This window comes from Pavona decussata, unplaced genomic scaffold (genome assembly GCF_977016875.1).
Source record: "Pavona decussata unplaced genomic scaffold, jaPavDecu1.1 SCAFFOLD_45, whole genome shotgun sequence".
NCBI classification, from domain to species: domain Eukaryota; kingdom Metazoa; phylum Cnidaria; class Anthozoa; order Scleractinia; family Agariciidae; genus Pavona; species Pavona decussata.
In genome coordinates, this window is record NW_028145467.1 from 2,112,228 (window position 1) to 2,221,009 (window position 108,782).

A 108,782-nucleotide genomic window follows, 5' to 3' on the forward strand; every position below is an offset into this window, starting at 1 on the left:
GACCACCATACAAAAGTTGCGCAGAAATCAGCTAACTTTCGCTCCACCCTTGGTACGAGCGGATTGTGAAGGGCGGGGGAGTGAGATGGGGGGAGCTGCAACACCCCCATTCCTTCCCCTTCCCCTTCAGATTAGGGGATAAAAATACCAGATTTGTAGTTATAAAAATATCTTGGCCAGGTTCAAACAAACTTTACATGTGTCGAATATAAATATAATACGGTTCAACACATCAAAAGTTGGACGTTTGAATCGGGTCTGGCAAACATTTCTGGTGTAGCGTGCCCCCCGATACCCCTCCCCTCCTATCCGTCTTCCCTCATTTCGCGCCAACTGACAAACTGACAACCCTCTCTTTTAAACATTTTTAGTGCTCGGGCCTGGGCTCTAAGACCATTACTGTCTACTGTCTTCAGGTCTATTCAGGCTTTTTCATTTCTCAAATGCACGTACTGAGTAAGTGGTAAATCGCACTTGAAGTTGTTTGTACTTAAATGCTCAATTTTACTCCATCCTTAAATTAACGGGCATCATAACTTAGAAAAAAACTTATGTTTCTTAGCTAGTTTCAAAGAATCTTAGCAGCAAGATCCCTGCTGACTACAGGGCCCACTAAGCAAGAGTTTCCTTAGATCGGGACTCTTGGCTGGCATAACAAGGGTCCGGCCTAAATTCAGCCAAATAAACGGTCTGTTTTCCTATAACTTTACTAAATCTGACAGTCTAATTTAAATTGCCATCTTTTCGTCTACAAAGCCTCATGACGATCATCTAAATAAAGAGGTCAAAGACTACCAACATCAGTGAACAAACATCGGCCTAAAACGTGATGGTTTCTTTGGGTAAAGGTTCATTCCAGGTATACTACTAAGCATATTTCTGATCTTGAGTTGAATTTTAATAACATGTTCGGAAGCGCTTTTCACAGCTACAACAACTATCTCAATTACCGGCTACATATCAAAAGTTAGTTACTTTGAATAAATTTACCATTGTAAGCAACAGACGGAAGTTATCAGTTCAGAGTCTCAGTCAAGGATATTTCATGAACTTGCACATTTACAATCTGTATCGAACGCTCTGTTACAAGTTGCAAAGTAGGTCTTAATTATAAGACATCGGGGCGCAACTCCGCCATTAATGCAAGACACACTTCTTTTTTTGCATTCCACGGTCGCAATCAGGTCCTTTCCACATGGCTGTGTTATGTGTCGGTCCACACAACCTGAACAGCGGCGAACCCTTGTAACATGTGCTTGTTTGAGCTCCTCTTTACTGTTGTTCCGGATTGGGAGTATGAATCCATGTGGTCTGGGGCCAGTTTTAGACCAGCCGTCTCCATTGAATTGATTGTCCTTATCAACAGAGAGAGAGGCATAGATACCATTGTCGATCGCTGGAAGTGGCGATATCATGTCGATTAAAAGAAGGAACATGTAAAGCAACAAACCTTTGCTGAAGAACTGGCGAAAAAGAAAAGAAGAAAAACAATTTTTAAATGTCTGTAACTTTAAAACTGATGGTTTGCCAGCCGAGTTTTATAAAACCTTTTGGGACGAGTTAGCTTCTAGTTTGATTAGTGCCTTTAACTACGCCTATGATCAGGGGACTCTTTCAGTATCACAGAGACCAGGCATCATTAAACTTATACCAAAAAAAGGACGCTGATCTACACTTTATTAAAAACTGGCGTCCTTTAACTCTCCTGAACTGTGACCTTAGCGAATAAAGAAGGTTATTCCAAAACTTGTTAACAATGATCAGACGGGCTTTCTGGTCGGACGCACATTTTGAGGCGGAGCAAAAATCCTCCCTTCAAAACAACATCGCTGATATTATGAACTGTTTTTCGTCCTCTACTGGTATGTATCCGTAGTTTTCCAAGCTGATGACTAGAAACGGTCGCAAAAATAAACGTGGTGCTCGAGGATCACTCGAAGACGAAGGCGTCTTGAACGAGGCGAAGCGAGTCAACATGGCGGCAAACAATGAAACGAAAACACCAAACAACGCACCTCCTGAGCCTAGTCTGGCCGAGTTAAAGGACATATTGGCCGATATACAAGTTAAAGTAACTGGAATACAGCACGAGAACCTAAACCTGAAGGAAGAAATCGCCCAATTTAAGGCGGCTTTTCAATCGCAGAAACGGGATCTGGAGAAGATGAAATCTACACTTGAAGCTTCCATGAATGCAAATCTAGCGCTTAAAAAAGAACTTGATGCCGCGAAGAAAAAGCTGAAAGATGAAATCGAAGAGTCGAAACGATTAAGCGAAGAACTGGATGACCTAGAACAATATACAAGAAAAAACTCGCTTGAAATTCATGGAGTTGCTGCGAACGCTTATAGCAGCACCGAAGAGGTATTTTTAAAGCTAGGTGAAGCCTTACATGTGCCGATTAAAGCGGAGGACATCGAGATTTCGCACAAGCTAAAGGCTCGTAACTCTCCAATAATCGCTAAATTCGTCAGCCACAAGGTGAAATCTAATTTATACAAGGAGCGCGTTAAGTTAAAGAATCTGAAAGCATCTGATCTCTTTCCAACAACGAGTTACGCCTCCTCAATCGGCGGAGAGAATCGTCTTTTTCTAAATGAAAATCTCACAGCATATCGTCGAAGTATCGTGAAGAGAGCTAATGACATGAGAAAGGAGGGACTATTACTTAGTGTGTGGACTATGGACGGAAAGGTATTTGTAAAAACGTCACCCTCAGGAGCACCGGTAAGAATTTACTGTGTAGAGGACTTGGATAATCTTTAAGTTTTATGGAGGGAAGATCTTGCTATAAGGACGCAGAGGGACACTCCTAATTAGAATTGATTATCTTTTTTTTTTTTTTTCTATTTGTTTGTTTTCCTAAGGTCAGTGGTCGTAAATCGAAATTTTATTTATGTATTTATTTTTTTTTTATTCATTGCTGCAGCTTTGGTATTATATGAATCCGATTGAGCATGAAAAAATGCAAATGTTTGTCGCTCAATGTTCGTGGTCTTAGGGACCCAACAAAGAGAAGGAGCATATTCTCTTATTTAAAAGATCAGGGAGCCTCTTTCAATTTTTTACAAGAAACCTATTCAGAGGTTAACGATGAATCTGTTTGGAAAAATGAATGGGGAGGGCAAATTGTTTTTTCTCATGGGAGCCGTCATAGCAAAGGAGTGTGCATTTTGATTAACCCATCAGTGAATACAAAAATAGAGTTTTCTTTCTCTGACACCCATGGTAGAATAGCCTTAATTACAGTGAGCTTCACATGTTTTAGGCTGTCATTGTGTAACATTTATGCCCCAAACAATCCAAACGAGCAATTGCAATTTATACAAGAGCTTAATAATTGTTTGATCGACAAATCAGAACTTACAACGCTAATTATCGGGGGAGACTGGAACTGTACCTTGACAAAAAAAGACAAAAAAGGTGGAGCTACGAACTTTAGAAATGCAATTTTAATAACAATGGATATGTTTGATCTCATTGATATTCAAAGGGAACGATATCCCAACACAAACAAATTTTCTTATACATCAAAAGCTTTGAATGTAAAATCAAGGATTGATTTCTTTTTAGTATCGAAAGAGCTGAAAAAGTATGTTAAAACAGTAGATATCCAGGTTTCAATCGCTCCAGATCACAAAACAGTCTACTTGTCACTAGATCTGCCAAAAACACCTCGAGGGGGCCGGGGTTTTGGAAATTTAATAACACACTGCTGGACGACAAGGAATATGTTGAAAACATACGGAAGATATACCCGAAGTTACGAGAGAAACTTAAAAACGTGGAAGACAAACGGTTATTCTGGGAACTGTTAAAAATGGAGATCAGATCGGTCACCATTGCGTTCACAAAAGGAAAGTGTAAATTAATAAATAAGCGAGAATCTGAAGTAACGAAACTATTAGATGATTTAGACGTGAAAATTTGCCAAAGCAATGACCTACAAAACATAGATAGTGAATTAAAAATATATGAGGACTTAAAAAAGGAACTCCAAACGATATACGAAAACAAAGGTAAAGCGGCAATGTTTCGGTCCAAATGCCGGTGGTTAGAAAAAGGAGAACGTCCGACTTCTTATTTCTTCAATCTGGAGAAAACAAATTATAACAAGAAGACAATCTCCGAGCTTGAATCGGAAAACGGAGAATTTATATACAACGAGAAAGAGATTTTGTCGGCAATAGAAGATTTCTACAGAGACCTTTACACATCAAAGATATCGGGAGCGCAGTCTGAGTTCGATCACTTCACTCAAAATTTAACGACACCCCAATTACTGAATGATGAACGAGATGAACTGGAAGGAATCCTAACATTTGAAGAATGTAAAGATACATTAAAGTCCTTTAGCAACGGAAAATCGCCTGGTCGAATTTTACAGATGCTTTTTTGATATCCTAGGAAACGATCTGGTGGATTCTTTGAACACTGCTCATGAGAAAGGTCAATTATCCATTTCCCAGCGTAGAGGTGTGATTATTTTAATTCCAAAAGAGGAGGAATCCTTGGCAAATCTTAAAAGTTGGAGACCAATCACCCTCTTAAATGTGGATTATAAAGTAGCAGCAAAGGCTATAGCTAAGAGAATTGAACCTTTATTACCTAAGTTGATACACTCGGACCAAACAGGGTTTGTAAAAGGTCGATACATCGGAAGGAATATAAGACTTATTAGTGATTTAATGGAACAAACAAAAAGGGATCAAACTACAGGGATTCTCCTTTCATTAGACTTTCGCAAAGCCTTTGATACTTTAGAATGGTCACTGATACATCATGCTCTCAGGATTTATAACTTTGGGACAAACTTAAGGAGGTGGGTAGAGGTCTTCTACAAAGACATTGAAAGCGCAATCCTAAACAATGGTTTCGCTACTAACTGGATTAAACCCTCCGTGGGTGTGAGGCAAGGCTGCCCTTTATCTCCTTTTCTCTTTATTCTGACGGCAGAACTAATGTCCAACAAAATTAGACAGTCTGACAATGTGAAAGGCATCAACCTCTGTAATCACGAAGTTAAAATGAGCCGGTTTGCAGACGACACTAATCTTTTCTGTGCAGACGTGGGTTCGGTTGAGGAGGCATTGATTATTTTAGGGGAATTTGGGAAAATATCTGGCTTACGTTTAAACATTGAAAAAACAAAGGCTATGTGGTTAGGCAAGTGGGCTAATAATCGTAATAAACCATTAAGTCTTAAGTGGGTTCATTGCCCGACCAGATTCCTTGGAATATATTTATCGTATGATTCTAAAGGTAATGATGAACTAAATTTTAAAATTAAAATCCAGAAACTCCAAACGAATCTTGATATTTGGAGATCCAGAGACTTATCACTGTTTGGAAGGGTTCTAATAATTAAAGCACTAGGGATCTCGTCTCTTGTTTACTCTATATCCAATATAGACGTTCCAAACGATGTCATAGATAATGTTAAAAGACGCCTTTTCTGGTTCTTATGGAAAAATAAGCGTGACAAAATTAGAAGAGCTGGACTTTACCAGGAATATGTCAAAGGTGGACTACGTATGGTTGATGTTGAGACAATGATAAAATCGTTACGTTTAGCTTGGATTCCTAGGCTTTTAAACTGTCAAAATCAGAATTGGAAGACGTTACCAGACTATTGTTTTAGAAAGAGAGGAGGTCTGAGATTCCTTCTTAACTGCAATTACAATGTCAAGTATTTACTCGATCTACCAAGGTTCTACAGAGAAATGCTCGAGTTTTTTAGGGAGCTAAGAACTCTTTATTCTACCAGGGACTTTCATGACACAATTTTGTTCAACAACAAGGATATCCTAATTGGTGGTGAACCCTTTTTTATTAAAGAGTGGTTCTTGAAAGGAGTACGAGAAATCAAAGACCTACTGAGAAGCGATGGTAGTTTCTTATCTTTCAATGACTTTCGAAGGAAATATGGCTTAACTAACACTAACTTTCTCCAATTCTATCAGGTCGTTAACGCTATACCAAAACACCTGGTCTCAAAATCAATATCAATGCAATATTCCGCCTTGGCTCATATCAACGAGGTAACTTCTTTTCATCTTGGAAATGAGGTACGAATCAACCTTATGGAAGCGAAGGCGAAAGATTTCTATTGGCTCATAATTAATAAAACGTATAACGACAAGCATTCTGGTCCCCAACGTTGGGACACTACTCTCAATTTAGATGAAGAAAAATGGAGTGACATTTTCAGTTCCGTTCGGGATATCAGCAAGGAAAATAAAATGAAAGAATTTTACTTCAAGTTTATACACAGAATTATCGTTACGAAGAAAGAACTTCACAAATTCGGAATTAAAACAGATAATGAATGTATTTACTGCGGGGATCAAGACTCTATTGACCATACTTTCCTTGAATGCCACTTCACTCAGCGCTTCACTAGAACTTGTTTGTCTTGGTTTAATGATAACAATAACACAAACTTTACTCCAAACAAAGAAGAACTCTTATTTGGAATCTTTAATAACTCCATGCCATTATTAAAGAAATTTAATTACACACTCTTATTCATCAAGCGACATATATACACCAGGAAACTTAACGAAGAAGCATTGCTTCTCTCCGACTTTATAAAAAAATTAAATTTAAATACCGCATTGAAAAATTTCAAAGTTAATTTTTGCTGTCGAAAAACAATATGCTCCTTCTTTTACCTACATTAGCTTCAGCTAATTTCTTAAGTAATAGCTGCCGCGCTAATGCAACGGCTTATGCAGTTTTGATTTTGTGTGTACGTGTGTTTAGTATCTGCGTTTAAAATAAACTTCTGTCATATAGAATAGTATAGCCTGCGAGCAAGCCCCCCACCCCCAAGCTAGAGAGCTTGCTCGCAGGCTAAGAATTGTAATACGGTAATATATTATCACAACTTTGTAATAGTAGTAGCATTGTAGTTGTTGTATTATTATTTTTTTTTTCTTTTCTTTAACTATTTGAAAAGTGTAATAAGTATTTATGTAGTGAAATAAAGTTCTTCTTCATTAAAAAAAAAAAAAAAAAAAAAAAAAAATAATAAACTATGCAGCAGAACAGCACATCCCTGGGTTGTTACTATTAATTGATTTCGAAAAAGCTTTTGATTCACTTGAGTGGGCATTTGTCGATCGTACGCTTGAATACTTTGGATTCGGCCCCTCTTTGATATCTTGGATTCGAACGTTTTATAACAACATTGAAAGCTGCGTTTTAAACAATGGATGGTCAAGTAAATTCTTTAAGTTACAAACCTGATCCTTAACGGTAACCAAGATTCCTTATCCGCGGCCCTTGATACAATTAATAGCTTCGGTAAATCTTCTGGAATCAAACTTAATGACAAGAAAACTGAAGCTCTATGGATCGGGTCAATGAAGGGTAAGAAAGAAAAACTCTCCCCCGAAAAGAATTTTAAATGGCCCGAGATTAAAACCAAAGTCCTTGGAGTATGGATTTCTACTGACCCAGCTGTCACTTTAAATATGAATTATACAGAAAAGGTGGACAAGATAAGAAATATTCTGAGCTGTTGGGAATACCGACGTTTAACTTTAATTGGCAAAATTCAGGTTATCAAGAGTCTAGTCTTATCCCAACTCACTTATATTTTAACACCTCTTGCGACAAACCAAAGTTTTATTAATGAGATAAATGACATTTTTTGTAGATTTCTTTGGAACAACAAGGGTGATAAGATTAAACGAACCGTGTTGATAAATGATTACGAGAATGGCGGTCTAAAAATGGTTGACTTATCTTCTTTTAACAAATCGCTAAAAACTACTTGGATTGGAAAGTATCTGGATACTTCGAACCACGCAAAATGGAAAGAAATCGTCTTCCTTGAGCTCGAAAAACATGGCGGCAGCCTTATCTTTAAGGGCAATTTAAACAAGACTGATTCCCTCAAGACTCTTCCAGTAAAGAACAACTTCACGACAGAACTGTTAGAAATTTGGTCTGAGGTCAATTTTGAAGGTCTTATAAAAACAAAACAACAGTTTCTTGAACAGCCTTTATGGCATAACTCGCTAATAAGAATTGATAACAAGCCAATTTATGAGAAAGAACTCTTTTTGCGAGGAATTTTAAAAGTCAAAGATTTAATGAAAGAACCTTGCAAGTTTCTTTGTTTCAAAGATTTTATTGAATTATATAAAATACAAATAAACCCCTTGAAATTTTGTGGACTTATATCTGCCCTTAAATGTCTTTATAATAAAAATTTCCCAAATGAATCCAGTACAGATGTTTCGGTTAAACCGGATTCTTTCCTTAACTCATTTTTTGAAAGCTCCAAAGGTAATAGAATAGTTTACAAGAAACTTGTCTCTCTTAAAAGCTATGCACCAGAGAAAAGCCAATTAAAATGGAACACCATCGTTTCCCAGGAAGGTTGTAAGGCTGATTGGAAAGCAGCTTACACCTTGGCATCCAAGGGCACTAAAAGTTCGACCCTCATTAACTTTCAATACAGACTCTTGCACAGAATTCTTCCTACTAACTTTTTTCTAACAAAAATTGGTATCAAACAAGACCCACAATGCTCTTTTTGCAGTAAAGCTCCTGAAAATATTATTCATCTTTTCTGGTTTTGTCCAAAAGTTAGTTTTTTCTGGAGGGTTCTTACTGTTAAACTTCTTGAATGTGAACTTATACCTCACGACTATTTGAAGGACATCGCAATCTTTTTGGGACTAAAACCGGACACAACAAAGTTTGCTCTTCAATTGAATTTCTGTTTTCTAATTGCCAGACATTACATATGGCGCTGCAAAACCAGTAACAAGGTCCCTCAACTAAATATGTTTTTGGCGGTCCTCAAGTCCCAATTTAAAATTGAATCCTACAAACAAGCTCCTACTTCGAAGAAGTGGGATCCTTTAATATCCTTTAATGCCCCTCTTCAATAATTATTGTTAGTTTCTATGACAAGCCTTTAACAAATTAGTATGCTTTTCCCAATTGGCCTCCTTGCTTTTGAGAAGCTATTGTTTTTACAGCATTCATTAATTTTCTTCTAATTTCGTTCTTGGCACTGCCCACTACTGTGTTTTTGATTTTCCAATTTACTAAAAGAGAAGTGTTTACTGCTAAAATCTGTCATCAGCATTCTTTTACTATCACGACTATTGTTACTGTTATTAGTACAATTGTTTTTATTATACTGTATTATTATTACTATTATCATATTTATTTATTTATTTATTTTTTTTTTTTGTGCTTCCAGCTATAATTAGAGTATTGTAAAAGATTATGTAATGTTGTACGGTTTGTTGATTTGTCAATAAAGTTTATTTAAAAAAAAAAAAAAAAAAACTTTAAAACTGCAAACGAAATAACCAATACAGTCAACTCTCGCCTTGCTGACACCTCGCTATAACGGACACCCCAATAATACGTACGGACAACAGCTAAAAACCTGGCAAAAATAGAGTACAGACGTTTGACTGAAATAAATTCCCGCTTTTACGGACTCTCACTATTAAAGATACTAACTCCTGGTCCCAAGCGTGTCCACAATAAAGGGAGTTGACTGTAATAATAAATATTTTGAATAATGCCAGACTCCCAGGAGCAAGCTACATTTACTAATAAGTTAAAAAATAATTTGTTTTTTTGGCAGACTTTAATATGTTTTTCATATACTCAGTTCGTAATCGCTGCAAACTGATATTTTGAAGCTTTTTAATTGGTTTGTTTAACGAGCAGTAAACTTGTTTCACAACATTGCGTTAGTCAGAATTTAACCTGAAATCCTTAAAGCTACGCATTAGTGGTTACCAGAAATGAAATTCGTAAGCAGTTTAGAACGTGATGTTATAATGGCCGGAGGAGCTTAACAATCCGAAAAGTACTGATCTTAATCATGTAAAGTGCACTCAGTACGTTGTGTTCAACGCTATTCCATGAATTTTGTCTCGGCCATGTGTTTGGACGAAGACCAAGTTAGTGCCAATCCCAACCAAGTAATTTACTCCGTAAATTAAAAACAGAAATGAAGGTTTGGTATGCAAAATTGTTAACTTGAGTGAGGTTTTTCTGAATTTGCTATTTTGTATACATTATAGTATTTGAAAACTTTTCATTAAGCTATGTCTAGAGCTATCTAAAATAACAAAGTACATACCTTTAAACTGCTGCGCATTTTCGATGTATAGTATTAACTTTAACAGACTTTCAAATAAATTTTCTTTTGATTCAGTGGTGTACCTTCTCGATAGTTTGTACTGACTTAACGTTAAAACTTGAGCACCACTTTTATACATTTTAAAGCATAAATCAGTTTTAGAAATTCCAAAAATAGCTCAATGTCAAAGTTTTTATGGTATGTAAAAACTGATACATATGACTTCAGTGTATACATACGTATTATCGCTTGATGTGTATATGCTTAAATATTGTTTACCTCAGCTACGGCAAAGACATCCTGTCGTTTCTGGGTAACTGCAACCCAATGGAGTCATCATTATTCTACGTAAAACTTCAATCAAAAGCAATAAGGTGGCGTGACCTCAAGTGGAATGTACAGTCCGTCTAGGAAACTGAGTTAGAATGCTGTTTTATTGGAATGAAGCTTCATCGCAAAGCTCCCGTAACCTTTTTCCAGTCTTCCTTAAAGCGGAAAGGGAAGAGGCTTGAAAAACTGTTTTTCCTTGTTTTAGGACGTTAGCTTCTAAGAAACAAAGAAACTATGGTACTGTGGCGGTACCAAAACGGATATTTGTTTTATCATCTGTGTTGCTAAGGTAAATTGACCTCTGTGGAAAGGTCAATTTAGTGCTGTATATACATTGAAATGGGATTCCTCTGCACCTGAAAGAGGACACGGAAGTCCGCGATAGGACGTTACACCCAAAAATTTGAACTTTCAGCAAATCCAAATGAGAGGTCTGAAAATGTTAAAAGAGCCCAAAAACGTGCCCGTGTAAGCCATGCAATTCTTTTTTTCTTATTCATTAGCGCGTTAGATTTAGAACCTTTCTAATTTTAATTCAATAAACTAGTTAAATAAAAATCTACTTAAAGACTAAATTAAGCAAATTTTTTTATATGGCAAGGTAGTCTTGCGGTAAATCCGCGCGTTCTGATTGGCTCTTTCTTGGTCGGGAATCTATCATACGGACTGTTTCCATGGAAATTGTCATAAGCCGTGTATTTTTGTTTATGACAAGCTAGCGGCAAATTTGAAAATTTGCAGCTACATCTGTGAAAAGAAAACATGAAAATACTTTCATTTTTCGCAAAGAAACTACCCAAAAGATTGATTCCAACATGGATGAAGGCAAATATCATTTACAAAGCCAATTTTACTATCCTGACGATCTAGAAACCTCTGAAGCAAGCATTAGCGAAAGCCAAGGAAAACACAAAAGAAAGAAGTCTACTGATATGAACACTCTACTCCGTTTTATTGAAGCTAATCGCTTGAATAGTCAAACAATTAAAAGCCTACCTGCGTCCGAGATTGATCACCTTTTGTCAATTTCCTTTTTTTTTTTTTTTATGAACGTGCTCAGAAAAAATGGTGAATACGAGCCAGCAACATTTTCCAGTTTTCAGCGCAATATACAGCGATACTTCTCTGAGAAGAAATATCTATTCAAGATACTCAAGGATAATGAGTTTAAAAAATCGAGAAGAGTTGTAGCTGCGAAGCACAGTCACTAGTTCGCGAGCAGGACAGAAGAAACGAGCTGCAAGCCGATCGGGCGATTGACGAAAACGAAGAAGATGCTCTTTTTAAGGCAGGAGAATTCGGCGACTCCAATCTAGTTGCTCTCCAAAGAACTGTGTGGTGGTTTTTATCCCTACACTTGGATTTCCGAACCAGAGATGAGAGCGAGGAGGACAATTGACTTAATGCTGCTTCTTTAAGGACGGTGCCTACTAATAGAGAAGTATTTTTGCACGGCTTATAACTATGCGAGAAAAGCAAATCTTAGTAGTTGGTATTGAAATCCAAAATGAAAATTGGGGGGTAATCACGCATTTTTTTTTAGAGATAACTAAGCAACAATTATTCTAAAAAGCAGCAAAATACAAAAAAACGTACGACGGTTTTTTTTCCAAACTGAAAAATGCTTGGCTACCCCCAATTTTCTTTATGGATACCAAAATCACCTGCTAAGTTCTGCTTTTCCTCGCAAAGTTTTAAACCGCGCAAAAATATCTCTGTATTAGTAGGCACCAACCATAGGAAACCTGAGTATCTAAAGATACGCAGAACGTATGCACAGTAACAATAGAAAGCACCGTCCTTAAAAGTTGAATATGATTTTTTTTTACAGCAACCTTTTTCTTGGTCCGTACTTTGTGATGCGCTAGTAAATTTTCTGGGATCGACGAAACCCTTTTGTGAGTTTCAAAAACAAACCGCAGTTGTTAAGATTTTCGTCAAATTCCGCTACAAATCGTTCTTGAAGTCCTTTCTATAATGAGCATAATTACATGTAAACGTTCAGTAAACTTGTTTTCAAACTCGTGCTACCGTAGCTTGTTCTTTCTGGGTTGCTCGCGTCATCAAAAACACGTTACGACGGCAAGTGACCGGAAGTGACCGGAGTGCCATAAAATAAACTACTTACTAACCTAGCTTGTTCGAGCCGTACTGGGGAATATTGGCCCTAGGTCGTTTTTGTACGCACCTCGCTGCGCTCGGTCCGTACTGCCACGACCTCGGGCCAATATTCCCCAGTACGGCCCTCACGCTCGGTTAGTAAGAGGTTAGAGTTTTAAGAGCAGTCTTGAAAGTGTCCAATGTCTTTATGTTGCGAATTGTTGAAAGTAATGCATTCCAAAGATAAGGTGCCGCTGACTGGAATGCACGATCGCCAGGGGTTGGATGGGTCTTAGTGCTAGGTAACTCGAGTAATGGAGTGTTTTCACATGACGTGACAGCGGACATGTTGGTGTCCCAAAACAAAGAAATGGCGGTCATGTTGGTGTCCCAAACTAAACCTCTGGAAATTGAACTCTTTTTTTGTGCAAATACTTTCTTTTGTTTCAGTAAACCAATATGGCCAGTAGTCACGTGAATGAAAACGCTCTAAAAAGACTTGTTTGACCTGAGAGAGTATCTGGATTGCTTTTTCAGTGATGCTGATTAATTCAACCAAATAATTAGGAGCAAGAAAGCAGTGGTGTAACATGACAGAATCTTAGTGTTCCCGTCACCAACCGAACTGCGGCATTTTGTATCTGTTAAAGTTTCATGATATGTGAAGTTTGCTAGAAGATTCTCGTAGCTCTAGTTAAAGTTTTGCAAAGCGATTGTGTAACATATCGGCGAGAGAACCAGATCCTCAACAAAAACCATGATCAACACACGGCAAACTTAACTGGTATCTAAGCCTAAATTTGCAGCTGGTTGTGAAACGAACAGGCTGTTGGTGATTTCACGGTGACGGTTCTGACACCGGTTCTGACACCGGTTTTGATACCGCAACGGTTCCAAAATAGGACCTTTGTTCTGCAGGTGCATAATCCCGCATCCGATTGAAAAGGGATAGCTGGTACGGATAAAAAAAAAAAAAGTCGCCCAACCTTTCTTACTTGAAGTGCATCCATACCGATTTGTTTTCTGATTAATTTACGAAAATTAAGCAAGGAAACAAGATAAACAACTCCCGAGGAGACAGTGAGAAGATAGGACGGACGGGTGATAATTTCTGTTTTCCACTTGACTGATTCAGTAGAACGATATAAAGCACTGCCAACGATGCATAAACTGCCCTCGGTGGCCATATTGACCACCATACAAAAGTTGCACAGAAATCATCTAACTTTAGCTCCACCCTTGGTACGAGCGGATTGAGAAGGGTGGGGGAGTGGCGTTGAGGGAGCTGCAACACCCCCTTTCCTTCCCCTTCCCCTTCAGATAAGGGGATAAAAATACCAGATTTGTAGTTATAAAAATATTTTGGCCAGGTTCAAACAAACTTTACATGTGTCGAACATAATGCAATCAAGCAAAAGCTACGGTTCAACACATCAAAAGTTGGACGTTTGAATCGGGTCTGGCAAACATTTCTGGTGTAGCGTGCCCCCTTGATACCCCTCCCCTCCTATCCGTCTTCCCTCATTTCGGGAGACTCTTGGCTGGCATAACAAGGGTCCGGCCTAAATTCAGCCAAATAAACGGTCTGTTTTCCTATAACTTTACTGAATTTGACAGTCTAATTCAAATTGCCATCTTCTCGTTTACAAAGCCTCATTACGATCATCTAAGTAAAGAGATCAAAGACTACCAACATCAGTGAACAAACATCGGCCTAAAACGCGATGGTTTCTTTGGGTAAAGGTTCATTCCAGGTATACTACTCAGCATATTTCTGATCTTGAGTTGAATTTTAATAACATGTTCGGAAGCGCTTTTCACAGCTACAAAAACTATCTCAATTACCGGCTACATATTAAAAGTTAGTTACTTTGAAAAAAAATTAACAATCAAAATTAACAAGTAAGCAACAGAAGGAAATTATCAGTTCTGAGTCTCAGTCAAGGATATTTCATGAACTTGCACATTTACAATCTGTATCGAACGCTCTGTTACAAGTTGCAAAGTAGGTCTTAATTATAATACATCGGGGCGCAACCCCGCCATTAATGCAAGACACACTTCTTTTTTTGCATTCCACGGTCGCAATCAGGTCCTTTCCACATGGCTGTGTCATGTGTCGGTCCACACAACCTGAAGAGCGGCGAACCCTTGTAACGTGTGCTTGTTTGAGCTCCTCTTTACTGTTGTTCCGAGTTGGGAGTATGAATCCATGTGGTCTGGGGTCAGTTTTTGACCAGCCGTCTCCATTGAATTGATTGTCCTTATCAACAGAGAGAGAGGCATGAATACCATTGTCGATCGCTGGAAGTGGCGTTACCATGTCGATTAAAAGAAGGAACATGTAAAGCAACAAACCTTTGCTGAGGAACTGGCGAAAAAGAATAGAAGAAAAGCAATTTTTAAATGTCCCTTACTTTAAAACTGCAAACGAAATAACCAATACAGTCAACTCTCGCCTTGCTAACACCTCGCTATAACGGACACCCCAATAATAAGTACGGACAGCAGCTAAAAACCTGCCAAAAATAGAGTACAGACGTTTGACTGAAATAAATTCCCGCTTTTACGGTCTCTCGCTATTAAAGATACCAACTCCCGGTCTCAAGAGTGCCACAATAAAGGGAGTTGACTGTAACTAAAAATCTTTTGAAAAATGCCAGACTCCCAGGGGCAAGCTACATTTACTTAAATAAGTTAAAAAAAATAATTTGTTTTTTGGAAGACTTTAATATGTTTTTCATACACTCAGTTCGTAATCGCTGCTAACTAATATTTTGGAGCTTTAATTGATCTGTGTTACGGCCAGTAAACATATTTCACAAAATTGCGTTAGTCAGAACTTAACCTGAAATCCTTACAGCTATGCATTAGTGGTTACCAGTTATGAAATTCGTAAGCGGTTTAGAACGTGATGTTATAATGGCCGGAGGAGCTTAACAACACTAAAACTAACAACTGATCTTAATCATGTAAAGTGCACTCAGTACATTGTGCTCAACGCTATTCCATGAATTTTGTCCCGACCATGTTTTTGGAGGAAGACCAAGTTAGTGCCAATCCCAACCAAGTAATTTACTCCGTAAATTAAAAACAGAAATGAAGGTTTGGTATGCAAAATTGTTTACTTGAGTGAGGTATTTCTGAATTTGATTGTTTGTATACATTATAGTATCTGAAAACCTTTCATTAAGCTATGTCTAGAGCTTTGTAAAATAACTGAAGTACATACCTTCAAACTGCTGCGCATTTTCGGTGTACAATATTAACTTTAACAGACTTTCAAATTAATTTTCTCTCTTGATTCAGTGGTGTACCTTCTTGATAGTTTGTACTGACTTAACGTTTAAACTTGAGCACCACTTTTATACATTTTAAAGCATAAATCAGTTTTGGAAATTCCAAAAATAGCTCAATGTCAAAGTTTTTATGGTATGTAAAAACTGATACATATGACTTCAGTGTATACATACGTATTATCGCCTGATGTGTATATGCTTATTATTTACCTCAGCTACGGCAAAGACATCCTGTCGTTTCTGGGTAACTGCAACCCAATGGAGTCATCATTGTTCTACGTAAAACCTCGATCAAAAGCAGTAAGGTGACGTGACCTCAAGTGGAATGTACAGTCCGTCTAGGAAACTGAGTTAGAATGCTGTTCTATTGGAATGAGGCTTCATCGCAAAGCTCCCGTAACTTTTTCCAGTCTTCCTCAAAGCGGAAAGGGAAGAGGCTTGAAAAACTGTTTTTCCTTGTTTTTGGAGGTTAGCTTCTAAGAAACAAGGAAACTATGGTACTGTGTCGGTAAAAAAACAAATATTTGTTTTATCATCTGTGTTGCTAAGGTAAATTGACCTCTGTAGAAAGGTCAATTTAGTGCTGTATATACATTGGAAAAGGGATTCCCTCTGCAACTGAAAGAGGAAACGGAAGTCCGCGATAGGACGTAACACCCAAAAATTTGAACTTCCAGCAAATCCAAATGAGAGGTCTGGAAATGTTAAAACAGCCCAAAAACGTGCCCGTGTTAGATTCAACAACAAGTTACTCTAGGCTATCGTCAGTTTTTCAATATTTATTTTTCAAATACCAGAAGCTGATGAAGTTCAAGCTGGTGGTATATAATTTCTTAAGTAGATAAACGAAATGCCAAACATCTAAGCAATTAAGCCATGCAATTCTTGTTTTATTATTCATTATCGCGTTAGATTTAGAACCTTTCTAATTTTAATTTAAACAGTCCCGGAAGGAATTTCAGGATGAAGTTTATTGCATACTGATAAACGGAAATTGAATTGTGTTCACGAGCTCGAGTAATGAGCAAAATAGGCTTGATTTCAACCTCTTTCTCAGGGCTCTCGTTTGATATACTCCAATTCAAGTGCACATAGAATGAGGTATCAACAAATGCTTCTTTGACCGTTTGAAATTCAGTACATTCTACTTAATATAAATTCTTTTTTATAAGAACCTTTTTAATAAGAACGTTGAGGCTGATATTAACTAAAATGTAAGGCCATACTAAAAACATTACCCAGGTTGAAAGTCAGTTAAGAACATTTTTATTTTAAATAATACATGGAAAGCTTCATTCTTTGTGTCCAAGTTGACACCATACTATGGCAAATATTGCTCTTTGTTAGGTGTCATGGTCACGACCACCTGCATAGATTTATTGAAATACTATTACAGGTAACTAAAGGGCATCTTGAGAACTTTCAAAATTAGGCGCCAAATCTCACATTTCTCTTGCTTTTGTTCCCATTTAAAAATCTCTGTCCGGTTTTTGCGAACAAAATAATAGAGCGTGCCGGTACACCGATTGGGTAGAAGTTGTCGTGTGAAGTCATATGACCAGCCGAAACCAGCCTCCTTTTTCGAGGGAGGCTGGCTTGATTTCCGTCGCTCACTCGCAGCTGAGCCCTTCCCGAACAGCGCCTGGCAATCAAACTATCCTGAGCCAAGGCACACCCTAGGGTCAAGTGAAAGTTAGCAAATCGAGCGTTGAGGGGGCTGCAACTCCCCACTGATACCGAGATAAGGAGATAAAAGTTTCAGATTTGTATTTTAGTTTAATTATTTGTATAATGATTGCATGGAGCCGAGTAGAAAAATTGCCCTCGTCGTTGCTCGAAAAGGTCTCTTTGGGGAAACTTTAAAATATGCTTTGAAAATAGAAGTAAAAATAAATCCTTAATTCTACGAGGGGTCGTTGCGATTAGGTGCTTCAGTAGTGTGTGAGCGGATGACGTCACAAAATTATTGGCGGCCATGTTGGAGAACTGACATAATAAAAATGGCGACTGAAACAACATAGGTTGAGCCTCTGATGCTCTCAAATTATAGCACAAATCTTGAAGGCAAGGTAAAATATAGGTATCTTGATAAAATTTCTGAGATTGGCATAGATCCGCTTCTCATCACAGCGAAAAAGTTGAGCGAGGAATGCCTTCCACCAGTTGAATCCATGGATTCAGTTGTTCAACCAACAAGTCCTATCGGAGCTTTTAGTTTTTGACACAAATAATCTTTTGCTGTTTCTCGGCAAGACATGTATTTTCACTTTAAGGGATTTCCTTTGTAGTTGTAGCACTTAAAACGTCAAACTCGAACTAAGAACCTTAACGCGTTGTTGTTGCGTAGAAATTGAAGAAACCAATTAAAGTAGAAATGGCATGCTTAGCCAATCAGAAGTGAGAATTTTCAGCGTTCGTCCAATCACGAGTGTGTAATTTTGTTCTCGGTGAAAGGAAATTGTAGACAACATGTGCTTTATCTCGACCAATCAGCATTCAGTAATTTTCTCCTTTACGATAAAATAATTAGGCCAGGTTCCGAACTTAAAGCAAATTTTCGGACATGAGAAGTTTCCACGTATGAACAGGGCCTTACTTTTTCAAATATTTCTGGTGTTACACTTCCTATGATACATCATCCCTACCCCCCTCCCCTCCCATCTTCCCTCATAAAATTACACGCCAGCTGAAAACCCTTCTTTCAAAAATTAGCTTGGCGCCTGGGCAGTAAGAACTAAAACCATAATCTTCTATTATTTTCTGGTCTTTTGAGGTATTTTCAGATCTCGAATGTACCTATTTAAAGTGAGAAATCGGTTTCTTTTCGCAACCGCCTAAATAGCGTAAATAATTGCGATGGTCTCTCTTCTTTTTAATCGCACTTTACATTATTCTGTGATATCTAAGAGATGAAATTAACCCCTGCCTTAAATTAGGAGGCGTCATAACTGGAAAAAAGTAAATGATCAGAAGCTAATTTCAAAGACTCTTAGCAACGAGAGCCTTTTTAACTAGACGGCGCAGAAAGCAAGAGTTTCCATAGAGACTCTTGGCTATAAAGGGTGCTGCTGGATGGCATACCAAGGTTGGCCACTCGGTTTGGTTTTGTTTCTACTATGAAACTTAATTTGACAGTCTATTTCAAATTGCCAGATTTTTTCGTTTCTGAAGCCTCATTACGATCATCTCAGTATAGAGATACAAGGCAACTGACATGGACAAAAATTGGCCTAAAACGTAATGTTTTTCTTTGGGTGAAGGCTCATTCCAGGTATACAACTAAGCATAGTCGGCTAATTTGAGTTGAATTTTAATAACATGTAATTAAATGCTTTTACAGCTACAACAACCATCACAATTACTATGGCAAAAGCTGTATGTACTTTAAATAAATCAACCATTGCAAGCAACAGACGGAACGGTTATCAGTTCAGAGTCTCAGTCAAGGATATTTCATGAACTTGCACATTTACAACCTGTATCGAACACTTTGTTAAAGGCTGCAAAGTAGGTCTTGATTATAAGACATCGGGGCCCAACCCTGCCATTGATGCAAGTCATACTTCTTTTTTTGCATTCCACTGTCGTAATCGATCCAGGAAAATTGAAACCCTTAAAGAAGAAGACTCAGCGTTTGACAAACTGTTCTTGTTCGATAGTATGATTTACCTGATCATGAACCGCAGGTCATATTGACTTTCGAGTTCTCCCGAAGTCATTATCATAGAACTTTCGTTAAGGCAACTCGCATATCTTCTTTTTAATATCAGTGCCTTGATGAATTTAAGCCCATCCTGAAGAAAATGTCGTTTGGTTAATATGCTAAAAGAGGTCGGGGCACCCATTTTTCCGGATTTGAACGCACACTTTTGTCGGTAGGTATCTAATTTAGTTCGCCTGTCAGTTTATTTCCAACTCAAACAAAATTTTCTAGCTAAGCTAAACATTAGAACGAAATCCTACTTTCACTTTCACACGCTCAAATGGCCGCTAAGCTAATCAAATCCATAGAATTGCATTATACAACGATCCAGTTTTGAATAGTATTTATATTTACTTTATTGATTTTTCATTTAACAATGACCGCCGACCGGTTAGCTCAGTTGATTGAGCATCGGACTACCGTGCGGGAGGTCGTGGGTTCAAACCCGGCCGGACCAACACTCAGGGTCTTTAAATAACTGAGGAGAAAGTGCTGCCTTTGTAATGACATCTGCAAATGGTTAGACTTTCTAGTCTTCTCGGATAAGGACGATAAACCGTAGGCTCCGTCTCACAACACTTCAATGTTCATAACCCTGTGGGACGTTAAAGACCCCAGACACTAATCGCAAAGAGTAGGGCACGGAGTTCCCGGTGTGCTGGTCTGGTCTTTGTGCTGTTTCATGATTTCATGGGTTGGGTGGATAGGATGAGGTCGCTAATGGACATATGCTGATGTAAACCGCATTTGAATATATATGAATAGAAAATGCGGTATATAAATGCATTACCATTACCATTACCATTATTTTATAATTATTGTATGATTGTCTTTTTGCATTAAGACGTATAACATTGTTATTCATTAATTTAATTTATATCATTTTGTTTCCTTTCTCTCCAACAAGGAGTTTTGCCTCGTTGGGAGTTCAGGTCCATCCTCTTAGCCCCCTATACAGGTCACTTATTTCGTTTAATTAATATGTTCTTCCTTTATTGGAGTATATTTATCACATTTCTGGAAGTGAGTCTGGTGAAAGGTTCTAAATAAAATAAATAAGAAACCTTTTCTGTTTTATTGCATTTTTTGAAGAGGTAAAGTTTGGCCTGGACTTTAATTTTAAACTTTACTTCCCACTATTCTGTTTAACTTGTTTTTCCGGAAAGCCTAATTTGTCCATCTATCTTCTATTGGAGAGATTGTCTATGACTGGAAAACCAAGTCCAATAAAACCACGGGATTTCATAACTGGATCCAGTTCCTTTCAGAGACGGAAGCAGGAAGGCTAACTCACTACCCTCCCCCTAAAAGGAAAACTGTCAATGGCGAGGTATTTTTTTTATATAAATGCAGCCTCATAGTTTCTATACACACCAGTCCTGCATCTTGACTGTGATCCTATTTGTAAAAGGCTTCTCTTAATGTTACCCATTTCAGCGTTCTTCGAAATTTGAGTATTTCAATGTTTATAATGTGTCTTCTAAATCCAGAGATGATGGCAGAAAATACAGGCCCATAGGGAAGGGGGGTGCGACGAGTGCGCCCACACTCCCCCACAGGCTGCAGAGGTCCACTTTTTCGTTGACCAACGATTTAAAAAAAGTGAATTGATAAAAAATATGGATTGTGTAGTTCCATTCTGATTCACTGTTAGTGTAGTGAAAATGAAATAAATCAGCGAAAAAAATATATACCGTCGATTGCACCTACGCGTGAACGCACTGGCGCACAAAACATGACGTCAAACATCCACTATCTAACAGACGTTGATCTGGAAGAAGCAGCTGATCTGTTTGCTAAGAAGTACCCAAGGACCGGAGGCTTGAGCTTGGCACACTACTGAAAGATCATGATGATCAGCACTGCTGATCATCATGGTTTGCTGCCGCAAACCCAGTGAATAATGCGGATTTTCAACTTTATTTCTATTTTTGTTCTTTTTAAATAGTGACATTATTCTCTAAAACTGTGAAATACAAAATCCATTTTGAAGTTCAAAAGTTTGAGTAATACCCACGTTTTCAAGTTCGCCTTGGCTGCCTATTTTCCTATCATACTCTACTCAAAACGCACGAAATGCAGTGGCAGACAACCTAATTCTCAAAATTTCCCAGGGGAGCATCCCCAGGAAACCCCCCTAGAGGTTCGTTTCCCCGGCTCTTGTTTGGTCCGTCTCCTCGTAGGATCGCACCCTCAAGCAAAAACAAAACTGCCTACGGGCCTGAAAATAATGTATTTCGACTACCAAACATAGGTTAACTCGCTGACACAAAGTCAACTTACTTACGATGAAGTAGTTCTTAGCCGTTTCTGGTCGTTTTTCCTCATATATGCATATATTTAGCTATATTTCATGGACAAAGCACGTAATGGTAAGATTCAGAAAATTGCTCCAGCATTCGGTAAACGTTGGTAGCCAAGCGTTTCTACGAATCCAAGGCGCGGGCGCAAAGAGCTTGTGTTGTCACCGCCAGGACTTTGTCCTCAAAATATATCTTAGGGAGCAACGACCAGAAATAACAATGTTCTACTTTATCGGGAGTGATATGGTTTTAACTTTGTTAGAAATTAAACTTTATTTAGCGGAAATGTATTTTGCCGATCGCCCTTACACTGTAAATAAAAACCGGACCTTAACATGGGCAACGAAAGGGTCAGCTTAAAGGGTCTATTGAGTAGACATCCCAGTGATTCATATATAATGGCTTCTTTCCTCTTAGCTGGCATTGGCGTGGGCCAAATTGCGATGGAGAGGCCAAGAAAACCTCCAGGTAGTTTGTTCTTCATCGGTACCAGTCCAGCTTTCGAAATGGCCTTGTACACTTCGTGTTTCTTCCAGTCCGACCAGTCATCTCAATGCACATGCCGAATCAATGGGAAACCACTGACCATAACCGCTGTCAACTTCAACAGGAAAGGATACGTTCTTACGGCATTTCCAAGACTTTGAAACTTTGCTTTGAACATTGTTGAACTCAACACCTGACATTTTGTAGCTAGGCTAGGATTTTAAAGTAATATGGTTAAGGCTATGAAACTTATTGGTTACCCTTAAGCTTCAATCTGTTTCCAGTAGCCCCATGCAGTTGCGCTGTCACTCTACGCTTGTGTGTTTCAAGTGGAGTTACAAACATGCTTACAGTACAGTATAAAGCAAGACTACGAGTTGTGTAGTTTTGAGAGCGAGTGTAAAGGAGATCCCAAGGAGTCTATCAGAGGTCATAATTAATAATAATAATTTACCTTTTTATGGCGCAAACCTCTATATGAATATATTCAGTTGCGCTTCACAATATTGTTAAAGGAAATTTATTCCTACAGAGAATAAATGAATTTATGCGTCTCGCTACGTGAGTTAATGTTTGACTAGTGGGGGTCAGTTTACATACGGGACTCTTATTTCTGAGTATTCAATCAATGCAGGCCAGAGCTCAGGCCTCTTTTTCTTCAGTTTCAGTAGGAAAACGTTTTCTCCACCCTTGGCCCTCCCTCGATAGTTAATTAAATGAAGTAAATAGGAGGGGGGGGGGGGGGGGTATCAACTGGTTCAGACGGCGGGTTTGCCCTCACCTTTGCTGGAAATGAATTACCATTTTAGATTGTGTGATTCAGTTGAATTGTTAGAAAATACACGGCCACGTGTGCCAATATATGGCAGAACTCATGATCTCAGTGTCATTACTTACTCCCAGCAAACAGAGCTCAGCCTTGGCTATGCCCCCCCCCCCCCCTTTTTTTTTTAAATTTAGTTTAAGATAACGAGCGAGAAGCATAAAATAGAATTATGTTAAGAGCAACTGAAAACACGAGAAACTAGTAAAAACTACAAGCCCGTACAATCAAAGGCAGTGATCACCAAGTCAATAAACTAGTTAAATAAAAATCTACTTAAAGACTAAATTAAGGAAATTTATTATATGGCCAGGAAGTCTTGCGGTAAATCCGCGCGTTCTGATTGGCTCTTTCTTGGTCGGGATTTTACCATACGGACTGTTTCCTTGGAAATTGTCATAAGCCTTGTATTTTTGTTTATGACAAGCGGCAAATTTGAAAATTTGCAGCTAAATCTGTGAAAAGAAAACCTGAAAATACTTTAATTTTTCGCAAAGAAACGACATGGATGAAGGCAAATATAATTTACAAAGCAAATTTTACTATCCCGAAGATCTAGAAACCTCCGAAGCAAGCATCAGCGAAAGCCAAGAAGCCATTGACGATTTTATAAACAAACAGAAAAAGTGAAAACACAAAAGAAAGAAGTCTACTGATATGAACACTCTACTCCGTTTTATTGAAGCTAATGACTTAAATAGTCAAACAATTAAAAGCCTACCTGCGTCCGAGCTTGATCACCTGTTGTCAATTTCTTTTTTTTTTTTTTTTTTTTATGAACGTGCTCAGAAAAAAATGGTGAATACGAGCCAGCAACATTTTCCAGTTTTCAGGCAATATACAGCGATACTTCTCTGAGAAGAAATATCGATTTAACATACTCAAGGATAATGAGTTTAAAAAATCGAGAAGAGTCCTAGCTGCGAAGCACAGTCACTAGTTCGCAAGCAGGACAGGAGAAACGAGCTGCAAGCCGATCGGGCGATTGACGAAAACGAAGAAGATGCTATTTTTGAGGCAGGAGAATTCGGCGACTACAATCCAGTTCCTCTCCAAAGAACTGTGTGGTGGTTTTTATCCCTACACTTGGATTTCCGAGCCAGGGATGAGAGCGAGGAGGACAATTGACTTAATGCTGCTTCTTTAAGGACGGGGCCTACTAATAGAGAAGTATTTTTGCACGGCTTATAACTATGCGGGAAAAGCAAATCTTAGTAGTGGGTATTGAAATCCAAAAAGAAAATTGGAGGGTAATCATGCATTTTTTAGAGATAACTAAGCAACAATTATTCTAAAAAGCAGCAAAATACTAACAAATGTACGACGCTTTTTTCCAAACTGAAAAATGCATGGCTACCCCCAATTTTTTTTATGGATACCAAAATCACTTGCTAAGTTCCGCTTTTCCCCGAACAGTTTTAAACCACGCAAAAATATCCCTGTATTAGCAGGCACCACCCATAGGAAACCTGAGTATCTAAAGATGCGCAGAACAATAGATATATCCCTGTATTAGTAGGCACCACCTATAGGAAACCTGAGTATCTAAAGATGCGCAGTAACAATAGAAGGCACTGTCCTTAAAAGTTGAATATGATTTTTACAGCAACATTTTCTTGATCCGTACTTTGTGATGCGCTGGTGATTTCTGGGATCGACGAAACCCTTTTGTGAGTTTTAAAAACAAACCGCAGCTGTTAAGATTTTCGTCAAATTCCGCTGTAAATCGTTCTTGAAGTCTTTTCTATAATGAGCATGATTACATGTAAACGTTCAGCAACTTTGTTTTCAAACTCATGCTACCGTAGCTTGTTCTTTCTGGGTTGCTCGCGTCATCAAAAACACGTTACGACGGCAAGTGACCGGAAGTGACCGGAGTGCCATAAAATAAACTACTTACTAACCTAGCTTGTTAGAGCCGTACTGGGGAATATTGGCCCTAGGTCGTTTTTGTACGCACCTCGCTGCGCTCGGTCCGTACTGCCACGACCTCGAGCCAATATTCCCTAGTACGGCCCTCACGCTCGGTTAGTAAGAGGTTAGAGTTTTAAGAGCAGTCTTGAAAGTGTCCAATGTCTTTATGTTGCGAATTGTTGAAAGTAATGCATTCCAAAGATAAGGTGCCGCTGACTGGAATGCACGATCACCAAGGGTTGGATGGGTCTTAGTGCTAGGTAACTCAAGTAATGGAGTGTTTTCACATGGCGTGACAGCGGCCATGTTGGTGTCCCAAAACAAAGAAATGGCGGTCATGTTGGTGTCCCAAACTAAAGATCTGGGAATTGAACTCTATAATTAGGTAGATACTATCTTTTGTTTCAGTAAACCGATATGGCCGGTAGTCACGTGAATGAAAACGCTCTATAAAGACTCGTTTTACCTAAGGGACCGATCGTTTATTACGTATTAAGGGCGGGGGGGGGGGGGTGGTTTTCTAAAAAATCGAGTGTATGAAAATTTTACCCCCCTCCCCCCGAGAAATCTTTCAAACGAAAGTTTTACTCCCCACTGCAATGACAGTTTGAAAATTTTACCCCCCCCCCCCCCCCACCCCATTAGGCCTACACCCCATGGTTGGCCTGGTGGTTGAATTGTTGAGAAGTTCCTGGGCACAACGCTTGGTTACATCCGGAAATCGCTAGCTCTCTGAATCTGAACTGGCAAGAGAAACAATCAGAAGTTAGGCGAAATTCAAGTAAGGGAACGTACCTTAGATCATCTCTTCAATGTCTTGACAATAACGATGTTTTGTTATTGCTAGAGTCTATTCTTCAGCCGTCAAAAGAAGGTACACAGAAGGTCAACGCAGCTTGGGGTTCGAGAGCAGTACAGGAGCATTTGATGTGTGGATGTGGATATATTGATTTTGAAGAAGCCTACCATCTCTATTCGTCTTTTAGTCAATTTTTTTGCCCAGATAAACAAGCCTTCAGTGATAAACTGCTTGATGAAATACACGGTTTGCCTGTCTATGTCATTACTCAACCTATTACGTGCAAGATGTTTGTCGCTCTGAAGAATAGTAGCGATATGGAGAAGTATCTAGTCGATTTTACTAACTCTATGATTGATGAGAAGAATGATTGCTAAACATTTATTTGGTACCTTTTGTATGTCTTAAAATTTTACCCCCCTCTCTTTTCGTACAAGGTAAAAAATTACCCCCCCCAAAAAGAGCTCATTTAAAAAAATTACCCCCCCCCCCCCCCTCAAAGATGTCTGCAATGTTGCCTAGCAACAGTGAAAAACAAAGTACGAATGACATCAGACAAAAGAAAGGTTGCTAGGCGGCAACAGGTTGGCAGACAGGCTGGCGTCAACAGTTTGCTGGAACAAAACTTGCATACATTGGGAAAGTTTGCCTGCCCGATCAAATTTCAACTGCATTGTTCATCATTATTCACTGGATACAGAACTATCTCTGCAGAATCTTTTCCCTTTCTTCCAGAAATCTTTTTAGTGAAAGATTGCATTGAATAAATTACGCGTTTTTGTGGTCGCTGTAAAATAACTTTCCGTGGGAATTAAATTTATCGAACTCGACAGCGCTGCACGCCCGTTGTACATTTCGTCGCGTCAGAAATAGATTTCAACTGCAAACTAGCTTGTCCAGAACTACGAAAAGACCATGCTCATCAAAATAGTTGCTATGTTCAGAATCCTTTTAATCTTCACATTTGATGACGAGTAAAGAGGGCTTTCTACCCAGCTCCAGCTTCGCGAGGTTTAGAGAGTCACGTATTTCTAGTAATAATAGCCGTTTATTCACAAATCCAAGTGAAAAGGACTACAGGCCCCACTAAGCAAGAGTTTCCTTAGATCGAGACTCTTGGCTGGCATAACAAGGGTCCCTAAACTCAGCCAAATAAACGGTCTGTTTTCCTATAACTTTACTCAATTTGACAGTTTAATTCAAATTGCCATCTTTTCGTCTAGAAGCCTCATGACGATCACCTAAATAAAGAGATCAAAGACTACCAACATCAGTGAACAAAAATTGGCCTAAAACGTGATGGTTTCTTTGGGTAAAGGTTCAATCCAGGTATACTACTAAGCATATTTCTGACCTTGAGTTGAATTTTAATAACATGTTCGGAAACGCTTTTCACAGCTACAACAACTATCTCATTTACTGGCTACATATCAAAAGTTAGTTACTTTGAATAAATTAACAAGCAAATTAACAAGCGAGCAACAAAAGGAAATTATCAGTTCTGAGTCTCAGTCAAAGATATTTCATGAACTTGCACATTTACAATCTGTATCGAACGCTTTGTTACAAGCTGCAAAGTAGGTCTTGATTATTATACATCGAGGCGCAACCCCGCCATTAATGCAAGACACACTTCTTTTTTTGCATTCGACAGTCGCAATAAGGTCCTTTCCACATGGCTGTGTCATGTGTCGTTTCACACAACCTGAAGAGCGGCGAACCCTTGTAACGTGTTCTTGTTTGATCTCCTCTTTACTGTTGTTCCGAGTTGGGATTTTGAATCCATGTGGTCTGGGGTCAGTTTTTGACCAGCCGTCTCCATTGAATCGATTGTCCTTATCAACAGAGAGAGAGGCATGAATACCATTGTTGATCGCTGGAAGTGGCGATACCATGTCGATTAAAAGAAGGAACATGTAAAGCGACGAACCTTTGCTGAAGAACTGGCGAAAAAGAATAGAAGAAAAACATTTTTAAATATCCGTAACTTTAAAACTGCAAACAAAAAACCGTGAGTACAGTTAACTCTCGCCTTGCGGACACCTCGCTATAACGGACACCCCAATAATACGGACAACAGCTAAAAACCTGACAAAAATAGAGTACAGACGTTTGACTGAAATAAACTCCCGCTATTACGGACTCTCGCTATTAAAGACACTAACTCCTGGTCCCAAGAGTGTCCACAATAAAGGGAGTTGACTGTAATTATAAATATTTTGAATAATGCTAGACCCCCTGAGGCAAGCTACATGTACTAATAAGTTAAAAAAAATAATTTGTTTTTTTGGCAAACTTTAATATGTTTTTTATACACTCAGTTCGTAATTGCTGCAAACTAATATTTTGAAGCTTTTTCTATTGGTTTGTTTAACGGGCAGTAAACTTATTTCACAACATTGCGTTAGTCAGAATTTAACCTGAAATCCTTAAAGCTATGCATTAGTGGTTACCAGAAATGAAATTCGTAAGTGGTTTAGAACGTGATGTTATAATGGCCGGAGGAGCTAAAAAACATGAAAAGTAACAACTGATCTTAATCGTGAAAGTGCACTCAGTACGTTGTGTTCAATGCTATTCCATGAATTTTGTCTCGGCCATGTGTTTGGACGAAGACCAAGTTAGTGCCAATCCCAACCAAGTAATTTACTCCGTAAATTAAAATTAGAAATGAAGGTTTGGTATGCAAAATTGTTTACTTGAGTGAGGTATTTCTGAATTTGCTGTTTTGTATACATTATAGTATTTGAAAACGTTTCATTAAGTTATGTCTAGAGCTATGTAAAATTAGAAAATTCATACCTTCAAACTGCTGCGCATTTTCGATGAACAGTATTAACTTTAACAGAATAATTTTTTTCTTGATTCAGTGGTGTACCTTCTTGAAAGTTTGTACTGACTTGAGTTTAAAACTTGAGCACCACTTTTATACATTTCAAAGGACAAATCAGTTTTAGAAATTCCAAAAATAGCTGAACGTCAAAGTTTTATGGTATGTAAAAACTACGCCTGATATACACATGCTGAAATATTGTTTACCTCAGCTTCGGCAAGGACATCGTGTCGTTTCTGGGAAACTGCAACCAAATGGATCTGCCATTGTTTAACCTTGACCAAAAGCAATAAGGAGACTCAGAGTGGGAAATTGAGTTAAAATGCTGTTCTATTGGAATGAGGTTTTATCGCGAAACTTCCGTAATTTTTTCTTGTCTTCCTCACAGCGGAACTTTAGGAAAGGGGCTTGAAAAACTGTTTTTCCTTGTTTTAGGATGTTAGCTTCTAAGAAACAAAGAAACTATGGTACTGTGTCGATAGGGACAACAAAATATTTGTTTTATCAACTGTGTTGCTAATGTAAATTGATCTCTGCAAAGAGGTCAATTTAGTGCTGTATTTACTTTGGAAAAGGGATTCCCTTTTTTCCAAAAAAGAAACGGAAGTGCTCGATAGGACGTTACACCCTAAAATTTGAACTTCCAGCAAATCAAATTGGTAGTTCTGAGAATGTTAAAAGAGACCAGAAACGTGCCCGCGTTAGATTCAAACAACATGTTAATTACTCCAGGCTATCGTCAGTTTTTCAATTTATTTTTGAAATACTAGGAACACGGTTAGAAGCTGATGAAGTTCAAGCTGGTGGTATATAATTTCGTAAGTAGATAAACAAAATGCTAAACATCTAAGCAATAAAGCCATGCAATTCTTGTTTTATTATTCATTATCGTGTTAGATTTAGAACCTTTCTAATTTTACTTTAAACAGTCCCGGAAGGAATTTCAGGATGAAGTTTGTTGCATGCTGATAACCGGAAATGAATTGGATTAACGAGTAATGAGTAAAATAGGCTTGACTTCAACCTCTTTTCCACGGTCCTCTCTCTTCTCTCATTTGATATACTCCAATTCAAGTGTACATAGAATTAATTATCAACCTCTTCTTCTTTGACCGTTTGAAATTCAAAAGATTCAACTTAATTTTATACGAACCTTTCTAATAAGAACTTTGAGGCTGACGTTAACTAAAACTTAGGAACGTGCTATGAACATAACCCAGGCTGAGAGTCGGTTAAGAACATTTTTACTTTGACCAAAGGTTTTTAAAATGAACATCGTAAATACGGATAAAATAATACATGGAAAACTTCAGTCTATACAGACCAACTTGATACGACATTACGGCAAATATTGCTCTTTGGTACGTGTCTTGGTCACTTCCTCATAGATTTATTGAAATACTCTAACAGGTAGCTTAAGGACATCACCTGAACTTGTTCAGGCGCAAATTTCGAAAATAAAAAAAAATAGGAACGCTCAGCTTCGGGCCCAAAATTAGACACCAAATCACTCGCATTTCTCTTGCTTTCGTTTCCATTTAAAATTCTCTGTTCGGCTCTTGCGAACAAAAATAAGATGCCGTGTGAAGTCACGTGAACAGCCGAAACCGGCCTTCTTTCTCGAGGGAGGTTGGCTTGATTTCCGTCACACACTCGGAGCTGAGCCCTTCCCGAACAGCGCCTGGCAATCGAACTATCCTGAGCCAAGGCACACCCTAGGGTCAAGTGAAAGTTAGCAAATTGAGGGTTGAGGGGGCTGCAATGCCCCACAGATACCGAGATAACGAGATAAAAGTTTCGGATCTGTCTTTTAGTTTAATTATTTGTATACTTATTGCATGAAGCCGAGTAGAAAAATTGCCCTCGTCGCTGTGCGAAAAGGGCTGTTTAAGGAAACTTTAAAATATGTGTGAAAATCAGGAGGGAGGGGGCGTCTCTAGGGTAAACATTGGTCGAGTGATCACTGCCAGTGTGACGTCACGTCAAACATCAATGATTTTCAAAATGTTCGTTATTCTGCAAAAGAGTGATGAGTCGGTCACAGACGAACACTGGAAAACAATAGAGACGCCCCCTCCCTCCTGGTGAAAATTAATCGTTAATTCTACTTTGAAAATGGAAGTGAAAATAAATCCTTAATTCCAAGAGGGCTCATTGCTATCAGGTGCTTATAGGCACTTCGCAAAACAGCTCATAGCAAAACAAATATTTGCTTTATCAACTGTGTTGATAAGGTAAATTGACCTCTGTAAATAGGTCAATTTAGTGCTATATATACTTTGGAAAGGGGATTCCCTCTTCACGCCTGAAAGAGGGAAAGGAAGTCCTCGATAGGACGTTACACCCAAAAATTTGAACTTCCAGCAAAAACAATTGGGAGGACTAAAAATATTAAAAGAGCCCAAAAACGTGCGGGTGTTAGATTCAAACAACAAAGTAATTACTCCAGACTATCGTCAGTTTTTCAATTTATTTTTGAAATAAGAAGCTGATGAGGCTGGTGGTATATAATTTCGCAAGTGGATATGAACAAAATGCTAAACATCTAAGTAATTAGGCCATGCAATTCTTGGTTTATTTTTCATTATCGCGTTAAATTTCTAACTTTTCTAATTTTAATTTAAACAGTTCCGGAAGGAATTTCAGGATGAAGTTTGTTGCATGCTGATAACCGGAAATGAATTGGGTCAACGAGTAATAATGAGCAAAATGAGCTTGATTTCAACCTCTTTCCCAAGGTCCTCTCTCTTCTCTCATTTGATATTATATACTCCAATTCAAGTGTACATAGAATTAATTTTCAACCTCTGCTTCTTTGACCGTTTGAAATTCAGTAGATTCTACTAAATTTTTTAAGAACCTTTCTAATAAGAACTTTGAAGCTGACATTAACTAAAACTTAAGAACGTACTATGGACATAACACAGGCTGAGAGTCAGTTTAGAAAATTTTTATTTTAACCAGCGTAAATACGTAAATACGGATAAAATAATACATGAAAAACTTCAGTCTATACAGACCAACTTGATACCACATTACGGCAAATGTTGCTCTTTGGTATGTGCGTGGCGCTTGCGGCGACTGACAAGAAAGTTCAATGATCCAAAATTCAAGATTTCAAGTCGTGTCGCGGCGAAGCATTTAGGGACTACTTTACGGGTCGTTAAACTCAAACGCCAAGAACCACGGAGAACAAAGTTAACGGTTAACGGTGATTTATTCCAACGAAAAATGACCAATAGTACAGAACGACCGAAATGCCATATCGAACAACTAAAACGACCAGCTAACGACCAAACGACCCTAACCTATCGGTCCCACTTGTGCCAAGGATTCAAGTAAACGCAAACCAAACTTCAATAGGCTATCGTAGCTGATTCTCTGCCAAACGAGACGCTACAGCCGCTTATATATGTCTTTTTAGGTAACTCAGGTGACCCAATGGAGTCAACATTGTCCTGTGTTTAACCTTGACAAAAAGCAATAAGGTGATCTAGAGTGGAATGTACATCCCGTTTGATGAAACTGAGTTAAAATGCTGTTCTATTGGAATGAGGTTTCATCGCGAAACTTCCGTAATTTTTTCCAGTCTTCCTCAAAGTGGAAAGGAAAGAGGCTTGAAAAACTGTTTTGTGCTAAGAAGCAAAGAAACTATGGTACTATGTTGGTAGGGACAATAAAAATATTTGTTTTATCAACTGCGTTGCTGAGGTAAATTGATTGTGAAGAGGTCAGTTTAGGGCTGTATATACGTTGGGAAGGGGATTCCCTCTGCACACTTGAAAAAAAGGAAACGGAAGTTCTCGATCTGACTTTACACTAAAAATGTGAACTTCCGGCAAATCAAATTGGGAGATCTAAAAATGTTAAGAGCCTAAAAACGTGCGCGCGTTAGACTCAAACAACAAGTTACTTCGTTCTATCGTCAGTTTTTTAATTTAGTTTTGAAATACTAGAAGCTGATGAAGTTCAAGCTGGGGGTATAAAATTTCGTAAGTAGATAAACAAAATGCCAAACATCTAAGCAATTAAGCCATGCAATTCTTGGTTTACTATTCATTATTGCTTTAGATTTCCAACCTTTCTAATTTTGATTTAAACAGTCCCTGAAGGAATTTCAAGCTTAAGTTTGCGTTGTTAACGAGTAATGCGCAAAATAGGCTTGATATCAACCTCGTTCCCAGGGACGTCTCTCTTCCTCCTCGAGAAATGACCCTGGATGCGTCTGGTCACGTGGCACAAAATCTGGTTGCTTGACGAAATTTATCGTTAGGGAGGGGTAGTAAAGTGTAGAGCTGTCGCTTCCTCAAACAGGCCCAAGAAGCCTCCAGCGAAGTTTGTGACAACAAGCGGTTTTTATAACTAAGCATTTCCCCACCACACACGCACTTGCTACTGGAACACTGAAATTCACGTTTCTTCCACACACTCTCCAGGTAGAGTGTTGTTAATCTACAAAAATTATTTTAAAAACTGTCGTTTCGGGACGCCATGGGGAAGGCGACAAACGATGGCAGACTGCTTAATCCAAACATGACAAGGCGATCAGAGCAGAAGTATCGCTGGCTTTACGTCTTTTAACGGTGTTCAAAAAGGAGTGAAATGGGGAAGAAGATCAATTTTATTATTCCTTAATGAAACACCAATAATTTTGGACAAAACTGAATGTAAGCAGGCGCCGCATTCTATTTAACTGAAATTATTCAGAAATACCAACGAAATGAAGCAACCCAGCGCATTCCGTGAGAGAACTGCCTTGCGGTTCCCAGCCAACAGCTACCACATGTGTGCTGTGGAGCTGTCGCTTAAAGGGGTGTTTTTCACCCGTCTCGGCAGTAAAGTGTACCTGATACACGGCCTTCTTGTCGTTCGCTGCCCGACAGGCTATGCCATGATGATGAGGCTCAGCAAGGCCGAAACAGCTGGCAATAGGGCAATGGCTACCACTGCCCGGGTAATATGGCAGGCGCATGCGTAAGGTACTGGCCAGTCCTTGGGCTGGTGTCCAGGTGTGCCACTTGAATTAATCAGATTGAACTGAAGCAAGCCGCATGTGAATATAATTCAAAGGCAATTTTTATGTTATTCCATTCCTTTTAACGTCTAAGATTGGAAGTAGGATTTAAACGAAAAACATTGTGCTCAGAGGGCTAATTGCGAAAAACAATGTCTTTTCGCACAAGAAAACGGTGACCAAACAAATATTCATTATTGTGCTAAACAAGAATTAAATGAACACCGTATTGTTGACAAAAAGAATGTATTTGTGTGAGTGTGAGTGATGAACTTATAATGCTGTTACTCAATGAATTATGTATGAACTAAGTCTCGATTTATCGGGCATAATATGTACTTGTTACCGCAGTTTCAGTGGAATAAGTGATATCAGGATATTTCTGGTAGAATTTCTGAAAACAGGTCTACTGTTGATAAATTGCGGATATACTCCATATCAACTTCTGCTTCTTTGACCGTTTGAAATTCACTAGATTCTACTAAATATACACTCTTTCTTTTTATAAGAACCTTTCCAATAAGAACGTTGAGGCTGAGATTAACTAAAATTTAAGAACGTACTAAGAACATTCCCCAGGCTGAGAGTCAGTTAAGAACATTGCATGCTGATAACCGGAAATTTAATTGGGTTAACGAGTAATGAGCAAAATAGGCTTGATTTCAACCTCTTTCCCAGGGTCCTCTCTCTTCTCTCATTTGATATAATTCAATTCAAGTGTACATAGAATTAATAATCAACCTCTTCTTCTTTGACCGTTTGAAATTCAAAAGATTCAACTTAATTTTATAAGAACCTTTCTAATAAGAACCTTTGAGGCTGAGATTGACTAAAATTTAAGAACGTACCTAAGAACATTAGCCAGGCTGAGAGTCAGTTAAGGACATTTTTATTTTGACCAAATGCTTTTGAAATGAACAGTATAAATACGGATAAAATAATACATGGAAAACTTTAGTGTACACAGACCAACTTGACAACACATTTCGGCAAATATTGCTCTTTGATATAGGTGTCTTAGTTACCTTGGTCACGTCCGAAATACTATAACAGGTAACTTAAAGACATCACATGAACTTGTTCAGGCCCAAATTGTCAACTGAAAACAAGAACGTTCAGCCTCAGCCCCAAAATTAGACTCCAAATCTCTTGCATTTCTCAGTTGCTTTCGCTACCGTTTAAAATTTTGTTTTCCACCTAAAAATCTCTTCTCGGCTGTAGCCAACAAAATAATAGAGCGTATCTGTAAACCGATTAAGTAGGAGTTGTCGTTTGAAGTCACATGACCAGCCGAAAACAGGCTCCTTTCTCGAGGGCTTGGCTTGATTTTCGTCACTCACTCGGAGCTGAGCCCTTCCCAAACAAAGCCTCGTAATCGAGCTAAGGGTTAAGGATTAATCAGATCACACGTATTTTCAAAATTTTTCTCAAAGTGCTCTCGTCACTGCGAGAGTCGAAAAGTTTAGAAAAATGCAAGTGAAAATTAATACTTAATTATACGACAACTCATTGCGATTATGTGCTTATAACCAGATAGAGAGCAAAACATTGTTAAAACAATCGACACTGTTCGTAAAACAAATTATATCCAAAGGGCGCTGTTATATTCGGTGATCGTTCTTTGGAATAAGAGTGAGGTGAAAGCACTTGGTCGCCATGAATGATTTCAGTTTCTCAACCAAACAAATCCGATCCAAGTTTATAGCTTTCGGCACAAATAATCTTTTGCTGTTTCTTGTAAGACATGAAATTCCCTTTTTATAATTTCCTTTATAATTGTAGCACTTGATTTCCAATTATTTCTGCACAAACAATATTTTGCTGTTTCTTGTAAGACATAAGATTCAGTTTTAAGAATTTCCTTTATAATTTTTGCGCCTGATTTCCAAGTATTTTGGCACAAATAATCTTTTGCTGTTTCTTGCAAGACAGGAAAAATCTCCTTTAGGAATTTCCTTTATAGTTTGTAGCACTTGATTTCCAAGTATTTTTGGCACAAAGAATCTTGTTTAAAAGGTCAAACTCCAACTGAGAAGCTAAAAGAACTCGCCATGATTAGTTGTCGCAGCAAAAATTGAAGAAACCAACTAAAGTAGAAATGGCATGCTTAGCCAATCAGGAGCGAAAATTTTCGGCGCCGCTCGACCTACCAATCAGTAGTGAGTAATTTTGCCCTCAGTGAACTCGGTGAAAGGAAAATTAAATTACCTCGGCCAATCAGCATTCAGTAATTTTGTCCTCTATTTTATAATAATAGTTACGCCAGCTCTCCTCTAAATCTCAGTTTGACCCAAGACAAAAACACACTCAACCCTGGGTGTGGCTCGCTTCAATCCAAGCGTTCGGTTTATTCTGGAAAAAGCTAGAAATTACAGCATGTAAACATACATAAGCTACAAAATCGACCTAGAAACATACAGCTCAAAATCCTAAAACTTAAAAAACCTAATTGAACTGGGGTTGTGGAACAACAGCTGGGTGAAAAACCTCCCCGTACGTCCACTTGCTCCTAGAAGGAAAACCCCAGGCCAGCTGTACCCCATATTCAACGGTCCCCCGGGCAAGACCAAGAAAAGGAAAAAAAATTAAAGGCCTAAATTCTGAGTTACTGATAAATGAGAAGACAAAGAGTCTTTAACGTAGCCATCCTTGGCCGATTCACTAGACCAACGGCCATGTCTTTTAAAAAAGGCGATCTGGAATTCCTGCATTGGCGGCAGCAGTCGCGCCGCCACTCCTAAGACTGTGAGTACCAATAGTGGTAATATCAGATACAATGTCCTTAAAAGCTTCTAACACTAGTTCTCTTAAACGAGAGTAACTTAAACCTTTACATCTAGCTTTATATCCATACTTAGTTTTTGCGGATAACTGACAAAACAGAGGGCTAAGTGGGGCAAGATTAGCTCTTTCTAAATAAGACGGGTCAAGGCAACAGGGCAAGAAGCTTTACCAGATGCCGCTATAACGACCCAAGCCCCATCCCTATACTGATCAGTTTTGCTAGATTCTATAAATAGCTTTAAATAGCTACACTCAATCACGACGTCTGAACGATTTAACTTAGCCAGTTCATCAAAGCGAAGAAAAGCAGCAAAAGCTAAAATACAAATAACAACAGAACGAATATTATACAAAGAGGCCATCGGATCGGCCTTAGAAGCAACTAAATGTCCAAGCTGAGAAATAGTAATTGACTCCTTCTTGGAAGTGCGATGGGCCAGCATACGCTGCGCACCAGCAAGAACATTTTTAAATAGCGGATGATCTGAAGGAGACGGCTCACCACCCAGTTGGTGCATCCAAGCAATACTGTGGACGGCAGACTCCAGAGGGGACGCTGTCTTTGCTTCAATCATCAAGAATCGCAAGTAAAGAGCAAACTGAAAAGATGAAGCAAGAAAGGCTATCAAGGAATGACTCCGGGCCCAGGATTTCCATCGGTTGTAAGAGGCGGTATACTTGGCTGACGTGCTAGGGGCTCTGCTAGCCAAATCTACTCCAGGTAAAGATTCCGCAAGCAAAGAAAAGGCAACATCGTTCTGAGGAACAGCTTCCCGAAAATTCGTCCACATAGAAGAGTTGAAAACATCTGCAAAATAAGACAATAAAAAGAACACAACACACAAATGCCACCCCCAAAAATAATAAAATAGCCCGAACGCTGAATAAGCGAGACCAAGATGAAATAACTAACCTCACACCCGACTATAAATACCCTAACTAATTACGTAATCCACATACCAGCGCACATACCTAATCAGACAAAATATACCGACGAGAGCATATTTTCCTGCTAATTCCACAGTCAAACGCAGGAGAATACTACTCTCCTCTAAATCTCAGTTTGACCCAAGACAAAAACACACTCAAACCTGGGTGTGGCTCGCTTCAAGCCAAGCGCTGCCAAATCCGAGAAGACGAGAACGGGGCTGAAAAGAAGAAAATAACACACCACCCCTATAAACTAAAACAAAAGAACCCACCCAGTGACTACACGAAAGCCACCCACTGACATAAGAAATAAAACTGATAATAAAGCTGACAAAATAGCGTGAGCCACCCACTGGCTACACGCGAGCCACCCACTGGCAAATAAAACTAAAGAAATCTGCGTAAGCCACCCACTGGCCACGCGCAAGCCACCCACTGGCATATGAAATAGAACTAAAGAAATCTGCGTTAGCCACCCACTGGCAACGCGCAAACCACCCACTGGCTATAAATAAAAAACAAACCAAAACAAAAAAGAAAAAGCAAAAAACAAGCCACCCACTGGCAAACTGAAGGCCACCCACTGACCTCAGACCAACAAAAAATAACATAAAAAACTTACCAAACTGACGCAGATGAACAACGAGAACACCAAACTTGAACACTAGTACAGCAACCGGCATTAGAAAAACGCGCAGATCTGAAATTAATACGAAGAGCCAAAATCCTGAAATTAAGATCCTCTCTCCCAAATACACCAGAACTGTGACGAACGATGCAGAAAGTAGACTTCAAAGGAGGGAGGTCTACCCAATCCACGACAAAATGAGCCAGATGAAAACCGACTCAGATGTAATAAGAGGCCAGAAAGGGGCGGAACGCCAGAGCGAGACAATCAACGAACCTTGAGCGCAGCAAGACCTCATGTGCTTTAACACCCTCGGAACAAGGTGAGGTGGCGGACAAAGCCAGTTGTTATCGAAGCTCCACGACCTGGTAAAGGTGTCCATGGCTTCACAGCGAGGATTCCAAAACCTGGAATCAAATCTAGGCAACAAATGGATTTGTTCATCAGCAAAACGCTGAACCGAGAATGAGGCCCCCATTTCAAGTCTAATAAACGAAAAATGTGAGGACTAACGAACCAATCGTCGAAGTCAACAATACGACTTAAATAATCCGCCTGCTCGAAACTTGATCTGGGCACCCATTCCGGCTCGATAGAGATACCATGAAGAACGCAAATCTTAAAAATAAGCTTAGCCTCTTCTTGCAAACAAGGCTTCCTACTACCAACGTCAATAATATGGGCAACATTGTGGTTGTCCGTGTACCACTTGACACATAACCCTGCGAGCTTAGGCGCAAACGATTGCAATACTTTTCTAACCGCCAAAATCTCCTGCATCGTAGAACTCCCCATCGCTGAATCGGCAGACCAAACGCCTTGAGTCGCCACCTGGGGCCCAAGCTCAACAATATAACCGCCATATCCGGAATCACTCGTATCCGAATATGCCACTCTAACTGCACTGGATTTGAACCAAATACGACAACCATTAAGACGACCTAAATTGGACTGCCAAAAAACTAATTCTTCCACGACCGAGCTTTCAAGTGAAAAAGTGGAAAACCACGACCTTTGAGCCGAAATCTGAGCGTTCGTTGAACGGGTCATCAAACGCACAATGTTCCCTATGGCCAAAAACATAGAGTTCAGCTGACCAGTAATTTCAGCCAGATCCTTAGCGTTTGCAAGAGGAAGCCCGAGAACGCGCAAAATGCATTCTTGGAGCTTCGTAATCTTCGAAACAGGAACGGAAATAATGTTAAGGCTGAAATCAAGATGAAAGCCAAGCCAGGTACCGACCTGCGACGGCTCCCACACGGATTTTTGAAGGTTCACAAAGAAACCGGCGAGGTCCAAAACAGAGCGACATAAGCGACTGAGCCCCTGGCAGGCATTTAAATCGGGGCTCTCACCAATACCGTCATCAAGGAAGGTTACGACACGACGGCCTAGCCCACGCCAATAATTAACAAGAGAACGCACTAACTTAGTGAAAATGTACGGCGCCGAAGACAAGCCAAAAGGCAAAACATTGAAAACAAAATACTAAATCTCCGAACCATAACACCAAGAAAAACCCAAATACTGGCGATGATCAGGAAAAATTTCGACATGATGATATCCAGATTTAAGATCAAAGGTAAAGAAAAAATAACCCGACTGAAACAAATCAAACACAGTGCGAATATCTTCGTAGCAAACAGACTGCTTCCAAACAAAACGGTTTAAAAACGAAAGATCCAAAATAAGTCGGCATTTCCCTCTGGATTGCTGAACCACGTGCAAGGGGTTGATAAAGTTTGGCTGATAATCAACTTCGGAAACACAGCCACGCTCAATTAACTCTGAAATGGCATCGTCAACAAAATCTTTAAACTTGAAAGCCGACGATCTGTTAGGAATAACAAAATTCTCAGGCAAATCAATGAAAGGGATTTTGTAACCTTCAATAATGGTGTTAATGATAAAGTCAGAAGCACGAATAGAATTCATCCAAAATTCAACGTGTTCCTTGAGGGAACCAACCTTAAACAAAGTAGGCTCTGCAGATTTTTCAAAATCAAAAGCATCACTTGTTTGACTTATCTGATCTTGATGAAGTAACGAGATTGGGACAGTTGTTTCTCCAATGTCCTTCTGAACCACAAGCGAAGCAGGTTCCTTTCCTGAACTAAGTTCTGGGTAGAAAGGCGGCTTGGCGAAACTTCTTCCAGCTCTTTCTTAGCCTTATCCAACTTCTTCTTCTCAAGAGCGGAGATAGCTGAATCAAATTTGGCTTCTACAGATTCGTTGAAATTGAATTGCTTCTCTTCGCCAACTTTCTTCCACTTGACAGAGTGATCTTCTTTAAACTTTTTAACAACAGATCGCACGCAGTCTTCTTGATCTTCGGAAATGGACCTCTTGATGTCTTGTAACTTCGCATCAACGCGTTTCAAAATGGTTTCTTGAGACTTCGCCAGAAGTTCGACAAACTCCTCCTTGTTCATGATGATAACTAACAACCCGAACGCTGAATAAGCGAGACCGATATGAAATAACTAACCTCACACCCGACTATAAATACCCTAACTAATTACGTAACCCACATACCAGCGCACATACCTAATCAAACAAAAGATACCGATGAGAGCATATTTTCCTGCTAATTCCACAGTCAAACGCAGGAAAATACTAGTTCGGAACCTAAATGAGCAAAAAAGCTAGGTTCAGCGTATGAGAAGTTTCCACGAATGAAACGGGGCCGTTTTCTTAAAAAAATATATATATTTATTGGGTTCCACGCCCAGTGATACACCCTCCCTCCCTCCCTCCCTCCCTCCCCCCCCCCTACCTAATCCTTACCCCTACCCCCTACTGATAAAATTTCACGCCAGCTGGAAACCTCTTCAAAAACTGGCTTGGCGCCTGATCTTATGAACTAAAACCATAACTGTTTATTGTTGTCAGGTCTTTTGAGGTCCTTTCAGGTCTCAAATGAGCGTATAGGAAGTGACAAATCGCTTTCTCTTTGCAACCGCTTAAGTTGCGTAAATAATTGCGAAGATCTCTCATCTATTTAATTGACTTTACGTTGTTCATATCTAAGAGCTGACATTTACCCAGCCTTAAATTAAGGGCGTCATAACTAGAGAAAAAAGTGTTTGATTCTTAGCTAGTTTTAAAGAATTTTAGCAGCAAGATCCTTGCTAACTACATGGCTCATTTAGGCAAGAGTTTCCATAGAGACCCTTGGCTATAAAGGACTAAAGAAACAATTGTACTGCTGGATGGCATAACAAGAGTTGGTACAGGGTCTACACGGTTAACTTAATTTGACAGTCTAATTCAAATTGCTAGATTTTTTTGACTACCGACATAAACAAAAATCGGCCTAAAACGTAATGATTTTCTTTGGGTAAAGGTTCATTCCAGCAATACTACAAAGCACAGTTCAAATTTGAGATGAATTTTAATAAAAGGTAAATAAATGCTTTTTACAGCTGAAACAACTATCACAATTACTATCAAAAGCTATATGTACTTTAAATATATTTGCCAGTGCCAAGGATATTTCATGAACTTGCACATTTACAATCTGTATCGAACACTCTGTAACAAGCTGCAAAGTAAGTCTTAATTATAAGACATCGGGGCGCAACCCCGCCATTGATGCAAGCCATACTTCGTTTTTTGCATTTCACTGTCGCAATCAGGTAATTTCCACATGGCTGTGTTATGTGTCGGTCCACACAACCTGAAGAGCGGCGAACCCTTGAAACGTGTCCTTGTTTGATCTCCTCTCTACTGTTGTTCCGAATTGGGAGTATGAATCCATCAAGTGGGGAGTCAGTTTTTAACCGGCCGTCTGCATTGAATTGATTGTCCTTGTCAACAGAGAGAGAGGCATGAATACCATTGTAGATCGCTGGAAGTGGGGATATCATGTCGATTAAAAGAAGGAATATATACAGCGAAAAATCGTTTATGAAAACCTAAATAATCAAAGGCTCCTGTGAGCCAACTCGTGAATGCAGATGACACATAGCAATTGAAATTTAGACGGCTACGGAAACTTCCTTGAAAGCTAAAAGAAACTATATCTTTGCCCGATTATGTAACGAAAAATAACCATTCTTGTACTCTTGTATCCTGATGCGCCGATTAAAAAAAAATCACGTGTTTTTTTTATTCAAAGTTCATAGAAGCACGCCATGTGCAGCTACGTCATGCAAATTCGTGTCCCCGATAGTCCGGGGCTACTGGATTTTGCGATCGGGCTAGTGGATTCTAGCCATCACTTGCCCGATGGGCAAGTGAAGTTTTTTTGGGAATTAAAATTACAAAATTACTGTAGGGCAAGCCGATCTCACAAAGGGAAATCTGTTCAACAAAGTATCGCATTACATTTCATGCCCGACATAAATGCGCGAAATTTTTCCTTTGGAGTTCAGTCCACGTAATCCTCAAGTAAAAATAATGAACTATGACAAGCTCTTGCTAAATAAGAATTATTTATCGACCGCGGCCTTTTGCTTCCCCATAAATTACCAGTTGTAAATTTCGAAAATGAAATATTTTTCCCTTTGAAACCTCCATGAAAGCTGACAAGATCTTAAAGTGTTCATTTCACCAGAAATTTGCATAATTTTGTTTACGACGTCAATGATGCGTGACATGGCACGTTCCGCTTTCGCGTGAAAACTGACAAATTAAATTATTTTTTAATTAAATTATTTCTATATGAAATTATTTTTAATTCTTAAAAGAAACCGCACTCCGTAGAAAAAACGAAAAAAACCTATAACTTTGCTCAGATTCAACGAAAAATCTCCATTCTTACACTAAAATGATTGTCAAATTATTCTCTACAGAATGAATGAGAGAATTCTGACGCGTCGTGAAAAAAATTTCCACGTTTTTTTTTTTTCACTAATTGAGTTTACGACCCCGGACTTTCTGAAAAACTGAAAAAACTTGTAACTTTGCTCAGATTGAACGAAAAATCTCCATTCTTGCACTAAATGATCGTCAAATTATTCTCTACATATTGAATAAGAATTTCCTGATGCGCCGTGAACAACAAATGTTCGCGTGTTTTTTTTCCACTAATTGAATTTAAAACTCATTCACTGCGCACGCCCGAAAGTTAACGACAAAACCGACCGACCGACCGACCGACCGACCAACTAACCAACCAAGTACACAGTCAACTATCGCTATAACTCGTTCATTGCGCTACGCGCATTCACGAGTTAAAAAGAAAGGAAGAAAACAAATTTTTAAAGGTTACCAGCAATCAACTTCGTGGTGGTTTAGAACGTGCACTCTGCACGTTCTGTTCAATGCTATTCCATGTATAAGTTAGTACCAATCCCAACCAAGTAATTTACTCCGTAAATTCAAAGAGACATGAAGGTTTTGCTCGGTGATAATAGTATCAGTATATGAATGATGGAAGTTAATGTAAAATTGTCTTACTCGTATCAGGTGTTTCTACATTTGCTCTTTTAATGGCATTATAGTATCTGTAAACCTTTCAGTAAGCTAAAAAAACAAGGTACTCACCTTGAAACTTCTGTGCATTTTTTATACACAGTATAAACTTTAACAGACTTTCAAATAAAATTTCTCTTGATTCAGTGGTGTACCTAATCTTATATAGTTTGTACTGACTTAAAGGGGAAGTATCATGAGGTTTTTGATATTTTTTGTTAAAAATGATGAAATAAGACCTTCAATCAGCTGCCAAATAATTCTAGAATGACGAGAGGAACGAAGTCAACTCAATTCTTCAAAGAAACAACTTGTGATCTGTTCTAGCGCATTTTGTAAACAAAAATGCGAGAACTTGAAAAACATTAGCCTAATATTTTTCAAGTTTCAATCCAAACCGGCCAACCCTGTCTCTGGCCAGAGGCACTAATCAGACAGTTTTATTGCACTGGGGTGATAATTTTTAACAAACTTGACAATATTTCGTTGTTTCTGCTGACAGTCAAACATTTTTGGGTTTTGAAATGACAGCAAATTTCCGTGATACTTCCCCTTTAAGGTTAAAACTTGAGCACCACTTTTATACATTTCACATGCAGGATAAATCAGTTTTAGTAATTCCAAAAATAGCTCAAACGGTTAAGTTTTTATGATATGAGAAAAGTGACAGCAAATGACTTCATTGTATCCATATGTATTATCGACTGATAGGTAAATGTATTTTTTACCTCAGCAACGGCAAAAGAATCCTGTCGTTCCTGGGTAACTGCAACCCAGTAGAGTCAACATTGCCCTGCAATTCACCTTGACCAAAAGCAACATGGTGACCTAGAGTGAAATGTACATTTCGCTTTAGGAAACTGAGTTAAAATGCTACATTCTACTGGAACGAGGTTTCATCGCCAAACTTCCGTCTTACTCAAAGCGGAAAGGAAAGAGGCTTGATGAACTGTTTTTCGTTGTTTTAAAAGGTTAGTTCTGTGAAACTAAGAAACCATGGTTGTGTCGGTAGGGACAACCAGTAAAAAATATATATTTGTTTTATCACGTTGCTAAGGTAAATGGACCTCTGTAAAGAGGTCAGTTTAGTGATGTATATACGTTGGAACGGAGATTCCCTCTGGACACCTGAAAAAGGAAACGGAAGTCTTCGATCGGACTTTACTCACAAAATTTGATCTTGCGGCAAATCAAATTGGGAGGTCTGAAAATGTTAAAAGATCCCGAAAACGTTCGCGCGCTAGATTGAAACAACAAGCTACTCTAGGTTATCGTCAGTTTTTCAATTCATTTTTTAAATAACAAGCTGATGAAGTTCAAGCTGGTGGTATATAACTTCTTAAGTAGATAAACAAAATGCCAAACATCTAAGCAATTAAGCCATGCAATTCTTGGTTTATTAATCATTATTGCTTTAAATTTCTAACCTTTATAAGTCAGTCAATTAAAACAGTCCTGAAAGGCATTTCAGGACGAAGTTTATTCCATGCTGATAACCGGAAATTGAATTGTGCTAACGGGTATTGAGCAAATTAGGCTTGATTTCAACCTCTTTCCCATGGTCTTCTCTCTTCTCTCATTTGATATACTTCAATTCAAGTGTACATAGAATTAATTATATATATCAACCACTGCTTTTTTGACCGAATGACATTCACTAGACTCTACTTAATATATTTTTGATAAGAATCTTTTTAATAAGAACGTTGAGGCTGAGATTAACTAAAATGTAACGACATACTAAAAAAATTACCCAGGCTGAGATTCAGTTAAGACCATGTTTAGTTTGACCATTTTTTTTTAGGAACAGTTTAAATACGGAAGAATAAAACATGTAAAACTTCAGTCTTTGTGTCCAACGTGACACCACATTATGGCAAATATTGCTCTTTGATAGGTGTACTGGTCACATAGATCTATTCAAATACTATAACAGGTAACTTAAGGGCATCTTAAGAACTTTTTCAGGCTGAAATTGCCAAACAAAAAAAACCTTCAGCCCAAGGCTCAAAATTATACTCCAAATGCATTTCTCTTGCTTTCTCATGCTTTCGTTTCCCTTTCAAATCTCTGTCCGAACGAAATAATAGAGCGTGCCGGTACACCGATTGGGTAAAAGTTTCTCGTGTGAAGTCCCATGACCAGCCGGAACCCGCCTCCTTTCCTGAGGGAGATTGGCTTGATTTTCGTCACTCAATCGGAGCTGTAATTCCCGAACAGCGCCTGGCAATCGAGCTATCCTGAGCTAAGGCACACCCTAGGGTCAAGTGGAAGTTATCAAATCGAGGGTTGAGGGGGCTCCAACTCCACACAGATAACGAGATAATGCGCCGATCAACTCGAAACCTCAACATCTCCCCCCCCCCCCCCCCGGGCAAACCCCAAGCATTTGAACTTTTTAAGATTGGATCGTTCAAATTCCCGACCCCTCGGGCCAAAATGGTGTTCAAATGCCCTACCTTATCGTCGGATTTGTCTGTCAAATGCCCCTGCTAAAGAACAATCGTTGTCGGCTCCTGTTATTTATTAAGTCGGACATTGTCAATCAACAAGTGTAAGCTGTTCTAACTCCGAAACACGGCAAAGGTTGTTAAAAATTAGTTAGCCGGCTACGTAGAATGACAAGTGGCAGGATATTCTTCAAAGCACTCCATGTGAATGTATTTTACTGTGGCAAAATTTAAGCCTTAAGGGGTCGATCAACAGTCCCCCCCCCCCCCCCCCCTCAAATTGGATCGGGTACGTGTTTGCTGACGTAAAAAGTGCTTGCAAGGCTTATAATTAGAGCTTCCTTTATAAGAAAAACATTCGTATTACTCGTATGTATTCGTATGTATCCGTATAGACTGCAAGCAGTCCCTCTCTGGTTAGTCGAGATGGTGTACTCATAGCGCAGCGAGACTGGAGCGAGGAGAAATACACAAGAAGAGACTGGGGGAGAGAAGGAAAAGAAAGGGACTGCGCTCTTAACTGTAACAAACGCGTTCGAATTTCCCGTCGCTCCAGCAACGGAAAATTCCGATTGGTCCATAAACAATAGCTGCTTTCAGACAAGTTTGATGTGTAATTAACTTCTTCACACGTTTGATGTCAACACTTCAGATCACTAGGAAAATGGCTTCGGTGAGAGAGAGAGTACTAGCAGCAATGTGTTCGTAAATTTAAGCGATCAACTCGGCGGCTTAGTCCTAAAAGAGGAACAGAAGAAGCTAGCAGTAGAAGCGCTTTCGTGGAAAATATGTAATGGTCGTTCTTCCCACTGGTTTCGGGAAATCCATTATTTATCAAAGCTTCGACTTTGCCAACACGGCCTCGATTGTGGTTGTTGTTCCGTTTCGCAGTATTTTCCAAGACCAGTTGCAGTCAAAAGACTTTGGGTTAAAAGCAGTTGCCTTCAAGATAGAAGATCCCACAATTATTAAAAGACATTTGTGCCAACAAGTACAATGTAATTTTCGCATCTGCGCGGAACAAGCTTTGTCGGCAGAATTCACCGCAGGATGCTTTAAAATGATATAACAACAGCTTTCCAGTTAATTTGAGCCACGCTCTTAATTACACTTTGGACGTTTGTGTCGTCGATTTCTTTTACTCTGGGCCCTGAAGAAAAATTCGAATTTTGGCCTTTTCAAAGAAGCTCGGCGATTATTCCCCTTCGCTCCTAATGTTCTGGCCCAGTGTTCTGGTCATTGAATAACAATGCGGAGTTGTTATCTATTAGCTGTCATTTTTAATTGGATTTTTAATGGGTTTAACGAATTGTGGGCGGAGTTACCCTGAACGCGTCCGTTACAGCTAAGAGCGCAGTCCCTTTCTTTTCCTTTCCCCTTTTTTCGGCCTCTCCCCAAGCCCCCTTCCGCTCGTTCGCTCTAGCTTTTTTTCGCGCTCGGCTATTTCGCGCAACCTCTCGACTATCCAGAAAGGGACTGCTTGCAGTCTAGTATCCGTATGTTTAATGCGCCGATCAAATCGAAACTTCAACATCCCCCCCCCCCCCGGGCAAACCCCGGGCATTTGACTATTTTCTGTGCCCGGGGGTGGGGAATTTGACCGGTAAGCCCTTCCCGGGGATGGGGAATTTGACCTTGCCTGGGTGGGGTGGGGAAAATTGAACCTGAAGTGTCAGGTTTCAAATCGCTCCTTTTGGGCGCCGAAGCCGCTAACAGCTATAAACTGGGATGTAGCTTTTGTGAGAGATTGGCTTACAAAAAAGGTCTTCAAAAGTGAGAGTGCTTAAATATTAATTATTTTTATAGATTGTATATAAACGATGTAGGTCAAGCTGCGGCTTTGTCCTGCAGTGAATAGTGAAAGAAATAAACACTGTCGAATGAAAAACCGTTTTGGCTTAAATTACAGAATATCTTGCCACTTGGGCAACATTCTACGTAGCCGGCTAACTAATTAAGATGTATTTCTATTTCTTTAACGATGTAGATTTTTTATGCAATGAGTTAGGCTGCGCCTTTGTCCCGCATTTATGTCTGCAGAGGTTTTTAGAATAGCCATAAAACAGCAGTGAGCAGTGAAAGAAAAAAAAACACTGTCGAATGAAAAACCGCCGCTTTGGCTTAAACTGCAGAATACCAAGTCGCTCGAACAGTCTACGTAGCCGGCTAACTCATTTTAAATATGTTATCACGTATTTCTCGTTAAACAACCTTTGCCGTGTTTCGGAGTTAGAACAGTTTACACTTGCCGATTGACATTGTCCGACTTAATAAATTCAATTTCCAATCATTTTTTAATAGTTTCAACGTTAAAGTTGTGGTTTTTGTAGGAACTCATGACAGCAGCCGACAAGGATTGTTCTTTAGGAGGGGCATTTGACAGACAAATCCGACGATAAGGTAGGGCATTTGAACACCATTTTTGCCCGAGGGGGCGAGAATTTGAACGATCCAATCTTCAAAAGTTCAAATGCCCGGGGTTTGCCCGGGGGGGGGGGGGGGATGTTGAAGTTTCGAGTTGATCGGCGCCATTAGCCGTATGTATCCGTATGTTACTCGTATGTTAGTCGTATGTATTCGTATGTATCCGTATGTTCCGTATGTTACCCGTATGTTACCCGTATGTACTCGTGTGGTGTTTTAGTCATGATCCTCACAGGTTTCTGCAGACAGCAGGGGTTTGTTGTTGGTCTCTATCACTGAAAATGCAAGATCTTCGGTGATTCGTCTGGTTGGGTTAGTTGTGGTTTTCAACTGTCAAAGATGCGGCTCCGATTCGATTGGGTTCATCAACGATCCATCAAACAAACGAAGTTTGACCTTGGAGCTTTGTAATGGCGAATTTCCGGTCTGTGTGATTCTGGATAAGTCGTCGTAACTCATCACGTTGCGTGTCGCTCCTGTATCCAGTTGACACTCTAGTTGCATTCCTAAACGGTCGGAATCGTTTAGAAAGTTCAGTCTTGGGGAGAGCTGTTTTCTTTGTGCTTTCACGTCTTCAAAGCGAAAGATCGGTTCTTCGTCCAATTCTTCGACAGATTCTTCGTCAGATTCTTCCACCGCGCGAACATCACGTGTGCTTTCCTTTGAAGATAAACAAACGGAGGCGAAGTGATTTTCCTTTCCACACGAATTGCATGTTTGGCCGAAAGCCGAGCAGTCTTTGAGCTTGTGATCTAGTAGCCTTCCGCATTGGTAGCACTTTCGTTTCGAGCTGTTGTGGCTTTTTTGCAGCCGGTTGGTGGTCCTTAGTAGCGCGCAGCTTTGTTTTGCCGCCGTTGCATAGAAACAAAGGCACCTCCATGGACTTCAGTTGAATGTTCGCGATTTCACTCGAACGGCAAATGTTCACGGCTTTGTTTAGCGTAACATCCTCTTTCTTGAGTGGACGTAGTTTCGTTGATTGATCGCTAACTCCTAGCATGATTTTGTCGCTTATAATTTCTTCCGTAAAGGTCCCGAATTGACATGGCGACGCTAGTTTGCTGATGCGGTTTACGAACTTATCCACGGTTTCTTCGGCGTTTTGTGTACACATGTTAAATACGTAGCGTTTATAGACTACATCGCGTTTAGGTTTGAAATGTGTTTCGAGTGCCTCGACGCATGTCTTGACATCCTTTCGCTCCTCGTCCGTTTGATAGTTTCAGATTCATAAAAATCTGCATGCATTCTCTCCTCATCACATACCGTAGCGTTGCTAACCTGATTTTAGGGTCTCGTTGGTCTAAACCTGTAGCAATCTCGTAGTCCTCCCACTGTTGTCTAAAGAACTCCCAATATCGCGACTTTGTCTCCTTGGCATATCATCGGCGACAGTACGGAAAAATTCGACGGTAAAACTCAACGATGTTGAGGGGTGTGGTACTTCTAACGTGTCAGGCATGTTGGTGTTGAGACCGTCGATCTGTTACTGCCTTGTTTTGAGTTAGTTCTTTACTTCTGACACCATGTTTCGATAGAAGAAGAAAGCTAAACACACTCTGTGTTTTCCAGAAGCCATTTGTAATCAACCGCTAGGAATCCAGTTACATGCGGTTTACTAACTGACATACCGGAAGTATACCGCAACAACAGAGCCATGTTGTTAACCGACGTTTTCATTTCATACAAAGCTAATTTTAACTAATAGCAAAGAAAAGTCTACAGTTAAAACTGAAGGACAAAACTTTTTCAAAAAAAAAAACCTTTATTGTCTTGTAATGGAACTAAAATCAAAGTTCAAGTTAACTCAGGATTAGCTTTATCGGGCTTTGAACAACTGGGCCCAGAGGTATATCGTAACGCGACAAAGTGATGTGATGTCTGTTCTAGCTTATCAATGACCTCTACACCTCTCTTCGTTATTATACACCTGTCAAACAAAGCACGATTCCTTCGTCAAGAACGCTCCAATTTCCACCGCTTTAACTGTCGAGTGCTTCTTAGAAGTTATTCTTTCGATTTACCAGCTCAAAATGGTCAATTTTCTTTTTAAAAACGGCACAGTTGAGTCTAAAACATGTAAACAATTTGGTATGCTACCAAATGCAAACTCACACAACTGTTCAGGACAAGAAAACAAGCAAAAATATAAACATAAACTCGCTATTCAGTTACGGCGACATGTCGTTCGAATCTCGATCTCAAAACTGCGGGTGAGAGACCGTCTTGGTCAGTTTCTTCTTCCGCTTCATCCTCGTCGTCGCTTGAAGCACGCGGTTCACCTTCGTACGGTTGGACCTGTACGAAAACCTCCATTTCTTCCGACATTTCGTCCGATTCATTCACTCCAGTTCCATCACTGTTCTCGTTAGAAGTATCCGAGGACAGATACGTATCGCTGTCTGACATTTTTTAAGCCTGAGGAGTTTCTGTCAAGGTTTAAACCACTGCTATCTTCTCAACAATCACAAGGAACAAGTGAGAAATATGATAGTAAACAAATCGCTACCACAGTTTCATACGTCATCACGGGCTTAACTCGTTCCCAGTCTCCGGAACCATTTGAAAGTGAAATTGACAGCACTTCCGAGGGGGAAAAACCCGGTTTTCAGTTTTTTTTTTTGGCATTTTTTTTTTCTCTCTATTCCGTTTGCATACATCATAATCTAAAGAAAAAGGCCAAAAAAATTTTCGTTTCATATGCACTTTAACACAAAAGTATAAGAATAACAGCTTCCTCAATCGTTACCTTTTGAGATAAATTACAAACCACATCCTTGTTGTGAATCAGAGAGGTAAACGTAAACCCTGAATAAACCTATAGGTGTATGATTTTTCGCCTATTTGTGATTTCGTAGGAAACACCTTTTTTTACACAAGCTTGTAATTATTTAATACATCAACGAAACACTGAGTCAACGTAAAAGCAGTTTACCTCAAGCCGCACCAATTGATCTTCTGCTTGAAAAGCTTCTCTCACTATACGACTAGTGAATACTCTTCGAACCCAGCGCCACGCACAAATTGCAATGTTACCATCTGATTTAACTCTTTGCTATTAACCCTAATTAAACGAAGAGTTCAAATAATGGAAATTGCTTCGCTTGCAAAAAGCTACGAAACGCAGTCTTAACTCAGAAGTATATAAAAAATGGGCGCTTTTTCAATTTTAATTGAAAAAGCGAGTTGAGATAAATTACAAACCATAAACTTGCCGTGAATCACACGAGTAAACGTAAACTCTAAATAATCCCCGATCTGCAGTACACTTTTCGCCTATTCGTCATTTCGTACAGAATACCGCTATTACAAGCTATCTCCAACAAACAGAGTCAACGTAAAAGCATGCAGTTACCTTAAGCAGTAATCGATGTCCTTCTCCAAAATTATCTCTAAGTACGACTAATGAACACGTTTCGAACACAACGCCACTCGCAAACTAAACGCTTAACTTCCTATTCGCCGTCTTTATCAACGTAGATTGCATCATCACAACGTAATCTTTTACCCAGATTGTTTTCGTAGCATGGCAATGACATCATTCATTTTTATGCGGGCATGCCGTGTCTAAAAATAGTTTCCCTTTCTCCTTTTACGCGGAATGCCCTGGGGACTGATAATTTTGCCCACCTCAGCCGCTACTGCTTCGGTCCAACAGCTTAAAGGCCGATGCTCACGGTCAAGCGCATGGGCGAGCAGACCGGCTCAAAAATAAATTGTACGGGTCGACGCTAAATTCAATGCGAGCTTGTGGTGGAACAATCTGTTGAAATTGCGCCCGAATTTGGATCATTTGCTCCTCGTTCTTCACTTTTTATAATCTTTGTTTCCTGTTGTAAATATAAATTCAATTTTTGTAAGGTTAAAAGTGTTTTCGCATCAAAAAACGATATTTTTGTCGATGGATCGTCAAAGGAGACGTCGCGGCCGACCTGCGACGGGACGTTCTGTGGACTCTCTGGAAGCACAGAAGTTAAAGAGGACAGAGTGGAGTGGATGTAGAAATCCTGTGTGGTTAACAAGATACGTCCACCAAACGTGGAAAATTGGTAAAGGGGTAAGTCTGTTTAAAATGGACAACGATTTCGCGGCACATCTGCTTCCGCTGGAAATGGCAAAGGTCGCCAACTGGCTTTGGATGAACTCGAGAGGATTTTCTCAGTACTCTAGATTTCAATCGTACTGTTTGTTCATATGGAAGTCAACTGTCAAAAACAGAATTCGACGGACAACCAGCATCAAACATCAGTGTTTTGCTTTGGATGGAAAAAATGTACAACATTGAGATGCGAAGCGAATAAATATGTGATCAAATGTGCGAGCTAGTTGTAGTCGTCTATTAGCAGGCTCGAATAGCGGGCAGTAGAAAACAAACCCAAAAGATTTGCGGCAAACTACAAAATCTATTGTAAGGTATTCAATTATCTATAAAATTATGGTCATTGCGAATGGCAAACGCAGTTTTGATTTGCCACCATGGCAGAGTTTTCTCAAATACATTCCAGTATCTCGGAAGGACGTTCAGTGTTTACTAAACGGTCGCATCGCTTCTTGAAGCTTGCGGATTTCTCGTTCTTCGCCCTCTCTCTGGTCTAATAAAATCAGGCTATGAACGAACACGCTATAGTAAGTTTAACACTGAATGCTGATGAAATACTGGATTTAGGTACGTAAGTTTGAGGGAGCTTCTCGGCTTTTCGAACCGCGCGTAATAAACAAAGGTCGATGCTGCGAGATATCGACGTAGTACTAAATTAAAACCGGATGCATTCGCATAAGTTCATAAGTTCTGGCATTTCTTGAATGTCATGGGACATGCACGAAGCGGCGCTGCAAAAATCCCCATGTGTTTTATATGAACAGCCTTTTTGTTTCTTTTTGAAACGTGACCGAAACACTGGCCGGTCAGTTTTATTTTTATGCCAGCAAGTTGTAAGACTTGCCCGCCGTATCCCGCCGGTGTTGTGTACTCGCTTCTAATTGGTCCAAAAACAATTGGTTTGACAGCGCTTACGTTATCGCTCGCACATGCGCCGAACCGTGAAACTCTCCCTTTAAATGCTTGATGAGGTCGGCTACAGTCCCCATTTTTTTCCCGTAATCATAACAGATTAAAAAATCGACGTACAACAAACACTGCCGGTATCCAACAAAAGTGTGAAGGAGGTGATTACTCTGGTACGTGCAAAACTGCGAGAACATTTTCACAGGAGGTGACCGGAAAAAAAAGTAGCTTGTAAAATGATTGGCCTATTTTGCAGAGAGGGGTTTGGGGGCGGTACTTGTTTGTGTAGCGAGATTTTTCTCAAGTGCTGTTTTCAGCAAAAAAGCAAAAGCTTTTTTTTGTTTTGTTGTTGTTCATAAATACAGTTCATTTCAAGAACGCGGACGCTACAAAATAACATTATATAAACAATAGCCTCCATTTGGCGCGAAAATATTTGTCCGCGGACATTATCTGTTCCGAGAAGCGAACAGTTTTCCGAGAGCGAAGCTCGGGGAAAACTGTGAGCTTCGAAGAGCAGATAATGTCCAAGGACAAATATCTGAGCATATTTTTAAAGCCAAATGGGGGCTATTGTGGTTATTATCCTTCTAATATTTTTCTCAAATGTAGCAACGAGCTTGAGTATTTGAACATTTCGCTTAAGGAAAGTTTACCGTCAAAAACGTTTAGAACGTATGTTGTTTTCTGAAACTGCTTTATCGACCAGCAGGTTTATCTCTCCTTCTGTCACAAAAGCAAACCATTCCCCAATCTTGACATTAATTTTAATTGTAAACAAGACGCGCCTTGAAGTTTTTGAAATTGGGGAAAATCACTTGGGGAATATCATCGGATATTCCCCAGTTTTAGCTGGGGTATATTCGGTCACGTGAGGCGTTTAGACCAATCGCGCGCGAGCGAAAATATTTGATGGATTATAATTACAATTATACTAACGATTGGTATAACTTACCTATCTAATACCACACGTAGTTATTACAAAACATTACACAGCCTAAATCTACTAACAGAATCAATACAATTCTTGGTGTCCTACAATATTTATTAGTATTAAAATAAAAATCTACGCTTACATGGACGCTACTAAATAACATAACGTTTGTAATACTAACGGTTTACAGTAACTTACCTATCTAATACTACACGTAGCGATTACAATACATTACACAGCCTCAACCTACTAACAAAATCAATACAATTCTTAGTGCCCTACAATATTAATTAATATTAAAATAGCTGAGGTAATTACGCTATACCACTGGGGGTAATTAAATATACAAGGCATTGTAGACTAGTTTATTGCCTTTTTGGTTTTAACGAATCTATCAAGGAAGCTTTTAGAGACGCCGGTAAATTGGTTGTCTTTACATCTTTTTCTTAACGAGTTTAGAGAAGATAGTAGGCCGAGTAAAGTAAGAAAGCTAGTTTTAACATCGAAGCGGTCTTTCAGTTCATGTAAGGAAAGAAAGGCATTTCCATCTTTTAGTAAATCTGCGACCTTTCAAATACCTTTAGAGTACCATAGTTGGTAGAAAACAGGTTTATTGTCTATTCGTATAAGAGAATTATGCAATATAGGTAAAGAAAGGAAGTGATCTAGAGAATTCGCATTTCGTTCGTAACTTGTTTCTGACCACTAAAATGATAAATGTAGAATTTCTGTGGTAAACGTATCTGTTGTTGTTACGTGTTTGTGTATATCCTGCTTATTCAGGTTGCCTCTGAAAATGGCCGGACCTCCATATTGATGTACTTGCCATTCGAATAAATAATTCCATTTTCCGTAGTTTTCTTGGTCAAGATATTTTTTAACCCAAGTGGACTTCAGTGCTTTATTAAAGGATATTATTATTAAGTCAATCATAATTAGACCACCTTCAGAGAAATCGCTAATCATTATGTTTCGTTTGATCTTATCCCCCTTATCGCTCCATAAAAACTTTGAAAAACCGAGAATTAAGATCCTCCAACACTTTTTGATTTGTTGGTAACGGCGAAAGAATATAAACTAATTCCAAAAATTTCAAAACAGTTACTGATTTTAGCTAATTTGTCTGCGTAGATTGCCTCCAGTGTTTCTTTGGGGTTTGTGCGAAGCCAAACCCCTAATGCTTTTCCCTTATGCTTTAATCCTTTTTAGATTCTTTCAGGACATAAGATTACATCGCTTTCCTTGTATGCTCCAATCCAAAGAGGTTCTATTTTCTTATTGTTAATTTCCAGGACTTGCACAGCTGATAAGAGAGATTCTTTTGACCCGTCAAGAATAAGTGAGGTATCATCGGCAATATTGGCTAATTTTAACTTCGTTTTGGGATATCATTATTCTCTTTTTACTTTTGGTTTTCCGGATTTTTTTCGGCAAGAACTTCCATTCAAAGAACGAAAAGGTAAGGCGAAAGGGGGCAGCCTTGTCTAACTCCTCTTCCCAGGTTAAAAAAAAAAAAAACTACAGTTGATCAACCATTATTCGAGACACAGCTTTCGATATTGTTATAGCACATTTTTGATCCATTTAACAGTTGATGAGCCAAAGCCAAACATTTCAAGTGTTTTTTTTTTTTGTTGTTTGAATAGATGAACATTCCAGGGTATCGAAAGCTTTCTCAAAGTCTAAGAAGAGTAATAGTCCTGGAAGGTTTTCCTCTGCAGTGTCGTAAACAATTCCATCAATTAGTCTAATGTTATCTCCAATAAATAGGCCTTTCATAAATCCAGTTTGGTCACTATTTACCAACTTTGGTAGGGGTTTTTTTTTAACACGGCTAGCAAGAGCAGTTTGCCACAATCTTATAATCACAGTTAAGGAGCGTAATCGGGCGCCAGTTTTTAATAAGGGAATGGTCTGCATCCTTCTCAGGAAAATGTTTAATGATTCCCGGCCTCTTCTTTGCGTGATTGAGAACTGTCCTTGTTTGTGCGAATAATTTATTGACTCTAGCAAGTGGTCTGAAATATCATGTCAGAAAACTTTATAAAATTCCTCTGGTATGCCATCCGAGCCTGGTGACTTATTGGATTCCATAGTTTTTAATACCTTTAAAAGTTCCCCTTCGGCTAGTAAATCTTCACATTTTTCTTTTCCATCCTCGCTTAAAGTGTTAACGTTTGAGTCTTCAACAAAACTGCAAAATAAATTGTCCAAATCATGTTCCAATACAGGATTTAAAGAAAACTTCGTAAAAATTTTGGCATTGATTTAAAATCTCCTTATCGGTTGTAACAAACTCGTCGGCTGTTATTTTTAACTGGCTGATAACTCCATTTCTATAATGTCTTTTCTCAAGGTTTAGGAAGTACTTAGTGTTTTTTTTTTCACCCTCATTGTACCACCTGCATTTAGCTCTTAAGATGGCTCCTTTTGTTTTATGTTCAATTATTTTTTCGAGTTCAGCTTTCGTTTCTTCCAGTTCTCTGGATGCTTCTTTCGTTTCTTGATTTACATTCTTATTAGAATCAAGAATCTCTTGTAGTACAGTTATCGTTTTCTCTAACTCTTCCTCTTTCTTTGTGTTTTTTTTTTCTTTAGCATGGTGAATGGACTGTTCACGTATTTTAAGCTTAATCATATCCCACCTCAAAGCTGGGTTGACGCTGGCGTCTTTTGAATACTCGTCATTAACACCTTCAACTGTCATCCGAATTTTGTTTACGTAGTTGTTATCCGAGAGAAAAGAGGTGTTGAGTTTCCAGTAACCTGGACCACGAGCTAGGAATGAGCAATGTTAAAATCATTGAAAGGTATTCGTTTATTGACAAATCAAAGGTATGAACACAACAAAATCCCTGACTTTCTCAAATAATTACCCAATTGTTCCTCCTTTCTTTTTTTTCTTTTTTTATTCTTTATCTTTTCTCCTGGCGATATGGAAATTAGTATATTATTAGTATGGAAATTATATATCCTAAAATGTGCATAACAATTCCTTCCTTTTTCCTTTTTTTCCCTCTGGGTCGGTTAAAACCCCATTGGAACAAAAGAATGCTAACGCTAACACCTTAAAGGTACCTCGCAGAACAACAACCATACGGAAATTATTTTTACTTTGTTTACTGTTTTCCTTCGTTAGTTGTTTCTTATTTATGTCTCTTTGTGTTTTATGTTAGTGATACCTTCGCTAACGATATGGAGTTACAAATAGCCCACTTTGAAAAAGAGTGATGGCCTGGGTCGAGAGTAGCTGCCCAAGCGATTGTGGGATTGTTTGGGGGGACGATAACAATAGCCATCGTCCCCCCAAACAATCCCACAATCACTTGGGCAGTTACTCTCGACCCAGGCCATCACTCTTTTTCAAAGTGGGCTATAGGCTCACTTAATGTACGAGGCATTGGAAGCAAACAAAAGAGAAGTCCAAATTCTCCGGTTATATTCTGATGTCGATGGCCGATTTTAACATATGCGACATAGAATCTGAAGGGAAAATTATAACTCAAGCCACCTTGTATCCTCCTAGTGAAGACGATTCAAACTTTTTTCAAAACTTTTTTAACCACTTACATGACGATGTAATAATAGGCGGAGACTTAATTTGGTTCTAGATATCGACAAGGATAAATTGAAAGGGCGGTCGCTACAGAACGCACTCAAAATCCGTAAAATTGCTTAAGGAAATTTCTGCCGATCTAGATCTTTTGGACGCCTGGAGAGTCCTAAATCCTGACACTCGCAGAGATATAAACATGAAATTCATCAGTTGTAGATTAGATTTTTTTTTCTAGTGAGCCAAAGCATGATGTGTAATGTAAAACGAACCGATATTTCTTTTGGTTTTACAACAGACCATTCTTTGATATCAATCAACCCGGCGATGCATTCCAATCAAATGTGCAAAAGCTAGGTTCGGACATGAGAAGTTTCCACGTGTGAACAGGGCCTTACTTTTTCAAATATTCCCTCCCCTCCCATCAAAAATTAGCTTGGCGCCTGGGCCTAAGAACTAAAACTATAACTGTCTATTGTTTTCTGGTCTTTTGAGGTCTTTTCAGATTGAATGTGCGTATAGGAAGTGAAAAAATCGCTTTCTTTTCGCAACCGCTTAAATTTCGTAAATAATTGCGAGGGTCTCTCTTCTTTAAAATTCTATTTTACGTTGTTCCGTGATATCTAAGAGCTGAAATTTACCCCAGCCTTAAATTAGGGAGTGTCATAAGTAAAAAAAAAAAAGGTGAATAATTCGAAGCTAGTTTCAAAGAATCTTAGCAACAAGATCCTTGTTAACTAGATGGCGCAGAAAGCAAGAGTTTCCATACAGACTCTTGGCAATAAAGGAAGAAACAATTGCGTGCTGGATGGCATAACAAGGTCGGCCACGCCGTTTGGTTTTGTTTGACAGTCTCATTCAAATTGCCAGATTTTTTTCATTTGCGAAGCCTCATCACGATCATCTGATCAATATAGAGATCAAAGACAACTGACATGAACAAAAATTTGTCCTAAAACGTGACGTTTTTCTTTGGGCAAAGGTTCATTACAGGTATACAACTAAGCATAGTTCAAATTAATTTGAGTTGAATTTCAATAACATGTTACTAAATGCTTTTACAGCTCCAACAACTAACACAATCACTGGTTGTATGTACTTTAAATATATTAACCATTGCAAGCAACAGCCGGACGTTATCAGTTTTCAGGAGTAAGTAAGCAAGCAAGCAAGTAAGGTCCTTTCCACATGGCTGTGTCATCTGTCGTTTCACACAACCTGAAGAGCGGCGAACCCTTGTAACGCGTGCTTGTTTGAGCTCCTCTTTCCTTTTGTTTCGAGTTGGGATTTTGAATCCATGAGGTCGGGGGACAGTTTTTAACCAGCCGTCTGCATTGAATTGGTTGTCCTTGTCAACAGAGAGAGAGGTATGAATACCACTGGCGATCGCTGGAAGTGGCGTTACCATGTCGATTAAAAGAAGGAATATGTAAAGCAAAAAACCTTTCAAGGGGGATCTATCTTCTTCAGAATAAATTAGAAAAGTCCATGTCTTTGACCAAAGTAAGTTTGTTAATCACCCTGGAGAAACTTTCAAGGATATTTCATGAACTTGTACATTTACAATCTGTATCAAACACTCTGTTACAAGCTGCAAAGTAGGTCTTGATTATAAGACATCGGGGGGCAACCCCGCCATTGATGCAAGTCATACTTCTTTTTTTGCATTTCACTGTAACAATCAGGTCCTTTCCACATGGCTGTATCACGCGTCGGATCACACAACTTGCAGAGCGGCGAACTCTTGTAACATGTGCTTGTTTGAGCTCCTCTTTCCTTTTTTTCCGAGTTGGGATTTTGAATCCATGAGGTCGGGGATCAGTTTTTAACCGGCCGTCTGCATTGAATTGATTGTCCTTATCAACGGAGAGAGAGGCATGAATACCACTAGCGATCGCTGGAAGTGGCGTTACCATGTCGATTAAAAGAAGGAAAATGTAAAGCAAAAGACCTTTGCTGAAGAACTGGCAAAAAACGAAAAGAAGAAGAACAATTTTTAAATGACCGTTACTTTAAAACTGCAAATGAAATAGCCAATAATTATCAATCGTTTAAAAAACACCAAATTCAGTCAAAGTGAAGCTACATTTTCTAATAAGTAAGAAACGTACTTTGGTTCTTTTGCCGACTGTAATACGTTTTTCAGACTCAGTACGTAATCGTTGCAAACTGATATTTTGGTCTGTTTTACCGGCAGTAACGTAATGTCACAAAATTGCGTTAGTCAGAGGTTAACCTGAAATCCTTACCGTCTATGCGAGCGGTTACCATCAATGACATTTAGAACGTGGTTGGGAACGTGATGCTATGGCGGTAGGAGCTTAAAAACACAGACAGTAACTTCTTACAGCTGAATTCATTGTTGTGTATAGACCCAGATTTTTTTTTACATGATTCGACAGCATGATTCGACGGTCATGATTCGACCGAGAGGTTACCAAACTCATCGATGAACTCGCAAAATCATGAAGATTCTGCATGAAGACTTGAGGTGGCGGGTGATTTATCACCAATTTTTGTACGGAAGCTCGATAAAGGAAACAGTCAATGTTTTTTTTACGAGTACATGTACCGCATTTGTTTCAAAAATCCGTAGATTGTATCGGCAACGTGGCGAGGTGAACCGAAAGAGAAAAAAAGGACGGCAAAGAATCTTGTCTTGTAAGCTCGTGTTTGTTTTGTTTATGTTTGGTTTCTTAAACAATATCTTGAACAATATTACTAGCATAAACTTTTCTTTGACTGGTATTGGAACAGATAAAAAGAACAAGGTTTTAGAGGCGATAATAAGGAGCAAGCCGGAACTCTATATAGATGAATACCAAGACTGGTTTCACGCCGTTGCAGGGACCCAGGGATACTCTAGACCCAAAAACAATTGGACTATAATAAAGGGTAGACGGCACTAAAGTTACAGAAGAAAAAAGTAAAAGGCCAAAAATGGCCGGAGAAAGGCGAAATTTTCCCCTTTTTGAAGACCGGAAGTAAAAATCGTCTTTGGTAGAGCACGTGATCGATGACGTAGAATGAAACCGCTCTTGTTTACAACACTGAAGACAATATGGATTCTGGGGATTAGCGCAGTTCTTTTGCTTGTTTTTCTTCTGAACAAAATAGTACAATCGAAATTTCCGACGGAGCAACGTTAGCAGAGCTATGAGGGCGCTCTTTCGCATATGTTTAGCCGTGCAACAGCGAAGTGAACTCGGTTACGGACTCTACAAAATGAGTGCGAAGAGGTGTTTTAGAGCGGATTGGTAAGCGACCAGTTATGCATTCTATCGCAAATTCGGTGTATTTCACATCCGCAATGTGATTTCATTGGCGATTGAATAAGTTTTGAGTAGCATTAAAGTTTCCTTTTTATGGTACGGCGTTGTTATTTGAAATCTAGTTTAGTTTAGTCATTTAGTTATATTTTTTGGCCTGTTTAATAGCAGTTAATAGAGACAGCGTACAAAGCTCAGCGAAAGCTTGGAGATGTGGGCAGCTTTCATTATAACGATTCACACTTTACAGGAGCGGTACCTGTACAAACAGCAATACTACGACGAAGACTAAGCACATAAATAAATTCTGGAGTCATCCTGATTGTGTTGTACTGGGCCTCTTGGGATATTAAACGGGTTTTTAAAACCTTTCATGCCATATTGCGTTCTATAGTACTGCATTCGAGCTCACTTTACAGGGATTTTTTCCGCTAAGTAATGTGACTGGCAATTTTTCTTTGTTTTCCATTTTAAAGCAAAATAAGGCCTGTCACCTTTGATATTATGCTGATTTAGAAAACGGTGTTCACCGTTGTTGGTCATTTTGCCCTGCTGCGCCGCGTATACAGCGAATATGACAGTCGCGTACCTGAACTGAACAAGGTTAATGAAATAACTGCGATACTACGTGTGTTCGAAAGGTAAGCTTAAGTATCATTATCGGCTAATGCTAGTTTTCTTCAGGCTGCACTGCAATAACAATTTTTTATTATTTTTCAAACATACAGTGAACCCTAGTTCTGGTGGAGTAGCTTGTTTTGTGATCTGTCTGGTGCGAGCGGCTTCATTGGACGTCCTGTCCTTTATCGGGCCTATGCTCATATTTTCTGACAGTCCTTCTTTAAAACAAGGTTGAAATGGCGTTTTGTGAGCTTTTCATCTTTCCATAGACACAGCTATGATAATTTGTGGTTGAGGACAGTCTTCAGAAAAGTGAGCAGAGGTCGTGGGGTTAGCAAACAAATCGAATCGCGTGTGTCCGAACCATCCGCACAAAACCCGAAAGAAATGCCAATTATGAAGACCTTCACCGTTGTTACTAGAATTAAGCATCAAACAACTATAAATCGATACGGTGTTATGGAATTTTCCTTAAAACGCGAACTATACATTTTATTTTGGAATCTTAAAATCAAGCCATTTACCGAATCTTGCTAAAGAAATCCAGGGGAATCTAACCGGAAAAGGTTTGGCGAGTTCTTCTTTCTGCGTCATTTCCGGTTTTCGGCCCAAGCGCTGCTTCGAATCCCATGGCGAGAAACTTTTCGTTTTTCTAGGCAAAATAGCGGAGATCAAACTCCAATTTTGGTAGATATCTTTTATTTGGATCATAAGCTTTCTGAATTTGGAATGTTGTTTTGGGGTCTAGAGTATCCCTTTAACATTGCAACAATGTGTCGATCGATTCTGCGCCTTGGTTTTACGTACAAAAGGCGAGTCTAACTCATTATTCTTCCTTTGTTTAAAGTCGATGAACAATAACATTTGTCGTGGTATATCAGCCATAAAACGACAGTATGTTGCCCTCACGAATCCATCGCAATTATTTTCACTTTTGAGCAGACGCGCAGCTTTTGTTTACAAAAAAACGACACTTTCAGAGTGTTGATCTGTTCAGCGTTCATCTTCTGCCGAGTGTTGACATTGTAAATCGTTATATCGAGGTAGATTTTACGTTTGGGCTTCCGGATTATGTTCGTTATATATCGAAGAATTCGTTATATCGAGGTTCGTTATATGGAGGTTCTATTCAATACATTTTACTGTAACTTTGGCCGGGACATAGAGTATCGTTCGTTATATCGAGGACTTCGTTAATTAGAGGTTCGTTAAATCGAGGTTCCACTGTAGAACCAATCCCAACCAAGTAATTTACTTCGTAAATTCAAACAGAAATAAAGGTTACGTTTGCTATGTGAGTGATAATGTATGTATACATGATCGTCAGGTTGATGGAAATGAATGGAAAATTGTCTTACAGTATCCGAAAACCTTTCATTTACCTATGTACAATAACAAGGTACTTGCCTTGAACCAACTTCTGCGCATTTTCGATACACTTGAACCAGTGGTGTACCTTCTTAATAGTTTGTACTGACTTAAGGTTAAAACTTGAGCACCGCTTTTATACATTTCAAAGGATAAATCAGTTTTGGAAATTGAAAGTGTGTGGATTCTCGCTGTATTATCGCCTGACATCGCCTGATATATAATTTGTCTACCTCAGCAAGCGCATAGACATCCTGTAAACCAATCGAGTCAGCATTATTCTGCGTTTAACCTTGACCAAAAGCGATAAGGTGACCTAGAGCGAAATTTACATTGATTTGTTCTGTTGGAATGAGGTTTCATTGCGAAACTTCTGCTTAACTAGGGAATACCGCGCCACTCCAAAAGTACCCTTACCAAAATGTTAATATGGGCCATTTGTGGACCAAAACTGGAAATTATCTGGAGCGAAATATGGGATTGCTATGGGATATATATGAGTTTTGTATGGCCATGTTAAACCCATATTTTAGAATTTTCTGAGGTTGTCATACTTAAGAAGTATGGGTTTAATATGTATTTGGACAATTTCCAGATATTTGTCATATATGGAAAAAATATGGAGGAAAACTAAATTACAATCAGTCATTTGCAACGTTTCCAGATATTGCCCATATATGGAGAAAATATAGAAGAAAACTAAAAAAACAACAGGTATCAGACTGTCCCCTGATATTGCCCTTATATGGAGAAAATATGGAAGAAAACTAAAAAACACATTCATAATTGCATCACAGTGCATATACCTGCAGGTATTCATGCAACCTGGCCTTTTATATCTAACTATAAAATTATGATATCTGATTTTAATTTAAACATTACATGAAGTGATTTAATTCAGGCCACCATAAGAATCCCATATAATTACCCTTACGAAAATAGTGCCTATTTTATATGTATTTTTAAGCTATTTTTTTTATCTTTTTTTCATTTTTTCTCTATTTTCAAGTTACTCTTTTACCTGTTTTCAACCTATTATTTTGAAACAAACAATAGTCAAAAAATAGTCCAACCAGCAAGTCATCATTACCTAAAAGATAGCCTTAAAATAGCTATAACATAGAGAAAAAATGTGTACGCGATTAGAAATGTTAAAAATAAAATAGGTTTAAAATAGACATAAATCAGGGATAAAATAGGAAAACAAATTTGAAAAATAGGACATAAATACCTTTAAAATAGGTGTAAAATAGGGCATTTTATGTCTGCCACGCAAGTTAAAATAGGGTTAAAACAGCACTGCCATTTTATAGAATGATGCAGGAATGAAATAGATATAAAATAGGTTGAGTAGGTGACAGATCAAACAGCATGTCTTTATCCTCAGCCTAGAATTACCAAAGGTGGTGTGCTTTAGTTGTAGTATTTGTCGATATTAGAAATCATTTAATGATCGATAAGTTATATTCTTTCACCTACCTATATCTAGCTGAGTAATAACATGCATTGCACACTATATAAATTTATGATTGACACCATATACGACAGCCAGAGCTACAAACGTTACAAGTAACAGCAAGACAATTTCACAGTGATCGAATTTCTCGGGAAAGAAACATTCAGAATATGGCTTTGTCTCAAATTGTGTTACGGTTTAAGGTCTAGGGAAAGTGCTAAATTATAAGAGAAATGATTGGATTGATAAAAAAGATTGCACCTTTGCCATTTTCATCTGTGATATCAAGCAATGACCAATACTGCATTACTCAAGTTAAAAAAATATATTTGGTAATTGTTCCTGAGTTGTAGTAGCAGAACTCACAATTCATAACAATTAAAATTAAACCAGTTACTACTAAAAATCATAGTTTAGTTAAGTGATTTCGATCTCCATTCAAATTATATTTTTTATTGTACTGATTGCCCCGAAAATCGACCCATGGGACTGCACAGCATCAAGAAAGAAGCGACATGAATCGGTATACGTTCTCCTAAAGTTGAACGCAATAACAGATAAGAGTCTCACAGCCATGGATGACTTAGCTTATATTTATCAGGATTTGGCGACTTGACTCTGAAGCTGCAGTCTTAATTGAGTAATGGCCTTCACAATCTGTAGTAAAACAGAAAATTATGCACTTTTAGTGAATTCTTCTTATTGATCAGGGCTGCCAATACGACTTCAGATATATACATATTACAATGAGCTTCTCCCCCATAACAATCATGAGTAATTAAAAATATGAGGGTATACAGAATTTAACTCATGGTGCTACAAAAGTATAGTATATATATTAGTGTAAAAGTAAGCTTACATGTACTCCATGAAGTGGATCATGCAACTTGAATCAAAATCAAGAACAGGGGTTAGAGGAATATAGTTTGTAATGTGAATCTCAACTGTTATTGAAGCCAGTTATGGTTTATTCTTTTCAGTGGATCAATTATATTAAAAAAAATTAAGAGGGAATGTCTATCTCAACAGTCTAGAATTTGGAGCTATAAAAATCCAAGAAGCACATTTACTCAAGTAGACTATAATCTATTTACATAATCACACATTTTCGTGCAGTTTCTCATCAAAATTATTGATAAATCAAAGCATACCTCTTTCTTAAAGTATTAATCCACTTGATCCTGCTTGAGGCCATCATTTTTAGCTTAACAGAGGTGAAAAGCCAGGAGAAATATGCCTGTAAACTTGAATCCCGCCTAAAATCTAAAATGAAACGGTTTTTCTGCGAGCCTGCAGTGGCATAGCTGCTGACCAAAATAGCTTTGTTCATGCCCAGTCTTCCCAGTCTGACTGAAATCCAAGATGGCTGCCATTGTTGTGACTCCACCATTTCTTGTTTCTAACTCGTTGTAAAACCTAGCATTGTGCTTGAACGAATTATGATTCAAAGCATTGCTGATCTTTTTTTCCATATGTGCTTGAGGGAGTGTGGTTTTTATCCTCCTCAGCCAACACTAGATTGTATACCTGCCAAATCTCACGCCTTAGGCGTGAGTCTCACGCTTGTGGGTTGAAAACTTCGATCTCACGCCGGCTCACGCTTGCGGGCCAATTTCTCACGCTTGATTGAAAAATGTGAGTTGTTGCCGTCTTGCTTGACACAATTTCCAAAAATATGTTAACTCAGACCCATGTTAGAACGAAAACCATGTGCAAAAGGAATAAATGACAATACCGTCCTCGCGATCTCTGATTTTTGAAGGTGAAAAGCACTGGGAGCGAGCTCGCGTCTATACGCGTCCTGAGACTTCGGAAGTCCTCGGAAGACTTCGGACGTCTTCGGAAGACTTCGGAATTCTTCGGGAATCTTCGGAAATAATCGTGTCGTCTTCAAAAATCCCAGCACTCCCAGGATAAAAATCTCACGCCTATATCTTAGAAAAAGTTGGCAGGTATAAGATTGCATTAATTTGTTGTCTTAATCCCATATATGGGATTAGCATGGACACCAGGTGATCGGCATGATATATTTGTAATGTAGTGGTCATGGGTACATCTGCCATATAAATTCCACATATGACATAACTATAGTTATCATTCATATTATATCCATATAACTGTTATATATCTCAAAATGAGAGATAATGTGGTTATTGCATGGGGAATCAGTCAACCATGTTATTCCCTCATTATTGATGTCTTTAATTTTGTGTCCATATAAACACCATACTTGGAGTAAGTTGAAAGTACACGCTTGTTATAAAACCCATATTTTGATTTAACTATGATACCCAGTTACTTTCCATATATGGGCAATATATGGCTCTCATTTCCCCCATATTATTGCCATATCATTGGTTTGGTAAGGGTAATCCTGAAAAGAGTGGCTACGTGGCTACGCAGCTACGCGAACGAGCCGAAACAAGCGCTCTGCACATGAATATACCTCGTTCTTTAACCCACGTGCCGAAACAAGCGCCCTACACATGAATATACCTCGTTCTTTAAGCCACGTGCCGAAACAAGCGTGCTAGCTGCGATGGAGTTCAAGCTGGTGGTAGACACAAAGAAAATGCCAAACATCTTAATTGGTTTATTCTTTATTTTCGCGTTAGATTACTAACTTTTTCAACCTTAATTGAAACAGTCCCGGAAGAAAAATTTCAGGCTGAAGTTTATAGCATGCTGATAACCGGAAATTGACTTGTGGTGACGAATAATGAGGTTTGATTTGCGCCGCTCACTCGGTGGGGAAAACTGACTCGAACAGCGCTTTGTAATCGAGTGTCGGGAAAGAAGCACTGATGTGCGTGACGTAGAATATTAACTTGGAAATTTGATGAACAATGTCACGAAATAGTAACGCGAGCAATACTTTAAAAATTAGTGAGCAAAGCAGATTGCACAATTGTACTCCGGGAAAGTCCGAAGTTAATACACTGCATGACAATGATGTAACTGCACGCGTGGTATTAAGCTAAATAAGGAAGAGAAATGTGTGTGATTGTGAAATTGAAATTAAATTTAGTAGCATTACAATAGTGTAGGCTTGGGATTATACTGTGCTCGTGATTGTAGTAAAAATACTTGTTGCGCAAATAGAACCTAGAAAATCTTAGTACAATTGTAATGTAAGATCAGATCGATTAAGAACGAATTGTGAACGGAACTGTGCATCGCGAATATTGTAGATTGGATCAGAGATTGTCAGATTGTGAATGTTAAATAAATCTTCAGAAAAGGAAAGAATTACAGTCCTCTTCAGTTTGTGAACAGGCAAGTGCGGAGTTTATGAAACATTCCGCGACACTTGGTCAGTTCGAGCCGGATTGGAAATGACCGCGGAGGTTGGAAAAAAGAAAAAGCGACGAGGAGGCCATCGAGTGTACCCTGCTGGAATCCTCCCAGAAGTAGAAGCCAGTCTTGAATATTACACCGTGGAGAGGAAGGCAGAGCTGGCGAAATGGAAACACACGCTAAACGAGGAGTTGGAAAAGATAGCGCCCCTCGACTTAGAGATCCTGGCCTTGATGGGAGACGACGAAAAGGTGACGGAGGAGGATATGACCAGAGAGATAGACGAGAGCAGCCGTCTTGCGTCGGACATAAAGTGCAAGTTGGCTGCGATCGAAGAACTGTTAACCGCACCGCAAATACCACAAGTACAAAATGTACCGCAGCACCAGAATTCGCCGCCAATGCAGACCGGACAAGCAAGCCAGCATAAATCCGTCCGAGCGAGACTGCCGAAACTGGAGGTGCGTAAATTTGACGGAAAAGTGCACGAGTGGCAAGAGTTTTGGGACTCGTTTGAGAGCGCCATACATCGAAATGACATGCTAGAAAACGTCGACAAGTTTTCTTATCTTAGAGGTTTGCTTGTGGGACCGGCCAGATCGTCGATCGCGGGTTTCGCTTTAACGTCCGCAAACTATCAAGCAGCGGTGGAACTGTTGAACAAACGATATGGAAAGAAGGAGGCGATCCAGCGAGCGTACGTGAATGAACTTTTGAATGTTCAGCCTGTATACAACGAGAGAGACGCGCCGAGACTTCGGAGCTTGTACGATTTCCTGGAGACCAAACACAGAGCCTTGCAAGCACTTGGAGTAGACGAGACCACTTATTCAGCGATAGTTGTACCATCTGTCCTGGAAAAATTGCCGCAGACGCTGCGTTTGACCATTACGCGAGGTAAAGATCATCATCAGTGGAACTTGAGAGACTTGTTGGAAGGCCTGGAACAAGAAGTAGAATTACGAGAAGAGTACAATGACAGCGCACGTCAAAAGAACTCGGCTGGAGACTTCCGGAGAAAAAACAATGTAGCCACACTGTATGCAGGAAACACACGGAAAGCGGCGAAAGAAACGAACTGTGCCTTCTGTTTAGGAGAGCATCCACACGAAGACTGCAGGAAGGTCCAGGACATCGAGGAGCGTAAGCAATTGTTGTTTAAATACGGTAGGTGCTTTAAATGTTTAAGAAAGGGACATTTATCCAAAGACTGTACTGACCGTAGTGTAACATGTAAGCATTGTAATTGTAAACATCATTCGGCGAGTTGCATCGCCTCCCAAGGGAATTTAAGAACGACAGAAATCGGAACCCAAGGGGCCCAGGGTGGTGCAGAACTGGTGGGAAATAGTATGCACGTCGGGACTGGTGTAGCCTTACAAACGGCTCAGGCTCAACTAGCGGGGAAGGGTCGCGCTAGAATTAGAGTGCTTTTTGATTCGGCTAGTCATAAGTCCTTTGTTACTTCCCGCGCGGTAGAATTGTTCGGATTGCGATCTGTTAGAAGGGAATGGTTGACTGTTAACACCTTTGGCCAAAGGGCTACTGGATCAAACCTGCGGGATGTAGTTGAAATAGATTTGACCCCAGTGGGTGGGGGGAAGGTTATGCGCATCGAAGCTTTTGTTGTTCCCGAAATTTCGCGCGTGCAGAACGAACATCTGGAAATTGCGCGTAAGGACTACCCGCATTTGGCGCAAATATGGCTGTCCGACGTTTGCAAGGGAAGCGAACAGTTAGAGATAGATGTATTGATAGGGGCAGACTATTTGTGGAGTTTTCAGACAGGCAAGATAGTCCGGGGGGAGGTAGACGAGCCAGTCGCAGTAGAGACAGAGTTAGGATGGGTTCTCTCCGGACCCTTGACATTTAGACAGCCAGCAGATAGACCGCAGGAAGTTAACGTAAATTTTGTTGGCAGAGACAGTGTATCATTAGAGAGTTTAGAAGGGAATGTCCAAAGGTTGTGGGACTTAGAAACCCTAGGAATTAAAGAGAGTGATGGAGTGTATGAAGAGTTTGTAGACAGTATTGCCTTCAACGGTAATAGGTATTCAGTTAAGCTCCCCTGGAAGGAAGGTCAGGGTAGTTTGCCAAGCAATTACGAGTTGAGTTTGTCGCGCATGAAGAGTCAGATTAGGAAGCTTAGAAAGGAACCAGACATTTTGCAGGAGTACGACTCAGTTATAAAGGAATAGTTAGATTCGGGAGTGATAGAGAAAGTCGCACAGTTAGAAGAGACAGATAGGGGTCACTATATTCCCCATTTAGCAGTCATACGCAGAGAGGCGAGCACCACGAAACTGAGAGATGTGTATGACGCGTCCGTAAAGGCAGGAAAGGGGGGGGGGGGACATCTCTGAACGATTGCCTACACAAGGGACCCTCCCTCAACCCTTTATTGTTTGACATCCTGCTTAGATTCAGAGAGAAGAGAGTGGCGTTGATAGGGGACAAAGGCGTTTCTTAACATTGAGGTAGACAGTGCAGACAGGGATTATCTTAGATTTTTGTGGTTAGAAAACGTGCGCGATCATTGTAGTCGAATTGCAGTGTACCGCTTTTGCCGTGTTGTGTTCGGTTTAAATGCGTCTCCGTTTCTGTTAAACGCCACGCTGAGACACCACATTTCGAAGTTTAAGGACGAAAACCCAGAATTTGTGCGAAAGATGATCGAAGGTTTCTACGTTGTCGACTTGGTAACGGGCGATAGCAACACGAGCGACACGTACACATTGTACGAGAAATCCAAACAGAGGATGGCCAGTGGGGGTTTCAAATTGAGAAAGTGGATGACGAATGACAAAGTGTTGAGAGAACGCATTGCGCAGATTGAGAGTAACGCAACGGAAAGCGCGATCGTGACCAGCGAAGAAGAGAGCTACGCAAAGTTCATCTTAGGTTCGGGGCAGGCTAGCAAGAGTTGTCCAAAGGTCTTGGGGCTTCCGTGGGATTGTGAGAAAGATGTTATTCAGTTTAGTTTTGAGAAGCTTGCAAGCAAAGCCCTAGACATGCACCCGACCAAGCGAAGTTTGTTAAGTCTGCTAGCAAGCATTTTTGACCCCCTGGGAATCATTAGCCCCACCATTGTGTGCATGAAAATATTGTTTCAAGAATTGTGTTGTGAAAATTTCGACTGGGATAGTAAACTCGAGGGGAAAGTAAAGAAGAAATGGGACGAATGGATTGAAGACTTATCCAAAATAAGGGGTATTACGATCAGTAGGTGTATTTGGGACCATCCAAAACAACCCCGGCGTCAGGTTGACCATGGTACCATGGTTTTTCATTGCCAACCATGTTTGACCATGGTTGACAGTGTTGTAACCATGATCGCTGACCATGGTGTATGATCACCTCACGACCATGGTACACTGCGAACCATGGTCAAAAACTAAATTATAAGGTTTTACTGGAAAATTAATAACAAATAACAAAGCAGTGATTGTTTTGACTCTCTGACATTTAAAACACTGCATTCGATTCTTATTAATTGTTTTTCAGAAAATTTATCTCAAACGGATTTGAGACCATGGTCAACCATGGACAACCATGGTTTGCTAAAAATTGTAAAGAGTATTGTAATTTTTAGCATTGTAGGCTACATGATAATATTTTCAAAATCAATAAACTACTTCTTTCCATCGACAGTGAAAAGCAGAATGCCTGAATGAAGTTCTCTGTGTGAAATTTATTTTTTTTCCAGTGAACTTGTATCACCATGTTTTACCATGTTAGACCATGTTGGAGATCTGAGTGTTACCAAAAAATTTTCAATGACTGCATTAATTTGAGAGAAGTATTTTTTTGTCTTCCCTTAATGGTAATACATGACATACTGGAATGGGATCCAAAAAAGGTCCTTATTTTTATTTCTGTTTTCAATTTCTGGTGAAAATAAGGCACCATAATCAAATCAAACTGATTTGAGACCATGGCCAACCATGGTCAACTATGATTTGCTAAAAATTGTAAAGAGTATAATTGTAATTTTTAGCATTTATAGGTTACATGATAATATTTTCATAATCAATAAATTACTTCTTTCCATCGACAGTGAAAAGCAGAATGCCTGAATTAAGTTCTCTGTGTGAAAAACATTTTTTTCCAGTGAACTTGTATCACCATGTTTTACCATGTTGGAGATCTGAGTGTTAACCAAAAAATTTCAATGACTGCACATTTGAGAGAAGTATGGTGTCTTCCCATATGGTATGGTAATACATGACATACTGGAATGGGATCCAAAAAAGGTCCTTATTTTTATTTCTGTTTTCAATTTCTGGTGAACTTAAAGCACCATAATCAAATCAAACTGATTTGAGACCATGGTCAACCATGGACAACTATGGTTTGCTAAAAATTGTAAAGAGTTTTGTAATTTTTAGCATTTATAGGCTACATGATAATATTTTCAAAATCAATAAATTACTTCTTTCCATCGACAGTGAAAAGCAGAATGCCTGAATGAAGTTCTCTGTGTGAAATTTATTTTTTTTCCAGTGAACTTGTATCACCATGTTTTACCATGTTAGACCATGTTGGAGATCTCGTGTTACCAATAAATTTTCAATGACTGCACATTTAGGAGAAGTATGGTGTTTTCCCATATGGTATGGTAATACATGATATACTGGAATGGGATCCAAAAAAGGTCCTTATTTTTATTTCTGTTTTCAATTACTGGTGAACTTAAATTTATTAAGTCTGCTCAGTTGATGGCATTCATTAGGGTATGGAAATTTACATTGACCTGACTTTCTGTAGGCTGCCTATGAGTGTTGAAATAAGGTGTCATTTTTGACAGCTAATTGCTTTCAGTAGGTCAAAGTGTTGTGAAGTCAACAAGTAGTACTCTGTAACCTTGGATAGAAACAAAAATAAACAATGACACCTGAGGCAGGTCTTTACATTTTTATTACTTTAAAGCACCATTAAATCAAGAATATTTACAAGACAGAATTATTTGATTCATTATAAGAATCCAGATCTATTTTTTCAAAAAAAAAAAAAAAAGACAATTACTCTAAATGATATTTCATGAGAACAAGTCCATAAAGTTAAATACAGTGCCATTAAATCTGAGGGTAACATACAGTGTATACATAAGTCATAACCAAACAGTGGTAAACAAATCTTTTACAACAATAATTATTCATTTACACTTGCTACAGTGCTGTACATGCACTCTTTAAGACTTACTGTAAGCTGAAAATGTACAATAACTTAATACATAGTTATACACTTGGTTGTTGTTAAACTCAACTGGTCACTTAAGTAGTCCATGGCCATGCATATTTGGCATACGGATTACAAATTTAACACTTTCTGAAAAAGACAAGAAAAACAATTTCTCCTGGATTTCACATACTGGGATAACTACATGTACAGTACCATTCATTTCATTTACTCTCAGAATATGATGGCCAGATTGTGAAAAAATAAAGCAGTCCTTGTCAAGAACAAAAGGTTGAGCTAAGGCAAATACACATTTGGAGCTCTTACAATAAACAAAATATTTAATTGCTATTATTTCACCCTTCTTTGTTAGCACAACATAGCAAATTCTCTTTTTCATTCGTTTATAATCTTTTGAATACAGTTTTTCCAGCCCATACTGAACCCGAAGTGCTTTACTTAACTGATTTATGTCTTGTTGCCCTGTTACCTCCTTAATTAACTGCAACTCTTCCCCCGATAAATCAGGTAAATTAACAACTGCCCCAGAAATTGTACAATCTTTGGCATTTTGTGTGATTTTCCATTGCCTTGCTGGCCTAATCAATCTAGATATGTAATCCTTAACATCACTTTTTGGCATTGTTATAAAAAAGCTCTTCAACTGGAGTTGTGCATGGACATGGGACAAAATTTGACGTGTCACATCCCCAGTGCCATGAACAGCCTGTAAGAGGACTGCATTCCAATCTTCGAAACCAAAACAACTCCATGCATATATAGGACCCCAAAGTCTCACATAAAACACCAAGTGGGCACCCACATTGTGAACATTCAGCCCAGAACTTCCTTCCCCATAAAGTTGAGAAAAATCCCTATAAAAGGCATCAAGTAAAGCTTCTGCCCTTTCTAAGTCAAGCTCAGTTATACAGTCCCCAAGAAGTAAGTGAATCCCCTCAGACAAATGTGCAAAGTGTTTAAGATACTTTGCTGGGAGGTATCCAGACAAGCAAGGGAGTGCATAATATAATAACCATGCCTGTAACTCTGTTGCTTTTAAGTGAGCAAAATGCTTTTCTAAATCTCTAGGCAACCTTTCAATGTAGTCCGGAGGCTTAATGTTTGTCAGCCTCCTTGAAATACTACGTAGATGGTTGCCAATGAAAAATGGTTGTTTACTTTGAGAAGATGAGAACCACTTATTAAGTAATGTCTTGGTAACACCCATTAGGACACCATGCATATAATCAGGAACAATGCCAAGAACCATGTCAAACCATGGCATTGATGTCAATCCACTTATACCATGAAAACCCTTTATCCTTTTCCCATCTGCAGTTGCTTTTGGCCCAATATTATATTTGATATCATCAGAGTCCCTAGTGGGAAACCTGCCCTGGATTTTCCTGTAAGGGTAGCACCTAGTATGACCTTTCCCTTGTTTTACTGTTCTTCCTGGTTCTTCACAAGTGCAACACCCATTTTCCCCATTGTGCATGGTCATATGTAAAATATATGACTTGGCTTGAAGATCGACAATCCCCAAAAATATACCAAGTTTAATGGTGATTATATTATCTCCCACGCTTACAGGAATCCCCTCATGGTACAAACTATAGTGTGTGTGCGGATGACGTCACAAAATTACTGGCGGCCATGTTGGAGGACTTACGTAATCAAAATGGCGACTGAAACAACAGGGATTGAGCCTCTGATGCTCTCAAATTATAGCGAAAATCTTGAAGGCAAGGTAAAATATAGGTATCTCGATAAAATTTCTGAGATTGGTATAGATCCGCTTCTCATCCCAGCTAAAACGTTGAGCGAGAAATGCCTTCCACCAGTTGAATTCATGGATTTAAAACTTACTTTCGTATCTTGTGCTCGATACTAGATTTATTCCAACGCACAATTTAAAGCTTACAGAAGCCTTCAAGCTTACAACCAGATGGTTAGTGGCTTCATTTCCAGTGTCCTTGGATGTATGATTAACAAGAGGTTTGTGGTGTTGGCCAAATTAAGACATTCGCAGAGACTGAATGAACCACTAGTGCAACTGTGGATTATAACAAACGAATAAGGTACTGTGATGTCAGCACATTGTGCAGGGTGTATGGCTGGCCTGGGTGAGTGTTGCTCACATATAGCAAGTGTACTATTCTATCTTGAAGTTGTCACCAGACAAAACGTAAGGTTAGCGTGTACGCAGGTTAAGTGTGGCTGGATTTTGCCAAGTTATGTTGAAAAGGCTGATTACGCCAGAGTTAATGACATCAACTTTTCCTCAGCAAGAAAACTGAAGGCAGCCTGGAGAAGTCTTTAAACGATCTTAGTTTGTGCGGCAAGAATGATAACAGTGATCAATCCTCTACAGGGATAAAAGAATCACCTACAGTACAGGGGTCAGTGCAGCAACCAACTAAGGATGAACTTGAACAGTTGTACAGTTCTCTCAATGAATGCAAAGTCAAACCTGTTTGTCTAAGTTTAGTAGGAACATATGCAGATGAATTTATTTCAAAACGAGAGGGATACCATCTATCCGAGATTTATTTGATGAGAAATACATAAACCTTAATTATACTGAGCTACTAGAACAGTGCTACAAAGTTGAAATAAGCCTCACAAATGAGCGAATAGAAATGATCGAGAAAGAAAACATAAACCAAGCAAAAAGCAGTGCTTTCTATCATCACAGGGCTAGACGAATTGGTGCATCTCAATGGCATGCAGCATGTCACACTGATCCTGCACAGCCATCACAATCTCTTATCAAAACAATTTGTTACCCCGACGTGTTTAACTTCCCTTCTGCAGCTACAAGGCATGGCTGCAAACATGAAGAGTTGGCAACAGTGGCAATCGCTGAATATGAAAAGCAGATGAAGGCAAAACATAACAACTTTAAAGCAGTCAAGTGTGGTACATTCATAAACAAAGATTACCCATTTTTGCATGCCACTCCCGATTTCATTTGTTCCTATGACTGTTGTGGCCTTGGGTTGGGTGAGGTTAAGTGTTCCTACTGCATTGATGCGAAAGAGTTTGACTCTTATGTCAAACGTGGCAATGTTTACAGTGATCTTGAGAGTTTTAAAATTTTCAACATGAATCTAAGTTTGTTGAAATTAGAAGATGGTTAAAATACCTTACAGCAATATTTCTGATATCTGATAAAATAAGGGACAATGTCAATCAGGACATTATAGCATTGCATTAATGTTATGACCCTAGAATTATGAGCATTATCAATTATTTTTTTCAATAAGTGTACCAAATTGAAATGCAAAGCCATGTTTAGTTCACTTACAAAGAGTGAGTTTTAGTCAAATGGTATGATTGGAGGGCACAGATTCACTAATGCAGAACATACCCTGATGATTCTATCAATCAAAGGGGTTTCCTTCTCTTCTTTTTTCCTGCATGTGAGGTAATCTGTAGGTAATGTACTTTGCAAAATAGTGTATTTTTGTCTCAAAACTCCAATCACCCTTTCCACGTGTATTCGTACGTTTGCAATTTTTCTTGTCTTCTCCACATCGATTGGATCTAACTGACTTTTCCCTTTGGTAAAAGCAGGGATATTTAAGCTTGCCTGGTAGTACCATACGCTTTCATGGACAGTGAACCCTCTGTCTGCAAGAACTAAGTCTCCAGGCAACAAGTTTGTAAGGAAACCAGAGTTTTCAGTTACAAACTTATCTGATGCCCTACCACCCCATGCTTTACTGACAAATGAAATTGATCCTTGGGGGGTAATGCCAATGAGCACCTTAACGGTGTTGTGGTGCTTATTATTAGAAAATGTTTGTGCCCTTGCCAGCAAATTGGTAGGCCTGTCAATGAAAATCTCAAAACAGTCGATAATCACAGTTGTTCTTAGACCAAATGCATCTATGAAACATTTCGGCATGGTTTTCTGAAGGTCTTTGCGCTCAGGCCACACTATCAAAGGGGACAAGCGAATATCCATTACCTCGATCCATGAATTGAAGACTCTTGAAACAACAAATCGAGATACAGCAAACCGATAGGCGAGATCCTGGAGAGGTACGTTTAGCCGTAATTTCATAAGGACCATAATAAATTCTTGAAACTTGCTTAAGCGAGCACGGGAGAATTGCCTAGTTGCGTGAGGAGCAACAAAGGAAAATGTTTTTATCAAAATCTCGTATGAAGGCAATCCAGTGTAAAATTTGACCTTGTCATCATCATTACAAAAATACTCTTCATCATAAACTTGTCCTGGCGCCCCCTGCCGACCAGCTAGACAGGCAGATTCGTCTGTATTTGTGGCAACATGTTTTAATTTTAACTCTCTCATATCAGCTGTAACATCTTCGATGTCATCAATTAACGCTTCAACTGGCTCGCTAGCCTCCTCCAGTTTCATAACTTTCACTTTTTCCTTTTCTTCTCTTTCGGCTTTACGTTTTCTGCGCTCCTTGATTCTGGCACTACGCTCCAGATTAGCTTGTGATTTTGCTGTTTCGTCGATTGATTTTTTCTCGTGACCAAGGTGCACAGTTGGGATCCAATCGGGATTGAATCTATCCCAAAGTTGGGCTGCTCTGCCACTGATAAAATGTTTCCCACAAACTCTGTCGTTTTCTAAAATCTTTTCTGTCAAGTCATCTCTGCTGATTGCCGCTAACCAAAGAGTACGTCTTTCTGATGACAATCTTTCCGTTTGTTCTCCTTGGTTTGTTAAAACTTTCGGAACACGGCAAAACGCTACATTCGGACACTTGTCGCTTTTGTTCCCACAACCAACAATTAAACAAAACGACGGCATTATATCAACAAGACCAATTCACACTCTAGTTTGATCGTTCGAAGGCTGCTTGCACTGAAACGCGCGTGGATCAAGGCAATTTTTCTCATAGAAACCATTTAAATTCGAATAAAAAAATTCAGGCAGACAAATTGTAGCGTGCAATCAATGAACCGAGACAAATCGCGCAGAGATACGCCGTGAGACTGGTAGATTTTACAATTTTTTGTCATGACTTCTTCACTCGTAGTCATGTCGAAAAATGAAAATGATCCCAATTTATAAGAAACTGTTGCACTAAAACCAATTTTTATTAGTTTCACCGATTTTCAACACCGGGATCATGTTTTCAAATTTAAAAGTAATCGGGCCGACAAAACAAAGTGAGCGGAATAATCGGTTTTAGAAATTGAAAAAAATAGGGCTCAAAAAATCGATATAAAGGGGCTTTGTGGTTGAAATATACCTTAAATGACAAAAGGGCACTGTAAATTAGCTACCTTTCCGATTTTAATTCACAAGGAAGGAAAGGAAAATGCGAGGTATATCTTGAAAGCACTTGCGATGCCCGCATTCTGAATGGTAAACACAGGGAAAACCCATCAAAGTGGTCCTCCAACATGGCGGACGGTAAATCAAGGGTCACGTGTCCGCACACACACTATACATCTCCTCTCCAAATTTATTCATGTATTGTAAGAAGGGTGGAGACCCCTTGCCTTGCCAAATCCCAACCAACACCATATTTTCTCTTGAAAACCGCTGTCTGAGGGGGATTTCATTAATTGCTAAAAAAATTGGCCATAGTTTAACATGTGCAGATTTGTATAATGGTATACCATCAGTATTGAACATTCCACTTATACAATTTTCATTTGCAAGAAACTGACCATCATCCAACAAAAGACGGTAATACTTCCCATCTGTTATATCTGTAAGAGTTGAACTATTGGAAGTTTTTGCTGTCTTTGCTTTTTTTTTCACATCAAAAATTTTCACAAGTAATCCATCCTGCTCCAAAAGATATCTTAATTGTGATTTGATATCAGCAAGCACAAAAAACTGGCGTGGTAAACGATTAGGCTTTGTCTGAGCAGCTAAACCTCCCCTGTACCTAAGACCTGAACATTCTGGCGTTTCACAAGAAAAGCTATCCAGGTTTGGGGGGAAAACATTGTGACAAACAGAACAGTAATGGCACATTTTGCAATTAACCTTATCAATTACTTGAAATAACTCATCACACTTCATACCTCCTAATTCTGAAGAACCTGGGCAAATTACTTTAATGAGGTCTAACAAATCATTACCAGCTACCCCAGTTAAATTGTGTCTTAAAATAAATGCAATCACTGCTAAAGACTGTAACTGGAGTGCTGTAAATTTACAGTCCTGTTTATAGTTATTGCTCTCTATTTCTCCTTCCTCATTTCCATCGTCAGAAGCACTATCACTACTTTCACTTTCACTAGAGGAAGTATCAGACGAATCAGTACTCAAGTCTGTATCTGACTGAGAGTCACTCCATTCCAATTCACTTTCTTCTGAAGACTCATGATTTTGTAACTGTTCATTATGTTGCTCATTGTAACCTAGCACTACTCTAGACCCACCATTGGAAATATTCTCCAGTTCCTCCTCTGGCTCATGTTCATGTGAGTGTGAAATGGAGGCTTCTTCCTCATTGTCAGATTTCAATTCTTGATCAGTTGCCTTCATTCCAGCCAAATTGAAATCCACATTGCCTGTGGTAGGACTGAGAGGGCTCCTTTCTTCTTTGTCATCAGTGGACCTTCTGGCAAGGGATGCCTTCCAAAACAGTGTCCGTCTTGGAACTGGAATACTGGGATCATTCAGATATAGCTTCTTAACCCTCTTCAAGGGACCTACGAAAGTAACAACACATAAAATAACTTGTTCATGATTTCCGTTAAGAAACAAAGCTACGTAGATCAAGGTTCAGAAAGAACAAATAAATAAATATATGAAAATTTATATAAATAAATATATGAAAATACGCACTTATGGATAATTATGTAAATTTGAATGCATTTTAGAGTAAGTTATCTACTGCAATGCCACCTTGTTTTTGTTAACTGAAAACATGTAAGTCAACATTTTAAGAAAAACTGTTTCTGGTATTATAGTCAAGAATAAGAATGTTATTGTAACACCACTTTAGGCGATCTTTAATCAATAACCTACAGACTCTGTAAATCAAGATTATATTTCATATACACGGCCTGAGCTAAACCTTAAACGTTTGGACTTACTTCTATGATGTGCGCTGTGAAGATGTAGCAAAACTCGTTGCTTTGAGGACAAAATCCTTGAACATAATCGGCACTTGTACTTTTTGCGTTTAGAACAGGAGTCTACGACTTCACCAGTTTCAACTTCGAGGATTTCATACAAAACTTCCTTGGGTTGATACTCTGAACGCTCGGTGTCCATGACTGTCAATGTCTGCTCTCTTCAGAATAATGCACGAAACTTATATAACGTCTGATCCCACAATTCAAAACTTTCCAAGCTTCGTGTCAGCTCATTACAGCATAACTGTGTGTACATTTAAATTAAGGATGGAGACAGTATTGCATAAAAGTAATTACTTAAAGCAGCTTAAAGCAGTTACGTACATCACGTTACTAAATGTTGCGAAAGTTTCTTTCCAACCAAATTGCAAAACGAATAGCAGAAGCTACAGATTAAGCGCCTTTAAGCTCAACATTTCTATCATGTCATGCGATCAGTTACGGAACGTGATACTGTTGAGACATCGTCGATCGTCGTCGAATTCACGTCGATTTCATTCCAACTAGATACATGATGTAGTTTATACAAACCTTTATTGGCTTCCTTATATTAAGAAAAAATGATTACAGAGAAACTCGAAATATATAAAACATCAAATAAAGTGTACTTATCTTTTCAGTGTACCATATTTGTGAGTATACTTTTTCAAACTGGCTGTTCGCCTTCAGCCGCCATTTGCTATGGTCTGCTTTGTGGCCTCGCCTTTAAGTCTCGTTTTCGTTCAAATTCCGCGCGGGCTCAAGATTTTCGTAACGGATTGAGCGGGTTTTTTTTCTGTTCCTCGATCGAGATACGTAAATTTTTCTATAAAACCGGTTATTTTGAATTTTAGGAAGCATATGCATGGCGATGGTAATGTTGGAGTTGTCAATTTACATGGAAAAGGTAGGACAGTTGGAAAGTTATGTTCAAAAATTTTTCTCCTTCAAAATATGTTGCAATAGGCCATTTTACAATTGTGTGCTTAGTGACTTGGCCTTGGATTGGAAGCGAGGCTGGGGTTGACCTTGTTTTGATACAGACCTCACTGCTTTTCATATGTAAATGCAACTAGTTAGCATAAGAACAGCATGATCTACATATGAAAAGCAATGAGGTTTGTATCAAAACAAGGTCACCCCCAGCCTCACTTCCAATCCAATGCCAGGTCACTTAGCACACAACTGTAAAATGGCCTATTGGTTGGATTTATACAACTCAACGGCAACGGAGGATCAGCCGCTTATTTTGACGATTGAAGGTCATCGACAATACAGGCATGTAACACTCTATTATTTACATTCAAGTGTTTTATTTTAAGCTTATTGTAATGACGAGTAGTAGTTTTAGAACCTTCCAGTTAACTTGCGACATTGAAGCTTGTTTCAACAGACTAGCCACGTACAAGCAAAGGTCGAATGACAGACAACACTATTAACAACTGAAATACGAAATTCCATTCATCTATCAATCAAACTTACAACAAAGTAATTCAGTTGTATTACTCAATTGCTTAAACCTGGATGACCAGCTTGTAATCATGACACAGCACGTTTAAGCTGTATACAGCTATATGTTTGCAGCTATATAAATTTGGCGCATTCACTCGATGGTCCCACATTTTAATCTTCATTTCTGAAATTTGACCTATTTGGATTTAACTTAAAAAAAAAAATTTCCGATCTTACAATGGCATTTGCTCTTGTTGAGTGGAAAGGCGATCCGAAGCCCGATTGTTGGCAAGTTATTAAAACGAGCCAGATCCAGGGAAGCCGTGATGGCATCAAGGAAGGGAATGTAGTTGATGCTCTTTGGAAACGGGACGAAGACACCAGCGTTGCTGAGATTCTAAAATTGAGTGGTAGGTGCAAATATTTAAATATGAGTTTAAACAATACAATGTACTTGTTTATAACTCATGTACAAGTAAAACTGATCATGATGTTTGCTTTTTTTTTTTTTTTTCAGACAATAAATCGTATTTAAATTCCATTCGAGAAAACGAATTTGCAAAACCCTGGAGAGAGCAACTTCCAGCCAAGAGAGTCTCTGTGCCCAAAAAAATCCACAATGGGGACAATTTGACAAATGAGGAACATGCAAGTGAAAAGTCTACTCCAGGTAATACATGTAGTACTGATTCAAAAGAATGTCAATGTAAAACAATATTTGCAAATAATAAACCTGCACTTGAACCAGAAGTTGCCGTGATGGTCTCCTATGCATGCCTTGAACCAAAATTAATATGTTTATGGGAAGTTTTATTGACAATTTTTAGTAGGAGAGGGGGGGGGGGGGGGGTGAGGTGCCCTTTAAGGAAACTAACCACAGGTTTCTGAGTAAGTTGTCATTTAGAAATTTTCTCTACTTGTATTTACAACGTACAGTTTGGCTGTTTGTTGTTTGTTTCCTTCCTTGTATTGAAAAATGCAAGTGTCTCAAGGAGAGCCAGTAATAAATGTAGTTAGACACGTATAATAAAGCATTTATGGTTATGACTTTTTTTAATCGTACTGACTCATTTTGTAGATTCTTCTCAAACAAACAAAAGAAAAACACCACCAGCATCACAAAAAGCAACAAAAAAACAAAAGAGAGGTAAATACAGTGTCTTCTTTTTAACATCCAAATAACAGCTAAAAAGAAATATTCATCAATAAATTAGTTAAAATACTGTATTATTTTCTAACTACAGTAAAAACAAGAGCAATTTTTAATTGGATAAAGTTTCCAATCACTTAAAAAGAAAAATCTTACATTCTTGTATAGTGCATGTGCTGTATCAAAGATTTTATTTAGGACAGTGCTTATACTTTTGTTATTGCGCATACAGTCTGCGCATCTTGAAATACTCTGGTTTCCTATGGGAGGAGCCTACTGATACAGGGATACTTTTGTGCAGTTTAAAACTATGTGGAAAAAGCAGAACTTAGCAAGTGGTCTCTCTCCAAAAAGTAAATTTAGGGTATCCTTATATTTTTTAGAGATAAAAAGCTTCAATTTGAAAAAACAACAACAACACTATTACCATATTGCTTTGTATTTTGTTGTTTTAGAATATAATTTTATTGTTGCTTAGGCCCAGTTCAGACGCTGAACTTTTCATGAGCCGAACCTAATACCTCGAATTAAGTACATGAAAAGTTCGGCATCTGTGAGAACGGTTGCTTTAATTTGGAATGGCTCAGCCACTCTTCCCGCCTGGCCCAGCCGGGAATTTCGGCTTTGGAACAGCTGTGATTCAGACGCCCAACTTTTCATGAGTCGAACCTAATGCATAAATTATTATAGTATATTAAGTTGGGCTTATTAAGTTTGGCATCTGAATCAAAAGGGGGGATTTTCTTGATTTGGGCTGACATTTATTTGAATTAAGTTTGGCTCATTAAAAGTTCAGCATCTGAACCTATCTTTAAAAAAAATGTGTGATTACTCTCCATTTTTTTTGGGCATTTAAATAACCCTTTCTAAGAATTCTGCCTTCCCCAAATACCGGTTAAGTCATGAACCACACAAAAATACTTCTTTATTAGCAGGCACCATCCTTAATTATGTAATAAAACTTTCTGCTTGCTCTACATTGTAGTTCTCATTGTTTCGATTGTTTAGGTGCTACATGCAACTTACACAGGCTAAAGTTTTTTTTTAACTTATCTGGTGATTTCATTCTTTCCTTATTAGACAAAAGTGCTAAGGGAAATGCAGCTTCTGGTTCACAGGATGATGATATTGATCAACCTCAACCTGTAAGTATATTACTTCCACAAATATCAACAAAAATTGTTACCAGCAATAATATTGATGTTAAATCACTGAATGTATGTAATGAAATAATAATTTTTGTATTATTTAACTGACAATAATGTTTCTAATCAACACTACATTGGTGTCTTTCTCTTATGCAGGCAAGCTTGGTTTCCAAATCTGCAGCAGAAAGGGTGAGGGGCAGTTTGAAAACATTAGTCACAATTTAAGAAATGCCATAAAAAGTTGCAGACCTGCATTAGTTAATTGATTAATATATTATATTGAAATTACATTTGATAACTATTATTTTTAGGTTTTGGCTAAAAAAATGTTGCAAAGGCATCGAGGTGAGCCACATGAAGAAAATCCCACCAACACAGCTTCAAGTGCTGCCTCTACATCTGTGGCTGGTGAGCTACCATTTTATTTGCTCAAACTTATTTTGTTTGATTAGTCTTGCATGTACATGTCAAATGAATGTAAGTTTACGTCTAGTGAACCCAAAAGTAGCAAGGATCATAACTTTCCTGTAAGGAGAAGTCTGTGGGTGTTCCAACATTAACATTGTTTAACCATTACACATGCAATTATTTTAATTTCTCTTTTCAGGCACCAGTAGTACTGGGGATGTATCATTAGATGATTACATGCCATGCACCGATGATAGTGATGGTGACAGCACATGTAAAACAAGTATGTAGCCTTTTCTTTTTATAACAAAATAGAATAAGTTAAACATGCCTATAGATGCACATTACATTTTTTAAACTTGTGTCACCTTAAATACATGCACAAGCAGTCGATGATTTCTTATAATTAAAGGCGATAAAAATTAATTCCAAGCAATTGGTAAAAGCAGCACAGTCAGTGTTAATTTGCTGCTGACTTCACCAGCTGTCAGTTTTGCTGGTCCATTTTGCCTTATTTACTACGCTGACACTCACTTAAGTTATCTTCCTTTCATATTAGGCATTTGCAAGCAATCCCAGAACATGACACAGGTGAGGCTTACATGTACATATTATGGTTTATCTTTCCCAATTGTAAATTCTCTTTCTGAGTGTTTAGCCATTTAGCAATTACATGTACTAGGTATTTAAGACTATTGTACAAATTGTGTTGAACTATCATTATTGTTTTATAATTATTGTCTTTTCACATTATTTTGCCTACAGCCATTACACTTGTTCACATGTCCTGGGTTTAAATTGATGCCCTTTTTGTTGATAGAACTTTAACTGTTTTGACTTGAAAGTGATTATCTTTTAAACCCGCTGTTTAAATGTTGGTTACGTTAGACTTTTATCTTGTTGCACTTTTCTTATGTTTAGTGATTGAAGGACTTGAAAGTTATATAATATTAGTGAGAAAATTAATTTTATAGTTTGACATCAAGCTGTGCAGGTGTAATGATATGCTAGGTGTTGTTATATTCTGGCCAATAATAATTATTTTAAAACACCGTGGAACCTCAACAAAGTGCAAAGGGACTAGAAAATTTGGCTCATACATTTTAAACGACCAGGCCAGGCTGGAGAACATTGCTTGTTGTACCAAAGAATTTATTTTTAACATCAGGTTTATTAAATCAAAGTTCCACCTGTACAGCCAAAAATTAAGTACTTGAACGGATTAATTGACCATCTCCATTCTTACCACTTTAATATAACAGTACATGTACATGTATGTTTTTCTTCCAGGACTGTTGCAAGAGTTGTGAGGCAGAGTTCACAGAATTGAAGGAATCAATTGCCAATATAACAGATGAGTTGGCCACCATAAAAAGAAAGATAAGGAAGCTTAAGAGAAATCAGCCTGCTGAACTGGACCCACAGGTTTCTCAGTCGACAGAGTTAGAAAAGGAATGTCGATCTTTAGTTGGGAACTCAACTTCCCTTTTCAACACTGTAAGCATCCTCCTGTGGAAGTTGTTTACAGTAGATGAAATTTTAGCACACTCAGTCTCTGGTAAGGCACCAAATTCTAAAACTATTGCAAAGCCTAAGTTTGATGGGGCAAGGCTAGACCTCCTTAGGAGTCTTTGCCTTGAGGTACACAAAGAGGCAAATTTCACTCAAATAACAGCAAAAATACAAGCTGTTCAAAAAGCTGTTAAAAGAGAGAAGGGTGAATGAGACTTATTGAGTTGGTTAGTGTTTATTACTTAATGTGCTCTAGTGATGTGAAAAATAATTTATGCCTGTTGGAAAGGCCTGTCAAAGAGAACAAGAATCAGGCTTTTTTTTTTTTTTTTTTAATGTAGACCTGAAAATGAAATTGTTGCCATTATTATGTGATCTACCTTTGCACTGAAACTAGTTGTGAAATCATCAAGTTTTGAACAAAAACTTGAATATCTCTGGAACAAGAGAAGATATTTCAGAAATGAAAAATAATACCATTATTTGTCATAGTTCAAAAGGCCTTTCAAATAAGCATAATTTATGGTTACTTCATGGTCACTTAAAACAACAAAAGTTTTACTTAGGAGTCTGGCTTTGATACAGTGTAAATGTCAACTTTGGTGTAGGCTTGATCACCTGTGTGCAGATATGTACATCTAAGGTAAAGGACTGTGGTACAGTGTAATTAGCTCATTTCAATTGTATTTGACTAAAGTGTTGGATTATGGCAAAATTGTGAAAATCAGGAAGTTTATGAGATGGTTGCTGGTTTGGCAAGCGATTTTAGTCAGTGGTTTGATAACTGAAAGAGTATAGTCTAAACAGTGTACATATATTCCTTGCTTATACTGTCAGCAATTTTGTTCTGGCCAAAAATGAAATTGCTAAATGATTCGTCTTGAATGTTGCACTTTGTGCCTCTACATTGAAAGACATCATGTCAGATAGTGCTTACCATTATTTTCTTTTCACAACGTGGTGCTTTAAATACATTTGTACAGTTTTTCCCCAAAAGGCAGGCTTATTTCAAACTACACTGTTCATGCTTGAAAGTCATTAAAATGTATGCCTACTGACAAGCTTTACTTGAAATGCCTTTAAAAGTTAATCACTTCTTGGCTAAAACACTGCTCAAGTTGTAATGTTGTGAAATATGACTTATTACAGTGGTGCTGGTTGGTTGAGAGTTCAGTTACGTTACATAATGTAAATTGAATCGGAAAAGTTTTTGGGATTCAATAGAATTTATTGCACTACATATTTTAATATTTGCAACAGTCCTGGTAATACTTGTAACTTGACTGTACATATATGAACTTAACTTCAACTTTATTCATTAAAAAAGTTAAGATTCAGATGATGTATTCTGCAAGTGGAATATATAAAATGTCTTGTAATGCCATGGCAACTTATAAGTCACTGACAGTTTTCTTTTGACCTACGTGGCATAGAAATTTAATGAGCATTGGTCAACCGTGTAATATGGGCTGCAATGTAATAATAAATTTTAATAAACCTAAACCTTGTTTACTTATTTGCTATTCAATATGTCATTATCGCAGTCTTTCACACCTTGGTCAATACAGAAAGTACAATTGAAGGGGTGCCTGGAAAAAAGCCTTAAGTGACTTCTGATAAATAGCTAGATTCTCCTTCCAAATTTCAGTGTATTCGCTTGTGAAACAAAAGGAGAATTTGACCTTACATCTAAAGTCACTTAGGGCATTATTCCACTCCTTCAATTTTGGTCCATATCTTCTTCAGACCATGGTAAACTGTGTTAATACATGGTCCATATCAATGTCAGACCATGGTCAACCATGTTAACACATGGTCCTTATTTATGTCAGACCATGGTCAACCATGTTAATACATGGTCCTTATGTATGTCAGACCGTGGTCAACCATGTTAATACATGGTCCTTATTTATGTCAGACCATGGTCAACCATGTTAATACATGGTCCTTATCAATGTCAGACCATGGACAGCCATGTTAATACATGGTCCTTATCAATGTCAGACCATGGTCAATCATGTTAATACATGGTCCTTATCAATGTCGGACCATGGTCAACCATGTTAATACATGTATAACGTTTTAAATTGTTTCCATTTTTGGCCATGTTTGACCATTGTTTAACATGTTTATTGACCATGTTCAACCATGGTCGGCTCTCGTTTATATTGTCCCATTTCTACAATCATTTTGACCATGGTCGACCATGGTCAACCTTAGTGCAATTTAACGTTCATGGTTGACCATGGCCAGACCATGGTCACACCATTGCCAAACCATGGTTGACCATGGTTGTGGACCGTGATCAACCATGGTAAAACCATGGTAGAACATGGTCTGTCCATGGTCCTGTTGCAGGGGAAGAGGTGCTTAATTGTTACTTGCATGGGTTCGGCGATGCCAGTAACAAAGCTTACTGCGCTGTTGTGTACTTGGTATACAACACGCCAGTAGGGGTTTTCGTGAGAATGTTGACCTCAAGGTCACGGGTAGCACCTCTGAAAGCGTTAAGAGTAAATGTCTGTAAAAACCAAAGAAATCCCGGACACAGCTCAAAATTCGAATTCGCTCATACTTTGTAGATTGATAGGCCCTAGTACCACACTTATGAAAAGGACATCCATTTAACCAAATAACCACTCGTTTACGAGAAACGAATTTTAAATTATCAACGGCATTTTTGGTCAACAAAGCCTCAAATAATGTCAACATTCATTAAGCTACCGAATCAAGCAATCGTAACTTTTGAATCTCTTACACGCAAATCCTATTCATTAAATGCTTTTTTAGTTCTCTGACTTGTAACATAGCCAGGCAACTCTTCTTATAAATATTTAACGATTTTTTTTTAAGGAATGCCAACGGCTTCTCTTAAAGGCTTTGTTAGGACCTCCAACAAACTAGCCATAACTACCTGTGGTACTCAAAAAATCTCACCGAAAAACCTTCCGGGGGTACAATTTATGATAGTTTTCAGTTTCTATCGCTTCAATTTCTTGGGATCTTTCGTACGTTAAGAAAAAAAACATTTCTAAACTGAGCATATTTTCACTATCCGCCATTTTGAAATGAACAACAAACACACTTGAATTGTTTATAAAACTTACATTGTTTTATTCAAATAAGCCGCTTGAAACATCTATTTGTACGAAGTATCAACTGCGGTAAATCCCTTTTATGTTCTTTTTTGTGAATTGAAATCATAACCTAAAGTGTAGCAAGTTAACATAACAAAATCGCGTCTGGCAATGGGTTTGCATAATTTCTACATTTTTGCCGACGTGACTCACCTCATTCCTGTCACTGACCTTCAACAAACTTGATTTCTTTGCCGTTATTTTCTTAGTTCTCGGTTTAATCTTACGTTCCCTACTATACAAGCCAAGCTACAAACCATTGTGAATCTTTCACCGCGAGCTCAGCCGTTCCAACCAGAAATTTGTGCAGTATTTTCGTCTATTTCGAATACAGTTTTACAGAAATTCACGTGATCAACACGGAACGTCACTTTGTGTTACTTTGCGTCACGCTCACGCAACTTCCAATACCCCTTCTTTGGCAAAACTCGCTTACGCGAACCTTGAGACTGGAAAAGGTCAAAACTGGCAAACATATTTTATAACTTAAGCTAAGCGAAAAAAGACAATAAACTTCTTGTCGCTATTTGTCTAGGAAGACGTGAATTAACTCAACGGGAACTCCAACCAATAAACCGGCAAATGGGTGGCTTACTGCAGTACACATTTGTTTTACGAACTTAAAAAAGATTGAATAAAAGTCAAGGCTTTTCAAAGCACTTTCAGGCTAAGGTTGACTAAAAATAGAAAATGAATAAATGTTTTTAAGTTGACTGTGATCAGCTTGTACCATATAACTGGGCTTTCATATACCTTATGCAAAAATGACTGACATTTTAACATTCCCGTTTGTTGCATTCACTAGCCTCGTTCAAGGTAAAATACTCTTTTGATTTTTAAACTCAATAACGAAGCTAGTGAGGCTAATTTGAATGCAAACAAAAGGATATTAAAATGTCAGTCATTTTTGCATAGGGTCTCTGCCCCCACCCACCCATTTTCTTTAAAATGAAACTCACGGTCGCGCGCGACAAGACAGTTACCGTTTCGCAGGACTTTCGCGCGCGGGGCAAACTCCCGCACAGCGTCTTCTATTTGTCGCTCAAAAATTGTGACTGAAAAAGAAAAAGAATTTATTTTAGCCCAGATTCTAGCGGAGGTAGAGAGTCTGGCCCTTCGATCTTCGTCCTTAACCTATTGCAAACACTTTCATTATATCCAATTCTGATCAAACGAGGACTGCATGAAGTGCACCAACCACACAAAAACTAAACACCTTAGGGGTTCGTCAAAATAAACAATTCTATATGAAAACGTATTCTGGCAGACTCTTGTCTTCCCTAACACTCCTTTATTAATGCCAAATTTTTGGCAACTTTAGCTTATGTTGCACTGTCCAATTGCAGCTTACAATGTGAGATTTGGGAAGGTTATAATAATAATAATAATAATAATAATAATAATAATAATAATAATAATAATAAATAATAATAATAATAATAATAATAATAATAATAATAATAATACAGTCAACTCTCTCATAGCGACCACTTCTCATAAGCGACCACCCTCCGTAAGCGACCACCTTGTAATCAACGGTTTTGTTTCTCAGTTAAATACTGTTTCAAGAGCTGTCTCGTAAGCGACCACCACTCAAATTTCTTAAGGGACCGCGACCACTTTTTAGGCCAGAAATTACACATTCTTTTGTTTTCTGTTTCCGGTAAGCGACCACACAACATAATCACGTATGATCGCATGTAAATCATTACTCAGAAGTGACAAAAGTTCAATTTTGATGACGCTTCCCCGTACTGCTGACAGATAATGACAGTTTACAGACAGAGAAGATGGCTACAATTAGATCTTTAGGTAAACGGGAATTGTTGCAGTGATCTGTTCCAAAATGAACCATGAACCATGTTATACAAAGTTTCATAAGAAGAATGAATAAATGTGAAAAAATCAAATAAATAAGTTTCTATTTGCCTGATTTTAGCTGCTAAGGTAACATTTTTTTGTAGTTAATTAATCAATCCAGTATTAGGCTTAGTTTGTTGATCTTTCCCGTAAGCGACCACCTCCCGTAAGCGAACACTTTGTCGTGCACCAAGGGTGGTCGCTTACAAGAGAGTTGACTGTAATAATAATAATAATAATAATAATAATAATAATAATAATAATAATAATAATAATAATAATAATTATTATTATTATAATTTTGGCAGGTGTCATTTACGTGCACATGACCTTTCCCCAACAAGCTGGGTAAGCAGATCAATGAACGGTAAGTTCCATCCACATTTAATCCCAGATTCTCACAAAGCTCCCTCAACATTTTAACTGGAAAATTTGGCAACTTCTTCTCGCTCGCCAAGCTGCATGACTTTATCGATCGCCAACCTAATCTTGACATTCCCGAACCGACTGAGATCAGGGTACGAGATTACCGCCAACCAATACCCAAACGTTCACGGTGCAAGGGACATATGGTCATTTCCTGGATGTTCGGCGGTGTTTGAAAACAGGCTGGCACTTCTTGCTAGTATGTGCTCGACTTCCGTTTCACAGCCACTAAATTTCAACAGTTTTTTGTGACCTTGCACGACACAAGAGGTAGGATCCCACACGACAGAATCCTACTTCTTGAATCACATCCACATTCGCCACCGACCAAAAGAGAGAAAGACATTTTCCTTCTTCTGACCAGACGTATCAGCTTTCGGTTAACAGCCGCATTTCGGAAACATGAAAGGAAAGAGTCGGCTCCGAAAGGTTGTTCATTTCAGTAAATATTCTAATAAGTTTTATTAAACTGAGAACCGGGTTTGCGAGATAACTGTCTTTGCTTCGAATTTGATGTAATGACGGCATTTATCCTTTCATGATATTTGTTTTTATTCCATTTCGAGTTTCGTTTCGACTGATTTGCTTTCTTCACTTTGCAAGAGACTCTTTAACCGAGGCACGTATTCAAACAATACTTGTCATTGCTACGGTTTCACGAGTGCCGTGGGCCACAGCACACCGTTTTGGACAGAACAGGTACATAATCATAGACATTATGCAGTTCAATACACTTTAAACTTATACTGCCGTCTTGAGGTAAATTGAAGGGGTAAAGTAATGACGGAAGGCCATGTGACGTGTACTGCGAGAAACGGCCCTTCGACAGGGGTAATTTGATACAAACAGGTAAGCTTATTTCAATCCATTTCTTTGTCGGATATGTGAAAATCTGTAGTAGTCCCGAAACATTTTATTCTTGGATATTTGAACCACCAAAAAAGGCAAATTTTGGACTGACGCTTTCGAAAAAAAAAAAAAAAACAAACAAACAAACTCAAATACATGCTCAGTCAGTGTCTGGTTCTCCAGGAGACCCATTCCAGCACGAAAAGCAGGAATCCGGAATCTGAAATCCGAAATCCAGAATCCAGAATCCGGTTCCAGCGGAAGCCTCAAGATTCAACAATTAGGTTGTACAAAGATTGTCTCCAGAAAACCTTAACATGGTTTCAAAATGAAGATATAGACTATCAAATTTCTTTTCTTTACTGTACGCTCGATCATTTTTAAATGTTCAAACCAAGAGACCAATCATTTTTCATTTGCGGGAAATAATGACTTAATTAGATTTTTTCTCTGGTGCCACGAATCGAAAAATATAACATTTGCGTTCACAATATTTTCAGACAATTTTTGTACAATCTAATTGATCAATCTTGAGGATTCCTCTGGATCCGGAGTGCAGTTTTCTGTTCCGTATTCCGGATTCCGGATTCCTGATTTTAGTGTTGCCCCTTAGTTTTCAAAATGGCGTCCGTCGGCAAATTTGTCAAATTAGCAAACTTCAATGAAGTCGTATCACACAACTAACCGACATCCCAAAAAAATGCCAGCATAACTTTTGACATCTATCCTTTATTTGTATCTGCAGTATAGTTTGAGGTCCTAGTTTGGAGTACCGACATGATTTTTAGGGAGTTATATTAAGGTACCTCAAAACTATTTGAAAAGACTATCGAAGGTGGCTTCAAGAAAAAACCCATGACCGTTGTTAAGGAAGAAAATAACCGCTTTTCTTATCACTGCTGAATTTTCTAGAGACCAGACTATAAAGTTCCAGCAAAGGAAGATTTACAGTGTATTTTTAACGAACACTAGAATGCTATGAATATTGTGAAATTTCGATCCAAATTAGCCTCAAAACCAACGCAAACGTTTTTATTAAATTACTCTTAAGGAAACGAATTTTAAAACGAACTAACCCTGTTTTGTTTAGTTTGGGTCAAAGGCCTCTCTATAGAAAAAGTATGAGCGAAATCAAATTTTGAGCTGTGTCCGCGATTTGACGATTATATTTGATGCTTAGGGACATTTACTCTTAACTATTCCCCGTCTAGAACTCATGTCCGCTAGAATTTTGGCGCAATTAATGAACACCGTGATGAAAGCATTAGAAACGGAAGTGAAGCTCAGCGGAACCAGATACTGGTTGGATAGCAAAACTGCTCTCTGCTGGATTCGAAACGGGGGGGAGTGGAAACAATTTGTCCGTCACAGGGTAAACGAAATTCTGAAGCTCACAAAGAAAGAAGACTGGAGATATTGCCCTGGTGAGCAGAACCCGGCAGATGTTGGTTCCAGAGGAGCGCTTGGATCGAAACTAAGAGATGACGAGCTGTGGTGGAACGGACCGCAATGGTTGTCAGAAGGAGAAGACAGGTGGCCACGCGTAGAGAGTGTCGTCAGCACACCAGAAAGTGAAGAAGAAGCTAAGAAGACTGCCAACGTGATGGTAGTAGACGTTCAGAACCAACCCAGTGTTGCAAATCTTGTTGACATCAATCGCCATGGAAGGCTAGAGAAGCTACTCAGAGTGACAGCATGGGTGTTCCGTTTTATCCGAAATTCGAGACCGAACCGAACCGAGACAGCTAGACGGAAGGGAAGACTGACACGAGAAGAATTAGTCGGGGCCGAAAGTGAATGGGTCAAAGCGGCGCAAGCTGACCTGAGAAGTAAGGGTAACTTCCAACAGCTAAAGACCGAGCTCGGCCTAGAAGAGAGTGCAGGAATTCTGAGATGTACCGGAAGACTCGTCAATTCAGATTTGGAGTTTGATGCGCGAAGACCAGTCATTCTCCCAAGGGATCACGCGTTAAGCATTATGCTCATAGAAGAGTGTCACAAGAAGGTGTTGCACAGTGGTGTGAGAGCAACGCTTGCGGAGTTGAGGTCGAGGTATTGGATCCCGAAGGGCAGACAGTGCGTGAAAAAGGTTTTGAGCAAATGCGTAATCTGCAAGAAACAAGAAGGGAAGGCTTACAGCGCGCCGCAGACCGCCGCATTGCCAGATTTTAGAGTAAGAGAAGCGCCAGCGTTTTCGAAAGTAGGCGTAGATTTTGCGGGTCCGCTCTATGTTAAGGCACAAGCTGGGGGAATGAGAAAGGCGTACATTGCATTGTTTTCCTGCTGCGTAACTAGAGCGATACATTTAGAATTAGTTGAAGACCTATCTTCCGAGGCCTTCAGACGAGAAGATTTTTAGCGAGACGAGGCACGCCGACATTGATCGTATCAGACAACGCGAAAACCTTCCAAGCGACCGAAAAAGCGCTTAACAATCTTTTTAGCCACCCAGAGGGAGCTCCGCACGCCGGAGGCGTGCGTGCGGAGCCCCATAGCTAAGGGACGGACCATTAGAAAAGTGATGGGGGGGGGGGGGGGTGGGGGATTTTCAGTTTGCAGGAATTTTTTTTTTCGCTCAGTGCTTGTGCAGGAATTTTTTTTTCGGTTGATACCCTCTGCACGAATTTTTTTTTTTTTTTTGTTGTTTTCCAGAAAAGAAAAACTTTAACTAAAGGATTTTTTAAAAAAGTTGTACTTTGTGGGCTTGGAATGATTACCTTTAACCCATAAGTGACATGGACAAATAAGTGTACTCTTAATTATACATAAGTCATTTTCTTAATACGTATGTGTATGTGTTAGCCATTTCTATAAACTGAATAACAGTGCCATCATGTAACGCCCCACCATTATAAAAATAAAATGTCAATAATCTATTTCAATAGCCCTTTTCACGGTTGAGTTTTTCATTTGCATTACAATGTTAATTATCCAACGTGGATGCGAGGCAATTTTGGGCTAAAACTACAAAATAGCCCGAAATTGCCTCACGTATATGTTAGATTTCATTGTAATACAAATGAGCCGTGAAAATACAAATAACCGTGAAAAGGCTATTCCAGGTTATCCAGATCTCTGTTTCTTCTTATACGTTTCAGTTATAGTCGCCCAACTATGTTCCCTAAATTAACTTTGAAGGACTGAATTTTATTAGAACATACTTTTGCCATTCTTTTTCGTTGTATCATATATAATTGTATAAAGCAATTCCAGAGTACCGATTGCCTTAGCTGCCATGGTCTATGAACTATTGTACATGCTCCGCAAAAATGGCCAACGTATGCCCCAGCAAGAAAAAAAGTGCGAGCCAGATTAAGCAACATTTCGTGTTTGCTTTTAATAAAACTATTACTATAGAGCACTTGTGCGGATGTTAGATATAATGAGATGATTGTGCACCTCAAAAACTATCTAACATCTCATCTCAAACCCACGCTCTAAGAAATTTTTATAATAATATGTTGCAATTTTATATTGTGCATGTGCATGTACATTTTAATTAACTTTATATTTTATTAAGCTTGTTAAAAAAATGTATGTTATATGATAATTGACATGATATGATTTGATATGTTATAAAATTAAGAGAATATTATAATTGTCTTCTTTAATTTAGTTAATCACTTATTATCACGTGTAGCTGCCTGAAAACTCGAAACGTACATGTGGCATGCATGGTCATGGTGAATAAAACCATCGGTTCGTTTTCTTCTTATAAGATTAAAGGTTCTTCGCAAAAGAACTGGTTATTCTTCTCAAAAGATTTCTGGTCATGACTATTCTTCCCAGAAGATTTGCATGTAATCTATTCTTGCTTGAAGAATTCATTCTCGTCGCAAGAATTCTCATTCTTTTAACAAGAATAGCATTCTACTCTATTCTTCTGATAAGAATTACGTTTCTTGAGCGAAGAACATTTGAAAAAGGCAAATTAAGAGTGCCATGAGACAATATCTAAAAATTACAGCATAATGGTCAAAACTAAACAAAAACAACGAAATTAGTGTCTAAGTAGTATACACAGCAACTGATGAGATTCCAAGGATTCTAACGGCTCAGAATGATCAGTAAGAAACCCTCCATTCAGTATATATGAGAATTCCCCCTCACGATCAAGATAAACACCATTAAGCAGAGCGGTAGCATCACGTTTTGATCAAAAGGGAAGAATCTCTTATACAAAAGGAAAATCGCTTAAAGACATGCTTGTAAAAGCAAAACTGAAAAGGCTTTTATCAAAACAACGGACACACAGTGGGAGACACCAGACAGTTGGAGTCGGTCCCGACGATGTGCGTCTTTAATAGAAAGGGTTCACCGTACTATATTCAAAGCAAATTTGTCCTACATCCTGATTTTTGCAGTAAAAGCTTTAAACATAAATTATTTTAAAACTATGTCGATTATTGACCGCCTTAATCCTTCAGTAAACAGCAAGTCATTCACAAGATACAAGGTACTTTCGATCACCAGATCACAAAGCACTTTGTGCGGTTTTAATTTGCCTACAGGGCACTTTGTGGTATTGACAATGAGCCACAAAGCATTTTGTGGTGAATAAAGTGAACACTTGCCCTTCAATCTAGATGCTCCTACAAGCGTTTAACAGGACTTCTTGAAAATGACTCAGTTTTTTAAATTTTGTAACCATAAAGCACTCTGTGGCCCAACGAATAAAACTACAAAGCGCTTTATGGATAAGCAGATATGCTGGAAGCGTTTTACTGACAAAATCGTTTTTCTTCAAAACTAATTGACCTATTGCTCGTGATTATTGGGTTTACTACCAGTTACAAACACAAAACAAAATACTGAGTTGTAGTAAGGGTAAATTCCAGCCACGACACAAAATGTGGGGTTGGTTTGTTGTTCATACAAAACAAACTTCCACAAAAAAATTTAGATTTTCAAAACATTAAAAAGGCCATTTTGGGGCATTCTGGAAGAAATTTTCTGTCATTAAAACACTAAAAGGTATTTTCTATAATAATTCCTTAATCTCCTTCTGCAAGAATTTTTTTTCTTCCCTCTCGGCTTGCAAGAATTTTTTTTTCGGGCATTTTGGCTTGCACGAATTTTTTTTTTGTATTTTCCCCACCCCCCCCCCCCCCCCCATCACTTTTCTAATGGTCCGTCCCTAAGAGAATTTGGTAACCCGTGAATGCGAGAAATTTTGGTTTGGTTATGACGTCACTTTTGTCCATCCATACGACCGTACGCCCGTACGCCCGTACGCAGCCACAGGAAAACTTAGGTGTGTGAACCCGTGCTGCGACCCGCGTTTGTTTGGCTGGAAGTTGCATCGCCAACTGCTTTAATTAAGAAAACAAAAAGTTCTTTTGAAGAGAACAAAATACAAAGTCAATTTATGTGACCGACAGCGGGAGAAACAGCAAGACGTCTAGCGGCGGGAGAAACAAATCGACTGGCAGAATCTTGAAGTGAAACCATTTTACTCCGATCCTTCGTGACGAAACTTGGATTTTTGCTCTTTACGTGAAACGTTTCGCTCACTTGATGTTGTAAAACAAACGAAAAAAGTTAGCTATAGAATAAATAGGACTTGTTATTGTCCGGAGAGGCGAGTATATTCATGTAATTTTGTTGACAAAACTTTGCTGGTTTGCTGTCTTGCAAGATCTTGATTTCTTGCCCCTGATTTCTTGCAGTGTTAACACGCCGTTTAATTTAAGCTGAAGCTGCTAAATACCGCTAACTTCAGAGGAGTCTTTTGAGATCATTTTTTTCGTTCCATGTTGATTAATTCCTTGGGAGTTTTATTTTCTAATGGGGTGATTTTCCGCCTTTTCTCGCTTTAGAATTTGGGGTGATTTTCCGCCATTCCCCATTTCGCCGTTCCACCCTTCCAGCTTTTAGCGTCACCGGCATCCGAACATTTTCACTCCGATCTGGCGCGTCGAAACGTTTGATTTTTCCTCTTTTCGCTCACTTAACGTTGTAAAACGAACGAAAAAATCAGCAATGGAATAGAAGCACTGCTTATTCTCAGAAGAGGCGAGTATATTCTTGTGATTTTGTTGACAAAACTTTGAGGGTTTGCTGTTTTGCAAGATATTGATTTCTTGCAGTGTTTATAAGCTTATAAAGCTATAAAATAAGTTACTGCTAACTTCAGAGTAGTCTTTTGAGGTAATTTTATTGGTTCATATTCATTATTTCCCTTGGAGTTATATTCTAATCTCGTCCAATTTTGCCTTCCAACAGCCGGAAAAAGAGCAAGGCGACTAGCGGCGGAAACGCCACATCATGAAGAGCGGCCGAAGAGAAATCATTTTTATACTCTGTTCCGACACGACGAAACGTTGGATTTTTCCTCTTGAAGTGAAACTTTTCGCTCACTTAACGTTTTAAAACGAACGAAAAAATCAGCAATGGCACAAAAGGACTGTTAATTCTCCAAAGAGGCGAGTATATTTATATCTATTTATGTGACAGTATATTTTTGTTGACAAAACTTTGCTGTTTTGCAAGAAATAAGCTTATTGTTTTTCTTGCAGTGTTGACCATGCAACTCATTTAACTTTTAGCTACTGCTAACTTAACAGCAGTCTTTTGAGCTCGTTTTTTCGGTCCATGTTTGTTATTTTCCTTGGAGTTTTATTTTCTAATCTCATTCCATTTTGCTTCATTTAAGAAAATTTTATTCTCAGGTAAAATAGTCAGTCAAACAAACGTCTCGCTACACAGTGTCGTTGACATAAACTTAAGCTTACAGTTTATATAAACTGACAAGTTTTGCTCGCATAAGCTTATATATTTCTAATTTTAGCATTTATTTGTGACAATCTTTACAGAGAACAAACCCAAATACTTAAAATAATAGGGTATAACGGCAAAGATTTAGATGTGTGAGTATTTTTGACTGAGCTGAAATTAAGTCTTTTTAAACAATGTTAAAAGCGAGTGTAAAACTAGTGTGATTTCATTTTCATCAAAAGATGATTTCATTTTCACCAAAAACACGTCCCCTTGCTTCTTGTAGGTGACTGGTAATTAGCCCATTCTTTTCATTTTTCAACTTTTTCTCAGTGTGTGGAAGGGAGTGTTTTTTCAAGTAACTCAACTGAATTGTGTCAAGTTCAAAAACATAGAGATTTTAACCCTCCAGATAGTAGTAAGGTCTAGTAACTCTTGCCAATAATATATTGGGTCTCGGTTTCGTCGCTTCTCGACGGTTGCTTGATCTCGCAAATCTAATTGGAGAAATGGAGATGTTTTAAATTGTCTAGGTATATTTTAACTAGCTCCTCAGAAACCACAAAGGTACACTGTTGAAGAAAAGTCTGTAATTTTTCTTTTAATTTTTTTCACTGTGTTCAGCTTTCCTTCATTGAAGGAATTTTTTTTTTGCGCTTTAGGCATTAAGTCATCAACTGATTGTGCTGTTCCATCTAAAGAAGTAGCCGGAGATTCAAAAACACCTTAATTTTTCTTTATCCAAGAAAGGGCGTGGAATTCTGCCCATTGTGGAGCCAGCCAACCATTTTTACATGAAGCGCATTGCTGCTCTTTCTTAACCTTGCAGGTGTCTTTGTCAAATTCCAGTTATAACTCTCCGACATCATAGTGATAGTCACAAATTTTAGCAAAATAATTATAGCCGGGGACATGTTTTTCTAAACTTTTGGATGCTTTCATGTAATCATGATTAGCCGGGTCCTGTTAACAAAAGAAGAAAAAACTAATGGCTGCTCCTCCCCCTCTGTTACAAATTCCCTTTAAAATGTCATCTGACAGAACAGGTGCATCGTCAGTGCGCAACGCTATGTCATGAGCAACCCTCTGGACATGCATTGCTCTCCATTCTTTATGTTTGTGATTTTCATTGTCAGCTAGTCACAGTTATCTTCTAAATTCCTTTGTCTGTTTTTTCATGGAATCTTAGAACATATAAATTCCCATTTTATAGAATTGCCATAGATAATGGCATCTCCAACTGTAGAATTAGTCCTTTCAGCTTCCCTTTGGCCACTGTCTTAATGTGTGCTCGATGAATCCTGATGCAGTAATTAGAGTTCCAAATTCTGGACAATTTGGCATCTCTGAACCTGACTTGACAACAGCATTATCTTAAAAAATTAATAATTACTACATCATAAATACTGTCCATGCAGTATTTATGATAAAGACCACATTAAAAAATGTCCGTTATTGGATTTCATCTCCAAAAGAATTGAATTTTAAAAAGAATCTATTGATATCTTGTTACAATCAATTTGTATGATGTGAAAATTTTTTTTCAAAAAAGCAGGTTATATGGGGCTAGGTCGATGTAAGTATTTGCATGAAGGAATATTAGAATGATTCCTTGGCAAAGCAAACAGCTCTTTATATTATGTGGTTTACAACATAACACCACTGCATTCTCTAGAGTCATGTAGTAAATATCAGCCTTATCCTTTTAATTTTTAGTAAACGATTTTTGAAAGTGAAATTTATTAGTTAATTATAAGTTCGCAAATGTAATAAAATTTTAATACTCCAGAAATGCTTGTATCAGCCATTTTAGAGGAGGTTTTAAAGTTAAAAAGGGTGATAGAGGGAGTGGGCAAGGTATTTTACAATGGCTTACAGACTATCTCATGAGGGGGTGCCAGAAAAAAATATATTTAGAACATCATCGGGTGGGGGAGGGGGAGAGGGGCCTTTCAAAACATGAAAGGGAAAAAATAAAAATCATCATAGGCCCTCATCTGCATAAATTATATACCCTCCCTCTGGATTGTTTAAGAATCTGCCACTGCCTGGGCACAAAAGCCACACACAGCGGGTGTAACCTTTTCTGGTAGAGTTTAAGACCTGTTGTTTAAATTGTAACAAAAAATAAATTGATGTAAGCTGTTTATTTACCATCACAGATCCATACCTGTAGATGTGATGAAAACACTGTATGCCTCAAGAATCACTTTGTTAATGGACGTTCTTGTTGAAGCAGTTCATAAACTTGTAAATTGTGCATTCTTGTGTGAACGTTTTTGTGCACTTTCCCCATCAAGGGATAGATCCAGTCGTATATTAAATTTCTTACCTTTTTTTGGAACAAAATTATGTTTCCCTTTGAGGTTAAAAACAATTATTGGTATTCCACTGTAGTGATTTACATATCATTATAACAAATGTTATACCCCAAGTCAATTGTTAAATCTTTTACTTACTTTTGATCACCCTATAATAACTGATTATTTTTCATGGGTTTTGTGACGTCAGTGACCAGTGGTACAGTTTTCTACACCTTATCACATAGTCTGGTTTACCTTTTTCAGAAACAATTAAGGAAAAACACTAATATTATTTTCCTTTTCCATTCTGTCCACTGGGCTTATGCAAAGTCTTCTTTATTTATGTAAGAACAGTTTAAACCACTGATTGTTTTGAAGAATGAAGTAATAAAATGTTTTTAATTTGCAATATTTCAAGTAAAGTATTAGTTGTTCATCATTTTGTGAATTCAGAAGACGACTATTATATGCACACTCAACTCTCTTAAAAGCACTCTTGTACCTACCCTTTTTTTTTTCTCGGAAAAACCAGATGATGAAAAGTAAAGTAAGGAATATTTCTACAGAATGCTTATTAAATGATACATGGTAGGTATCTTGCTGTGTAAAAATGAATGGGACTTCTCTGATGAGGTGCTATCCATAAGCTGGATTGAGTGATGAGGCTGCAGCAGTGTAGTGTTTAATGACTTCTTCAATTGGGATTTTGCTTTTAAGGACAGCAAGGTCTGTACCTAAATTGAGAAACCAGAGAATAAAATCTGCAGTGTAAATTTTCTTCTCAGTATTACCTCAGTAAGGAAATGTGGTCCATGCAAGTTAAAGAAAAACTCTTTGACCTTGGCAGGATTCAAACCCACTACCCCAGAATGTTTAATTACTGATGGACCAAATGTACTCACTAGGGCAATGCGAAATTTAAGTGGTTTCCTTCACACACAGAAATTTACACTCCAGATATAATTCTCTGATTCCCCAGTTGCATCTGCACTGCACAGCACAAAATTTCATTATCCCTTAATTGTTGTGTTTTTTTTTTTACTTTACTCCAAGTGTATTCTCGATCATGTAGCAACGTGTAAAAAAACTGCTGGGGATAACTGACCCCTTAACTGCATGATGGATTTTTTTGGTAAAGATTTTGACAGGGACACTGAGTTGAGGATTTAATTACCCAAGTGTTATTTGATTTTATGTCAAACAATTTACTAACTTTAAAAACCAGCTACAGATGGCTAGGGACTGCAAAAAAAAATTTTTTCTGCTGAATAAATTATAAGACTTACGACATTTATTGCATTCAACAATTACATCAAAAGAACGCACTCCTTACACAGATTGGAGTCAACCTTGATTGCCATGAATGAAAGGATCTTGGGACATGTATATGGCACCCCCTGCAGATTTTGCAGGGGCAGATGATATCACCAACTTGGCAAAGGAGAGAGAACCTAACGTTAACTCTAATCCAGTTTTGATTATTACTAGGTTTCATATATATAAAGTAGCAAAAGGCCCAAGTGATTGTCATGTTGACTTTGCAATATCCAGAATAAGAGCCAGACAATTATGCACGAGTCAACGAAAACCCTGACCCCCCCCCCCCCCCCCCGGAACAAGGTGGGGATTACAAGGGAATAGTAGGGGATTTGATACAAAATCATGCCCGAGATGGTAGGGCATTGGAAGCGTTTAGTATAGATTTAGCTGCCCCGAGGGGGTGGGGATTTGTGAACAGACTGCAATGTCAAAGAATTTTTTAGATAAAACTAGTGAGCAGCACGTCTGCGAACTCTTACAGTTGTAAAACAAGTTATTTTGTCCTACACGTTTCGTGTGACAAACGCACACTTCGTCAGGGAGTGTTACAAATATACAACATAAGTGACCTGTATATATATACCTACATAAAAGATTAAAATAAATTTTACATCACGTAAAACCGCACCTACGCTAGCGGATTTACATGTAGGAAAAAGGTGAAAAGGTGTGTAAGGTGTTACATATTTTGTGCTTGACATGATTTTGGGGCCCACAGTTTTAGCTAAAACCCCAGGGGTGGGGTATTAGGTAATGTTTTGAGTTTATGAAGGATCCCGAGGGGTGGGGATATTATTCAAGATTTGAGCAAGGTTTTTTCCAGATCCCCACCTTGTCCCGGGGTGTGGGTGGGGGGGGGGGGGGGGGGGTTGTTGACTCATGCATTACTGCTGTGGTTTCCCCGAACAAAACAGTATCACTTTGCACTCTCAAAACAAAAGGATTAATGTGATTGACAGGAAGTTATGAAAGGTTCATGTTTTTCCTATCCCTTCCAAAACAAATGGGAAAATTATACTGCATTCTTAGATAGAGTTAAGAGCAAGAAAGACATCTTGACTCTCTCAAATCAATATCAAAGGCATGGAACTGAGCACCTAATTTGAGTTTATACAAAAACAAAAAAAAACAACTTCATGTGTACAAGAATAGCTTTCAACCTGGGAAAAACAAATTTTAAAAAAATGAGCTTCTTAATCTAATTTATTGAATTAATCAGCTACAAGTACAGTATTAGAAAATAGAAAAATGACACAAAGCTGACTTGACTTGAAATATTTCTCCTGTATTCAAACATCTCCAATGTGCATCTCCCTCAAATAGAACCTGAACATAAAAAAAATCACTCAATTTGAGTAGAAAACGATGAAATCTAAAATATTTTGTAAATCCACATGAATGACTCGATTTTCAATTGGTCCGCAGTTTGAAATGATCTCTTAGGGAGTGTTTACATGTGAAAACTCGCCCCTGTGCGAGTTTGATACCGGTATGACATTGTGATTTCATTCCGTGTTTACATGAATGGACAATTCATTTCGACCGACGTGATTGTGACGCCCAGATGACGCTATATTGGATTGGATATCGAAGACTGAGCATGCGCTACCCGTTGTAAACTCCCAGGAGAGTGATTTCATGCCGGAGCGAGCAGCCGTACCGCGTTTACATGACATCGGGATGAGTTTTCGTAGCGGAATGAAAATCTCGCCCCGATACAGTAACCGGGGTGAACTCGCACCGGTATGACTCGCTCCGGTACAAGATTTTGTGCTGGTATCATGTAAACGAATACAGAACCACAAGAGGGAACTGGAGGGAACTCGTACCGGAATGAAAGTCGCGCCGGTATCATGTAAACACCCCCTTAGTATTCAGTGCATATTATGTTACCAACCACATAAATTCATATAACAACACTGGCCTACTATTGTCCGTATTAGCTTGCCATTTTAACATTATCTTGATTAAAGATCAAAGATTTTTTTAGAAAATTGCTCTTTCTTCAGAAAAAAAAACCACTTCAAACAGTACAAAGATGTGCATCCATACATAAAGATTTGAAGTTATCTTACCTCCTTGATTGACAGAGCCGTCGGACCTTTCGCCTTCCACCGACACAGCAAAACCCCATCTACCTTTGACAGTTATCAAACTAAAAATTTTCCTTCAACCCAACAAATCTGCTGTAGAACGGAACATTTTTCACACAGTCACGCAGGAAAAATAACATGAGGCGTAGGAAAACTTCGATCGCTTCCAAACTAGAAAACTTCTGCAAAGTTTCCTAGCGCTTAAAAATATCCTTGCTATTTTTGTCCACCATCCTAGTAGCAGAAGACGTCTAAACACTGCTATTTTTATCCAAACCTCTAGAACAACTTAGCAAAGAGCCAAAGACAACTAAATTCGCCCCTTCCGCCGCCATGTTTGACGCGCTGGGGCTCTGGGGACGAGATTGGGGCACAAGCGCAAAGATCACCTCCTTACCGCGGTGAAGGAAAATTAAGAAAAAAATGCCTTCTGTTACAACAAATCAGCATTAAATAATTTTGCCTTCTGTATGACATTATTATTGTTATTGTCGATGGGAAGTTTGCTTCATATGCACTAAAAATATATATAACTGCAGAAAGAATGAGGAACTGGTAAGGTTACTACGCTCATACAAAAAGCAGATTTCTATAAATGCTATGAAAAAAATTGGAGCTCCGCTTTTAGGCTTGGCTAAATATATATATTGAGCTAGACAGACAGCGAATTGAGTGGAGGTTTAATTTAGAGAGATCACCCTGGTGGGGAGGATTTTTCGAGAGAATGGTTGGAAGTGTGAAAGCTTGTCTCAGGAAGGTGTTAGAAAATGCACGACTTACATTTGAAAAGCTGCGAACGGTGTTAGTGGAGGTAGAAGGAACGTTAAATTCCCGTCCGCCTACGCACCAGTACAATGAGGTAGAACATGAAGCTTTAACACCTTCACATTTAATCCTTGGTAGAAGGATTAAGTCTATGCCAGACGAGATAGCGGAAGAGCCAGAAGCGAACGAGAGTAGTTGTTCAGAGAGGTTTAGATATTTGACAGTGAAGTTAGCGCATTTTTGGAAGAGATGGAGAAACGAGTACCTGGTGAATCTAAGGGAGTTTCACCGCCCGAAGGTAGATCGCAAAGACAGGCAGATTCAGACAGGAGACGTAGTAACTGTGTTTGAGGAAGGCAAAAAGAGAGGAGAGTGGAAAATTGCAGTAGTTGAGAGTCTTATCAAGGGCACAGATAACGTTGTTAGGGGAGCAAACGTAAGAGTCATTGCCAAGGGTAGACCGATGCGTATTTCTCGACCAGTTCAAAAGTTGTACCCCTTAGAAGTAAAATGTGCTATAGAAGGGAACGGCCAAATTGGTCAAACTGGGAACCGTAAATTTGAACGGGATCATACTACCCCTCTTAGACGTAACCCTAGCAGATCTGCTGCTTTAGATGCTAGGTGGAAATCGAAACATATGCTTTGACTCGTAGACGAGTCAAGGGGGGGAGAGTGTCGGGAAAGAAGCACTGATGTGCGTGACGTAGAATATTAACTTGGAAATTTGATGAACAATGTCACGAAATAGTAACGCGAGCAATACTTTAAAAATTAGTGAGCAAAGCAGATTGCACAATTGTACTCCGGGAAAGTCCGAAGCTAATACAGTGCATGACAATGATGTAACTGCACGCGTGGTATTAAGCTAAATAAGGAAGAGAAATGCGTGTGATTGTGAAATTGAAATTAAATTTAGTAGCATTACAATAGTGTAGGCTTGGGATTATACTGTGCTCGTGATTGTAGTAAAAATACTTGTTGCGCAAATAGAACCTAGAAAATCTTAGTACAATTGTAATGTAAGATCAGATCGATTAAGAACGAATTGTGAACGGAACTGTGCATCGCGAATATTGTAGATTGGATCAGAGATTGTCAGATTGTGAATGTTAAATAAATCTTCAGAAAAGAAAAGAATTACAGTCCTCTTCAGTTTGTGAACCGGCAAGTGCGGAGTTCATGAAAGATTCTGCGACATCGAGTTATGAGACATTCAAGGTCAAATGAAGATTAAGCAAAACTTGATTGATGTGCATTTAGTGATGTTGTTGTTGATACTTGAGCCGGAAATTCCCATGTTATGATTTTCACTACACATCGAAATGGAATGAACTTCCCCCTTTGATGGTCTTTGCCACACGATTTGAAGGGAATAAGGCTAGTTCAGATAACAAAAATCTTTTAGTTTTAAGGTTATCTTCAATAAAAATAATCGTCCTCTATTGTTACATTTTCACAAGCCTGGAGAGCAGTATGTCTGAAGTGCGACCATTTATTCTCACCCATGGCTTCAGTCTCAGGCTAAGAAAGAAAGTGCCACAGTGAATAGAGATCAACTGCAAAAGATGAACCAAGAAGTGACGGATACACTTCGCAAGATTGCCTACGTGAAGCATACGAATAGAAAGAAGAGCTGGTGAGTCTCTTGACGAATTCACCGAAGAAAAAAACATTTTCCGGAGGGGAGGATGTTTGGACACAAATTAAAAATGTTGCTTCATAGCTTTTGCAAAAGAAAAAATTTTGCAAAGCCAAACGAAGTAAACGGTATACAGGAAATTAAAAAAGAGGATTGACGTAAAGCGTTTAGAGCAGTCTGCGTGCAGACGTCTTCTGTCAGCAAAGGAAGTAGAAGGCGACTCTTCTCGCAGTTTTATAAAAGCATTTTAATGGTCCACGAAGAGAAACTGGGCAAGTCTCCGCCCCAACCTTCCCAAAATAATAATTCGTTACAAGGAATGAACATCTTCCGCGTTCGGCTTATTATCAATACCCAGTAGGTTTTTTTTTTTTCTGTGTCGATAATCTCCTTTCCTGTAGAAAATATTCCACTCCACTCAAGAGGACTGTATAACGTTCTTTAATAAACACTCGCAGTTACCATCTCCTTCAATAGTCAGTCGTACAAATCCTTCTATACTCAGTCGAACAAATCCTTCTATCTTATTATTTGATACCGGTCAAAATCATTCACATGTCAATCAAGTTTACAATACACATTCACTACATTTCATTGTCGCTAATATCCGGTTTCCGACCTTTTTCCTCAGCTTCGGGCTGAAGCTTCTCTCGGTTTTTGCATGACTACTGTCAGTTTGTACTGTATGAGGTATGGATTATGTCTTCCTACATCTCAAGTTTATATTTAGTTAAAGGTACGTAATAGTTCCTTTTCTGATTAGGATTCAAATCCAAAACAGTTCGACCATACAGCTAAAATAGAAATTGACGTTAAGATAAGCGGCCCAAAATGAACATTATACGCTTGTTAGGAACCCTTTGGTCCTTATGCCCGGATCACTCAGTCAAGCTGAGACAATTACAATAGAGGAGGCATTCATGTAAAAGAAGCCTTTATTTTGTCGTTAGTATTTTAGTTGAAATAGTTCTTGTTTTATTGGAGTAAGTAGAGTAATTAGTGTAGTGTAATTCTAGTATCTGTAGTTTTAGTTTGTAATACTTCTAGTATATTCTAATAAGTTTTACCGTGTGTAAATAAAGTTAATTATTCAATTCAATGAATCCAATTCAGTGTGTCAAATTTGAGACCATTTTTTCTTGTCTTGTATCAATTTGATGATGAATTTCATGCCCGGATATTTATACCCCATATTGTCATACATTAGTTGTAGTTAAAATAAAAATTTTCCTTGGAAGCACTTTCCCGCTGTCCTCTACCGATCGGGTTGAAATCATTCGTTGCGCATTGTCTTCGGTCATTCTCGAATTCTCATGCTCTCAGTCTAGCTTGCAAGGCTCGCGATCGATCGCGCTAATCATAGAGATGGTCATAGACATAGACCTTATTTAAACACTGCAATCTTTCCAAAAGAGCATCTGCTAGGGGGAGTAGGTAAAATTAGGTACAGAGCCGGATCAGAACCTGAAAAACAATTTTGATTAATTCCAGTGTCCAGTACTTCTGTCACGTGTTATTATTGGGATGTGAGGGCTATTCGGCAGATCCACTAACCATTGAGTCCTATAAAATTTCTTCATTTGGAGATTTCAACGTATCGTTCTTGTGTATTTTTTCAAACATAATTTCCCTTCAAGACCTTCAATTCGTGTGAATTTAAGTTGTGAGCGACCTCGATTCGACTCGGTTTAATAGCCAGTAGTGACAGAAGAGCATTTCCCAGCTTCATTAATTTTTGAAGGAAGTGGTCAAAACTAGAACTATACTCGAACAAGGCTCATGAAAACACAAAATAGATGGTGATGATGGTCTCTGCCTGCATCCCCCCTTCCTCAACCTGAAAAGATGGTGTCTTTATTGCATGATGAGATCCAACTCTCTATCGG

At 38.7% G+C, this 108,782-nt stretch overlaps 8 protein-coding genes, 1 long non-coding RNA gene and 1 pseudogene across 9 annotated transcripts; 6 read left to right on the forward strand and 4 right to left on the reverse strand.

The window, feature by feature from the left end:
- Positions 1-1,800: 1,800 nt before the first annotated feature.
- Positions 1,801-2,821, forward strand: LOC146482648 (uncharacterized). The gene has a single exon (XM_085107066.1). The coding sequence runs from the start codon at positions 1,889-1,891 to the stop codon at positions 2,765-2,767; it is 879 nt and encodes a 292-aa protein (XP_084963192.1). The 5' UTR covers positions 1,801-1,888; the 3' UTR covers positions 2,768-2,821.
- Positions 2,822-19,219: 16,398 nt separating this feature from the next.
- Positions 19,220-22,771, forward strand: LOC146482649 (uridylate-specific endoribonuclease-like; annotated as a pseudogene).
- An 18,613-nt stretch (positions 22,772-41,384) lies between these two features.
- On the reverse strand, positions 41,385-57,509 carry LOC146482650 (uncharacterized). The gene is made up of 5 exons (XR_014864101.1): positions 54,077-57,509; positions 51,721-53,960; positions 51,301-51,429; positions 44,220-44,319; positions 41,385-41,990 (listed from the first exon to the last, which is right to left on the reverse strand). It is a non-coding gene; the product is annotated as an uncharacterized LOC146482650 (long non-coding RNA).
- A 9,799-nt stretch (positions 57,510-67,308) lies between these two features.
- On the forward strand, positions 67,309-70,066 carry LOC146482651 (uncharacterized). Its single transcript, XM_085107082.1, has one exon. The coding sequence runs from the start codon at positions 67,907-67,909 to the stop codon at positions 70,064-70,066; it is 2,160 nt and encodes a 719-aa protein (XP_084963208.1). The 5' UTR covers positions 67,309-67,906.
- A 2,702-nt stretch (positions 70,067-72,768) lies between these two features.
- On the reverse strand, positions 72,769-74,679 carry LOC146482652 (uncharacterized). The gene has a single exon (XM_085107086.1). The coding sequence runs from the start codon at positions 74,548-74,550 to the stop codon at positions 73,138-73,140; it is 1,413 nt and encodes a 470-aa protein (XP_084963212.1). The 5' UTR covers positions 74,551-74,679; the 3' UTR covers positions 72,769-73,137.
- Positions 74,680-76,287: 1,608 nt separating this feature from the next.
- LOC146482653 (uncharacterized) lies at positions 76,288-77,862 on the reverse strand. The gene has a single exon (XM_085107083.1). It carries the CDS (start codon positions 77,839-77,841, stop codon positions 76,369-76,371), a length of 1,473 nt encoding a protein of 490 aa, XP_084963209.1. The 5' UTR covers positions 77,842-77,862; the 3' UTR covers positions 76,288-76,368.
- A 587-nt stretch (positions 77,863-78,449) lies between these two features.
- On the reverse strand, positions 78,450-81,111 carry LOC146482654 (uncharacterized). Its single transcript, XM_085107085.1, has 2 exons — positions 80,094-81,111; positions 78,450-79,706 (listed from the first exon to the last, which is right to left on the reverse strand). The coding sequence occupies exons 1-2, from the start codon at positions 80,272-80,274 to the stop codon at positions 78,463-78,465; spliced, it is 1,425 nt and encodes a 474-aa protein (XP_084963211.1). The 5' UTR covers positions 80,275-81,111; the 3' UTR covers positions 78,450-78,462.
- Positions 81,112-81,301: 190 nt separating this feature from the next.
- Positions 81,302-87,276, forward strand: LOC146482655 (uncharacterized). The gene is made up of 9 exons (XM_085107087.1): positions 81,302-81,976; positions 82,084-82,236; positions 82,645-82,713; positions 83,797-83,861; positions 84,021-84,053; positions 84,176-84,272; positions 84,472-84,555; positions 84,832-84,863; positions 85,563-87,276. The coding sequence occupies exons 1-9, from the start codon at positions 81,805-81,807 to the stop codon at positions 85,995-85,997; spliced, it is 1,140 nt and encodes a 379-aa protein (XP_084963213.1). The 5' UTR covers positions 81,302-81,804; the 3' UTR covers positions 85,998-87,276.
- Positions 87,277-93,311: 6,035 nt separating this feature from the next.
- Positions 93,312-94,415, forward strand: LOC146482656 (uncharacterized). The gene has a single exon (XM_085106941.1). The coding sequence runs from the start codon at positions 93,312-93,314 to the stop codon at positions 94,413-94,415; it is 1,104 nt and encodes a 367-aa protein (XP_084963067.1).
- A 10,798-nt stretch (positions 94,416-105,213) lies between these two features.
- Positions 105,214-105,903, forward strand: LOC146482657 (uncharacterized). The gene has a single exon (XM_085106943.1). It carries the CDS (start codon positions 105,214-105,216, stop codon positions 105,901-105,903), a length of 690 nt encoding a protein of 229 aa, XP_084963069.1.
- Positions 105,904-108,782: the final 2,879 nt, after the last annotated feature.

What these genes read in the sequence shown, in the direction of transcription:
- LOC146482648 (XM_085107066.1), top strand. Translation starts at nt 1,889, where the DNA reads ATGACTAGAAACGGTCGCAAAAATAAACGTGGTGCTCGAGGATCACTC.
- LOC146482651 (XM_085107082.1), top strand. Translation starts at nt 67,907, where the DNA reads ATGACCGCGGAGGTTGGAAAAAAGAAAAAGCGACGAGGAGGCCATCGA.
- LOC146482652 (XM_085107086.1), bottom strand. Translation starts at nt 74,550, where the DNA reads ATGACCATGCACAATGGGGAAAATGGGTGTTGCACTTGTGAAGAACCA.
- LOC146482653 (XM_085107083.1), bottom strand. Translation starts at nt 77,841, where the DNA reads ATGCCGTCGTTTTGTTTAATTGTTGGTTGTGGGAACAAAAGCGACAAG.
- LOC146482654 (XM_085107085.1), bottom strand. Translation starts at nt 80,274, where the DNA reads ATGGACACCGAGCGTTCAGAGTATCAACCCAAGGAAGTTTTGTATGAA. An exon ending in TCACAGCGCACATCATAGAA is followed by an intron (nt 79,707 to 80,093) that starts GTAAGTCCAAAC and finishes TTACTTTCGTAG; the next exon opens with GTCCCTTGAAGAGGGTTAAG.
- LOC146482655 (XM_085107087.1), top strand. Translation starts at nt 81,805, where the DNA reads ATGGCATTTGCTCTTGTTGAGTGGAAAGGCGATCCGAAGCCCGATTGT. An exon ending in ATATTGATCAACCTCAACCT is followed by an intron (nt 83,862 to 84,020) that starts GTAAGTATATTA and finishes TCTCTTATGCAG; the next exon opens with GCAAGCTTGGTTTCCAAATC. An exon ending in TGACAGCACATGTAAAACAA is followed by an intron (nt 84,556 to 84,831) that starts GTATGTAGCCTT and finishes CTTTCATATTAG; the next exon opens with GCATTTGCAAGCAATCCCAG.
- LOC146482656 (XM_085106941.1), top strand. Translation starts at nt 93,312, where the DNA reads ATGAAAGCATTAGAAACGGAAGTGAAGCTCAGCGGAACCAGATACTGG.
- LOC146482657 (XM_085106943.1), top strand. Translation starts at nt 105,214, where the DNA reads ATGGTTGGAAGTGTGAAAGCTTGTCTCAGGAAGGTGTTAGAAAATGCA.